Consider the following 130,018-nt stretch of genomic DNA (forward strand, 5'->3'; position numbering starts at 1 on the left):
ATTTCTATTACGGACAATTCCCGAGTGGTTCTATAAGAAAGATTTCGGAAACACTAGCATTACTTCAGAATTCCTGAGTCACATCATGGGGTTGCTTAGAAACAAGTTTTATTAAATGAAATCTCTAGATCTTTTCTGTTCCTGTTCTCTGAAAATCATTTCCTTTTCTCTTAGGCAGGCTATACATCTGGGCATTGTCTCGCATGATGTGGACTCAGTTGACCTCATCTTCATGCTCCCTCCATTTTGTATGAAGACTACAAATTTTTTCTCTGAGGTTGCCTGACACTTTAGAAAAAGGAAGCACCCACTGTCTGCCTGACCTCTCAGGTCTATGACTCAATAGGTCAGTTTTTCTTTCTCACCACATTTACTACACAGGTGGTCACAGCCAATGGCTGTGGTGGCTGCACACTGACTATTTTCGTAGCCTCAGTCCCGCTGGTCCGATTGATCTCAGTCTCCTCTGGCTTTCTCCTACATGAGGCAGGTTTTGACCATATCCAGGTGATCCCTGCAGATTTGAGTGGAGAAAGAAGAGGATCTCAGCAAAAAACAGGAGGAAGACAACCATCACCCAAAGAGATGACTTAGTTTTTTTTCCTACCCTCAGCCACCACCACACAAATCTTCAGGAATCTCCCAGGGCCAAAGCAACACTTTCTGCAACTCTGACCCACACAGGGCACTCTTTCAATACTATTAAACCTTTTAACAGACTGTCCTGTTTATTATATGAGGTTAAGATGTAATATCCTGAAACTTTACTCACATTCAATTTATGTTGTTTTTTAAAATTCAGTTCAAGTCAATGAATCATTTCTGGAATAAGGCTTTTTTTTTTTTTTAGGGGGGAAGAGGGGTAGAAAGAGAGAGGGAGAGAGAGAATCTTAACCAGCCTCCACACCCAGCTTGAGCCGGACATGGGGCTCAATCTCACCGCTGTGAGATCATGACCTGAGCCAAAATCAAGAGTCAAACACTTAACCTACTGAGCCACCCAGTAGCCAAGCCAGTTTGGGCTCTTTGCCATATAGAATTTGAGGAAGGAATAGACAGAAAGGGGATCCAAAAGAAAGAAGAGAGTGGGGGAAAAATCTTGCTAGCCATGCTGTTTCCATTGCTTGCCCTTGTTGAAAAAAAAAAGAAATCTAGGAGATGGGAAAAGCTGAAAGAAAAACTTTTTTTAAAAAAAGAAGCATGAATGGTTTAATTGGTCCACACTGTAAAGAACAGAAAATACCCCAGTATGAGGTGTCTGGAAATTATTTCTGAGATCGAGGTGATAACTGAGAGTCTAGAACTGCTGCAGGGTGTGGAAGAAGTGAGAAAGGGAGAGGGGATTTTTTTGTCAGTGTGGGATACGAAATATACCTCCTAAAATGTTCTTTAAATAATTCAAGTAAGAATTAGAATTCCTTTAAATGTCTGTGGTTGCTGGACTTCTCAAGAATATAACTCCACACGGAGTCTGGGCTACTTTGGCTTTAGTTAATATTTAAGTTCCATAATTATATAAGCCTCTGGCTGGAAAGGTATTATCAACTCCTTTTTACATCCCACCGGGTGATGGCTCTCTAAACAGAAGGAAGAGCAGGGGCAAAGGCACAGAAATCTGTTTAGGCAACAATGAATGTTCTAGTTGTTGTAGAGATGACTCCTCAACACCTCAGATGAACTTAATATCTCCCATTGATACGCTTTCCTTCTGTTTCCCTCTTAGGAATCTTTCAAACCCCCACTTCAAATAGAATTTCAAAAGGATGGCCTTTTTCTAACTGGAAAAAATAATGTAGGAGGGCTTGCTACCTTCCTTGACCTGAGAGTAGGTCTACAAATGTTATTTGTGGATAGATCACTGGAGCTAAACATTATTTATTTTAGCAATATTTTGGTGTGTTTGTGTATGTTTCACAATAAAAAGGTTAAAAATTATTAAAAGCTTTTCTTTCTGCTGTGTTGGTAACTAATAATTGAGACTCAAAATGCTGGAGGGGTGCCTGGGTGGCTCAGTCGGTTGAGCATCTGACTTCCACTCAGGTCATGATCTCACAGTTTATGAGTTTGAGCCCCATGTTGGGCTCTATGCTGACAGCTCAGAGCCTGGAGCTTGCTTGGAGTTCTGTATCTCCCTCTCTCTGCCTCTCCCTTGTTCACACTCTGTCTCTCTCTCTCTCTCAAAAATAAATAAACATCAAAAAATGTTTTTAACGCTGGAAAAAAAAATGAAAGAGTACCTTTATTCCTTTTGACAATCTGAGAGTTGGGAAACTGCTTCTAAATTTAAAAACATCTACATTTTCACATTCGCTGTTCCTTTCTCACTCAGTTGAGAACATCAGAAAAAGATTGGTTCGTTTTAAAACTACTCATAACATATTTAAAATTTAGAAAAATCTGGAAATATTTTACTAAATATTACCCAGCCCCATTGTTGTCACTTTACTATTGAAATGAATATATATTTTATACACTTAATTAGGTGATCTGGATACTTGCTTATAACTCTGCCATATTGTTTATTATCAAGACGTGTGGATTTCCATCTGTCAGAGTTTGAAATCAGATTCCAAAACAGGGAGCCTAACTCTGAATAAAAACCCATGGAAATTGTTAAGACCCATTTTCATGAGGATATAATCCAAGTCTAGAAGCAGCCACAGTTTATGCCAGATTTGAGGATAAAATCCCTTTTGGTCTGTGAAGAGGGTTGAAATTTTAATCAACTATTTTCTAGCTCATAGAATCCCATATGGTGTTGGGTCATTTTGAACATGGGAATGCTTTGACATTGCATATCACTTTTGTTTCTCCCCTAAAGAAAAGCCACAACACCCTCTATCTGAAGAGCTGGGTGGAAGCCACTCCCAAGAGCCCGTTGATATCTGCTGGCAAAGCCACCGGAGCAAGTCACGCGTGAGTAGTTTCCTTGCTAATGTTTTGGCATGCCATGATTATGCACTGCTAAGTCTTTGTCAGGAATAGACCTGTTGCCAATGTTTGTTGTTCATGCCTGTTGTTATTAATTTTCTCTCTTCCCCTCCCCTATAGCAATCGTGCTCTGTTGTAAATGGTAAGGAGAACAAGCAAGAAAGCTAACCATTGCCGTCCTTTCCACTGGCTTGCAATAGCAAAAGGAGATGAGATGTAGGAGAGGGAGAAAGGAGTGTGTCAGCCTCAAGAAAAGAGGTTCATTGGTACGAATTCCTAAGTCTAAAGCCATTGTACTTCACCTTGACTGCTGAAATCACTGGGGATGATTTGAAAAGACAGACATCTGGACCTCATAACTTAATGTGCCTGGAGAGAGACCTAAGTATTAGGATTATTATTTGTTTGTTTATTTATTTATTTTTAAGTTCATGAAATGATGCTGATATAAAGTCAAGGTTGAGAACCTCTGCTCTCAACTCAATGAGCTATCACAGTGAGGATCAGCTCTTTACTCATTTCTTATCTTCCATGCAGACTCGTTGAATTATACCCTCTCAGTTATCATGGGACCATGTTACATTGGAGCCATCCAGGACCTTCAAGATCAGCTAGTCTTGCTTTTGAGGAAGCAATAACGTGACAGAAAGAACACTGGATCTATGGCCCAGGACTAGACGGTTCTGTTCAGTTAAATTAACTATGACAGGGGCACCTGGGTGGCTCAGTTGGTTTAGCATCCTACTCTTGATCTCAGCTCAGGTCATAATCTCATGGTTTGGTGAGTTCGAGCCCCATGTAGGGCTCTGTGCTGGCAACACAGAGCCTGCTTGGGATTGTCTCTCTCCCTCTCTCAGTCCCTCCCCCCCACCCTCTCAAAATAAGTAAATAAGCATTAAAAAAAATGAACTATGACAAATCATGAACAAATCATGGCATCTCTCTGGGTCTCCTTTCTCTAAGATACTGGACTTTGGGAAATTTAGCGACCATGATGAATACATCTAATTCAATATCAGGAATACATGGTAATGAGCATAGTTGCTCAGCAAATACTTTTTTCTTTATTTTTTTATAGATAAGGGCACTGCACCCCAAAAGGATAAGATAATTGCTCAGAGCTCTTTCTATTATATCTGAGGCCATCAGCATTTTTCTTGTTTGCACGTGGGTTTTTTACCATTGGTCCAATTGAAAGCATATCATTTAATTCTATCCATTGGTCGCCTCTCATCCCCTTCCTCCATGAAGATACACAACATATAGTCATAAATGTGGTTCAAGAGGATCTACAACTAGGCGCTTGTTGTGATGAGCACTGAGTGTTGTAAGTAATCGCTGAATGGATCGCTGAATTCTACTCCTGAAACCAATACTGTAGTGTCTGTCAACTAACTAGAATCTAAATAAAAATATGAAAAGAAAAAGAAAAGAGAGGATGTACAATCCAGGAACAGATATGTTAATGCTGCCTCAGGATTTCTAGGGCTGGGACTGCTTACCAAATCCCAGCTCTGAAAACATTCCACTTTGGAGTCCCCGACTATCTACATCTCCTCTGCTATCTCCTCCATCGACAAAATGGAAAAATTCCACCAGAGATTAATTCTTGCCTGCATGGCACTTTAAAGATTAAAATGCACTACACAAAAAAAGCAAAGCATTAGCCATAGGGGAGGAATAGGAAAATCACCAAGAGAAGAGGTAATAACAAGTGAATCAACCAGAAGGGAAACCATCGCTAAAAATGAGCTACGTGATTGATATAAACTTAAATTTCCTGTCTTGATCCCTGGAGTATCTGTAGTTTGCCTGATTGAGACTTAACTAAAATCAAATTTCCAGGCAAAGCTGCTGTGTTTATCTAACGGGCAAACCCATTTTTTGAAAAAAAATTTTGTAACATTTATTTATTTTTGAGAGACAGAGAGAGGCAGAGCACAAGCAGGGGAGGGGCAGAGAGAGAGGGAGACACTAGGCTCTGAACTGTCAGCACTGAGCCCCATGTGGGGCTCGAACCCACAAACCGTGAGATCATGACCTGAGCCAAAGTCGGACGCTTAACCAGCTGAGCCACCGAGGCACACCAAGCCCATTCTTTAAACTAGAAAAACTGAAGGTAACTTAATTGTTAGGTGAGCATTAGGGCGACTTTTATCTCTCTCTCTCCCCCTGTCTGTCTTTGTCTTCCTGTCTTTCTCTCTCTGTCATGTGTTGATCCTCACATTCAATCATGTCACAACTGGTGGTGTTCTAAGTTATGTGTTGTACAGCTAAATACCTACCTGTAGAGAAGCTTTTTTCTTTACTGACAAAATTGCTTAGGGGCCATCAAATATTTTGAAAACAGAGAATGGCGTCAGGTGTGATAGACTCTTTTGTCCCTTACTACCACCCAAAGAGATTCCAAAGTCTCCCAAATGGATTTTATTTGGGCAGATACATGCTAAACCAGGTGAGTGTTTTCTAGAATACTGCAAAATCAGCTAGGAGATATTCCTTACTTGCTTCTGTAAAGTTTATGTTTCCTGAAATGTCTTCACTCTCCCTTGGGACAACTACAGTTCACATTTCATCGAGGTGTGAGCCTCACTTCTTTCAAGAAACCCTGGCTGCTACAACCAACACTGGAATGACTCCTTTCCAAGTTTGTAAAAGAAAAGAAAAACTAAAAACCTTTTTTTAAACAGGAAAAGGCAAATTTGAATATGATAAAAGTAATGATTGGCTGCCATTGTCTGCCCATCAATGTCCTCAAAGATGCTGGCGGGTGGGAAGACCGGCTGCTTGGAAGGGAAGGAGAAGCCTATGCGGGTAACCGCATCAGGAAGCAGGGAAACCAAGGGTGGTCTCCACGTCCCCAGTTTCCGTGGATTGAGCTAATGTGATGGGTGTCAACTCTCTGGGAGATTCCTGGAATCACTGCCTCTTTCCTGGAACTCCGGGCAACTACAAGGCCCAGCCAGCATCATTCCATGTACACTCGGGCTAGAGTCGACAACTGCCACTAGGTGGCACCAAACTGTGGCCAGGACCGGGACTGATTCAGATGGCACAGACTCCTGGAACTCCCAGATGGCTAGTTGGGCAGCCTGACTCTGGTCATTTCATTAATTTTGCAATATGATGCCAGGATCTAGGCAAGTGAATTTTTTGGGCCATGCGTCTCTCATCATGGCTAGTTTTACTCTACTTACTATTATACTCAATGTTATGTGGTGTTACTAACGAGTTTGTATATTTCAACTCCCAGCCAAATTCCAAGTTCCCTGAGAAGAAAAATCATGTTTTCTATAGTTCTTGTATACCTCACTGTGTCTAGTGTGGTATGGATGAAGGGTAAATATTCAACAATTACCAGTTCTATTGCACGATCGAACCTTTCGTACAGTATCCATTGTCTCAATATAGATTTCTTTAACTGCCTGGATAGAAACCTGTCTGCCATAGATATTCCAACCCCAGATATATCCCCACATGCACAGGAGGCTCTGGCGCTTGACTCTACAATTGGCCAGCCTTTCAGAATACAAGAAGTTCATTCCTTTCTCAGAGAGGTAAACAAAGGAACAAAACATCTTTCGTCAAAATATCTGTGTGATTCCGCTGCTGAGTTATAAACACAACTTACTACTTTTTTTGATTTTGGCGGGGGCGGGGGGCGGGGGTTTGCACATGGCTACTTATACAACCTCTGTTTTTTCCTATCTATGCTAAGTGATCGAGGAAAACAGAAACACACCCTGTACACACACAGTGTGTCCTTCTCAGGAGGAGTCGCCAGCACAAAAGTCTGGAATGTGCTTGGCTTTGCACCCATCACAGCAAGGCATTAGAAATATTGGATTTAGTGTTGTGCATCCACAGATATAAAATTAGGCCGACAGAAGTCTGGATCTGGGCCTCGCTCCATACTGCTAACTTGTAGAGCGCTGGTAGCCAAAAGGGTTTGGAACAGTTGTCTCTCTACAGATGCTGCCATTCATTTCTGTGGGAACAGAACCACTTACATCTAATTACAGTTTCTGCTTAAATTAACAGGACAGATATGACAGCAAAAACTTCTTCAGACTAACTGGTGGGGAGACCTTTAGCTGACACAATTTATGAGGTAGTTGGCTTACAGCAAAGTAATGTCAACTTTCAAAAGTAATTTAGAATTCATATGATGCCATCCAGCCATTTGCGGCAGCTAGAGGAAAATATGTGGGATGGGGGTTTGGGCAGCAGAAGAGGCAGGCAGAAGCATGCACTGTTTTAGAAAGAAGAATAGATTATCTTACAGAGTCAACAATTTGAGACAGATTAGGTTATTTTACACAGTACCATTACATTACATTACAGTAGCTAGTAAGCGGTGGAGGTGATGTGCGAAGCCTGATAGTTGAACTCCAGAGCCTTTGTTTTTAACCTTGACTGCCTCGAAGGATAGCTAAAGTCCCAAGTCATGTTGAAAATGACCACTAACACACAATGAAAGGAGATTCTGTGCTGGTTTGATGACAGTGTTTGTGGCCTTCATTCTGGCCAGTCAATTTCATGCTGTGAGATCCAAGGTGAATTGATCCTTCAGGACCCTATAAGTCCCTAGAATGGGTCACAAAGTAACCCACCGAGTCTATTCACTGTAAACACTGGCCAGGCTGCCCTTGAGAAGGGATGTCCCAGCGGATGGCCAGGGTTCATAGCATTTGCTTCCAAACTGTCTTCTTGACTATTTTATGTCACCTTTTCATGTGTTAAACCTCTCCTACCCATCTATCTAATCTGCCAATTCCAACCTTTGCCTTCATGACCTGGGCTCTAATTACCAATCCCTGTACCATCCATTTGATCAAAAACCTGGCAAGCAATCACTTTGGCTGGGGCAGCCTTAGAGCCTCAGATATCCATGCCCGCCTCCATGGACTGCCCTCACCTGGAATAGATCAACTGTGGAATCGCTAACAGACATATGGTGGGTTTGGGATGATTGTTTCTCTTGGAGTCCAGAGAAGGACAAGGAGGGACCCAGTCTTATTCTTTGTGAAAGTCACTACCAAAAATAAAGCTTGAAAAATTGTAGGATTTCACAGGATACTAGATATAAATATAAATAGATATATAGATACTATATATGAATATATATGTAAACATGTACATATATAATACATATTTTCCTGAGTAATATACCTCATTGAAAAGTCATATGCTAAAATGAAGCACTTAAATTAAGTTCTCTTAATTGCTCATCCTAATTCCTGATGAGAGGATAAAAAGTCCCCCTTTTAAAAGTATAATTCGGAGGGCACTTGAGTGTCTCAGTTGGTTAAGCATCCAACTCTTGATTTCAGCTCAAGTCATGATCTCAGGATTCGTGGGATCAAGCCCTGCATCAGGCTCTGCATTGACAGCATGGAGCCTTCTTAGGATTCTCTCTCTCCTTCTCTCTCTGCCCCTCCCCTGCTCTCTCTCTCTCTCTCAAAATAAATAAATGGACATTAAATGATAAATAAATAAATAAATAAATAAATAAATAAATAAATAAATAAAAGTATAGTTCTGGAGCCTGAATCATAGGAGTTAGAACCATAAAGTTTCTGGCCTACAATTGGCTGATTTTTAAATTTTTATCTGATATGATTTTCTGTAGGTCAGAATAACAAATGTATTCCAAGAAGTGCCTAGATCAGAGGTCATCAAACCGCGGACCCTGGACCAAAATCTAGCCTACTGTCTGTATTTGTAAATAAACTTTCATTGGAAGGTAGCCACACTCATTTGTTTACATATTATCTACAGCTACTTTCACACTACAATGGCTGAAATGAGTACTTATAACAGAGATTGTACGACCCACCAAAGGAAAAACTGCTTCCTTCTACTCGTAACGCTTCTGACACCAAATGTGTGGGTATTTGCCCACCCCAACCAATTATCCAACGCCCCACACACCACCTGGGTTGTCCCACAATTCCATTCTGATACTAACTACCCAGAGTTACTGCACACCCCTAAGTTAAGGGCTTAGCCCCATGAGACTCCCCTCACTTGAGAGACCAGTCACAAGTCCCCAGACTGTTACTTGTATTTTTGATCAATGGGTTATAACCTCCTCAGGCTCAATAATTTGCTAAAATGGCTCACAGAACTCAGGGAAACACTTAGGTTTTACTATTTTAATACAAAGGGTATAATAAAGGATACAGGTGAACAGCCAGATGAAGAGTCATATAGGGCAAGGTCTGGAAGGGTCCCAAGCATAGGCGCATCTGTCATCACAGAATTGGGGTGCACTGTCCTCTCAGTATGTGGGTGTGTTCACCAACCCAGAAACTCTCCAAACCCTGTAGTTTAGAGATTTTTATGGACGTGTCATCATGTAGGCATGATGGATTATTAACTCAGTCTCTAGCCCCAGAGGATGGAGTGGTAGGTAGAGTCACTGAAAGTTCCAAGTTTCTAAACATGGCTTGGTCTTCCTGGTGGTCAGCGCCCATCCTGAAGCTATCTGTGTCCTCCTCACCCCACAACCCCCTACCCCGACCGCCCACCGGTCCTCTCATTAGCATACAAAAAGACCCTCTTACCGCTCCAGAGATGCTAAAGGTCGTAGGAGCTCTTGTGTTAGGAGCCTGAGTCAAAGACCAAATATCCCATCACTCAGGAGATGACAAAGGTTTTAGGAGTTCTATGCCAGAAACCTGGACAAAGATCAAGTATGTTTCTTATTATTCCACACATTTAAGCGCTGAGAAATTTATTATCTGGCCCTTTAGAGGAAGTTCACCAATCCCCCTCTTCTAGGTGAATAATATGGGAGAGTTTATATGAATAGCTTGTAACGTAGATTTTACCACCAAAAAGAAGCTTTTGGGTATGTCTACTCAAAGACTAATAAACATACCACATCTGATGTCCAGAATTCAGAACACACTGTTGCAAATAGCTGATTTTTTAATTCATACACTTCACAGCCAAATCTTTGAAAAACAATCAACCTTGAACTTTAACGTCAAGACATTTTTGCCAGTTACTTTTCTCCCTGGGGTACTCAAGTTATAAAATAAAATCATCGTTCTTTACTCACATAGTCTCAGACCAGCAAGAGTACATATTTGCCTGGTTGATTTAAATAATGAAGAATAACAGAAAAAGAGCAACTCAGAGGGTTAATATAAAATTTAGAGGTAAAGCAAAAAGAATGAGGGAAAGAAATAGTGACAAAATTTTATTTCTCCTTAGAGGAAAAAAAACACCGCTCCCAGCTCATTTAAATAATTATTCGTTTAAAACACTCACATTTGACTGTGTAATAATGAGATAGGTTTGTAAACCATCCCTGTAAAGTCTCTTCTAGCCACAGAAAATAATTCTAAAACATCCGTAATGAACAACATGAAACATGTTTTTACCTGTGAACTTCAGGGAGATGGAAGGGGGCTTCCCAAGCCCATACAGTGCTGGGGTTGAAGAAAGCAGAGCCTGGGAAATTATGGAAGCATGTGCTGGGCTCTTGACTATGAACAAAAGCACCTCCACAACCCTGGGCACACGCATAAAAATGTGTCCTCTTTGAGTCCAATTCTTATTTTGTTCATTCTACTAACCTTTCCAAAGAGGGCTTCTGTTTTATTGATGTAAGACCGTTTTGGGATGACTCTTTCGGTTGAGGGCAAAGAGAATAAAGTTTGCAGCCTCTCAGTTATATAGTTGACATTGCTTTAAGGTAGAGGCAGAAAAGGATTTGGGCTGGAAATCACAAGCAGTGATTTGGGTCTCATCTCCGCTTCTCTCTAGCTGTGTGATCCTAGACAGGTCATTTGCCTACTCTGTGTCTAGGTTCCTCCTCTGAAAAATGTAGATCATGGAGGAAGCCCCAACCTACCAGAAGGCAAAGTTGCAAGAATAAAATGAGGTCGAAGATAAAGAATAAATCTTTAAAAGTTAAACTTTTAATAAAAATTAGCATTTTCTCCCAGGGGTGTGTTACCTTGTATTTTTAACTCAATTGGTCAAACATAAATTGAGCCTTTTCTTACCCGGAGTGTGCTGACAATCTTAATACAGAAAACCCTAATTAGTTTGGATGTACCAAGATTGGCAGTTTGACTTCTGTCTTCCTCTAGCCCTCATTCTCAAATTCTAACCTTCTGTGGGGAGGGGGTGAAGCTTTAGGGGGAAACGCTGGGAAGCAGGGAAGCAGAGCGTGGAGCCCCAAATCCCATATCTTCCCAGCCCAATTTCCCACTATTAGACCAGGGCAAGCAGGGGTAATTACCTGGGAGCTTTTTGGAACGGCTGTCATTGTCTTGTCGGTCCCAGATAGCCTCAAGACCCAGAACTACCCCACGGAAATACAAGCCAGGGTGAAAAACAGACACAGGTGGGGCTAACCAAAGCCAGGAAAAGAATAGATTTGAATTGGTCATTTTTACCCAATACCCAGCAGCTAGTTGAACACGACTCTCGTGGCCATTTCCTTGTAATGTTGTCACTCATACTTCAGCCAATTTATTTCTTCAGCCCCCACTTGTCACATCATGACCAATGTTGACCCATGACCAATGATGACAAAAGTTGACCCAAAATGGGGTGAAAGCCAAAGATCGCTAGCTCTCTCCTAAAGTATTTGGTGGTGAGGAAATGGAAACATCTAGCATATTGGCTTTACTGATAAAGCTTTGGCGAGGAGCTCATTGCTACACAGTAGCATCCTGAGTTCATGACCAAATGAAGAGGGGATCTTGTTTAGGATGGGACCTCTCTCACTGAATCTTGGAGTCGAACGATAGTTGGAAACTGCCTTTGAATTTGTAGTTCCCTGAATGTCTCTTCTCCTTGTCAATTAGGACTGTGAAACAACCTTTTTAGAGCTCAAGACCAGTAACAAGGCAAGGAAGATATTTCTCCTATGATTTCCAGCACGTTTTGAAAGCAGAAACTGACACAGAACCCTATTTAGAGAGTAAGTATGACCAAAAGTCTCAGATAGCCACTCCAGTGGGTAAAGAAAAAATGATAGAAATGGAAATTTTTGCCTTCAGCACACTGGCACTATCCTCCTTCAGGCCACCAATATGCGTTATGATCAAAGGAAAGGCAATTTAAATTTGTTGGGCAGAATTTTTTTCTCCCCAGCCTATGGGCAAGGCTGTTTTATTTGCTTGACCCTCTCTAGTCCTAAAACTATTTATGGTCAGATATTACCAAACGTGTGAAGAGCCACAGAACAAAATTACATTTCTTTTAACCAAGGGTAAGGGAAATAAGTTAATTTCATGCTATTTCTGGAGGGCAGATAACAAAACGCACATTTACCCAGGAAGAGAAATCATAGGCCTTTCTTCCCCAAATTGTGAGGCCTGAAAGTAAAAGCAGCTGAATCCAGGCAGTTGATGAAGCAAAGCTCTGGGAGTGCAGCCAGCTGGATGGAGAGCCCAATGGTAGCCAGTCAGGCTGTGTTCAGAGCACAGGGTCATTGGTAGTGGCTCCTTTGCTGGGTGACTACCATGAGGGGACTTAAGAGAAGCCCCTGAAGATTATCATTTCTACTTCTAACAACCCCAGGAGAGAACACAGTTATCAAGGCTTCCTAGATAGCAGACTTCTAGACCAGTGGTTCTCAAACTTCAGTGAGCATCAGAATGACTGGGTGGTGGGGGCGGAGGGGGGTGGTGAGGCTTATTAAAGCATAGACTGCTTGCCGGGCCCCACTCCCAGAGTTTCTATCAGAAAGTCTGGGGTGGAGCTCATAATTTAGGTACCTTTTTTTTTTTTAACGTTTATTATTGAGAGACAGAGAGAGGCAGAGCATGAGCAGGGGAGGGGCAGAGAGAGGAGGAGACACAGAATCCGAAGCAGGCTCCAGGCTCTGAGCCGTCAGCACAGAGCCCCATGAAGGGCTTGAACTCACGAACCGCGAGATCATGACCTGAGCCGAAGTCAGACGCTTAACCAACTGAGCCACCCAGGTGCCCTATTTATGTGCACTTTTAACAAGTTCCCTTGGTGACACTGCTGGTGGTCTGGGGAATCACACTTTGAGAATCACTGTGCTAGATTAAGATGACAGTCTTAGAACAGGAAAAGAGTAAACATAACCTTATATTTTTCATTGAATTGTATTTGTAGAGCAGATTCCATCACACGATATTGATGAACAACCACAAGACTTACTAAAGAAGCTCAAGCTCTGAGGTTGCCTTGGGTTGATGTTTTGGGAGTCTCTCACATCCCCAGGGAATTACAGACCAAGAAATGGGCCCTTTAAGGGCTGAGATATTGGTGGACCCAAAGCCACCAAGATAGCTTGAGAGGAAACTCTGGTCCTATATCCTCAAGGGTACATGGCTCACTGATTATCACAAGCTACAGTGGCTTAATTTGGAGCCCCGCCCAAGGTCAGATCTGCAAATCCAGGAGTCCATGCAAATCTTTCTGATGCCAGATTCTAGGGCAGAGCACCCGATGAGTGATATCCCCGGAGGCTGCTGACAATGACTCTCAAGACGTGGCTTCAGGCAGACCAGAGGATGATCTCAGCGCATTTGTTCTGAAATGATCCATAGACCAAGAACAGACACATTAAAATATATCCCCAAACAATCCAGCCGTCTTTCGTGCTATGCTGAAGAGTTTAACAGGTATTTCCTGTAGGATGGGCCAAAGAAAGAGAGGTGGGGGGTGGAAATCCCTTGCACAGCATGTTATAGTTTACAAAGCAATTTTCACATATATTGTCATTCAGTTTTCATAATCCTGCAAGGATAGTAGCATCGTTCCCATTTTACAGATGAGGAAATGGCAATCGGCAAGGTGTGCTCGAGTTCAAAGACCTGAGATTCAAACCCAGGCTGCACAAGCTTGATGCCTGATGCCACACTGCCTCTCAGAGGCCATGAACAGATGTACAGCAGCAGCCCCAGAAAATGTGCTACACAAAAGTCAGGAGGACAACCAACACAAAGCACTTTAAATTCTCCACACCAAGCAAAGTAAGAAGTGAATGAGGCAAGGGGAAAGCTGTTTGGCCAGCAAACGATGGAGAAGCAAATAAAAGTCAGATAGTATAGGATTGTTTTTTCTTTTTGAAAGACATTTATACACCGATCTCACAAGAACAAAATAAGAGATTTAACTGAAGGTACACTTCAAGATTCTTACATGAATCCCTGAGGGATCCTTAAGCCGATCTCTCACTCACCAATGCTCCCATAGACATATTTAATGCTCAAATTTTGTGGGATTTTTTATTTTAGGATTTTCCAGGAAGATTCAGTACTACAGGAACTAAAATTGCTTTTAAAAGCGGTCAGTTTCTGAGAGCCAGTGATGTTGGGAATGCTTGTCGACACAGTTTTTAAATATGTATTCATGAAGTTACACTTCTCTCCTGAGCTCATTCCCCTCCTTCCTTCTTATCTCTCTTACGTCCTGGGTCAGAGCCAGCCCTAGGCAATACTGACAAATACAAGTTTATTTTCAGCACCATCTCCTCATTCCTAATCTCCACCCTCCCCATCTTCTTATAAAAACCCCAGGTTCTTCTTCCTACCTCCCTTCACCCAAGAACTCGGTTTTCTTTCCTTTCCAATCAGAATCTGCCCTCCAGAAAGGATATGATCAAAATGTCCACATTTGTTCTAGACCAGTGGTTCTCAACTTTGGCTGCACATTAAAGTCACGTATAGTAAAACCTTGGCTAGCGGGGCACCTGGGTGGCTCAGTCGGTTAAGCGTCCGACTTCAGCTCAGGTCACGATCTCACGGTCTGTGGGTTCGAGCCCCGCGTCGGGCTCTGGGCTGATGGCTCAGAGCCTGGAGCCTGCTTCCAATTCTGTGTCTCCCTCTCTCTCTCTGCCCCTCCCCCGTTCATGCTCTGTCTCTCTCTGTCTCAAAAATAAATAAACGTTAAAAAAAATTAAAAAAGAAAAAAAACCCTTGGATAGCAAGCAGCTTGTTGTGTGAGTGTTCTGCAAGACAAGGAAACATTTCTGATAAATTTTAACTGGATAAATGAGTGATGTCTTGCAATACCAGTAGTCGGTGACACTGAACATCACATGAGCACAACTGAGCCAATGGTTCTTCTCTCTCTCTCTCTCTCTCTCTCTCTCTCTCTCTCTCTTGCTGTGGGACTGTGGGTGATCGTCTCCCATGCTCAGATGCTCGGTCTCAGGCCACGGTGTTTGGCAGAAATCGGTGATTTTTCAGAATGTTGGAAGATGCCCACGACCGGCACTAGTGTATTTTTTGTCACTTCAAAGCACCTATGGACAGTCCTTCGCTTTTCCATCCAAGAGTAAGCTGAGGAATGCTTTGCTTCATTCTAGGTCAGGCTGCCTGCCTGTATAGACCCTTTCCTCTGCTGCCTTATTGCCAGTTACCTTAAGTACAGTCTATGACAAGAATTTATTAATACTGTACTGTAGTCAACATCCATATGAGCATATACAGTGGCCCCCATGCAGAAAAAGATTCTGTTGAGCCAATAGATAGCAATGGTTCTGTTAGTGATAGTGAAAGTCATCCTACACAATAACCCTCCTCTCTCTGGTTTCCCTCACACCAGCCATGACGGTTTTCCAAGGTAAGTGCAGGTTAATTTGTTTATTTTTCTTCGTATTTTATATTTTCTTTATTATTTTGTATTATATCACAGTATTATAATCATTTTTATATGAATATTTTTGGGTTGTGGAATAAATCATCTGAGTTTCCATTATTTCTTACGGGGAAATTCACTTTGATATACAAGTGGTTTGGGTTACAAGCATGTTTCCAGAACAAATTATGGAATTATACTCGCAAACCAAGGTTTTACTGTGTGTGTGTGTGTGTGTGTGTGTGTGTGTATGCCTGAGCTCCACCCTGGACTAATTGAATCAGAATTACTGATATGGAATTCTGGCTTCTGTATTTAAAAAAAATCACCCCAACACATTCTACATAGCCAGGGTTGCGGATCACTATCTATACATAAATGGGTAGGCTTATTATATAAGTCTTTCTGGAGATTTGTATTTCATATAGTAGCACAGCCTTAGTATTGGTATTTTCATGCAGCCTCTAAGATTAAGGCAGAGTAGAGGAGAATCAGAGGGAGAGGAGAAGCGTTACTATGAAGTCACTCCCTGTATCCTATGATTGTCATCTCCACTAGTGAGCTTTGTGGGACTGGCCATTGGAAGGTCCTTCAAACATGTGTATTTGGCTTAAGGTCATTCTATCTCATGGTTTGCCTTTCACACACACCACCCTCTGACTGGTGTTCATGTTGCCTACACTCAGAGACCCTTCAGTTATCTCTATTTTTCCTCCATGTTGTCAGATTATTTTCTTTTATAGGCTTGATTCAAATACCTGCCTATGATTTCCAGCATTTGTCTGGAATAAGGGGCCCCAACTTATTAAGCATGGTAAATGCTGTGGCAATGGACCCCAGGTCTTTCTGTAAAGAGAACAATTAAAGCTGACCGTCACTTTCTGGACAATTCTCATAGAGTGGCAATTTGGTAGGATCACTGAGAAAGTAGGATCTGTTTCTCAGCTTTGTGGGCTCTGAACCACAGTTTTATTATTGTGCCTGAGAGTGATTCAGCTTCAAGAGGTGGCTCATACTAATTTACCCCACAAGTCATAATCCCAATGGACTCATTTTTATTGAGATAGTTGATTGCTAAATGGACTACTCCCATTGTCCAGGCTATCCTTTAACTTAGAAAATTAAATTAAGATCAAGGGCTTCATTAGTGAGAATAAAGGTAGAGCAAAAATATATAACAAAGCAGTGCCTCCACAAAGTACTTCCTGAGATTCCATCTGGAAATTCTAGAAAATATTTAGCCATACCCACTGCCTCGTTTTCTCCTTGCCTTTGAAGTAGAGATGTGCTTTCTGGAAATCAGACTTTGGGAGGGGCAGAAGGATCAGTCCAAGAGGACACTGTTGTTGAGGGATATTGCCAAAGACAATCAGTTACCTGATGTCTGATGTAGTCTCTCCAACCAGACCAGTGGTTCTCAAACTCTTCTGCACATTAGAATCACTTGGGAGCTTTAAAAAATTCCTACTACCTAAGGCACACTCCAGACCAATTAGGTCAGCATCTGTGGGGTGGGAACCCAGGACATCAACATAATGGGGGTTCTAAATATACTTTAGAAATGTGTCTCCAGTGAACTCAGGTTATATTTTTAAACTCCCCCAGAAAAGCCAAGTTTGTGAACCACTGAACTAGGTTAAACTATTAGCATATCCACAGATTCCCTTCTTCCTTAGACAAGGCTGGAAATAACCCCCTACTTCCTTTTTCTGTCTGCCGTCCTGTTTAGGAGAGTTCAGGGTAAGGGAAGTATATATTTATATGGCAGACACTGAAGAGGCCTTTAAATATTTTGTCTCATCAGTTCTGAATGTAAGCTCCACATTCTAATCCACAGGGCTGAGCTTCCTAAAAACACATTATGTCCACCACAACCCTCAAAACCAAGGCTGAGAGAATCACTGAGCCACATAGATCCCTTCGGTCTTTTGGCACTTATCATAATAATATCAATTGTTATATAAGCCAGATTATGGAGGGTCCCATCCGGACAGACACCTGGTAACAATATAACAGAAGTGTTAAAAATATCACAGAATATATTGCCAGTGAACTCGGGTTTGCATACATACCTCCTAAGATGAAGGGCAAAATGTAACATGGTTCCATTTCTACTGAAGTAGAAGACCTTCCAGAAGAAATTAAAATGGAGAAAAGGAGAGGAGAAGAGGGGAGGAGAGGAGAGGAGAGGAGAGGAGAGGAGAGGAGAGGAGAGGAGAGGAAACAGAAAGGAAAAGAAAAAAGAATGAAAAGAAAGGAACAGAAACAGAAACAGGAACAGAAAGGAAAGCATTCTTGCCAGCGTCGACCCACATCGCTAAACAAATGTTCAAATATTACTATAACTTGCTTCTTACTAAAACTCTTCCCACATAGGCAAAGTCCCACGTAGGCAAAGTAGCGTTCATTGATTCATTCATTCACTCAACAAGTATCGACTGCCCGTTGCAGAAAAAGGCGGTATCTGATCATAGGAAGTACACAGGCTTTGGAATAATACAGCTTGAACTTGAGTTCCTGCCCTGTGAGCTGCAGGTTGTATGCCTTTGGACAAGTGATTCACTCCTTCTAATCAGAGTTTCCTCCCATGTATAATAGGATAATGACGTCACCATAATGAGTAACTCATTAAAATACTGAACATAATGTCTGCTAACTCTTCACAAAGAGTAATAAGCATCAGAGACTTATTATTGCTACTATGTGTACGAACTGTGCTGCTAGACTAGGTGCTAGACACCTTTATCTCACGAGCAAATTCACCCATCCATTTGTTTATTCGTCTATTTAGTAATTCAGTCAGTCAACAAATCATTTTTTAATGCTGTGCTAGGCTGTGGGAGCTCACAGGAAAGGGAAACAGACAATAAGTAAATAGTGATGAGAGCTGCATCAGAGGTGTGTATGTGAAGCACCCTAGCCGTGCAGAGGGAGGGGCCAGCGACCTTGCCCAGGGCAGCGGGCAACGGTTCATGGCACAGGAGACCTCAGAACAGCATCTCAAAGGAAATGTGCAGCCAGTGATGTGTGGGTGGGAGGTAGGGAGGGGAAGAGGATGCCAGGCAGAGGGAAAGCAGTGTGACAAGATAGGTTTCTGGGACGATAGCCGTCGATCGCTGACCAGAGAGAAAGAGCCTTGACTTTTCCCTGGATATGGCATTCTGAGGAGTTGAGATCTGATTTTTGACCCTGTAGACTTAGGTTTACCTACCACACTTCTCAGAAAATCCTCATTAAGCTTCGATGAGTTACCTATGCAATTCTTAGGAATACATTGAGCAAAGCTGTAGGCAAGTAGTGTTTTCATTGTGCAATCGCTCAATCATTCACTGGCAAGAACCCCCAAGACCAAGGGCAAAAAGGAAATTTGGGTTTAATAACTGTTTGCAATGGATATTCCAATATGATTTTCATAGAATTTTCTATCACTTGGATTTATTTTGTTAGACTTTAAATATCAAACACATGATTCTGCAGCAAAAACAGGCTTTTGAAATGTTAACAAAAAGAGGTATTATCAACATTCACTTATTAGGTTAGAATATATTCTAAACACAAAGGAGCCCGTCACCGGGGTTTCTACGGGAAGAAAGCTCTGCTGATAACAGCTACAAAGCGCAGACCAGACCTGTAGCACGTTGTTGCTCGCCCCCACTCCAGAGGCTGCCAGGCACCCTTTCTGAATTCTGCATGCTCCCAGCAGCCAGGATGTCTCCTGGGAAGTATACTTTAGCCCTTAAATCTGGATCTTTGCAACTCACTAAGGAAAAAAAAAGAAAGAAGACTATACATGATAGTGATTGCCTCTGATTTCCGATTTTTTGGGTAATGAATGGGCTTATTTCTTAAAAATTTTCCCCAAGTCATAATTAAAGACATCATAGCGGAAACACAGGTTAAACACCAAATCACTTGGGCTTCATACACATTTCTCTGTCACTTCTTATAAGCCCATCTTGTTTTGTTTAAGGCAACTGTGACAGAGACCTTAAAGCTGGTACTTAAGGGCCTTAATGAAAATTACTCTATTGTTGCTGTTGTAAAATTCGTCTTTCATTCTTGTGCATCTTCTTTTCTTAGTTATATTTTGTTTTGGAGTTTATAATTTAATTAATTAGATTTTGATAATGTGTGTTCTTAAATCAATTTATTATCACAACCGATAAAACAATAGGAATTCAACAGCTGAAATTGATCCATTCCTTACAAAGGCTTTACTGGAAACCTTTACACAGGAGCAGGAGGCTTGGAGGTAACTTACTAGAATTTCTCCCAAGAACTTACAGCAAACTGCACGAAGTCAATAGTGATAACGTTTGAATCACTTGTAAATACCAATGGCTAATATTATATTTTAAAAATCAAATCAGGATTACTATAATCTTACAGACTGCTTCTTTGCTCAAGAAATTAAATTACAAGGGAAAAACGTCATCTCCTGGTCATAGTCTTACACAGCAAGAAACATTTTAATTGTAAATGTGCCTTTTAGAGCCTTTAAATTTCAAAAAGATGATGAGGAGGACGGATCCTGTGTACTTACTAATCTGTAAATAGAGTACCAGGCCAGGAATCAATTCTGAAATGCGGCATCAATTGCACAGGCTTCCACTTAGTTTTAGTTGAATAAAAGCCCTACTAGATACGCAAATAACATCAAACTTGCCAGATTAAAGAGAGGCCCCTCGTACTCTAAATCATGATTGTCAATCATCACCCAGGATTAAGGGATATATTTTAAAAACCTAAAAGCAAGCGCTTCCTTTTAACTTCTGCCTACTGCACATTTTGGATTATCGCCCAGAAATAGTATTACTTGAAACAAGACTGCCTCCCTCCTACCATCTATGAGAAGTGCATTGTTACCATCTGCTGTTGTCTATTTGGAATAAACCTCAGCAAGGCAGGCAGCTTAATGTGCAGAGCCCTTCAGCAGCCTGTGCTTGTGTTTAGAATGCAGCTTCACATTTAAATGGAGCTGATTTTCAGTGTAGTCAGTACTTTCTCAACACTCCTATCCTCCCCACCAGAAAGAAGCAAATTAGGCCAAGAACTAAGACTACCACAACATATTTACATTGTAAAGTGGAAACTTTAAACCCTGCAGTGACCAGTGAAGCTTTACTTGTAAACTCTCCAGGTTTATTCAGGTGAATAATTTTCCCATTTTGTATTTTCTCATTAGCCTCACCTGCTCCAGACATTCATATTGCTTTCACTGTTAGAAAATATTCTTTTAAAAGGCATGTGTGCTTAATGAATAACCACACCAAAGATGTAATCATCAAAGGTCTTAGATCTATCTATCTATCTATATCTATATCTATCTATCTATCTATCTATCTATAATAGGGAAGATTTAAAAAGAATTGTAATAGGTCTAAAAAAACTAACAGATTCCGAGAATGTGTATGAAACAGAAGTGCAAATAATCTCTCTAAAAGAAATACACAAGACACTAATAGCAGTTTTCTTCAATTAGGGGTGGGGAAAGGCTGATAGAGGGGGAAAGACATTTATTTGTCTATATTTTTTTGTGCTTTTTATTTTTAATATGTCACTGTATTAAAAATTTTTTATTAATAGGTTATTTAAAAGGGTGAGAAGACAAAATATATATACAGTTTCTTTAAATGTAAAACGAAGTCACATTCCAGGCCTAATCTTACCCAAAAAATAACCTTTTAATAAGATTATTAAAACAAAGTGTTAATTTATGAAAAGTTCAGCGCTCTATTAAATTGCCAACAAAACACTGAATTACAACCCAACAGGTTGCTTCATTGAATTCATTCATGTACTCCTGGCAAAGACATTCCAAATGTGAACTTAATTAATATTCCTTCTCCTGGTTTCCATAGTTTCTTTTTAAACATGAGTACCAGCAGAAACTGGCAGTAACTTTACCCATATTCTCAATAATAACCCCCTCTGGCTGTCAATATGTATGAAAAGGAAAAATTTTTTTCATACCCACAAGAGCCTCCATTTTCATGCCTTTTGTTCAAAAATAGGCTGGTAACAGTTCTTTCTCCCTCTTTCTTATTTTGTGTATGCAGTTTGACATACACAACTCTTACCCTGCCTGCGATTCACACAAGGCTCAGCTGAAAAACGAATGCTAAGAGTGGTGTTACCATTCTGGATCCAGACAACAGCCTCCCATCCTGCCTTCCCGTGGCTGCAAATTGCGGTGGCCTGTGAAACTGGGGCCTGACAGTTAAGTGTCCTGGTAGAAACCACTATCATGGCTTGACATTTATCTGGGTGCAGAAGAGGCTTTTGTTCCTATTCTCACTCCTGAATGAAGACTGCCTTGGCCACTGTAAACAAAGAAATATGAATTGGTAAGAAATTATACCTATACGAGTAGATGGCATATGTCCATTAAAGTGGTTCATTTGGACACAACTGATTCACTATACTCCACAATTTCTTAATGGCTAGGTATTCCCGTATAGCCCAAAGCAGAAAGAAGCATTCTCAGACCCGTCTTAGACCTCCTCCTCTCTGTGCCTCATCTTCTCTTGGATCCATGCTTGTCCTGGCTGGGCTGATTGCCTTCTGAGAATCCCAGTGTCTCCAGGAGTATGCTGCTGGGCTGGAACAGTCTATGACTACCTCTGTGTCCACTTAATTTTAGTCTAGAATATCTACCTCTTTCTGCCCTGATGCTATTTTTCAGATTTTGCTCTCATTTTACATCTGGCCGTTCCATCTCTGTGTATTTGCATGTTCTATACTGCTGGTGAAGATACTTCTGCTGATTCAATACGTCTGTTGTGGTTTACAGTAAGACTTATAGCCCTATTGATCTGGGATGAGCTCCATTTCACCTGGATGGCACACATCAAGCCTGGACCACACATCACATCAGCCCCTATGGTTCCTGCTTTTGCTGCTCTTTGCATTCAGTCCTCATTGGCCATTGGTGTCAGCGATGCATGTGTAGACCCCCACCCAAAAGGCCATGGGGCCATTGACCTCTCTGGCTATTTCTCTTTGGTCTTGCTGACAGCCATGGCTATCCCAACAAGTAACCACAGAGCAGTCTGTTCTCATGGCCAATATAGACTTTGTCTTGTCCACGACTACTCTAACTTTCAGACTTACTGATCTCTCTGTTTTCCCCTGAAAGGGATTATTTATCTAACTCCAACAAGTTTGATAATAAACTTGCAAGCAAAGGACAACTAGGAATACAATGTGCCAGGAAACACGTTTCTAGTTGTATGTTTCTCCAAATATTTTCTCTCTTCTCCTATGATTATAAGCAAAAGGACAAAATACAGGAATTTTTTTAAAAGTTTATTTACTTAGGGGCGCCTGGGTGGCTCAGTCGGTTAAGCGGCCGACTTCAGCTCAGGTCATGATCTCGCGGTCTGTGAGTTGGAGCCCAGCATCAGGCTCTGTGCTGACAGCTCAGAGCCTGGAGCCTGCTTCGGATTCTGTGTCTCATTCTCTCTCTGTCCCTTCCACACTTGTGCTCTGTCTCTCTCTCTGTCTCTCAAAAATAAATAAATGTAAAAAAAATTTTTTTTAAGTTTATTTACTTATTTAAATAATCTCTATTAGCCAACATGGGGCTCAAACTAACAGCCCCTCGGTCAAGAGTTACAAGTGGCCCCAACTGAGCCAGTCAGGTGCCCCCAAATACTGGATTTTAATACAAAAAAAGATGTGCCTTGCATTGAAACTGCTGTTCTCCCAGAAAAGTCCTGTGAATAAATTCCAATACAATTTAAATTAAATAAATTAAAAAGAAATGTGCTGACCTTAAACAGAAAATACCTATGTAATATCACTGAAGGACATAAAACCAGATAGAAAATCATACCATCTTCTTGAATGGAAAGAGCTTAATATTTTAAAAATATCAATTGTCCCTAAATTAATATGCCTATGTACTACACTTTCAAGTAGAACCTCAACAGACAAAAATTGTGCATATCCCCTCTGCTTATACACATAACTCCCTTGTTCCATCAGACTTCACTTAAAGAACATTAAGTTCAGGGGCACGTGGGTGGCTCATTGGGTTAAGTATCTGACTTCGGCTCAGGTCATGATCTTATGGTTCATGAGTTTGAGCCTCGTGTGGGGCTCTGTGCTGACAGCTCCGGGCCTAGAGCCCGCTTCAGGTTCTGTGTCTCCCTCTCTCTCTGCCTCTCCCCTGTTCATGCTCTTTCAAAACTAAATAAACATTAAACACACACACACACACACACACACACACACACACACAGAAATTCAAATACAAAATTATGAATTTCAGGATGTCATTAGAACGTCAAACCAAGTTCAGTCCCTTCTGAGCATGGGCCACGTGCAATTGCAGATTGCACTCATATGAAGCTGACCCTGCCATCCTGAAGTCCATATTTAAAATGGAAATTCTTGGGGCGCCTGGGTGGCGCAGTTGGTTAAGCGTCCGACTTCAGCCAGGTCACGATCTCGCGGTCCGTGAGTTCAAGCCCCGCGTCAGGCTCTGGGCTGATGGCTCAGAGCCTGGAGCCTGTTTTCGATTCTGTGTCTCCCTCTCTCTCTGCCCCTTCCCCGTTCATGCTCTGTCTCTCTCTGTCCCAAAAATAAATAAACGTTGAAAAAAAATTTTTTTTAAATAAATAAATAAAATGGAAATTCTTCCCTGCCAAGTTTTTTTCTCTATACTGTGATCAATTTTTTTCCCCAAAGCACTCATCACCTTCTAATGTATTGTAGAATTTACTTATTTATTATAGTGATTGGCTTCTGCTGCTGGAATGTAAGCTCAACAATATTTGGGGTTTTGTCCACTGATGTATCCCGTGTGCTTAGAACCCTGCATATAGTAGGCGCTCGGTAAATAGTTATTGAGTTGAATGATAAATCCTCAGTGCTAATAGGGTCTCCATCCTAGACTAATAAAACTCTATGAGGTAGTTTGTGATGATTCCTCACTAGAAATGTGCTTTGGTAACTTGTGAACTTTGGGCACCCTTCCACAAAGAGCAAAGGAGACACTGGAACCTCTCCACTCACACACTTGTATTGCTGCTTATTTGCAGATTGGTTAATTGGGTAAAAGTATCCTTAAAATGGGCCCAAGTTGTCTTTACTGCCCATCTTTGAATCTGGACAAGGCTCTGGGTGTGGCCTAGCCCAATATTTAGGCAACATTATCAACAATGAATTTTTACCCTCTGGCTTTTTAAAATAAGAAAGGCAAGGCTCCTTCTCTAAACTCTTCATGTTGGTTTAGGTATTTCCAACCTCTGCTCATGCTATGAAGGGCGATATGAATGTTCAATCTGCTGCGTATTGAAGTGTGAAAAATATGGATTTTGTTAAGGGTAAGAACAAGTTTTAAAAGTAACATCAATCAAAATCCATGGCTTTGACTATTAACAGAGTTGAGGTCAGAGCAGAATTGCTGGGAATTTTCACTTTTCCAATGTTTTGGTTCATTGGTTTTGTAAATGATCTAGCTTTTGGGGGTTGCTGGATAGTTTGGATTCCTGGTAGAAGGTAAATCCATTATAATCCGAGATGTACCCTTTGTTTGGGGGAAATTATCTAGGATAAACTCTTCACCAGTTGATCTTGAAGAAACCTCTGAAGTCATCAGAAATCTAAATCTGGATGTTATAATCTGAGGGACTGTTTTTCTAAGAAATGTGACATCGTAGAATTAACAGTATGGGCACCAATGTCTCACTATGTTTCATTCCTGCTCTACCTTCCCCTACCTGGGTAAACTTGCACTGGGTTTGCCTTGACCCTTTCATCTACAAAATTATGACAACAGTATCTATTCACGGAGTTTTTGTGTAGATTGAATGCAAACTCATTAAAATAACATTTGGTACAAAGTAATGCTCCATGAGTGTTAGCTATCATTAGTTCTGTTTAGCAACTGAACGTGGTTGGTGTTGGCTGTGCTGGGCTCCTGAAACATTGGAGAAATACTTCCCTATATGTAGATTTAGATAGAGGGTTCTCAGTGCTCCTGTGTGGCTATTTAAAATGAACTAACTTGGGCTTTGAGAAATCCACTCTACTGTAACTGACCTTCTACTCCCTCTCTCAATCATTTTAAAGCAGAAAAATGAAGGGGCCTTGGAATTAGTGTGGGAGTGGGACAAAAAGAGCCTCTTTGGGTCTGGATTTGGAGCATGAAAGTTCTTGGAGAGTTTCTTGATGGGCGTTAAATTGCCCTCAACATCTGGGAGCCTGATAGAAACTCCACAGGGTCCCTGATATTGAATTTGGGGCTCATGAACCTGAGAAAAATCACTGCCGATGGCAAAGTAAATCACTTTTGGAGCTGTTCTTTGGTTATCCCCCAAGCATGCAGTAAAGCTTTACTAACATAACTTTAGGTCTGGGGGGAATGCAAGGTGTTAAACTGGAATTGTTAGAACTTCAATATTTTTAAAAAATTGACCTTTTGTGGACCAAGCCAGTAAAGCAGTGCCCTACACTATACATTTCTGGTTATACTACACTATATTTCTGTCATGTTTGGAGTACTTATAGTATATATACATCATTTTAGAAATGAGAAAAGAGAAAAATTATTATATATACCTGTCTTAATCAATCTACAAAGGGATTACTATAGTAGGCCTATCTTTTGAGGTCAGATGACATTCATTATTAAACATGTAAGTGATCCAACCATAGGAAGTTATCTACATACTTCCCAATTTAAACTTTCTAAAGGATTGCCTTCAATGGGGAGGAAGGGGGACAGGTGTCATTCCATTTAATTCTACCCAATATATCTATACACTAAAATACTAAATATTTTTGTTTTGTTTTGTTTTGTTTTGCCTAAAGTAAAAACCAAACTCAACAACTATACAACCATCAAATAATATATTATTCAAATTTCAAAACCATTCTCCTATGTTTCAAAGCCAATGAATTTTTTTCCCTGCCACAACTTCTAGTATATCTGAAAAAATGCAGAAGATTGAAAACTTTAAAATTTTTATATGACCTTAACCAAGTTCTCCCAGTGCAAGAAGATATTCTTCCGGCATGCTTGGACTCTCCTCCACACCTACTTTTGCTAATGTATACAACATTATACATTATTGTGTAAATTAACAATGTTCGCATTCACCAAGATAGGTAAGCTAAAAATCTTGTAATCATCTTTGATTCTCTTCCTTGCCCTCCACATCCAATAAGCAACAATAAATAGGTTCTATTAGTTTAATCTTCCAAGTGTTTTCTGAATCCATCGCATCCTCTTCATTCCTGTGCTACGCTGTTCAGGCTTTCCCCATCCAGACTAATGCAGCAGCCTTGCTTCTGCTCTCTTCTCCCCTCTGAACCACTGCATGCATTCCTGTCATCCTTTTAGAGCTGTTCATGTCATTCACCTAATCATTAATGGTCGATTTTGTCATCTTCCTGATACAGCTAAACAATCAGCATAACATTTAAGATTCTTAATAAGCTAACCCTGACCCAAGTATTCCAACTTTGCCTGCCTTTTGACAGACCACACACCCTGAGCTCTACTCACATAAGTCTTCCCATTCAGTGAATATACCAGTGACTCCCGCGCTAAACCCTTGCAAGTTATGAGTCACTTTTACCTGGAATGCCCTTTCCCCTGCCCCGTTTCCTAAAATGTTCCTTGCCTTTCAAAGTTCAATTGAAATGTTAACTTTCTTTTGCGAAACCTTTTTAGAGGAAATAAAGTGGTTAAGGCATTGGCTCTGGGAGCTTGTGGGTACCGTTTGAATTCTGACTCTATTACTTTTTAGATATATAACCTTGGTCAAGTTATTGAACTTCTCAGTTCCCTTTGTAAAATAGGGATAACACTCTTGCAGTGTGAGAATTAACTGAAATAACAAATGTACTTGTTAGCAAGCTGCTTGACTTAGTATGTATTTAATAAATGGTCACTTCAGTAGCTTTAATGACCTGCCTCACCCCCTACCGGCCCACAAACTTAATCACCAGCTCCTCTGAGCTCTTGCAGCACCTACCTGGTCCCATGCTACTATTACAGTACTTATTACAGATGTAATAAGTATGATTGGTTGCATACGTTCTCACACTAGGCTAGATTCTTGAGGGCAGGATCTTTTTAATTCCCTTTAACTTCTAATGCAGTACCTGGCAAAAAACAGAATTTCAATATTCATCCGATGAAGAATGAAGTGATCCCCCAACGGATTAGAAACCCCTTTAAAAGGCTTATAAAAATGGTGAGAATGAAAAATGATCACAAATGTTTCTCCCCACTTCACAACATTTGTAACAAGGTCACAGAATTAATAAGCAACAAAGCCAAGATTCATATCTGCTATTTGTCTGATCAAGAGCCTTAGCTCTTCATCACAATGGTATATGGTCATTGCGTGCTGGTAGCATTAGGGGAGGATTTGGCTCTTATACATTCATTCTCAGTTGGGCTCGGAGGTGACTTCTTGAGCTAATCTACTTCTGACATTATAAGCTCTTAATAGAATGCCTGCATCTTCCTATATTTAGAATTATAGAATTTTAGTAATCATAGAGACCTAACAAGGAAACTGAGAGTTGACTAATTTGTTCATGTAGACTCCCATTTCACATTGTTTATTATAACATCTAATAAGTTCATCCCAGATATCGGTTCTTTTCTCACATAAAGTCTATCTTACTTAAATGTATTTTTATTTTGGCCTGTGAGATGACAATTGTATGATCATTTTCCCTCTGAATTTTACTAGTAAAAATACCCTATTGGTATTCAGTCATCAATGGTCAAATTTGCATTCGCAGTTTCTCTGATGTACTGTAATTAGCAACTACTCATAGTAGCAAAAGATACAGAAAAACATATGCATACGCATGCACTTCAAATTTAATTCCTTCAAAATGTTAAGTGCCATGTTTTGGAATAAACACTTTAACCTTTCTCGATTTGGCTTTACTAATTTGCTTACAGTAAAAGAAAACACACCAAAATATAATTGTTTCTGAGTGATGAAATTATGAGTAATTTTTATTTAGAATCTTTCCATGCTTTCTGTAGTAACCATTTTTCATTCCCCTTTATACTAAAGCCAAAACTCTGGTAACTGAATGGGGTAAGGAAGGCTTCCTCCTGACTAGGAGAAACCCAATATGGGGTGCTGGAGCTCAAGTGGAGAAGGGTGTCACATAGGAGAGTGTATGTGTATGTAAATTTAAAAAACTTAATTATGTGCCTGTATATACACACATAAAGCCCCATAGCACTGTCCCCTGAGAAGCAGCAGTAACAATGACACCTCAGTCATGATAAGCAGAGCTCACGCACAAATCATGGCTTCTAAATACCAATTCCCACCAAATGGTAGAGAAATAGCTGATTCTAAGGCTGGGGCAAAGGCAGTACAAGAAGAGTTTGGAAAACTTGTGTGCCTAAAAGTAAGAAAGTGCTTTAAAAATGATGGTAACATATCAAAAGGGCATAGGAGCCAATGTGAAAGGGCTCACAGTGTCTAAACATAGGACAATTTGAGATGCAAAATAAGTAACAGATTATAACCTATTGACTAGACAACCATGGGTGTGCCTGGATGGCTGAGATGGTTGAGCATCCGACTTCGGCTCAGGTGGTGATCTTGCAGTTCAGGAGTTTGAGCTCCGCATAGGGCTCACTGCTGTCAGCCTGTCAGCATAGAGCCTGCTTTGGATCCTCTGTTCCTCCCTCCCTCTCTGCCCCTCCCCTGCTCATGCTCTCTCAAAAGATAAATAAAACATTTAAAAAAGAAAAAAGAAAACCATGGATTCACACTGACATTAATAAAGTGAAGATTTGATTAGGTGCAGGATATATACATAGCTTCAACTATTTTCCCAAAAAATATTTACAAAGAAAAACCCAGTAACTTGACAGTGGAAAAGCATGATAGGTAAGCAAGAGATCAAAATCAAAATGAACATCATCAGAAATGGGGCAAAATGAAATTGTGCACTATCTGACAGAATTGGTTCAGTAATATTCCTGCAAAAGAAATGCAACTAGAATCTAATCACAAGGAAACAGATAAATCCAAACTTAGGGACATTTTACAAAATAATTGGCCCGTAATCTATGTAAGTCGAGGGTAGCAAAAGTCAAGGAAAGACGGAGGAACTGCTCCAGAGCCAAAGAAATGAGAGATTCTGCAACGTTAAGACAACGTGTGACTGGATCTTTATAAAACATCACTGGGACAATTAGTGAAAATTGGGCAAGGTCTGAGGAAGTAATACACCAGTGCTAATTTCTGCTAATTTCCTTATTTTGATGGTTGTATTGTGGTTATATGGAAGAATTCTTTCTTTTTGGAAACGTAAAAGTACTGGAGGGTGATGGGGCACCATGACAGCAGCTTACTCTCAAAGCAGAAACATTTTATTTGTACAGTATTTACAACCTTTCTGTAAGTTTGAGATTGTTTCAAAATTTTTTCTTTAAAAAGCAGAATGCAGAGAACTAATCAATAGATCATTCTTAAAGAGCTGATAAATTCAATGAGATATAGAACTCCAAAAAACATAATTTTAATTATGATGAACTTTGTCCAATTCCTGTGTCTGCTGTGCACATACAGGTTCTTCAAAACGGTTTTAGTTTTGTCATTAATTGACCCAGAAATTTTTTTCACATGACTTTCAGAATCGCACACACGCGCACGCGCGCGCACACACACACACACACACACACTATTAGGATGGTGATAATGTTTGTAAGTGCTGTTCAGTAGAGGAAAACAATGTGAGTTCTATTTTTTTTGTAAATCAAACAAAAATGTAGGTATTACTATAAAAATAACTTCTCCCCCTTGTGGCAAAAAATGAAAATACATTTTACTGAAGAATCCTAATATAGAGGCACTTAGTATTACTCCTTCTAAAGTATTTTCACATAAACTCATGTGATCCTCTAAATAGCACACAACATTTGCAAACAATATACTTAGAGGTAGTTTCACAGTTCTCTTAGGTCAGCAGTGTCTAGATTCTGTGTGGATACTATTCTCTATAGCAAAAAGCTGCAGGTTTGATAAAACTGCCACAACAAAATACTACAGTTCAAAGGAACCAAATCTACCCACAGTATAAAGATTAATATGATAGGCAGATAAAAAGGGATGGTTTCACTTAAAGGCACCTGCCTATTTAAGATTACAGGGGCACCAAGAAGGCTTCCTACCTCTCAAAGTTTAATCCAAAAATTTTGAAAATCCACCATTTGAGATTAATTCCTCAGAGGTGGTTCCATCCAATCTGCAGACTTAGAGTATTAATACGAAGATACGTTGGAAGGGATAAGACATTTTCCTTCATTTAAGATTGCTAATAGTTAAAATAAAAGGAAGTCATTCATCTGAGCTATAAATAAATGAAACTTAACTTACTCATTCCAGATTCCTACACCTATTCTTAACCTTCCACACTTCTTCCAATTAAGTCACCAGTCACTGATAATTCTATGTTTTACTGACCTTCCAGTGATTATAAATTTAAGTGGTTTTTCAAAGTAAACTTAATTCCAGTTTCAGACTTTTAAATTAAAAGTGGCTCAGTTGGATACTGTTTCTTCAACATAGTAATATAAATATTAGTATCCTGGCTAAAATGAATTATTGACAATTTTAATACATGTTGCACAGTACATATTAATATAGAAAAATACATGTTATCAGCAGCATAATGTTGACCATGTTCTAATCCATTCCACCTGCTCAAATATTAGTGCAAATAATTATATATTTGTAATGCATCACTGCTGTCTAGCACAAATCTATGCCTTCTGAATAAATGACTTTCCTCTGAGGTTGTTTGCTGTTTGGAGTATGATGTGATATATTCATATTTAAATTGGCTTTGTACGGTGAGGCAGACTGCAACCATCTAAAACACTCAAAAAATGAACAAGTATGGTTAATTACTTTTCTCTCCCACCACAAGTGATATTCATCTCAAGAACTGAAGTTTACTGTTATCACCCAAATATTAGTGTTAAAGTATACAGGGCCAAATATTCAAAAATATCAATCTTGTTAAAGCCCAGAGTTATCAGCCTAACTGCTCCAAATCACCAATTAAAATTCTTACACTCTAACATGTCAGGTTTCTCTCTCATATACACTTAGGAGTTGTTTCCTCCCTAAATTTGGAAAGAAAAAGGACTGATCAGTGGTAAGAATAAAAGTTAAGAGTCTTAACTCTTAAAAGATTAAACATGCATGTTTCCCCCTATATTTTCACTCCAGCATTAGCCATTTAAAAACTACCAAATGCATTAAATAATTAACACAATTGGCAAACGTATGACATTAAAATAGTCTGTTTGAAGGTAGAAATACTGATTTGCCCATATTTTCCAAGGTAGAGTTGTGATTTACTCCTATGTTATAAAACACTTGGACTCTTTCTTCTGTAAAAGTTAAGCAGATATAGTACTGTAATTGTGTAAAATAATACTATAGAGAACTTTTTGAAAGATTTCTATTAAGTACAAACTTAATATTAAATTAAAATTTCATGACCACTTATAAAATTTTAAAAACCAAATTTAAAAAGTATGACCACACATTGGGAACATTAAAAAATCCAACAGTAAATGAAATACTGATCCTGTGTATCAACTTCATAGCCTAAACACTACAGTGGGAAACAAACATTGAATGAGAAGGAAATTAGACTAAGGAAAACTAATGAGTCTATCAAAATAAAAGACCTATTTAATGTTACATAAGGAGAATAGTGCACAGAACATCAAGAGTGAGTGAGAAAGATTTAGGTTTCAATCTGAGCCTTTTATTACCTACAGACCTTTAGCAGGTCTACTTAATGTTTTTTGTGGCTTAGATGTTTCATCTGTCAAATGGAGATAATACTACCCAACTCTTAAGGCTGTTTTGGAATCAAATGAGATCATGTATACAAATGATTAGCATAGTGCATTGAATTTGAACCAATAAATGTAGCTATAATTATCTTTATTATGCATCAATATTTAAAAATTGTTGTTTTACTTTATGTAGAATTATTTACTCTAACAATATAAACTGGTCTTTTCCTCCAAAGCACATAACGTATTTCAGGACCGAGTTTCTCAAGTGGAGAGAAGTACTACCGAATTGAGTATAGTTAAATTAACTGGATGAAAGCTTAAAGTGCTTTTGATATCAAATTCTCCAATAGAAATCAGGAGAATTCAGTACACTTCTAGAAAGTACCTCACACTTCTGAGTCAATGAATAGTATGTGGGTAATATGAAACCTACTTTTGTATTGATAAAAAAAAAGTTAAATCCCAGATTTGAGCTTTTTAAGTTAATAACAAATTATGCACAGAGTGAACCTTGCTGACTCTCACATAACAGTTGTTCAAGCATGTTTTAGGCACTACCTTATAAACATGACCACCTTAAAAGGTTTTGTGGCATTTCAGGAACCAAAATCTCTTTATCTGGATACCTGTAAATATTCACCATCTTAGATGAGAAAAAGGCATTTTAAGGAAGCAGTACATTCTCCACTTTGAATCAATCTAATAATAAAATTATTTCACTGTAAGCCGGAAGGCTGATGTTCAGATAGTGAAAATTTAAAGTGAAAGAGGAAAGAAAATCATCTAAATATATCATAAGTTAATGTATTTAGCAGTTCTTTTTTAAAAAAGGAAGGTGCTAGGGACTTGCAACCATGGAGATGCTCAAAATGAGGCTAATACTTGTCTTGAAACAGTCAATGAGTCCTCTGTCTAAAGATTCATTCAACTGTTATTTTATAATTCTTCATAAGGACTATTCATCTACTGTGGTCGACTGTCATTTTCAATACCATAACTTATAGAGGCTAAAACCTGTGTCCTGTATTTTAACATAATATACTTAAGTTTCAGAAAAATAATTTGCAGTGTTTTGGAGCATATTTTCCACTTCAAAACATTACATAGATATTGTCTGTTAGCTCCTGTAGAAATGCAGAAAACTGTAAGGATTCTCTTTAATCAAATGTTGTCTAATGTTACTAATATACAAAGTTCCATTATTGCTACTTAAAATTTTATCAGTGCATTTGAAAAACATCTTACTTATTGATCATCTTTTTTGAGTCATAAGTTGTGGGCAAAATTTTATAGTGGTCATAAATATAAAAAATGCCTTAAAAATTGGAATAAAAAGAATGCAAGGAATGCACAGGGCTTTATAGAACAAAATTTTTTAAAGAAAGATAATCAGTTAAATTTCTAATCTTAGAAAAAAAAGTATTTTTCTTCTAAAAAAAAAAGGTGAGAAGACCTATAAAAAATAAGGAACATCTTAAAAACTGAAATAGCAATAATTTAGAAAATTAAGTATGGATATCCTTAAGAGGTAAAAAATGGAGTGAAATAAAAAAACAATTGCAGGGAATTTGTTTATTAAGCATTAATGTTAACACTTCTAAATTAAGTATTCACTTATGAGTTTTCTTTGTCACTGCCTTGGTCAATGGACATAATGGAAAATATTGCACAAAATTCAAGCATGGAAATAATAATTAACAAAATATTTAAGCAACATGTTTATGTTTTACATTTAAAAAAATTAATCCAAACAAAATAATTTGAAGCACTTCTCTGATTTGGAAGTCTTAAAATGTTCTCTCGTGTTTTATTTAAGATTTTGTTTTCTCTTTCTCTCTCTTTTTTTTTTTTTTTTTTTTTTTTTTTTTTTTTACAAATTGACACTGTACAAAGAGCTCAAATGGCCAGTAAAACTACTGCTTTAAAATTGTTGGCTTTAAGTAACAGAGGTATAATTTGAATTCACATCAGAGCTTTCTAAAATGGCAATAGTACAAGCATATGACTTTCTCTAGTATCCAAAATCTGTTCTGGCTCTCCCCTTGGCTAGGGAATAGAAAACTAGACAGCTTTCTAAAGCTGCCACAATTTTCTAAAATGCTTTGATAAAAGTTGGCATACTTTGTTTCTTTTGCTTACCTTGATAACACTGGGCTAAACAGAAAATTAAGAGAATTCAGTCAATAGTAACTTAAACAGTAGGTAGTGCTGGATCTGGAAGTTTTGGTAAGATTGATGACTATTCAGAAACATAGTCTTAAAAGAAAAGTAGTTTGCCAAAATTAGGCCAAAAAGCCTACATTAAAGGAAAAAAATGCCAAGAATGAGCTGAACATTAAAGTTTATCTGTTCTTAGAAGATTGCGAACAACACAAAGGGAACTGAAATACTACACACAGATATGAATGAATTCTTGCAGAGCAAGTTTAGAGAGATTGTAGAGTAAATAGCCTTGCTAAATTTCCACTTGACGTTTAAAATTTTATAAGTGATTTATTATGTCACCATATTAAGCCAATTCAGTTAACTCCATTCAAGAATTGCTTCAGAAATGCCTTGAAAAAGATAATGACAGAAACTATAGATCTGAAAAGCAATCAGTCTTCACAAAGCTTGTCTCCAGACTTAGAATATATAATGCTATCTATCAATTACTGATTCCCCTTAAAATAGATTATCAATGTTCAGCCATCCCATCTTATTCCAGTTTAGTATTAAGAAAGTAATCTTAAAGGGCTGCATTGTTGCTAAACACTGTCAATATTTCTCATATTCACCATTTAGACTATACCTCAACTTTACTTCCCTTATAATATTAAAATAATGAATAAATATGGTCCTTCAGTTAAGGTCTTCCACCTTACCTTAAGTGAAATATAAAATAAGGTAGACTTATTAATTTCTTGCTAGCATTGGCTTAAAATCTGTTTATGAAATAAGAAATAGTAAACTTTAAGTTTTTTTACCCAGAAAGCAGATGTATTCTGATCCACTCCTAATATCTACATAAAACATTTCATCATATTAGTTCAGTTTATAACATTTTTCTTGGAATACTATTGTTGTACCTCAGGGAAAAATCCAATTAACCAACTACACAAATTATGCTCAGTTGTTAACCTTTTGAAAGAGACAAAAGTTCTCTAAGAAAACCTAAAATAACAATTGGTTAACAATTACCAAGTGCTGAAAAGGTCATTAAAAATTGGTAAATAATAAATGCAGTTTTGCTGTATTTTACCATCAATGCAAAATAGGACGGTGAAACTTCCCAATGGAATATGTCAAAGAACATGAACTGGAACAGTGATAACATCTCATTTGTCTTCTGACACCAGCATTTTCCAGGATGAAAAGAGTGACACGTAGTTTCACATAATTTGAAATTTAGAATTTGAAATTTGTTAAGTTCAAGAATGGAATTAAAATTTAACTTAAGGGGAAAAAAGCAAAATATGGCTGGGTAGTGTCCAAATTTCAAATAAAATCTCAAGGGTAAGTATGGCTGCTGTTTTTCCAAACAGTCATTTTTCCATAAAATGTTGGCTGTGTCATAAGAAATCTCCTGTGCTTTCTGTCAACCAAGACCTGCTGAAGTACAACATGTTTCCCTTGTAAATTCAACCTCAGCTGAAATGTCGAGCAAGGCGGGCAGATCTATAGTCAGCACGAAGTTGTACGAAGGAGTGAAGAATGTTTTTGTCCAGATTAGCAAGTTGTTCTCCTGAGCAGACTTGCTTTAAATTATCTGGGGCGACTACCAGAAGATTGCAAAGTGCATGCAGAGTATCAAAAAGCTGTAATACCAGTGGGATCTGAATTAAGGAAAAAAAAAAAAAACCAGCATTGAAACAAAACGATTTCTAGTTTTACAATTAGTTTTTAATCCTTCTCACTTATTTACTGTTATTCAGGAGTTACTAATGTGGGAGAGGTTCAATATATTAAAAAAATTTTAAAGCTTCAGAAAGTATTAAAACTCAAATATTTCAGACATTATAAAAACGTGGTATAATCTTTTTGAAAAGATATATAGTATGCCAGTTTTCTTCAATAGTTAACAATCATTTATACTTCTGTGGATTAGAATTAGTTATCATTAATTTAGCACTTTTCTTAAATAATTTAAACCTTAAGGAAAACTGATTTCAGAGAGATGTACATGAAGAAAGAACATATTTTCCTGATGTGTGCTATATACAGCTTTAGTTATGAAAGTCAACAATGTCATTTGAATTGTGGAACTGAAATATGGCCTTGTCTAAAATAAAGCGCAAAGCAAAAATGTGTTAATACTGAAAACATGATTGGAACAACACTTTTCCAGTTAGAAAATGTTAGATCTGTCTCGCTACAATATCAACAAGTTGTAAACTTTTCAGTAATGACAGTAAGTCAGCATGCATTCTTAACGGTCTGACTTATGTTCCTGAGCCTATTTACAAGCTTCAGATTTGTGAATACGTACCTTGAAGTCTTTGGCACACTTCCTATATTCAGCTACATCACAAATTGCTAACATGCCACCCATACAACTGTAGGAATATTGTTGAAGATGCTCATAAATAAGTCGATGAAAACGTACACCAAGTTCCATCAAAACTGTATCCACATTCTTCCCATCCATGGAATTTTTAATCTTTTCCACTTGCTTTCTCACGTAAGCACAGACTTTAACACAGGCCTGTAAAATTTTTTCTACACTTATTACATAGAAATGGATATCAACTTAAATGAGGAGAAAATACATATAGTGTCTCACTGATTTCTAAGTATAAAAGAAAATAACTTAGAGCACAGTAAGATGCACCAATGAAAATGTTAATGAAATTATTAAGCAAAGCAGATATTCTTACTAGTATATTGAATCATTTTACTCACATTAGTATATTGAATCAAAACATTGTTTTCATCTTCTGGCTTAAAATCTGTTTTCTTTTGTTCTGCAGCCAAGATATGCTTCATCTGTCCAATCATACAATTTAACGTCCTAGAGAATTGAGAACACCATATATTTGATCCCTTTATTTAAAAAATTTTTTTAAATGTTTGTTTATTTTTGAGAGAGAGAGAGAAAGAGACAGTGTGAGCTGGAGAGGGGCAGAGAGAGAGGGAGACACAGAATCTGAAGCAGGCTCCGGGCTCTGAGCTGTCAGCACAGAGCTTGACGTGGGACTCGAAGTCAAGAACTATGAGCTCATGACCTGAGCCGAAGTCAGACACTTAACCAACTGAGCCACCCAGGAGCCCCTTGATCCTTTTATTTTATATTCACTTCATATTATTTATACTAAATTGAAATTATTTAATTCCATAGCTCTGTAAAATTATTTACTGTTGGTAGACTTCAGATTTTAGAAAAAATAAATTCTAGGTCTTGCTATCAATGAACTCTGGTTTTATTTAGATTCCTGCTCTTGCCCAATACTTTATTTAAGGTAATATTAAAGATCTTAGAAATCTGTCACTAACTTATTTCCTTAACAATTATATACAGAGAATGGTTAGCAAGAGGGGAAGATAGAGGGTTTAAGACGAATGGCCAACATTTGGAAGAAGACGTGAGAAGCATATGAGTTTACACTCTAAGGACAATCAGCAGGCTGAACAAGTGGTACTAAAGACCCAGGTGACAAATGAGAGCATGGGTTTGTAGTGGTACCAATAACATTTGAGTTATGTGATATTCTCCAACAGCAATCAGTCACCCAGTTATGGTAATAAAAGAGACTGCACTGATCCAAAACTTAGGATCTGTAAGATAGTTATGGTTAATGGAAATATATTTTAGGGGAATTAGAAGGGACTAATTCAAGAGCTGGGTCAAGCAACCTAAGCATAATAATAAGGTAAAGCTAGGAAAAGGGTAATTGGCAAACGATTAATAAATTAAGGGCTAGAGCTCCTGCTGAGGTCAGAAAGCAGGCTGTGGAGTTGGAAGAACAAGAGGTTATGAGCAATGAGTGGGATATTCAAGTTTGAGGTTTTTGTTACCAATGATAACAAGGTCTAGCAGGATATGAGAGTAGGTAGCTAAAGTGAAGATGGTCAAGAAAATGAATGGGTCAGACACAAGGAAGTGGAAATGACCTACACTAAGGTTAAAAGAAAAACTGTGAGCCTGTTGCCCAAATTCTCAATAAATACAGGGGACTAACGTAAATGACTGAGAGATAACAGCAATAAGAAAAGATGATGTGAGCTTCAAAGGCAAAGAGGTTCTGACCTAATACCCACAGGTGGACACTGGTCTGAAAATACCAGAAGGGATCAGGTGGATGCTCTGCTTCCCTCTTTTACCCATTATCCATGGAAAATGCGTAAAAAAATTAGAAGTTCACATTCATGAGACCACTACAGATCACTGTGCTTTCAATTGGTCAACTAGTACAAAGACTTTGAGACCAAAGCTTAGAAAATTTTTTTAATATTTATTTATTTTTGAGAGACAAGTGGGGAGGGGCAGAGAGAGAAGGAGACAGAATCCAAAGCAGGCTCCAGGCTCTGAGTTTGTCAGCACAGAGCCCGATGCGGGGCCCGAACTCACAAACCGTGAGATCATACCTGAGCTGAAGTCGGACGCTCAACTGACTAAGCCACCCAGGCGCCCAAGACTCAAGCTTATATAGAAAGATATTAAGAAGATACCTAACAAATACATCTTTCCTGTACCTCTGAAAGCTTAATGTATCCAACCTCCCCACGTCCCAAATATGATTTTTAGGTATTCTGAGGCAAACCAAGAAGAAACAAATTAAGTTAATATGAGGGATTTAGGTTAGGAAAATACACACTTCTTGAAGGGATGATTATAATGTATATAAACATATTACATTATGTGAAATACTGTGTATGTATAATCTCCTGTTGTCCTGACTGAAAGCAAAAGGTAGAGGCCAGTTTTTAGGATTATTCTAAGCATATAATCAGTAAATTAAGCTCAGTAATTAATTCTATAACATGCCCTTTTCCCAGTTTTATTCTTTAACTTTATTTTTCTTTCCCTCATTATCATATACTCTACAGTATATTGATCTTAGTGAAAAGGTAATTGGGAGGTGACCTGCAAATTTGATACTACTAATAAAGTAAAAATTATTTACTTTTTCACAAATTAGAGTGAATTTCAGGCTATCCTTGTAACAGCACTGTTAACTAACTTGCACTCAAATATGCTTTGTTGAATAGAGGAGAAAGGAACAGAATTACAATATATAAAGAAGATATGCCCAAACCTAGTAGCAAGGGCTTTCGCATTTGAATCCTAGCTCTACCACTACTAACTGTGCAATCTTGAGCAAATACTTTATTTCTTTAAGCCTCCATTTCCTCATCTGTAAAACAGAAATAGTATTTTCTACCTAATAAATAACACAAGTGAAGGTCCTTAACACTGTGCCTGGCACACAGCAAAAGCTTGATAAATGGTAACTGTCATCATCATTAGTAAGTATAAGACCACCACATCATCTCAAGAAAAGAGACCCACTGCTCTATACCGTAAACAGATAATTAACTACAAAAACTGTTACAAAAATTTTTGAACACAGAGTTTGCATTCACTTAATGAAATTTACTTACAGAAAATTAGCATATTTATTTAAAGCATTTCAGACATAACCCTGAAAATTCTAAATGAAAATAAAATCCTCTATGTTACATACCATTTTTAAGGAGTTTTGAAAGAGTAGGAGAAAGAAGGAGGAGGAGAAAACGGTGGCTTCCAAGAATAGTTTTCAACTGAATCTAGTTTAAAAGAATCTAAACATACTAAAAACCATTTTCACGCTGCATTTATAATAGTGTTTTTACAAAAATTTTAAAATTTTTTAAAAAATATTTATTTTTGAGAGAGAGAGACAGAGTGTGAGGCAGGGGAGGGGCAGAGAGAGAAGGAGACACAGAATCGGAAGCAGGCTCCAGGCTCTGAGCTGTCAGCACGGAGCCCGATGTGGGGCTCGAACTCTCGAACCGTGAGCTCACGACCTGAGCTGAAGTCGGACACTTAACCGACTGAGCCACCCAGGCGCCCCTAGTGTTTTTACAATTTAAAAAATATAAGAGGCAAGGGGGGGGGGGTGCCCGGCTGGCTCAGTGGGTGGAGCATGTGGCTTTTGGAGGACTGAGAGTCCAAACCCCAAGCGGGGGTGTGGATTTTAAAATAAAATCTTTAGGGGCACCTGGGTAGCTTAGTTGGTTAAGCATCTGACTTCAGCTCAGGTCATGATCTCATGGTTCATGATTCGAGCCCTGCGTCAGACTCTCTACTGTCAGCACAGAGCCTGCTTCCAATCCGGTCTCCCTTTCTCTGCCCCTCCCCTACCTCGCACATGGTCTCTCTCAAAAATAAACATTTAAAAAAATAATAACATAAAATCTTAAAAAAAAAACCAAAAAATAAAACTAACAACTTGCCTATCAATGCCAGTATCCAATTTCATCTCCATTTGTTCAATTATTTCTTTTTTCTTCTGAAGGCATTCAGATAACTTAGGAGAAGAGCTATTCAATGTTTAAAAGGAAAAAAAAATCACATTAGTAGCCTTATAACTCTGAAAGTTTTTCATATGCATATGTATATTGTTATAAAAATTTATAAATACACAAACATACATATATATTATTTTAATTTGCTTGCAAATCCAAGAAGCACGTAAGTAGTAACTACAGTGCCCAATTCAAACTAGGAAATTATGCAGTATTACTATGCCTAATAGTCATACTAGGAAAAATTAACCATTTAGAAGAGAAGGAAGAAGAAGATTTAGATTCATTACTTTTTTTTTTAATATATGAAATTATTGTCAAATTGGTTTCCATACAAAACTCAGTGCTCATCCCAAAAGATGCCCTCTTCAATACCCATCACCCTCCCCCCCACCCCCCATCAGTCCTCAGTTTGTTCTCAGTTTTTAAGAGTCTCTTATGCTTTGGCTCTCTCCCACTCTAACCTCTCTTTTTTTTTTTTTTTTTTTTTTGATTCATTACTTTCATCTCAGAGAAGATATCCCTCAAGAATATAAATATTTGTGATTTTGAAATTTTGGGATTGTTTCATTTTCTTCTTGTTTTGTTGTTTTGTGTTTGTTTCCTTTTTAATTAAATAACAGTAAAAAACAAAACAAAAAATAAAAAACAAAAAATCCATTGGATATCTTAAGAATATAATCAATTATACTAATTAAAGTTTGGAGACTACAGCCAATCCAGTTGATTTAGCTTTCCTACACTAAAAAATAATTTTGACAATCATATTTGCCTTCTGAATGCCACCTAAATGTCAAAAACACACAAAATATTAAGGAATATGCAACTCTAACAGTTATGTGGATTCTTTGCTATGTGGCATTACAGTTCTTAAATTAGTACATTTCCTTTCAAAGTGTGATTTAGGGATTACAAGTGATCTTATCTTTAAGACTGTTTCTAGACTAATTTTTTGGCATATAAATGTTTACAATAAAATGTTTAAAATATTATCTTTTATATATTGTTCATCTTTTAATAGTACACATATAATTTTATAAGGCATGTTCACATATACTCCACCTTATTTAATCCTCACATGCTTGAAAAGTTCACATAAACTGATAGGAAAATATAAACCAAACCTTATTTAATGTCGTATATTAAAATCTGTCCTATTAATCTCATGAAATTTTTGTTGTAAGTCTTTATATGTAGAGAACATTATAATATTCACTGACATACCAACAAAAATCAATTTGACTAACCTTATTAGTGGCATAAGGTGATCATTAAACTGCTTGTCAAAAAGATGAAAAATAGTATTGGCCTGTTGCACAACATCCAAAAAATAGAGATTTGCATTCCTAGAATCTGAAGAAGGAATTCCTAAAATTGGAAGGCATGTATGTATTAGAATACACTTGAAGAAATTCATCTTGCTAACTGAAAAAATGAATGTGATATTATGAATAAAAGCAACTGCTATTTTAATAAATCAGCAATGATTTCTGTGGACAGAAAAGTAAAATTAAGCTTAATAATAAAATTAATCCTAAGTTTTTACACGCAAAGTTTCACCATCTACTCAGTTTTCATTATTTGCTGAGATAAACGAAAAATACATCAATAAATGAATCATCGTGGTCTGTATCTTTTCTTTCCTACTCTCTCATGCCCAGTGGTTCACATGAGCCATGAACCACTTCCACCATTTTTCTTATAACAAGGCCTCATTATCTCAGTTAAAATAATTTTTTTTGTTACTTTCCTGGGTTCAAATCACTTTATCTTTTCTGTTAATATATTGTTGCCAGAGTAATATATTTAAATTTACACATTTCACTCATCTTGCTCTCTATTATTTCCTCAAAAATATTCAAAGTCTCCTCGCTGTCTACAAAAAAATTCTTGATTTTTCAGCATGCTATTCAGGTGACTCCACATGCTGACTCCAAAAAAGAGAGCTGACCTCTCCAGATTTCAGATTCATCTTTTTTGTAAAAGAGCAATAGATAAACTCTAAGATACATTCTAACCTTAGATGTCTATGTTTCTAGTGAAAATTAAGAAGCATAATGGGCTAAGGAAAATATTCATACATGAGAAAATAAAAGTTTAATACCTAGAATTCTTTACGGGATGATGATTTTTTTTCAAAGTTTTAAAAATGAAAACAAAAGGGGTGCCTGGGTGGCTCAGTTGGTTAAGCGTCCGACTCTTGATTTCGCCTAAGGTCATGATCTCATGGTTGTGAGACAGAGCCCTGCGTTGGCTGCATGGAGCCTGCTTATGATTCTTTCTCTTCCTCTCCCTTTGCCCTTCCCCCACCTGTGCACATGCTTGCACACGCTCTCCCTCTTTCTCAAAAAAAAAAAAAAAAAAAGAAGATACGATAAAATCACCAAATAGTAAGAAAACTAAAGACTCCAACACAAACTTAGAAAGAAAATTAAGTCAGTACACATGTAGAAAATACCAATCCTTATTATTAATGGAAGATACAAAAGGTAGTATTTATGTGTGTTTTCAACCATTAAATTAAAGGTTTTTAAAGAATATCCAAAGGCACCTGGGTGGCTCAGTGGTTGAGCATCTGACTCTTGATTTCATCTCACATCATGAACCAGCAGTATGGGACTGAGACCTGCCTCAGGCTCTGTCCTGAGCATAGAGCCTGCTTAAGATTCTCTCTTCCTCTGCCCCTCTCCCTCACTCATGTGTGCGCTCTCTCTACATAATTAAAAAAAAAAAATCCCTTTATTCTAAAAAAATATTCAACACTATGTAAAGAATTAGTACAATCATAAAGGTCAATAACAGTGTAAATTACTGCAAAAAAAAAAAAACCCTTTTGCAAAACTGTATATGTATAGAAATTTTGAAATTGGTAACACACTTTGTGTGTGTGTGTGTTTTTGTAAGTAAACTCTGCCCTCAACGTGGGCTTGAACTCATAATTCAGAGATCAAGAGTCACATGCCCTACCAACTGAGCCAGCCAGGGGCCCCAGGTACCACACTCTGAACTGCTAATTTCACTTCTGGGATTTTATATGAAGAAAATAATTCAAAATAAGGAAAACACTCTAAGCTCTACAATGTTCACTGCAGCATTATTTATATTACTGAAAAGATTCAAGATATCTAGAAATAGGGGATAGTTATTAAGTAATATAGTAATAAAGTTTATTTAACTTTATTATATATATGCATGACAGAATTGTATTCTATCATTAGAAATAACAGCAGTAAATATTAACTAAATGGCTGCATGGAAGAAAGTTTATGAATATAAGAAACATTCTCACCCCTAAGCCCTTCCAAATTGTGAATACATACAACTATTAAAATGAAGATGCTAGATTTCCATATGAGCTTAATAACAGATCCTTCATACCATATGGATTCAAATTCATGTTATCTTTTTTCATTATCTTCTTTAATCTTCATACCTTTGAGGTATTATTACCCAATACAAATTGCCACATTAAGTCATTTGCAAATGGCAAATGTTAAATACTCGATGTCAAGATCTGCTGTAATTAGGGCACCTGGCTGGCTCAGTTGGAACAAAGCATGTGACTCTAGATCTTGGGGTCGTGAGATTGAACCCTACATTGGGTGTAGAGATTATTTAAGAAAATGAATAAACTTAAAAAAAAAAAAAGAGTCTGCTGTACTTAAAAAAAAAAAAAGCAGGCTACAAATGTTTATCTACATCATGAGAGCAAATAAAAAAATGGGTAAGAATAAACCACAAGGTTACTGAATTATGGGTGAGTATGCTTCAATGTTAAAAACTTTATGAAATGATGTGACATACAGTCAATAAACATTTTTGAGCATCTACTACGTGCTTTCTAGGTGCCAGACAATAATGGTGAATAAGACAGATTAAGATTCCTAGCCACAAGAGCATACATGCTGTTCTCTTAAAATACTGTCTCCAAATTCTCAATTCACTCCTTCACCTCATTCAGCTCTCTGGATCATGTCTCCTCAGACAGGCAGTCTCTGACCATCCTTCCTCAAAAAAAAAAAAAAAAAAAAAAAAAAAAGCCCTCTGTTCCTGAATTTCCCATCCCAATTCCCCAACACTTCTCATTAACTCTTACTCAATTTTACATTGCACTTTCTAGTCATTTGTCTATCCTTTCCCTGAGATTGAAAGCTCCACGAGTGCAGGAGTAGGCACTTAAAAGGTATGTGTTGAATTAATAATTCTGGTTAGTGGAGGCAGATGTTAACATATGAAAATTTCATTGCGAGAAGTGCTATGAAAAACATTAATTCAGTGACGAAATAATGAGTTACTGGACTGGAGAGGTGGGCTACATTGGCTAATGTGATCAGCAAAGGACTCTTTGAGAAGGTGACCTCTTAGTTGAGATCAGAGGTTGAAAAGCCAGGCATTGAAGAGCTGAAGGAAAAGGATTTGAGGGATAGGGAAACACCAAGTGCAACAAGCCTGAGTGGGAAAAAAGAATGAAGGCCAGAGCGGCTGAGGTAGTGAGAGGAAGTGCAATATGAGATGTGGATGAATACATAAGAGGAGGACAGATCAAAAGCCATGCTTTTGTGAAGTCTGTTATTATTTTCCCCCTAAAAGTAACAGGAAGTTACTAACGGGTCTTAAACAAAGAAATAATAAATAATCAAACTGACTATTATGTGGAGTCAGTACTGTGCAGAAGTGAGAATGTACACAGAAAGGCCAGTTAGGAGTAGACAGAGATGATGGTATGTATGTATATATGTATGTATGTATATATGTATGTATGTATGTATTTTAAATGTTTTATTTATTTTTGAGAGAGCGAGCGAGCTAGGGAGGGGCACAGAGAGAGGGAGACATGAATCTAAAGCAGGCTCCAGACTCAGAGCTGTCAGCACAGAGCCTGATGCGGGACTCGAACTCACAAACCATGAAATCATGACCTGAGCCGAAGTCAGACGCTTAACTGAGCCACCCAGGTGCCCTGAGATGATGGTATTTACATTAGAGTGGCATCAGTAGACCTTGAGAAGAAGTAGATGAATTTGAGTTATGTCTGCAAGTATACTAATGGGATTTGCTGATAGACTGGCTATCAGCATTCATGAAAAGGAAAAATTATGGCAACTCCTATGTTTGGGGCCTGAGCAACCCATAAATAGTAATACCTTTCAAACACATGGAGAAAAATGGGAGTCAAACAGATTTAGATGGAAGATAAAGAGCTTCATTAGGCATATGTTATATCTGAGATGCACAATAGACAGGTGGAAAGTTCAGAGGCAACTGGATTAATGGGACTGGGATTTAGGGAAGAAGTCATTATTACCCTATGAATACCAGTAAACCCGAAAGACCAAAAGCAAAAGAAAAAATTTTAATATGAATTCATTCCTTTCCAGGCTTATTTTGGAATATTTTTCTTTCTACACCTTATATTACTCAATTGCCTCAACAAGAATTGCTGTCATCCTTATTTCTGCTCCCTTGACATTTTATAACCTATAGCATTGTATTACAGTCTGCCCATATGCTGCAGTAACTTATGTAGCTTGCCCTGCCCTGCTTGATGTAAGAAATATGAGACAACTGTGTCTTTGTGTAACTTTCAGCACCTGGAAAACCCTTGCATTAAAGAAGCTCAAAAAGCATTATTCATTGCATTGAACTGAATTTGATGTATAAAGTTGAATATATATAAAACAATATTATGCATACAGTGAACTAAACATGATTAAAGAAATTTAATGCAAATTATAAGACAAATAAATATACTTACCAGCAAGTCCTGTTTCCAAAGCATAATCGATATGCTCAATACATAAAAATTCCACAAGAATGGTAAAAATTCTAAAGGCATTCCTTGGTAAATCAGAAGGATCAGAAAGCTTTAAAAAGAAAAACCAAACACATTACTCCTCAAGTCTATCTTAAAAAAAAAAAAAAAGCAACTTTTTTTTTAGCAATCAATTTTGTCTAAGATGTAGCCAGTGTTCAGATATCAAAATAACTTATACTCCCATTCCCACCCCCAATGTCTCTCTCACATACATAGACATATAGTTACAATGCTCCCTATTTGTCTACAATTCTCCTGGCTTAGACTAGATCAGTGTTTTTCTCACCTGGATTGCAATCCATTAGTGGATTGTTGACAAGAAAGAGAGGAGAGAAGAGAGAATCAATAGAAAATGAAGTACAATGTACATATTAAAACCAAATATAGTTTAATGAGATGCACATACACGCAAAACATAACACATACACAAACATACATATAACAAATGTCCCCTGGGCTGCCATGTAAAATCCACTTCCTTTTTTTTTTTTTTAATGTTTGTTTATTTTTGAGAGAGACAGAGTGAGTGGGGAAGGATCAGGGGGACAGGGGGACAGAGGATTTGAAGCAGGATCCATGCTGATAGCAGAGAGTCCAATGTGGGGCTCAAATTCATGAACTACAAGATCATGACCTAAGCCAAAGTCAGATGCTGTAACTGAGCCACCCAGGTGCCCCTGTAAAATCCATTTCTTATTGTAGGTTGTGGTGAAAGAAGTTCCAGAGTCACTAACTTTAACAAACGCTATTCTAGCAAAACTCAAAATAAGGATTCTTTATTCTACTGGGGGAGGAGATGGGGAAATCAGTAGCTGATGCACTAAACTATGACAGGCTCAAATCCCAGCTTCATCACTCCCTGGTTGAGTAAACCCTTAAGATGTTATTTAACCCCACAAGGCCTCACTTTCTCATCTGTAAGGTGGGAATACTATTAGCAGTACTTATATCCTAGTCCAGAGGTGAGAATAAAATACCAAAATGCACATAAAGTATTTTTAGCACAGCGTTTGGCACACAGTAAACTCCCAAGTGTTCATTTTGCTGTTGATGTTGCTGATGATTACTCAGTAAAAGAATTATTAACGTCACAGTGAGAAAATGAAATCTCTATTTAAAAAGTTAGAAAGTTACCTCTCAACTTCTTATAACTGCTTCCTGTATTGTTTATCAATTGATTGTTGCCTCTTTGTAGTCTCCATTCATGTACCTTTCTCAGAGTAATGATTATCATCTGATATAAAGAGGGGGGAGTTGAAATACATAGCCCACTTTAAAAGATCTATTATAAATACTGATTTGATATTACTTGATTCCCTTCCTGGTCTTCTTAATACCACTCCCCAAAGTTTATTCTTCACTACTCACTCTAACCACAACCTTCACCTCTCTTCTTTGCTCACTGATGCTCAACAGATGCCCTTAACTAGCTATAAGCTAGAAAGGTCTCAAATCAATGACCTCAGTTTCCACCTTAAAAAACTAAACAAAGAAGGGCAAATGAAACCCAAGTAGGTACCAAAAAAAGAATAAAGAGTGGAAATTGATGAAACACAAAAGAACAGAGAAAAATCAAAGATACCAAAAGCTGATTCTCTGGGAAAATCAATAAAACTGATAAACCTCTAGCTAGACTGATCAGGAAAAAAAGATACAAATTACCAATATCAAGAATGAAAAGGTGACATCACTATATATTCTACAGATATTAAAAGGACAATAAAGAACTATCATGAACAACTTAATCCCAATAAACTCAACAATTTATGTAAAATATACAAATCCTTAAAAGACACTACCAAAGTTCAATTAAAAAGAAATAGATAACCTATTTCTAAGTCTATTCAAGAAGTTGAATTTGTAGTTAAAAACCCTCACAAAGAAAACCGCAGGCCCAAATGACTTCCCTGGTAAATTCTCCCGAACATTTAAGGAAAAAATAATACCAATTTTATACAAACTCTTCCAGGAAATTGAAGAGGAAGGATTATTTTCCAACTCATTCTACAAGGCCAGTATTACCCTGACAACCAAAACTAGACAAAGACATTATGAGAAAAAAGTATATGTATTAAGTCAATATCCCTCATGAACACAAAGATTCTTGACAAAAGTTCAGCAAACCTAATCCAACAAAATATACATGGGATAACACATGGTGAACAATTGGGGTTTATCCAAGAAAGGCAAGGTTAGCTTTTGGAAATCAATGTAATTCAGCACATTAACAAAATAAAAAGAAAGCATTTGACAAAATACAACACCTAATCTTATAAAATTACTTAGAAAACTAGAAATTAAAGAATTTTGTCAATCTGATTAAGAGCATCTGTGAAAAACCTACAATTAGTATCATACTTAATGGTGAAAACACTGAATGCTTTATTCTTTTTTTTTTTTTTATGTTTATTTTTGAGTGAGTGAGTGAGAGAGAGAGAGAGAGAGAGAGGGAGGTAGGGGCATAGACAGAAGGAGACACAGAATCGAAGCAGGCTCCAGGCTCTGAGCAGGCAGCACAGAGCCCGACGTGGGGCTCGAACTCATGAAACATGAGCTCATGACTTGAGCCGAAGTTGGATGCTTCACCGGCTGAGCGACCCAGGCGCCCCTGAATGCTTTATTCTTAAGGTTAAGAATAGTACACAGTGTTTACTCAAACTGCTTCTATTTAACACTGAACTGGGGTTCTGACCAATGCAATGAGGCAAGAGAACAAAATAACAGGTTTTTATACTTGAAAGGAATAAGTAAAACTGACTTTATTGGCAGACAACATGACTGTCTACTCAGAAAATCCTGTGGAATCTACAGAAAAAAAAAAAAACTATTAGAACTAATAAGTGAGTTTAGGTAGGTTGCAGGTACAAAATCACCATATAAAAATCAACTGTTTTTCTATACACTAACACAGAGTATCAAAAATACAAATTAAGAAAATACTACTGACATTACATTAAAATAGCACAAAAAATACTAAACACTCAGGGATAAACCTTGTGTGCTAAGAATTAGAAAACATTGCTAAGGAAAATTAAAGAAGATCTAAAAAAATGGAGAGATATACAATGTTCATAGACCAAAAACTCAATATTGTTAAGATGTTAATTGTCCACAAACAGAACTACAGATCCAATGCAATCAAAATCAAAATTTCAAACTTTTTTCCCCTGAGACTGACAAACTGATTATAAGACATATGAAAATATTAGAGGACTTATACTACCTGACTCAAGACTTATAGTGATCAAGACAGTGTAGTCTTAGCACAAAGACAAGCAGGTCAATGGAACAGAGTCCAGAAATAGATCAACATATAAACTCTCAAATGGTTTTTGACAACGGTTCCAAAGCATTTGGTGGAGAAAAGATAGCTTTTCAATAAATAATGTTTAAACAGCTGGATACTAAATGCAAAAAACAACAACAACAAAAAACCCAAAACAAAAAAAACCCCACCTCTGATCACATGACATGCATAAGTTAACTCAAAACTGATTAAAGACCTAAATGCAAAATCTTAAACTATTAAACTATTAGAAGAAAACATAATAGGAAGTCTTTGTGTCCTTGGGTTAGGCCAAGATTTCTTATATATGATACCAAAAATTCTGATACCATCCATAACAGAAAAGTGTTAAATTGGATTTCACCAATATTAAGAACTTCTCATCATCCATATTTCATCAAATGAAACACTACTGTTAAGAGATTAAAAAGACAAGCCACAGACTGAAAACATTTGCAAATCACATATCTGATAAATGAAATGTAACCAGAACACAGAACTCTCAAAAAATAAGAGAACTCAATTTTTAAAATGTACAAAAAATACCTCAAATATATACAAATAGCAAATAAACACATGAAGACAGTCAACATCATTAGTCGTTAGGAAAATGCAAACTGAAATCATAATGAGATATCACTATCCACCATTAGATTGTCTAAAATTAAAAAGACTGATCATACCAAATGTTGGAGGTCATGGGGAAGCAAATGCAACTTTCACATATTGCTGGTGGGAATGTCAAATGAAACCACCACCTTGGAAAACAGTATGGCAGTTTCTTTAAAAGAAATACCACATGACTCACCTGTATTACTACTAAGTATATATCCAAGAGAAATGAAAGCTTATGTCTGCATAAAGACACATGCATGAATGTTCACAGCAACTTCATTCATTAATAGTCAAACAATGAAATCAATCTGAATGTCTATCAATAGGTAAATACATAAACTGTGGTATACTCATGCAAAAACATACTACTCAGCAATAAAAAGGAACATAGTAAATAATATACACAACATGGATGAATTCTTAAAGAATCATGCTGAAAAAGCCAGAAACACATGTACATATATTCTATATACCATTTATAAAATATTATATTATAATACCCTATATACCATTTATAAAAGAATTCTAGAAAATTAATCAACCTCTCGAAGACATCCTATTTCGCTTTCAAGACTCAGTCCTCAAATGTCGACTTCTTTTTGAAAATGAATCTACAGTGACATAAAGCTGTTCAGTCTCATGCAAATGAGAACAGAAGTGGAGGGAGAGGAAAGGGAGATTATAAAAGGACAAAGGAAACTTTTTGGGGTACTGGATCTGTTATCTTGATTGAAGTTATAGCTTCAGAAATGTAGATATAACTTATCAAAGTTATCAAATCATGTGGTTTAAATACATGCAGTTTACTGAATGTCAAAGATATCTGGAAGTTATTTTTTAAAAAAGGAAAAAAAGGACCAATTACACTGCCCTTTTTAATTTTAATATTTTAATTTTGTTTAAATCCAAGTTAACATAGAGTGTAACAATGGTTTCAGGAGTAGAATTTAATGATTCCTTACTTACATGTAACACCCAGTGCTCATCCCAACAAGTGCCCTCCTTAATGCCCATCACCCACTTAGCCCACCCTCCCCCACTCAACACAGCTCCAGCAATCCTCCGTTTGTTCTCTTTAAGAGTTTCTTATGGTTTCTACTTCTATTTTTCCATCCTTTCCCCTAGGTTCATCTGTTGTTTCTTAAATTCCACATATGAGTGAAATCATATATTTGTCTTTGACTGACTTATTTTGCTTAGCATAATACTCTCCAGTTCCATCCATGCTGTTGCAAATGCCAAGATGTCAGTTTTGATTGCCTAGTAGTATTCCACTGTATATATACCACATCTTCTTTATCCACTCATCAGTCGATGGACACTTGGGCTCTTTTCATAATTTGGCTATTGTTGATAGTGCTGCTATAAACACTGGGCATTTTTTTATCCTTTGGATAAATACCCAGTAGTACAATTGCTGGGCTAGAGGGTAGCTCTATTTTTAAGTTTTTGAGGAACCTCCATACCATTCTCCAGAGTGGCTGCACCAGCCTGCATTCCCATCAACAGTGCAAAAGTTACACTGCCCTTTTTAATTATCCTTTAAAGCTTCCATCATCAACTACAAGGTCAAGTCTAAATTTCTAAGCAGAGTACACAAAAAGTTTCTGTCTACATTTTCAGCTTCCTTTTTTATTACTCTCCAATGTACATTTTTATTTCAAGCATTTTATGCTGCACAGCCAATCTTTGTGTATGTCTTTTTTTTTTTAAAGGAAGAAAGCCATTTGACATCCACCAAGGATTTATTTTTTTTATTTAACATTTTTATTTATTTTTGAAAGACAGAGAAAAAGAGAGAGAGAGAGAGAGTGCAAGCGGAGGCGGGGGGGGGGGGGGGGGCAGAGAGATAGGGAGACACAGAATCCAAAGCAGGCTCCAGGCTCCGAGCTGGAGCACAGAGCCCAACAAGGGGCTTGAAGCCATCAACTGTGAGATCATGACCTGAGCCAAAGTTGGACGCTTAACTGACTGAGCCACCCAGACAGCCCTATGTATGTCTTTTTATATGTAGTATTCTCTCTGCAAGAATTACCTTCTTGTAGATATGCTATGTAGCTTTCAAGACTCAGGCCTCAAAAGTTCCCTTCTTGTAATCTTTTATAAAAAATACTCTTCTTCAATTCCTTCACCAGGCAGAGCTGGTTGCATCTTCTTTGGTCCCAGCAGGATATACCTACTTTGCACTGATTCTTTATATGCTACCTCCTTTCTCCACACTATTCGAAAGTAAGGTATATGTCTTTCATTTATATCCTCAATGTCTAACATGGCAGCTGGTACAAAGTAAACACATAATGTTGCTGGATCAGAATGCACTGAATTGAACTAAATTTCTATCTTGTAAGTTTCCAGACAAAGGTCATGATTTAGAGTTAGTTACTGTGACTCAAACAATATAATGTTGACAGTTTCAAGTTCGATGATCTTTAGAAGTATTTTAACCTATTTCCAGCATTCAGAAAACTAGACACAGTAATTTACCAAATATATCCATAACCCCCAGATGTGTCATATCTTAACATTTTTCCAAATGTACTTCAGATCTGGGGGGTGAGGGGGTCCTACATTATAAATATGGATACAGTCCCTTAGGTAATCCTCCTTCGTGGCAACCACTATCCTGAATTTATCATGCCTATGCTTGTCCACATCCCTAAATGATACAAGGTATAGTTTCACTTTTTAAAAATTTATATAGAGGTATTATACTGAATATATCTTTTCCCCATCTTGTATTCAACATCGTATTTCTGAGATTTGCTAATGTTGATACATGTAACTCTAGTCATTTAAATTGTTATATAGTAACTCTAGTCATTTAAATTGTTATATAGTTTTCTAGTGTATCGACAATGTCAGTTTATCAATTCTCTTTTTGAGGCACACTTAATTTGCTTCTAATTTTTTACCATTATAAACAATGTGGCACATATACCTATTAGTTTCTGTAAGGAATTCTCAAGTTACTATCCAAAGTAAAGATACAATTTTTATTCCAATGGCAGTGTATGAAAATATCTATTGCTCCCCATCCTTACCAACACTTGATATCATCAGACTTAATTTTTGCAGACTGAATGAGATACTATTTACCCTATTTTACGTTTCATTTTCCTATTAGTGAGAGTGAAAATCTTACTGGTAATTTGCATTTTCTCTATTTGTTTATGTGTAGCCTTTGTTTTCTATTGATTTATGTGTGTAATTTATACTGATTTACTATCTGTCAATATAAAATATATAAACCATATACACATCAATACAAATAAAAAATTAGGATGGTCTCAACTCTCATTTCCACTGCTTAAGAGGTACATATCTCAGTTTCTTCATCTGTAAAATGGAATAAAAACCTCACAAGGTTGTTACAATGATTAAATGAGTAATGTATACCTAAAGTGCTCTGAACATGGTATGTGCTATACAATTATGTGCCACTATTATTTGTTTCACATAATCTTCTGCTAGTAATACTAGCTATAAATACTTCTTGCAGGCTGTGACTTATCTGTTTACTTTGTTAAAGTGTGTTTGTTGGAAAGAAATTCTAAATTTTAATAGAGTCATCTTTTCATTCTTTTCCTTTAATACCTGGGTTCTTAAAACATCCTTCTCTCCCTAATGCTCTATATTTTTATAAGATAGTTCTAAACCTCCCTCTCATGTATTGATTTAATATCTTACAAAAAAATTTGGTATATTCAACTCGTAAAATTATATTAAAATATACTTCTAAATAACTTTAAAAATAATTCTGTTCTTCAAAACAAAAACTCTATCTTTATTACAAAAAATAGTTGTACCTAACCAGATAGCAGATTTGTATCTTATTACAAGGCAAAAATTAAAATACACAACTATATATAAATAAAATAAATTTACAATTACTCTTACCCTATGACATCTTTCAAAGGCTTGTTTGGTTTCTTGTAAAAGATTAACCACCACTTCTTGAGATAGGAAAGTTTCCCCATGAGTATCGATACTTGGCCCCAGTGGTAAGTTAGTACGTTGTCTAATTCTCTCTTTCAAATCTTGAATACTAATGGATCATGACAAGAAATAAAAAGAGAACACTTTATTATACACAGATTTCAATTTCAAATGCTGTTCAACTTAGTACACATCAACAAAGAAAAATGGACTAACTGCCAGGAGACCTAAAAGTTCAAATTCCAATAAACTCTAGTTCTATAAAGTGAAACAAGCCTTAATGTCTACACAGAAGACTTTCATCTGAAAAATTAGTATATTTGGAGTTAGGACTTTTAAAGTCTTTTTCAGCTCTATAATTCTGACTCAATAGCCAAAAACTCCTTATTTGGTTTCCTTAGCAAGTGGACTATTCCAAATTAGTTAATATAACTAAATGGTCCTTCTTAAAATAAACTTTAAAAATTTAATGCTTTTTTAAATACATTTAACCATTTTAACATACTTCTTATTTCTTCATTATTATTAAATAAGATATATTAACCATAATATAGCTTTTCTTAATGACTGAGTAACCAGTCACTTTGAACATTTATTTTACGGTGGTATCTTTAGGTTAAACTTCTTTTGCTCCTAGACTACCTAACTCTGGAGTATTGTGAACATTTTTTTTTTTCAGATATTATTTTTTTTTTAAAGTAATCTCTACACACAATGGACGTCTCGAACTTACAACCCTAAGACCAAAAGTTGCATGCTCCACCAACTGAGCCACCCAGGAGCCCCAAACTAATTTTTTTTTTAAATTCTCATGGTTGTTCTTTAGTTTTTTTCTTCCCTTATTTGCTGCTGCCTTTCAGATGTCACTTTTTAAGTTTATTTATTTTGAGAGAGACAGAACACACATGCACACACACATGCACACGAGCACAAGCAGGAGAGAAGCAGAGAGAGGACAGAGAGAGAATCCCAAGCAGGCTCTACATTCCATGCTAAGTCCGACGCAGGGCTTGATCTCACAACTATGAGATCATGACCTGAACTGAAATCAACAGTTGGACACTTAACCTACTGAGCCACCCAGGTGCCCCCAAGATGTCACTTCTTATTCCTAACTATAACCTCTCCCTGATCATTATGTAGTATATGCCAAACTGGGAATCAAGAAAGTGATTTGAGTATACTCTGGACTCTAATTACATGGCTCTGCATAAGTCATTCTGCTTCATACTAAAAATGACTGGGTTCCACATAGTTGAGATCTGGATAACTAAGATGCCACCAATTCTTAGAACAAATCATTTTCTTCTAGTATGTGAATAATCCCAGGCTTTAGGTATTAATTAAGTAATTTTATGCCCAAGTCATTAAAAGCTCAGGGTACTTAAAATGTAAACTATTTGCTATTTTTTTTTCCACACCTGCAACAACAAAAAATGATGTGCTTCCTAGTTAATAACCTGGAATAATTTATTCAGTCTAGGAAAAAAAAGGCGACTATTTATAGTGCTGGTATTCTGCTTTACATTTTAATTACATCATGTTAGGTCATTTCAATACATGGTTCAAGAGACAGGATTTGATCAGTGGTGTCATAAATAAGCTGGGTTAAATGATTCTTCATAGAAAATTTCAGTAACTGTCAATATTTGACAAGTTTGTCCAAATACAATAAAATTAACATCTTTAGTTTTAACTGTAACATTTAACAAAAACACTTACCCTCCTGTGCCAATGGATCTCTTTTGATGGTTTTTTGAATCATAATAGCGCTGTAGGATCATAGCACTTCTGCTTTTCAAATATCCAGTCTCTACCTCAATGTAGTTCTCCAAATAGGAAATGAAAATGGATTTGATAAGCTTAGACAAGAAAGTCTGTTTATCAGTACCTAAGTTAAACTCCATCAACTTGCTGGAAAGATTTGTGGTTCTTTTCATGGAAAAAGGGAGAAAAAGATGAATGTATATTTTAGGTATAGTAATAACACTGAGGAATACATATTTTTACAATGTAATTTTAATAACTTATGTTAAACCACCATTTCTTAAACCTTGGGAAGGTGCTTAGGATACAGAGAGAAGCTGCACAGCGCTATATATAAAGTAGACTGACATCACAAACAGCATTGTGGTTTTGCAAACTGACTAAGGATAATCTCCTAGGGATAGGCGACTTAAGAGAAAAAGTCTAGGCAACCAACCAGTCTAGAAATGACAACAGTGGCAGAATGACTTCAACTACACTCTAATGGCATTCACAACATAGTACCCGGGTCAGAGTACTGAAAGATCTACTCTCTGTTCATTCTCCCTTTTGTCTTTGCCCATGTGGACTTTTCTTTAATTTTCGGTTTTGCATTGTTAAATACAGACTCACAATAAACGTTGTTGGGATGGACTTCCTGATTATAGTTACTTTTGAAGACCCTCCTCCCAAAATGACGTCACTGACAAAGAACAATAGGACTGGAAAAAAACTCCAATAAGAAGCTTCTGATATAATATTTCTAAGTGTAACACTTTCGTTTACAAAAGCCTAAGGCAAATTTTCATATCAAACTTAAGGCTGAAACTCATTTGTTAAGAATTTGTGACTTTCTCAATTTCTAAAGATTTAACTGCAGATAAATATAATCATACTACTTCTTAGAAAAAAAATGATAGGGAACTAGCTTACAATTAAAATTCAAAACAAAATTCTTGAGTCTTAAACAACATAAACAAAGTTTCATTAAAGTACATGACTATAAAGAATATCTGATTCCTTAAGTTAATGTGCTAAGAATGCTGTTCTTTCTATAACAGTAATCTACGTAACCAAGTATTTAATGCTGAAAGGTATACTATTAACAAACTTTTACTCAAAAATACCTGAATACTTCACCATTTTCTATTAAAAAAAAAAAAAAGGAAAGAAAATCTGAGATGTTACTATTTTCTAGTAATTAAAAACATACCTTGTATATAAATCATAGAGATTTTTGAGATACTGCTCTGCATCAGACTTCCTACATTCTTCTAACTGGTCTTTCACAAAACTCTGGAAGGGAAAAAAAAAAAGGCCAACATTATGTCAAGTAAACATATTTTTTCTCTAAATTACTCCACATTCTGGGGCTGTTCTTACTTAAAATACAATGGAAAAGGCAATGCATAAGAAGTATACCAATATAAAAAAATAATAGGCTTTTAATTTTTAATGCTTCTCATATTTACATGTTCATCTATAGCAGTCTTGGGAATAAGTATTAAGAATTTCAGAATTTCTTTTGAAACTGGCCTATCTTGCTTTTTAAAGTACATTTAAAAAACAAAACCCAGAAGCACCCAGGTGGCTCAGTTCGTTAAGCATCAAACTCTTGATTTTGGCTCAGGTCCTGATCCCATAGTTCCTGGGATTGAGCCCCACATCAGGCTCTATGCTAATGGAGTGGCACCTGCTTGGGATTCTCTCTCTGCCCCTCCCCTGCTCATGCTCTCTCTCTCTCTCAAAATAAATAAATATTCAAAAAAACAAGAAACAAAAAAACCCCACAAAACCCAAAAAACAAAACCTGATGCTGTATCGATATAGTTAATTCCTTAAAGCAGCATTTCTCAAACTGTGGCCTGGCTAACACTAGTGTCCCCTATGATTAACAGGCATTACTCTAAAATTGGGAAATGCTGTACTTTACATTCCTCCTAGAGAATCACAATATGTGTTAGTACCTTTAAAGGCTATAAAAAGTTCTGAATTGTGTTTTAAAAACAAAAACTTCTTTTATGTTGCTTAATCCAGTAGAAAACATAGTTTAGGAAACGTTGCCTTAATGTATAGTGCTATGGGAGTCCAGGTTGTACATTAAATTACTGTTTTCGGGAGGAGCCAAGATGGCGGAACAGCATGGAACTTTTTTGTGTGTCTCACGTCCATGAAATACAGCCAAAACAACACTAAACCATCCTACACACCTAGAAATTACTATGTTTTTTCTTTTCATATTAGTACCATATTATGAAAATTCTACAGACTGTGCTTAAAATTCTTACTCAATTTCATAAATACATTCATTGGTCAAAGTGAGGACCCAATAAAAATAAAAATCTGAGGCTACCGGGGCACCTGTGTGGTTCAGTCAGTCGAGCGTCTGACTTGGGCTCAGGTCATGATCTCATGGTTCATGAGTTCAAGCCCCACATCGGGCTCTCTGCTGTCAGTGCAAAACCTGCTTTGGATCCTCTGTCCCCCTCTCTTTCTGCCCTTCCCCTACTAGCATGCTCTCTCTCTCTCAAAACAACAACAACAACAACAACAACAACAACAACAATCTGAGGCTACCCCTCTACAACCTTTTATGACTTGTACTGCTGCTACACAAATTTTAAACATGTGCTCTGATGATGCTTGGTGATTAGCACCTTTTTTCTTGGTGAACAGTATTTTTTTAAAAAAGCATGACGTTGTTATTCTTTTCCCATTCACTGAATAAGGACATTACTATTCCAAAGGGCATTACATGAGTAAACCAAAAATTAAAAAATAAATAACTTTCAAAACAGAGAAAAAAATCACTTATTGCCTTAAGAATTACTTAGTCATAGTTTAAAATTACCTGTAGTTTGATTTCAAATACATTTTGAATAAGTTTAGCCAGTACTGTTTCTGGATTACTAAAGATATCTCCAACTTGTTTGTTTACCCGTTGACAGAGTATTGCTGCATCTTCAAATATATCATTTCTCAAGTAAGCACCCTAAACAGAGGCATTTTACATAGTTAATGTATAATTTTAAAATGGTTTTTAAAACACAAATTAGCATAAAATAAAATCCAGAAAAGTGTACTATTAGGTTACCTCCTGGCACTGCTTTATATAAACATCAACACAATGGGAATAACCCTACAAAGAAGAAAGAAATACATTATCACAGTTCTGTTTTAATAACAATAATCACAACAGTAATAATCTCAATAAAAATTATTATATGTAATAAAGCTATGTCTATGTCCTAATAAATCACCAATAATAACGGTTGTTGGATTTAAATGAAATTCTCCCAGTTGCTTTTTATGAAATTGATCACCTGGTTCATATCCTTGCAAGATTTTAGAATGAAAGAAGAAAACTGGTATGAGTTTTTTGTAGTCATTTTGCCCTATGATCACCTAGCCAATCTCCTTCAACTCCAAAACATGTATATGCATGCATGCACCCACACACACACAGATTCAGTCTTGAGAAAAGGTTTTTAATATATATATATAAGTACATTATGTATTTCATATTAATATATATATATATATTTCCTTCTTTCCACTCTTGGATTCAAAGCATTTGTGTTCCCTTGCAAGACTCTGAACAGAGCTGTATTTAACTGGCATTCCGGAAATTTACTTTTAAAATTAAATCTATTTTAGCAGAATGTATTTAAACAAAATAATGTGTCATATTAAGCTCTCTATAATGACTTTTGTCCATTAACAAATCATACATAAAAACAAGGAAAGTAAGCAATGCCAAAGTACACTATTGTGTCAAGAGCCATTCTCAATACTTAATATGTTACTTGTAAGTGTAAAGTCCAACAAAAAACTCCTATTTCCTACTCAGATACAAATATAAACAGATCGGGGGTACCTGGGTGGCTCAGGTGGTTGAGAGTCCGACTCTTGATTTCGGCTTGGGTCATGATCCCAGACTCATGGAATCAAGCCCCATATCAGGCTCTGTGCTGAGCCTGTTTAAGATTCATTTTCTCTCTCTCTCTCTCCCATTCCCACTCCCTCTCCCTCTGCCCCCCTACCCCATTTGCATTCTCTCTCTGAAAAAAAAAAAAAAAGGAAACAAATTGCAAAGCACTATTTCTTTAATTTCTTTATAGGGATACTCTCCCTAATTCAAAATCCAAGAAGATAGTATTTCTTTGTATTACCACCTAAGATCTTCTGGATTTAAGTCTTTTACTAATTATATTCCATCTAATCTCTGGCTCCTACATTCCACCAGATATTTAAAGCTAAATCTTTTTACTTTTGACCTATTTCATAACATGTTTGACTGAAAAAAATAAAAAGACAAGAAGACAGTATGATTTTCTATGTCAACCAATATAAAAAGTCATTGATAAAATTTTATTGAATATAATATTAAATACCTAAAATTTAACATAATTTATGGAAGAGATATGAAATATACATTTAAATTAAATTAAATACATTAAATTAATACATAAATACATTATAAATACATTAAATTAAAATAAATACATTAAATTAAATACATTAAATACAATTTAAATGTATATTTCATATCTCTTCCATAAATTATCCAAAATATCCAAAAATAATCACTGTGAGAGTCATACAACTAACAGGATAATCGGTGACTATAATATATAGAATTTATATAATCTCCACAATCTTGAAGATTAATCTTCATTTTTAATAATTACTATTTACCTTAAAATGAAGCAAAACTGCTGCTACTTCTCGCATTCTGGAGATTTCACCTCTTCTTTGAGCACTGGTAAACTCCTGAATCAGTTGGCATTCTAAATCATGGTATTTACCTAAAAGTAAAAAGGAAGTAATTCAGCTACAATGGGACAACGTATGCAAGTTATTTACAAGCACATGAATTATTTACAAATAAAATGACTATGGATCTAGCCTTCTTTTGAAAGACTTATAAAAACAATATGTGATTATAGGCAGTGAGTCTAGCCCCTAAAATACACTATGATATAATATAAATCTATATTTTTAAAGACAAAGAAATCTTCCCAACCAGGAAAACAGCTGAACTCCCTTGGTCTGACTACCACTTACCACTGTTACTTAAAAAAGCAGCTGAGTGAGATAAACCTCTGGATGTCATTTCTGATAGTATGAGATAGGAAAAATCTTAAACATAAAGCTGTAGAAATGGTGAAGAGGACTACAGAACTCTTTACTAGAATTCAGATGTCTTTACCATGAACTATCGTGGATTTAACACTAAATATCACCTTAAGATAATACATGGTGTCTGATTCACTACATTATTGACGCTACTAATGTTCTGTGTGAAAACTTGAATGCTGTGTTAATCTACAGTAATCAGAAACGTTGCCAAGAAGTCCAACTATCTATGTCATTCTTATTATAACACTTTTGGGAAAATAGGTGGCTCTCTGAACCTTCTATGCAATGGTCTCCCAAACATGACTCAAATTACCATGGGAGCCTGCAAATATAATGGCTTTTCCAGAGACCCAGAATGATCTGCTTAAAATATAATCCAAAGATTGGAAAGGATAAAACTAATCATGTAAGCAGTTATAAAGATACTGAAATGCTCACACGAGCTTTTAAGTTAAAAGCTCTTAGCTTTTAAGACAAAGAACCTACTTTACAGATACATGGATACAAAACAACCTCCAAGATACACTGTTAAATTAAAAACACAAGGTATAAAGCTATTTGTATAGGATGCTACCAATTATTTAAAAATAACCAGGGACAGTAGGACTAAATTCTACACATGTATATGTGATTTATGTCCCATGCTTGTATATCCATAGGATATTCTAGAAGAATACCTAAGAACCTGGTAATGACTGCTTCAAGGAAGAGGAGTCAAACTCAGGGATATGGTGAGAAGATAACATTGTTCCCACTATCTCTCCTTTTACTATTTTTCTTTTACAGAAGTATTTTTATCACCTATCCACAACTATTAAATAAATCAAACTCCACTTACTCGCAATTTTGGATTTTACTTCTGAAAATCTGGAAAATAAAAACCAATGATGAGGTTCATACTAGAGAAAAATGTACCACAGTAATCTAAGATGTTAATAAAAGGGGAAACGGGGTCTGGGAGTGTAAGGGAAACCTTTGTACTAAAGGTCATCATCAAGGAAAGAAGGAAGGGAGGGGAAAAGGGAAGACGAGAGGAAAGAAGGAAGGGAGGGAGGGGGGAAGGGAGGAAGGAAAGAAGGAAAGCAAACAAACCAGCTAGTCAGCCAACCTGGTCAGCCAACCAGGAGGGAAAGAGTACTGATAGTAAGCATGCCAGGTAACAAAACTGAATTTGGGCCATTCAGATGGGGCGGCTAGTTCTCATTTATGAAATTCACTCTGAATAACCAATAACTTGTTAAAGAGGGAGATGTTCTATATGAGGCATTAACAACCCCACCAGCCCCAACACTGAGCTATTGTCTCTGCTTATATTCACTAACAAGTTTTTAAAAGATTTTTTTTTAATTTATTTATTTTTGAGAGAGAGAATGTGCACAAGTGAGCGAGGAGCAGAGAGAGGGGGAGAGAAATTCCCATGCAGGCTCCACACTGTCAATGTGGAGCTCAGAGCAGGGGCTCAAGCTCACCCAATGCAGAACTTGAACTCATGAAACCTAAGATCATGACCAAGCCGAAGTCGGATGTTTAACCGACTGAGCCACCCAGGTGGCCCTATTCGCTAACATTTTAAATTCCTACTTGTTTATTTGCCCCTTCTGTTGGGATTTTTTTCATAAAAAAAAATTCCATTACTGTTATTTAAAAGAAAAATAACAAGAACAGTATATGAAACATAAAATAGAAGTCATAAAAAGGACCCAGCAATGTGTGTTACAGACGAACCATCCAATCTTTGCAAATTCAAAAACTAAAATATTACATACTACCATACACTAGAATTTTTTTTTAATTTTTTTTTTTTTAACGTTTATTTTTGAGGCAGAGAGAGACAGAGCATGAACGGGGTCGGGTCAGAGAGAGGGAGACACAGAATCCGAAACAGGCTCCAGGCTCTGAGCTGTCAGCACAGAGCCCGACGCGGGGCTCGAACTCACGGACTGCGAGATCATGACCTGAGCCGAAGTCGGCCGCTCAACCGACTGAGCCACCCAGGCGCCCCTACACTAGAATTTTTTAAAATCTTAAATATCAAGGGAGAATGTACATTATGAAAAAGTAATGTTGAGAGATCCTATGTAATCAGTTTGGAGAGAGAGGAGGATGGTTGGCAAAAGAGATGGCAAAGACAGATAAAGAAGGTGATAAAAATGTAGAGTTGTACAGGGGTGCTTGTGTGGCTCAGTTGGTTGAGCATCCGACTTTGGCTCAGGTCATGATCTCACAGCTCGTGAGTTCGAACCCCGCGTCGGGCTCTGTGCTGACAGGTTGGAGCCCGGAGCCTGCTCCAGATTCTGTGTCTCCCTCTCTCTCTGCCCCTAACCCACTCTCACTCGCAATCTGTCTCTCCCTCAAAAATAAATAAACATTAAAAAAAATTTTTTAAAAAGTAGAGTTATACAAAACTGATGTATCAAAGTCATGGTGGAACAGAATGCATGTAAGGCCATACTGATCTCTGTGAAAGAATTAAAACTAATTAGGACATATATTCAACTCCAAGGCTTGGCAGAGACTAAAAGAGAATTGTAAGAGAAATATGTAACTGAGAAATAGGAGAAGATGAGTATATGCAGAATAGAATGGAGAGATTATCCAACAATTATCAGGCAACTTATTGTGATCTACACATTTTACCCATTTAAGGAAATGGTCCAATTTTGAAGTCCCTAAGGAGGAGTCTGTGGCTAGGCTAAAGAGTCTAAAATCCCACGAAGTTGCTTATAACAATCTGTGTGGATCTGAATTTTCTGAAGAAACTTTTTTAGCTTTCATCAACTTTTAAGGTGTCTAAAACTCCATAAAGTTTAAGGACTCTCATCTAGATATAAGAAAAAGCAGCTGAATGGCCCCATGTTTAAACTTTCCCCATTCCCTCCATTCCAGCTTATCAGAGTCCAAAAAAAATGAAAATTTAAAACATCACTTTAGGAAATTTCAAAATTCTTCAGCAATTTTTTTTTCAGAAGAAAGACAAAGAGGGGCACCTGGGTGACTCCATCAGTTAAGTGTCTGACTCTTGATCATGGCTCAGGTCATGATCTCACGGTTCATGGGTTCATGAGATCAAGTCTTGTGTCTGGGGTTCTGCTGGCAGTGTGGAGACTGCTTGGGATTCTCTCTCTCTCCCTCTCTCTCTACCCCTGACCTGTTTGCACACGCACGCACTCTCTCTCAAGATAAAATAAACTTAAAAAAAAAAAAAGACAAAAGGTTGAAAGTATTTCAAAGTATACCACTAAATTTAGATATTAAGAAACTATATTTTTTCAATCAACTCTTATATACTATGCTTGTACAAAGGAGGTACTCAATAAACTCTTGTTGAATAAGCAAAAACATACAGGGAAAATAAAACTTTATAAATTATAGCATACATGCAAATTAGCTCTTGAGAAATGAACTTGCCTGTCAAAAGGTAACTCTTGGGCAATTAGGTGCAACTTCTGAATGATGTCGGCTGCCTCCTTTATCTATTCAAAAATAAACGAAAGCAATAATTAAAAAAACAAACCCTATACATACCAAATATATCTTTATATTTGAAAAAAATAATAATCCCCTATGTATGCCAATAGACCCTCACTCCAACAATTATCTTTTAAAATCCATACAAATAAAACCTTGTGAGCAACAGAAATACATTATCATCAATAAATGAATCAATAAAACATAAACATCTGTCTTTCTAGTATTGAAATTTTGTGATTTTATAATGCCATAATCCCTTCCCAGTGAAACTTGCAGTTCAAGTTTACTCTGAAAAAATTAAAATCATTGCTTGCTGAAAGCCTAAGTGTCTCTTCTGGTTTATGAACCCAAAAAAGACAAACAAGATTTATGAAAATAATTCAGATCATATTGCTGCATATATCCCACTTTAAGCTGAACTGAATGAATATATAAATAAAACAGCTAAAATACCTATCATTTAATAAACACATAAATTTATAAAACTTGTTCTAAAAGCAAATATAGAGTTGAATATGAAGTCTCCTGAATGAAATATGGTACAGAAGTGTACTTCTTTAAGTGGTGGAACTAAAGGATTCAGGCCAAGGGTCTAAAGTTCTTGAAATGCAAATATTTGACCATGCTTACTTACACTAATGTGTGGGGGGAGTTATACAATATTCTCTTTTTCTTTAAGTTTCAATTAAGTACTGAATTTTGGCACACCTTCAGTAACTGATTTATGATCACTCACTTTCTTTTACACTAAAAAACAAAGAGACTCTTACAAACATGAAGCAAGAGCTAAAAACATTAACACAGATCTTTCTAACCAAGCACTCATGTGAAGTCTGGCAAGCAAAGGGGACAACAGCAGGGCCAAACAAACTGTTGCCAAACAATAGTGAACATAACATTCTGGTTTTAGTTATCTCTTCTCTCCTTGTCTGTATGTCACTGTGACATACAGTGGGGGGGGGGGGGGGGGGGGGAAGAAAGTCAGCTAAACAACCTTCTTTCAAGATTGCAGAACAGTCAATACCATGTACCCTCAGACCAGTATTAAGTGACTAGTGCCATGAAAAGGATTAACATAAACAATTCAGATTTTTCCAATCTCTTTGGTCCAAACTAGAGCTCTTTATTCAAGCAACAGAAACCAGAAACTCTGAATTCCTTGTGCAGAAAGATATTTCAGCTTATCAATGATTTAGGTCACACCACCCCCTAAACCCAACAGAATATAACTATTAAATTCTGTTAATATTAAAAGTCAATTATGGGAAAGAACTATTAACATAGTTACCTCAGCATTTCCAAACCACACATAATTCTATAAACAAAAATGCCAAGACAATCCCGTAGTTAAAAATCTGAATATACACACTTCATCAGGAATCTGCAGGCAAGTGTACTAATACACATTTCAGAACAATAAAAAGTTTCAATAAATCAGCTACTCAGTGATTTGAAAGTAATAATTAGGGCATTGCTATTAATGATGCAGCTTGCTTTTATCATTCTGATAGTGCTCACCTTTTCAGAATTTGTAAAAACATCAGATTTCAATTCTCCATCTAGAAACTCATTGAAGTATTTCATCAATTTCTGAGCCTCCACTGCCCGTTGTCTAGGTGTGTTTACCCCTTCCAACTGGTCTCCAAGGTGACAGACCTTGGTTGCTACATAGCTGATGTGCTCATCTAGTTCTTGGAAATGTTGGAAGGCAACCTAGGAAAAATGTACACAAGCATAAAATATAATCAGAGAATCCAGTTTATAAATTAATTCATATCAAGCCCAGAGCACCAATCTCATCCCTACTCTCTAACTTAGGTAACTGAAGATAATATAGGAGTTATATATGAGGTAAACTACAAAACCAACTTATGCCCATTAGCAGCATAACATGATCTGAAAACTTTTTAACAAACTTGCACACTTTTCTACCTTTAACTATTAAAACATTTTATCAACATTTGTTTAGAAACAAAACAGTATCCTGTTTAACAACATTCCCAGTACCATTTAGTCCTGAAAACAATGAACTAAGCATCAAAGGGACCCATGATCTGGACAATTTGCTTGCCATCACGCGAAGTCAAAATACGTCAGACGTGAAAAACACTAATTAAAAATAGAATATTGGGAGACCTGGGTGGCGCATTTGGTTAAGCGTCCAACTCTTTATTTTGGCTCAGGTCATGATCTCATGCTTTGTGAGATTGAGGCCCATGTCTGGTTCTGCACTGACAGAGCCTGCTTGGGATTCTCTCTCTTCCTCTCTCTTTGCCCCTCTCCTGCTCGTGCTTTCTCTCTCTCTCTCTCAAAAATAAATAGAGTAGTTAACACATATTTTAAATATTTGAAGAGCAATGCCAACATTAGAAATAAGGTAAGATGGTTCTTGCCCAGTTTTGAAAACAGAAAAGACTATAACAATTATTTAAATGAAGCAAAGGTACAATACTTCCTAACATATTTTTCCTCTGACTATAGAGATTGTTCTGTGGGATATGAAAATTATACACAATGAATGCCTTAGAACTGCCAATAACAAAATTGGTGATAATTCAGTATGACACTTCACTCTTACTTTAAGTTAAGATGGGGGTCGGGGGGGAGAGGCAAACATTCACTAAGGACTTCCTCTGGGCCAGACACTGTTCTAAGCATATTATATGTATTAACTTATTTAATCGTTGTAACCACCTATTTTTATAGATGAAAAAAACTAAAGCACAGGGAAGTTAAGTTGCTAGTAAGTGGCAGAGCAGACTTATCTCCAGAGCTTGTTAGGTTAACTAATAATACCATTATTATTACCAAGAGAAAACTGCATTGGAAGTATTTGGAATCTATCACTTTGACTATGTAAAAACACATCCTCTATCTTATGTAAACTACTGACTTCATTAAATGTTTTCTCACAGCCATATATGCTTAAGCGAAGGAATCTAACTAAATAAAATCTGAGCAGAAATCAGTTTGCTAATCCCTAACACTAAAGAACAAACAGCCCCTGGGAGGCAGCAATGCTACACAATGCTCCATGAACTACAGTTATACAGGGCAATCAAGTTCCAGATCAGGCCCAGGCCATAAAAGGGGTTCACAGATTCCAGATTCAGTGTAGGACCTAAGAAGGGCTAAGAAATTTGGCCTACTTACCCCAGGGCCAGGCTGTGATTTGATTTTACTTCAAAATGGATTGAGGAAGAGTACTGCATTCACTTTCCCCATGTTATACTACAATTCTCACGGGGACACATATTCCGTGACTTCTGTAAAACTTCCCAGATCAGGGAAAAATGTGATCCAGGCAATACTGTTCTGTTACTGCTTTGTTTTATGTTTAAATGAGAATGCAAATGACACTTAAATATCCAAGCTAATCATGAGCCCCTAAAAATGCAGGTCAGCTAAAGTGACATTCTTTAAAGAATGCACTGTGACTGTACTGGATGCCACTCCAACCTAAGAAGGGAATACTGTGATCCCAAACCATGGATCAACAGCAAGTCTGTGCTAAGAGTACCTCACAACAATTCATTGACATTTTTCCCCAGGGATGCAAACGGTGGAGAGAAACCTCAATGGTTACTATTATCTGACTAGAGTTCTTTAAGAACTTAATAGTGGAAGGGAATAAAAATATAATCTGTATAAACTATTCATTGCTTAATCAGTGTTTACCTGATTGCTTTTCTGGAGCTCTTGTACCTTCTTGGCAAATTCCTTGGCTTCTTTCTGACACTGTTGCTCTAGTTTCTCTACTTTCCTTTGAATCCTTTCATCCATTATCTGGAGTTCTTGAATATGATTTACAAATTCTTCTAATAGCCTAGTAGAGGAAAATCAGAGTATGTATCAATCCATCTATGATTAATCATTAGGAACTGACCAGTTCATCTGTAACAGAATATTAATAAGCATTTCTTAAGGTAGGAATGATGTTAATTTTCTCTATAGCATCTTAGGAATTATCTTTAACATGAATGAAAACCTCACTCAGAATCTCTGCCAGAATAGAAACCAATGTTATAGAAAACAGTCAAAATGATAAACATGCTATATAAAAATAATATTGTGCATTCCAGGGCAATGACTTTCTGTTCCTCTGATTTATAACTACACTTAAAACAACATATTCAACATGTTTTTATTTTACAGGTAGAACCAACGTTTTCTGATTTATTACTAATTGAAGAAAATATTAAATTCTTATAACACAATAAAATTCCTCCCCTCATACCAGTTAAAATCCTTCTCTAAAAGAAATATAAAAGAAAATAAATCAATTCCTGACTTCTAATGCTTGTGTCTTTATCGTCCAACTGTTAACTAAAACCCCTTTACATAAACGTTGAAAGGAATTTCAGTAGTCACCTCTATTCCAAACAGAAACTTGAACTAGGTGGATCTATGGGGAAAAACATTTTTACTTCACCTTTTGGGATCAAAAGCTTCAGGTCCCCCTCTAGAGCCTCCTCCTGGGGTTCTCCACACAAGTCTTTCAATATACTCATCTGCCACAAAAGGCTCCTAGTATACAAAATAAGTGTTCTTTTAAAAAGTTTCATAGAAGATAACTTAATGCTACTTGCAAAACTTAAACAGGTTCTACTATGTGAGAACTTAAAACAGAATTAAATTATCATTTAAATACATCTACATTAAAATGTACAAGGCTTTTTCAATTGAAAAAAATCAAATTAATAAAAATTAGGATATTAAAATATCAGAACAGTATCATGACTAGTTAGAACATCCCAGTGGAAAAATGAGCAAAGGACACAATTTATAGAAGAAATACAAGAAACATGAAATATATGTGGCTTCACTAGTAACCAAATGAGGTCAAATTATCACTTTTGTTTTTAACCTCACACTCTGGCAAAGTGGGTGGGTTTTTTGTTTTGTTTTGGTTTTGGTAATTATAATATGCAATATCGGAGAGGGTAAACTGAAATTCACACTCTCATCTAATCTAACATGTACAATATTTTTAAAGGATAATAAATAATGATTTAGTAACATAAAGTTTTACAAATACTCATACCCTTTAACCTAGTAATTCTACTTTTAAAATTCTAAGGGAAAAGCAGATATGAACACAAAATTTTTTACAGAACATCCACTAAGTATTATGTACAATACTGAAAAATTGTTCATATAAATACTTAATGAAATCATTATTGAAAATTTATGACAAACTTCCAGGATGAAAACCATGTTCCTATTAAAATCATGCTGAAAAATCAGGGGCGCCTGGGTGGCGCAGTCGGTTAAGCGTCCGACTTCAGCCAGGTCACGATCTCGCGGTCCGGGAGTTCGAGCCCCGCGTCGGGCTCTGGGCTGATGGCTCGGAGCCTGGAGCCTGTTTCCGATTCTGTGTCTCCCTCTCTCTCTGCCCCTCCCCCGTTCATGCTCTGTCTCTCTCTGTCGCAAAAATAAATAAACGTTGAAAAAAAAAATTTTTTTTTTAAAAATAAAATCATGCTGAAAAATCATGCAATGAGAAAAAAATCTTCATCTATAATACTGAAAAAAGTAGGATACAAAATTTTCTAAATTTTCTGAGAAAAAAAGCATTTATTATGAAAAAAAGAATATTAGAGCAGATGATCCAATCAAGAAAATAAACACTCAAATCTTTACCATTAGCAGCTGACAATGAATTTTTTAGACTAATACACGCTAGTGTACATATTTTTCATACCATCTTCTTTCGTGTAAATGGGTATCCTGTATTGCTTCCCACTTAGCATGTAACTTAGACTACTACCATTTGCTGGTGATTCCAGTCTGAATTCTTATTATCTGCAAAATTTTCTATTTGTTAATCATATCTTAAAAACATATTTTCATTGATAAACATTCATTAAACAATAAAATTTCCAGTGCCAAGCACGCTGTTAGGCTTTGGAATAAAAAGATGTATTAAAAAACTGCAACCTCAGGAAACTCACAACCTAATAGAGAAGAAATTATAAAGAATGCAAAAGTATGTGATAAGTAAAATTAAGAACCTGTGCCCAAACTTTAATATTAACACTGCTGAATAAGTTGCTACCTCAACAGGTAGTTGGACAACAAAAAAGGGGTTATTTATTAATTCAGCAAATTTTGCTGAGCAACTGCTACGTGCTGGGCACAGTGGTGGGTATTGAGAATACAAATTGTAATTCAATAGACAGGGTTCCTGAAAGGCCTCAAAGAAATGATCTTCTAGGTAAGGATGCCAACATTAAACAATTACAGAAATAACTAGTTACAACTGTGATAAATGTAAGGGAAAAAAAAAAAAGTCCTGGATCCAAGACTATACAACAGAAACAGAGATGACAGGAAGACACTAAGGGATAGAAGACTGGTGAGACACAGGAATTACAACTGGCAAACTTTCTGAGAGCTTAACACTTAAGCTGAGACCAAAAGAAAGAAGAAAAATCATCCAGACAAAAATGGAATAAATATCTTTCCAGATCGTTAGGGAAAAAGAAGATAGAACTTAACCTAGTTGTGGAACTGAGAGATGGATAGATCACAAAGAGCTTATCTGGATGGAACAAGAGAGGTGACTATTAACGCCAACAGATAACAAGTTTGCTCTTTTTATCATTATCATCACACTGGTACTCGAGAGACTGGTTCACTGACGTGAGTCTGATGTGAGAGGAGGAATGGGAGGATGAATTTCAGTCAGACTATGGATAACCATCATCATAAAAACAGGAATATGTACCAAAAACAGGAATATGTACCAACAAGAATAACAGCTCACGTAAACAGTTTACACGCATTACCTCATTTACTACTCTCTTAAGACCTAGAAGGGAGGTCCTATTTCATCCTCACTTTATGATGAGGAAACTGAGAGTAAGAGAGGTTAATTACTTACTCAAGACAACACAAGTTGGGCTGAGATTTAAATCATTCTATTCTATTACTAGGTAAAACTGAATGGCAAATATGGGAAACTACAAGTAGCTCCCTGTACCTAAAGTTAGGTGGTAAGGATAACAGGTGAAGCTAAAAAGGAGAAAACTGTCACATGAAGGCCCACACACATCACTGATCATGTCTTTTGAAATTTCTACTTAAATTTATAAACATTCTAATTGTATGACCCATCAATAATGTAAACTAATAATTTTCTCAGACAACTGATAAACTGTCACATGCCTATCTATACATAAGATCTAATATCAACTTTCAAACTGGATCATATCTTATAAGAAAACCATACAGCTTTTACGACTGTTAATATCGCTGACTGCCCCCCCCCCAAAAAGTAAACACTAAACAGTAAGAACACAAAACAATATAAATGGGCATTAAAAATTTTTAAAGACTTTTTATATTGTACCTACAAGAGGCTCTTTTATAGTGGTCAAATAACTAAAAAATAGCAATTATATTAATCCAGTTTCTCTCATAAGATTTCCATTATAGGAAAGCTATCTGATATGAGGAAGGCATAGAAAATAAAGAATATTGTTAACTACTTAAAAAATAAATCAGTTTATCCATGTGCTGACATGTTTGAGAATTAAACCCTAATGATGAATTAGATATCCTGCAAAGGAAAAATTTTGACCCTCTGAAATAACAATTAACTCATTTAGCAAACATATCATCATTTAGATAATCATACCTCTCTCTAGTCAATTTCATTTGTGTTGAAACAAAAGTTGACATATGTCTAATAATTTTTAATTTACATACATAAATTGGGAAACACTGACTCAAGATCAAGGAATTTATTTATTTATTTATTTATTTATTTATTTTTTTTTTAATTTTTTTTTTCAACGTTTATTTATTTTGGGGACAGAGGGAGACACAGCATGAACGGGGGAGGGGCAGAGAGAGAGGGAGACACAGAATCGGAAACAGGCTCCAGGCTCTGAGCCATCAGCCCAGAGCCTGACGCGGGGCTCGAACTCCCGGACCGCGAGATCGTGACCTGGCTGAAGTCGGACGCTTAACTGACTGCGCCACCCAGGCGCCCCAAGATCAAGGAATTTATGTTTAGAGCGAATACTTAGATCTTTAGAAACTCAGCTACTTACAAACTTCAGGAAATCTGACAAGCATATGAATTACTCCTAAATAATGACAAAATGCGGACAGCAGCTAATTTTTAAGTGTTTATTAGGTGCCTAACACTTTACATACTTAGTGTCATTTAATACAACTCTATAAGGTAGGTTTTATTAATATTCATTCATTTTATACCTGTGAAATTGTGTGATACAAAAAGGTTATTTAATCCAAGGTCATATAGATTTATCTGATTTCAAAGGTCCAAGTTTTCAGTTTTGGTAAAATCCAGAGTTTTTTCTTCAAAAAAAGCTAAATTAATTACAAAGTAGTCAGCTCTTCCAAAACTCCACAATACTTCCATTAAATAGCTTTACCTAGTAATGTTCTTTTTCCCTGTCAGTTTTTGCACACGCATACCTATGTAAATACTTAATAATCATAGTTCTCATTTGTTAATTTTATTTATTAGTTATTCAGTAGTTGCAACTTCTTTTTTTTCAATATATGAAGTTTATTGTCAAATTGGTTTCCATACAACACCCAGTGCTCATCCCAAAAGGTGTCCTCCTCAATACCCATCTCCCACCCTCCCCTCCCCCCCCACCCCCCATCAACCCTCAGTTTGTTCTCAGTTTTTAAGAGTCTCTTATGCTTTGGCTCTCTTCCACTCTAACCTCTTTTTTTTTCCTTCCCCTCCCCCATGGGTTTCTGTTAAGTTTCTCAGGATCCACATAAGAGTGAAACCATATGGTATCTGTCTTTCTCTGTATGGCTTATTTCACTTAGCATCACACTCTCCAGTTCCATCCACGTTGCTACAAAGGGCCATATTTCATTCTTTCTCATTGCCATGTAGTACTCCATTGTGTATATAAACCACAATTTCTTTATCCATTCATCAGTGGATGGACATTTAGGCTCTTTCCATAATTTGGCTATTGTTGAGAGTGCTGCTATAAACATTGGGGTACAAGTGCCCCTATAGTAGTTGCAATTTCTTTTTTTTTTTTTTTAATTTTTTTTTCAACGTTTTTATTTATTTTTGGGACAGAGAGAGACAGAGCATGAACGGGGGAGGGGCAGAGAGAGAGGGTGACACAGACTTGGAAACAGGCTCCAGGCTCCAAGCCATCAGCCCAGAGCCTGACGCGGGGCTCGAACTCACGGACCGTGAGATCGTGACCTGGCTGAAGTCGGACGCTTAACCGACTGCGCCACCCAGGCGCCCCAAGTAGTTGCAATTTCTAATTAAATATGTTACACTGTTCGTTAATTTCAATACACAAGTTTTATCAAATGATATATGCCCCAAAACTCATACATCAACAGACAAATATTACTGACATGGAGAAAAATAAGAATTTTTCATATGAAATATTTCAATTTTCTCAAAATACAATATTCCTTCATTCAACAAATATTCATTGAGAGCCTACTAGATGTTACTGACTATTCTATAAACCAAGGAAATAGCAGTAAACAAGGCAGGAGAAAATCTCTGCCCTTATGGATATCATGAAAGGGAATGACAGACAAACGAGCAGATACATGATAAATAAGAACTATGAAGAAAATTAAAAAGGATGCAGAGTGATGGTTTAAAGTGGTTATTTTGGTAAACGTGATCAGACAAGGTCTAAGAAAATAAATTTTGAACAAAGACCTGAATACATCTAAAGGAATAAGCCCTCTAGGAAAGGAATGCTCCAAGTACAGAGAACAAACAGTATGTGAGCAATGACAAGAGACCAGTGTAACTAGCAGAGTGAGTGAATGGGAGAACAGTTGCAGATAAGGTACAAGAGGTAGTAGAGCCCAGAGATTGTAGGATGCACTTAGATACACTTTCAGCTATGAACGAAGAAAAGGCAGGTTCCCAGGATGAAGGACTCTGCAATATACTAGCAAGTATATGCAGTAATGATTCTACGATTCCTTCCCCCTGCCAAAAGAGGTACAACCATTTACTTGAATAACTAACTGTACACAAGGTAAAGGGAAATACTCAAACATTTTGAGGTCTGTTGTATACAGAGTCCTAGTTGATTCCGATACTTGATGGACTCCAAGCATCATGCACTCAAGAGAGTGAAGATATACAAGAGCCAAGATCCAGCTCATCACTGATCCAATGGGTCCATTAGCCCAACTACTGGCCATTTTCCCAGTCCATAAGCATGTAAGAGGGACAGGCACACTTGATGGCTGACATAATTCCCACATTGGGTCCTTGGTCTATAGAGTAAGAGCTTTCACAGTAGGGAAGTCCAAGAAGTCTCTGAAATTGCCCCTCTGTACTCAATGTAGTAAATCAAGTGGAATGTCAAAATTTAGTGCCATTCTTAAGGCTCTAAAGCAAGGATCAGCAAATTTTTTTCTTAAAAAGCTGGACAGTAAGTACTTCACAATCTTTCTTATCACCATTCAGTTCTATAGCTGTAGTACAAATGTAGCGATAGACAATACATAAACAGATGGGCACAGCTGTATATCAGTGAAACTTTAAAAACAGGTATCTATCCCAGGGGCTATACGTTTGCCAACCCCTTATCTAAAGGATGTTCGGGCAATATTCCCCACAATTTTCTAATTTAATTCATCAGTCTAGGTTTTTACAAAAACCAGGTAAATCCTGAAAGGTGTTTATCTCAAAATCAACAAAATAGTAGCCTATTACATCTGTCATGCCAGATATAGTTTCTCCAAGCCTCATGGTATATGGCCAATGATTTGGCAAATACATTATTTTCTATGGCAAATACACTATTTTCTGTCCCTATTGGAAAAAAAAAAAAAAAAAGAGGATCAGACAGTTTACAGTCACATAGAACTGACAGTGGTATACAATTATAGCTTTGCTTCAGGACTATGTGAACTCTCCTATTATAACATGATTTGTACCATATGAACATTCTGCAGAACACCTTACTGATCCATCATACATAATTGACATCATTGGTGGAATCTTGGTAAGATACATGTACTCATGTATATACTATACAAAGATTCCAGGGCACACTGAATCAGTAAAATTTTAAGGTAGTCAGGGGCCCTCCAGGACATCTCACCCAAAGTAAAGGACAATTATTGTATTTTGCACATCCCACCGCAAGGAAAGACACACAATACCTGATAGGACTTTCCAGGTTCTACATGCAGGGCACACATGCTCTGGCACATATACCAAGCAACACAAAAGCAAGAAAGGGCTCTGAAGAAGTGGGGGCCATACAACCAACCTTGCTGTCTGGGCCATACAACTTTGCAGACCCTATGTTATTAAAAGAATCAGTCTTAATTTAAGTATTAAAGGTATCAGTATTGGGAAACAATGTCACGTGGAGTTGTGGCAAACCTCAGTGAATAATCACAACACAAATTGCTAGATAATAAAGCAAGATCATGCCATCTACAGCAGAGGATTACACACCTTTTGAGAAATAATTCCCAGTGTGCTACTAGACCCTGGTAGAGACAGCACACCTAACCACAGAGCAGGAAGTGAACCTGCATCCAGAACTACATAGCATGAGTTGGGTTCTAAAAGACTCACCAAGATATTATGTCAATGGACTGAGAAACTATTTAACCTAGATGGATGTGGTAGACCCAGAACCAAACATGAATAGGACCAGAAAGCAAACTGCATAAGCAGGAAGCCAAACTTCTACCATTATTGTGCTAGCTTCTCTCCTTCAATTTACATGGATAGCCTTATGGGGCATCTCTTACAACCTGCTGATGGAGAAGGAAACAGCCTGAACTTGGCTCATGCAGAGAGTTGGCTAGGCATGTGGGTGCCAACTAAAAATGGACAGCAGCAGTAATTAAAACTTCATTCAGGGGAAGCCTTAAAATTCAGTGGCAAGAAAAATCGTCTCAATAGTCAAAGTTTTGGTAAAGACATCTGGCCATCATCTTGGGTAGACAGAGAACTGACCTTAGTTTAGAATATATATGGACTCACAGACAATGGCAAAGGGCCGACTATGAGAGGACAAAGACTGGAAGATTGAAGACAGAGAAATCTGGGATAGAGGCATGTGCATGGACACATGAAAGTGGGCACAGAGTGTGAAGATCATTGTGCCACATGTTAACACTCGCCAGAGGACATCCACCATGGAAGAAAAATCAAACAACCAAGTAGACAAAATGATTCTGCCAGTTGACATCAGCCAGCCTTTACCCAGCATTAGCACCCTGGGGACATGAACAGAAAGAACACAGTACAGAGACAACACGGCCCCCATAGCATGAGGTCCTACTTACCATGGCTGATCCAGGTACTGTCAAAGCTGAATATCTAGCCTAACGGTGATAGAAACCAACTCTGAGCCCCTGAAATCACCCCATCCTTCAAGAAGACTACTAACCCAACCACATGGTGGCAAGTTGATTACCTGGTTCCTTTCCATTTTGGATGAGTAATTCATTCTGACAAGAATAAAAACATTCAAGTTGGGTATGCCTCTCCTCAGAGGGAGTGTCTGTTCCTGTGGCACTGGATCCCAAATATCACATCAGAGTAAAGGACCCACTTTACAGCAGACAAAGTAACCATGGATCCACTGGTCATATCACAAAGCACACCACCCAGAAGCTGTCAGTCTAATAGGGCACTGGAACAGTCTGCTGAAGGCATAGCTGAAGCGCCAGTTCAGAGACAATAACTCAACAAAGATGGAGCACTATTCTACAAGATGCGGTATATATTCCAAATTTAAAACCTTTATATGAGGGACACCTGAGCGGCTCAGCTGGTTAAGCATCCAACTCTTGATCTCCGCTCAGGTCATGATCTCACGGTTCCTGAGGTCAAGCCCCGTGTCAGGCTCTGTGCTGATAGCGTGGAGCCTGCTTGGAATTCTCTCCCCCTCTCTCTGCCCCTACCCAACTTGTGCTCTCTCTCTCTCAAAATAAATAAATAAACTTAAAAAAATAAAATAAAACCTTTACATGATGCTGTGTTCCCACAGGAAAAACAAGAGTCTGAGAACAAAGTATAAAAGCAGAAGTGGTCCTGCTTATAATGACTCTCCATTTGTACTTGCTATTCCCACAATTCTGGAGTCTTGATGTCCAGAGGCAAAGATCTCTTTTGAGAATATAGTAAGAGTCCCATTAAACTATAAGTGCTGCCTGGGCTTTGGCTGCTTCTATCCAGAGGATAAAAGGCAAGAAGAGGAGTGACCATCTTGGCAGAGGCAACAGATTCTGATTACCAGGAGGCAGGGCTGCTATTACACAATAGGTGCCGTAACAGTATTTGTGACACACAGATATATTCGTGGAGTACTCTTGGTACTCCTTTGACCAATTCTGAAAGTACACAAACAAGTGTAGCAACCCTGGCCTAAGATGGGTATGGTAACCAGTTAAGCCACCAAGAGTAGTGGAGGCACTAGCTGAAAGTAAGGGGGTATTAGAATGGAGAACAGAGAAGGGAAACATAGAAGACAGAATTATCAGTTGCAACCGGAAACCAGTCACAATAGCAGGAACCACAGTTCATCCCACTAACCTTCTTCTAATTTTCCTCCCAAGTGGAATGCCAAAGGAGCTGCTCCCCAAATGCATATGAAAAAGTGGAGCCTAGTGGCACAGGAGTGGTCTGTGGTAGACACACTGATGTATTATCCAGATCTCCCTTCAAGAAGGGACTTGTTCTAGCTGCTACCAGTGCCATGCTGTCAGTAGAGAGCCTTCAGCTGGCAGTATTTTCAGGGATCACCTCAACTGCAGAGAATCAATTCACTCAATATCATACCTTTCTCAGTGTGGTCTATATAAATGACTAAGATAGGGACAATTTTGGTCTAAAGCAGGACAACTCTGACAGTTTATTTTTGTTTCAGAACTCGCCCCAGGGGCCAAAAACACTCTCACTGGGCCAACACTGTAACTCTATTTCTCCATACGCCCGATCTTGCATCCTTACTCTGTCCCTTCGCAGATATTCACACCAAGGGTATCTTCTAAAAAATATTCTGCACACGAAACTCTGTCTCAAAGTCTGCTTTTCAGAGAACTCAACCTGCAACACTGTAGTAGTCCAATGGAGAGATGATGATAATTGATAATGGCTCAAACGGAAGTGACGGTGGTGAAGATGCTAAAGAATGGTCAGGTTCACAACATTTTAAAGAATGTATTCACACAAATTGCTGGATTGGATGTGGAGACAAAGTTAAAAAGGAAATCATGATTATTCATGGAGGAACGCAGACTGAACAACTGTGTGAATGATGGGTAGTGTCATTTACTGAGACTGGAAAGAGATGCAAGAGGGAGTGAGGAAATGAGTTCTGTTTTGCATATGACGTGTTGTGGAGGCTTATTAAATATACAGTAATTGAAAATAGCACATGATTAGAAAAATAAGTTTGTATTACAGGAAAGAAACTAGAGCTAGATATAAAATTAGAGTTACTTAAAATCTCAGAACTAGATGAAATTTAGGAAGGAGAAGAGCATGCCAACAACATTCAAAGATAAATGAAGGAAAAGGATCCAACAAAAGAGACCAAGTAGGAGGAACTAGAGAAGGAGGAAGAAAACTCAGGAGTGAAGGAGTGTCCTGGAAGCAAAGTGCAGGTTTTATCTCAGAGGCAAATTATCACTAGAGTTTAAGATAAATCAGCTACTGCTCCCAGTGGAATGAAAGTTCCAAAAAAGCAAAAAGCAAAACCAAACAAATGAATCCCAATAACTTGCTCTCTAATACTTAATGTTGCTGCAGAGGCATTTACAATAAGAAAGATAGCCAAATTAACAGATTTTAAGACCTCCAAATGACCAAGTCACCCCAAAGGATTCTCAAAAATACATGTAAATAATCCCCCCCAAAATCTTTCAGAATTTCACAAACCTGACAAAGTTCTATCTTTACCTTCTATTTCACTATCGTAATTAAAAGCAAAAATTGTCCCAACAAAAACAAATACCTATGAATTATGCACTATAGACTAAAATGCTATTATATTAAATTCAACTTATGGGGCGCCTGGGTGGCGCAGTCGGTTAAGCGTCCGACTTCAGCCAGGTCACGATCTCGCGGTCCGGGAGTTCGAGCCCCGCGTCGGGCTCTGGGCTGATGGCTCAGAGCCTGGAGCCTGTTTCCGATTCTGTGTCTCCCTCTCTCTCTGCCCCTCCCCCGTTCATGCTCTGTCTCTCTCTGTCCCAAAAATAAATAAACGTTGAAAAAAAAATTAAAAAAAAAAAAAATTCAACTTTATGTAACTCATTATTGTAGTCAAACTGATTTCATATTTTTTACAAATGCTACCAATGACAAGAAAAACATGGAGTTTGTAGTTATTTCTATTAAAAACTAAGACATCAAGCCCCTGGACAGGAACATGAATCCTTAATTTAACACTGTTTGAGAAAAGTGAACTTTTATATTTTCTAATAGCATCCTTTCCCAAAAGAGATCCAATACAATGTGTTACAACCACCTAGAAACTCAAAGAAACTGTAATATTTTGCCCTAGCCTATGTAAGAAATAAATGTAAGAAAATAAATAAATAAGTATTAATTAATTATTTAAAAAATAAGGCTCAAAGGATTTCCGAAAGAAGTATTTCTGTATCCTATTAAGCCAACAAACCATGGGTTCAAGTACTACCTACAAGGTATTTTTCTTAAATTTATTGTGCATATCATGCCAAACTAATCTTTAAAACACTGCTTTCTGGGGTGCCTGGGTGGCTCAGTTGGTTAAGCATCCGACTTCAGTTCAGGTCATGATCTCATGGTTGGCGAATTCAAGTCCCGCATCAGGCTCTGTGCTGATAGCTAAGAGCCTGGAGCCTGTTTCCGATTCTGTGTCTCCCTGTCTTTCTGCCCTCCCACATTCGTTCATTCTCTCTCTCTCTCAAAAACAAACATAAAAAAATAAAATTTTAAAAAAAGGCACTGCTTTCTTTTCATCAGAAACTTCCCTATGCAATTCCTAAACTATCAAGTTCACACTCTTCTGTCTACCCTTTTAGATTCTTATCTTACATTTCCTACCCAACTTCTTTGCTCCCCAAAATGAACAGCCACACTAGCTAGCATCAGCCAATTTCAGTCTTCTCTTCATACCCATGCTACTTCTGCTTCCTTACACGTGGCCAGGTAACTCATCCCACAAGGCTACTCTTTCTCCTCCCACAATTTAAACACCTCTATATAATTATTCAAAGCCTGGCTCAATTCCCATTTCCTCCTTGAAGAATTCCTTCCCTACATGACCTCCACTGATTTCTTCACTCTTTAAACCCGAAAGAGGCTTAGAAATTCAAACCTCAACACAGAACACTATACTATTATCATTTATTGTTTTACAATAACTTTTGTAAGTTTCACTCTTCCCCACACTTAAATTGAAAGCAGAGGCAGCATCTGCTGAAATGTCATACATTTCTCTTGCTTTCCAACTGTGGTCAATAGAATAATGTTGAGCACCACAGATGCACAATAAATCAAAACACTTGCTAGTTAGAACCATGGCCAAATCCCCTGCAGAAGATCTTGAAAATCAAGCCCCGATTTATACATACAAAATCAGAAAGGCAGTACTACCACCCCACACGCCAAAAATAAAGAACAAGCATTCTATGGTAGTATGAATCCAAAATTTTATCAGAAACCAAATATGAACTTTATGCAATTCTAACACTGGAACTAAATGAGTTTTACTACATTTTGCCTCTCCTTTTTTAGCCCCACTTGATTTGGTTTTCATGAGACTGTGTTTTATGACAGATTAAGAAATGAATTACACTTATTGAGTATTGGTGGTTGTTTTTTTTTTTTTTTTAAAGCACACAAAATGGATTCATTCTACCTAGGGAAAGGTAGGAAGACAAAGCACATTAAGACACTTAAATACAGGGGCACCTGGGTGGCTCAGTAAGTTAAGTGTCTGACTTCAGCTCAGGTCATGATCTTGCACTCCATGAGTTCAAGCCCCACACTGGGCTCTGTGCTGACAGTTCAGAGCCTGAAGCCTGCTTCAGATTCTGTGTCTCCCTCTCTCTGTCCCTCCCCCGCTTCTGTTCTCTCTCTCTCTCTCTCTCAAAACTAAATAAACATTTAAAAAAATTTTTTAAAGACACCTAAGTACAACTAAGGCAAACTTTTACAAGGTTAAATTTGAAAACTACCTGCAACACTGAGATGAACAGTTTTAGTTTTTTAAAGTCATTTTTTTTTTATTTTTTTAAACGGTTTTTATTTATTTTTGAGACAGGGAGAGACAGAGCATGAACAGGGGAGGGTCAGAGAGAGGGAGACACAGAATCTGAAACCGGCTCCAGGCTCTGAGCTGTCAGCACAGAGCCCGACGCGGGGCTCGAACTCACGGACCGCGAGATCATGACCTGAGCCGAAGTCAGCCGCTTAACTGACTGAGCCACCCAGGCGCCCCTAAAGTCATTTTTAATATCCATCTTGAAGGAGATGGCAGCTCTTTAAACTATGATAAAATGAGCCAATTAATCTTATTAGCAGAACTGTTTTGCAGACAATTACATGGTGGTATTTTAGACTCCTATAAAACATTTTAGTTTCTCTTACACAAAATCTCTCTTCAGAATAGAGTATATCTCACTTCTGACGGTAAAGTAGTATCTGATTTCCATGCCCAAAAGAGAAAGGTAACAGAACATTGCAGCATTTTTTATACCAGTCTCAAAAGAATCACAAATTAGGTTTAAAAATTTTAAAGCTAGAATGGTCATTAAATATCATCTTACCCTAGTCCCTTCAACTCCTTTTTATATATAAGTAACTGAGGCAATGAAATTTAAGCCTTGTCAAGGTATTAATCCAGTATTCTAACCAGAGATTTTTCCATTCTATTACAGTATCTTTTTTTTTTTTTAATTTTTTAATGTTTATTTTTTCAACGTTTATTTATTTTTGGGACAGAGAGAGACAGCATGAACGGGGGAGGGGCAGAGAGAGAGGGAGACACAGAATCGGAAACAGGCTCCAGGCTCTGAGCCATCAGCCCAGAGCCCGACGCGGGGCTCGAACTCACGGACCGCGAGATCGTGACCTGGCTGAAGTCAGACGCTTAACCGACTGCGCCACCCAGGCGCCCCTACAGTATCTTTTAAAATTATACAGACCATGAAAATCATCACCTAAAGTATGTAACAATGTTACATTAGCATTTCAAATCAAATCAAATGCATTTACCAATTTACACATTCAATGTATTACAGGCACTTAATAAACACCTCTGGAATAAAATTAAGCACGTGGATCCAAGGAATTGTTCATTTTTTTGATATCCTTAACAAAAATGTATATATATGATATAGTTAACTGTATTGTCATTACCATTTTCATATTTCCATTCCAAGGAAAGAAAACAGAATCAGAACAGTACAAGTTTTTAAAATATCTTATATACATAAACTTTTAGCAATCAAAACTTTTAAATTACATACCACTCAGCTCCGGAACACACCAGGGACTCAATATTTTACACTAATTACACATACACAGTCAATAAATGATCCTCCACTTAAAGGCTTGTTCATTCCAAAAGTTCACTGCCAGGTTGGCTTGACTGCAAAATTCAGTCTACAAAATACTTAAATATAAAACCATTATTACTCTTTAAGCATCTGCCTCTACCTCCACCTCTCTACTGAGAGTGGCAGAAGCCTACTAAATCTTGGTGTAGATAAGGAGTTGATCAGCCCCAGTTCCAAACATCTATTGCTGCATAACTGCCACTCCAATAAATTAGTGGCTTAAAATAACAATGATGATTATTTCTTCACAAATCTGCTATTTGGGCAGGACTCAGGAGGGGAATCTTGTCTCTGTTCCATGTCACATCTGCTGAAGCAGTTCAAGTTGGCACTAGAAGATCTACTTTCAAGCTAGCAAGTTGATGTTGACTATGGGCTAGGAGTTCAGTCAGAACTGAAAGCCTTGGCTTTCTCATTGGACTATGTGGTATGGTCGCTGGGTTCTAAGAGGGGGAATCCAAATAAGGTCAAGCATATCGCCTTTTATGACCTAACCTTGGAAATCACATAGCATCACTTCTATAGTTATAGTCCTGTCTAGATTCAAGAAGGCAACATGGACCCTACCTCTCAACGTGAGGAGTGTCGACATCTCATTATAGGATAGCAAATTGTGGCCATCCTGGAAAACACAAGTCTCCATGTCACCTTTTTGTAATTCTCCCCCTAGTGTGATCTCCTACTTCCAGGATTATTTCTTCTTAGTCTCCTTTGAAGGCTTTTTCTCCCTGACCTATTCTCAATCTAGTCCTGTTCTCAATGCACTTACCAATATTGATTTTAAGAAGCTACTACTCTTCTTTTTTTTAATTTAATGTTTTTATTTATTTTTGAGACAGAGAGAGACAGAGCATGAGCAGGGGAGGAGCAGAGAGAAAGGGAGACACAGAATCTGAAGCAGGCTCCAGGCTCTGAGCTGTCAGCACAGAGCCCAACATGGGGCTTGAACCCACGGACTGTGAGATCATGACCTGAGCTGAAGTCGGATGCCCAACCGACTGAGCCAGCCTGGTGCCCCAAAAGCTACTACTCTTCTAATGGCATTCTTCTAAGCAGTTCAAACATCAATTTGTTTAATCTTAGAGATAACTCTCTAAGGTAGGTACTATTACTGTCCTCATTTTACAGATAAGAAAACAGGTACAGAAAGGTCAGGTAACTTGTCCAAGATCATAAAATAGTAAGGGATAAAGCTGAGAGATGTCACCCATTCCCAGGTCTAAACAGCCACACATAAAAGATGAAGATTCCCATAATAATTTGTTATCTCCACCTGTGGTGTCTTTCTGAAATACTAATTCATATTTCCAACTGCCTTCTGGACTTCTTCACCAGGATGTCTTACTAAAAACTTAAAATATAGGTTTAAAAAATGAATACATGATCCCTTCCCTCTGAAAGGGTCCTTCCTATTTTCTCTGTCACAGTTAATCAATCACCAACCACCTACTTTTCTAACTTCATAAATTTGGAATTAACTCCTCAGTAATCAAAATCTTTTGATTCTTCTTCCAAAATGTCTTCCCAAATTTCCTGCTTTCTCTGTCCCTACCGAATTAGGTCAGAATTTCACCTGCCTAGACAAGAACTATGCCTGGCAGGGTATGACTTCTATTTTACCAGCTAACAATTTCTTCCTCATTGAAGGCCATTCTTCACAGTAACATTAAAATTATCTGCCTCTCCACTCCTACCCCCCTCCAACAAAAGTCATGGCAGCCCCCATAAGCATGGCCTATAAGGCTTTCTCAAAGATTCCCCCAAACTGCCTCTGTGGTCCGAATGCCTTGCTATGAACCACCATTCCACATGCCTAAAACATGCATACACAGACCCGATATCTTCTCAACTCAATGTTTTCCTGAACACAGCTCACCTTAAAAATTAGTCACTTCTCTCTCTGCCTTGGAATGCCCTTCTTCTGCTTGAGAAGTTTCTAGTCATCTATCAATACCCAGTTTATATGTCAATACTATATAAAAGCTTTCCTAATTACCCCAGGAAGAGATTGTGTACTTGTACCACACTGTATTATCTGTTAATATATATCTCCCTGTAATACTGCAATATAACAAATACATATATATGTATATAAAATATACATATTTAAAAAAATTTTTTTTAATGTTTATTTCTCTTGAGAGACACAGAGACAGAATGCAAGTGGGTTAGGGGCAGAGAGGGAGACACAGAATCTGAAGCAGGCTCCAGGCTCTGAGCTGTCAGCACAGAGCCTGATGCGGGGCTCGAACTCACGAGCTGTGAGATCATGACCTGAGCCGAAGTCTGACACTCAACCGACTGAGCCACCCAGGCGCCCCTAAAATATACATATTTTAAGAAATATACATTTTAGTCTTTGTACTTAGCTCCTGACTATAGTTTCTAAAGCCTTTGTTTTTTCCTAAGTGAAAAATGTGCTAGAGGCATCTTTTGTTCTAATATTTGGTCTTTAGCTCTGGTTCCAGATGCAGAGCTCCTAAAACCCTTGTAATTTCTTGAGTGATGTGGTTGATAGGAGCATCTGACATAGAGCACCTAAATCTTGGAATTTCCTGGGTGTCTTTTGTTCTACTGAAGCAACAGGGCTCCTGGATGGGGGCTGGTTGCCAGAAAGATCAAGCATGATTAGAAGCCCCTCTACTCCTGAATTAACTGAGTTAATAATTGGTTATTCCTAAGTGATAAAGCCTCTATAAAAATCTTTAAAAAATCTCTAAAGTATGGGGTTCAGAGAACTTCCAGGTTGCTGAATACATCAAAGTGCTGGGAGGGTGGTGCACCCAGGGAGGGAATGAAAGTGCTATGCTCTTTCCTCTATACCTTGCCACATACATCTCTTCCATCTGGTTGTTCCCAAGTCACATCCCTTGGTAATAAACTCATAATCTAGTTTGTAAACTGTTTTCCTGAGTTCTGTGAGCTGTTCTAGCAAATTATTGAATCTGAGGAGGTGGTCATGAGAACCTCTAATTTACAGCTAGTTTGTTAGAAGCACAGGTAACAACCTGGACTGCCACTGGTATCTGAAGTGGTGGCATTCCTGTGGTACTGAGCCCTTAACTTGTGAGATCTGATGCTAACTCCAAGTAGACAGTGTCAGAATTGAACTGAACTGTAGAACACCCAGTCACTGTCTGCTGGAAAACTGCACTGTTGTGGGTAAAAGCTGTACACATTTGGGGTCAGAAATGAATAATTGAGACTAGTGATAGAGTGTTGAGAGAACAGAGTTCTTTTCCTTTCATTCCCCCAAGTAGGTTTTTAACTCAAACCGTCTTTTAACTCCAGTATTTGAAATGACTTCTGTCCTCGTACTCAATAATTGTTTGGGGAATAAACACATTTCATAAGATACACTATAATTAATTAATCGGTAGCCAGGTTCCACGAACACTTATCTAACAGCTAATATGGCTAAAACAAGAAGCATTTCAGCAGCAAGAAGGTAAAGGAGTGGTGCTTACTTGCATATCTCATGTTGACTTATATTTAGCTAGTTAATTGAACAAGAGAGATTTTTTACTACATTTAAATAACTTTTGTAACTTAGTTTCAAAATCCAAGAAACATAAATGTGTTTGTGTGCAAAAAATGTGTTCTTGGCTATTTAAATTCTAATCTGGAGGTCAAAACAAACATTGTTACCACAGTTAAATTACTTGACTTCAAACACAATTATCAAGATACCTACATTCACAGGAAAGAAAAAAGTCAAATTCTTAATCCTGGCATTTAGGACCTCCACAATTAAACCCCAAATTACCTTACATGCCACTCCTCTTCTTCATGCATGCTATACTCCAGCCAAAGTGGAACTCTTCCCCTTGCCTCAAGGATCTATACTTGCCTCCCTTTGTGTGTTGGCTTTTATTGTCTACTTTATTAGAAAGTCCCTCCGTGCAGTTGCACAAACTCAAATCTAACAGGTCCTTTATACATCATTCAAATGCCACCTCTTAATCCTTTCCCACTTCTAGAGGTAATCTTTCCATCTTCTCAACTCCTACAGCACTTTATCTTTGACACCATTTACAACTTTGTTTCAAGTGTACATAGTTATGCATCTATATTCTCTCCTCATATTTAATAATAAGGGCAAGTTCTATATGTAATTAAACATTTCCCAAAGTATGCTCCATGGAATTCACAAAGTTAACAAGCAGTAGAAAATATAACAATCTTTAATATATGGAGGTATGTTGTAAACCTCTAATGAAACAAAGTATGCCCATTTCCAAAACTTATTTGGCCTCTAAACCATTTGGGTTATTTTGCAGCACATCTCATAGGATTAATATTTCTATGGCATTCCTTTTGAGACATGCAGTCTCATTAATCTTGGCATCTTCTCTTGAACTTAATAGGAACTCAACAAACATTTGTTGAATGAATGGGTAATGGACCCTGGTTAACAAAGAACTCCTCCATAAAGGTAGCCTGCCCAAAAAGAAGACTCCAAGAATGACAGCAGAGAAAAACAGTAAGAGTACAATGTCCTCGGTAATGCAGTAAGAGAAGAGAGGAATATCTGTGACAACAGAAGAAGAATTTACTACCTCAGCCACTTTTTATATGCAGAGGACATAATTAATCCAGACCACACAGGAATTCCTATTTGCAATGCCCATCCTGAGGTAAACATGGAGATAGAACTTTTCAGCAAGTCTGTCAAAAAGGGTTGAAACTATGAAGATATTCTGGTCAATTTCCAGGACACATGTTATTAAAATAACTGAAACATCTATTACTAAATCATATCCTGGAGTTTTATTTTGTTGTATGAGGGTGTTTACATCACAAGAGGAAGTCTCATAGGATCAACAATAAGACTTTAAAAGAAGGAGAGTTAACACTTTATGAAATTTCATGGATTGAAAGCATAATTTTGTATTGATTTAACCTCATCTCCAATGTGGAAAAATGAAAGCAGAAACCAGGATGCATAAAAACAAAATATCCTGACTACATCCTGACCTGTTTCCTACAGTTCTCTAGCTATGTCTAAAAAACGGGAAGAGAAGAAGACCCTCCCTAACATGTCCTACAATCTAGATCCTATGGTAGTAGCAACAGGAAATGGCAGCGATGACTGGGGTTTGTTTTTTGTTTTCCTCCTCACTCAAAAGCAGAGAGACCAACTTTTCACTTAGGGATGAAAGCTTACTCAAGAGTGGAGTCCACTGCAGGGCTGAAAAGATAAATACATTTCTTAATCATAACTATTAACATTTAATTGTAACTTTTAACACAATATGCTTTTAATTTTGATGAAGCAAGAAGAGAAAGTCACATGAATTAAGATCTATGCATGTGTAAGGCTGTCCTATGAACCCTGTGGCCACAGGACTGGTCTGCCATCACTGATCAGTTAAGTGAATGTTACCAGCTATACATAAGTAGTCACTCAGTTAAGTTAAATCCTAATTTGGTTTAACTACTTTACTAAATGGCATGACCCTAGAAAGCAAATATAAATATTTACTACCCCCCCCCCCAAATACATATATGTATTTCTCTACCTCCTCCCCTCTACCCCAGGAGGGGAAGGAGGGCAGAAATCAAATATATTTTAAAGTTAGGGGACTCATGTGGTCAAACATTTAAAGAAAAATAGATATAAGATGGTCCAAAACACAACTGGAAACGTCAAGCAGGATTAAGTCACAGGTTAGCGCCTTATGAATCATGTAACAGAGTAACAGTTTTCTGTTAACAGTATTTCATGAAGTATATTAAAGATCTCAACTTCATGAACAGTTTTCTACCTTTATGAGACGTGAAAAATAAAACAAGAAGCTACAGAACTATTGAGTATCTTGCCCAGGAACATACAATAAAAGCTTTTAGCAAAGGAGTGTCTTCCTGCTCCTGAATCAATCAATAAACAGATGGCACAACTATGAAATTTGAGAAGTTAATATAATCTACCTCCCAACACTTATATCTGAGAACATACAATTAATATTTCCAAATTCTCTCTTGTAATTCTCTCTCTTCACTCACAAATTACTATTTATTAGCTATTATAACAATAATATATGTTATTCCTCTCAACAAAAGCATGATCTATCCAGGAGCTGAAAGAAATCCAAAATACAGTAACAGTAACATATGAAAAGTTCCCAATTGTTGCAAAAACTGTGGCCAAATTTCAAGCCGAAACTGCTGACTCTGAAGCAGAAAATCCAATCTTCACTTGCGGAGAAATTCTCTATTGTCAACTACAGTCGTCTCAATTATTATACTTTTGCTGTGAAAGACGAGCACACACAAAAAGGGCCTTTCCTTCCTTTGTCGTTACATCTGTTTTCACTTCTTTCGCAAAAGGAGAGCCTTTATAACGTTTCATTGTTTGGCGATCCAGTTAGAATTTCCTATTCTGTTCATCTCAAACACCACAGCTTCTTACATTGGATTTCACTAAATTAAATTTTAAGTTTTAGAGAGTGAAAACGCTCAAGGAAAGAAACACAATAGAATGCTCATTGTCTCAGGCACTAAGGATTCTCTGGCTAGCAGTTAGGTGGTTTTATAACACATTTCAATTCCTCGAGACCCGAACATTGATGTTCAGTTTCGCTCCCCCCGCCCCCCTTCAGTCTGAAGGGCTAAGTGGGCCTTTATTGTCCCAAAAAGCATTTCAGCCTCTTCGAACGTAAGGTAAGGGGAAACTGGCAGGCACCCGAGTGCCACTCGTAACGTTCACTAATGGAATAATTTTAATGACTCAACAGCGAGAAGCCCCCAGTCGGCCCAGTCTCAGGTGGCCCTCTTAGAATATTATCTGAGGATCCAAGCGACAAGACGGGAGACTCGCCCAACCCGGGGCTCCCGGCTGCTCTCTCCGCGCCCTGAGCCAGCCTTTCCCACTTCTCATCCCCAGTACATCTTCCAACGCCCAAACCTCCGACGCTCCCCTCCAGCCCCGCGGACAAAACCAACCCTCCTCCTTTCCCATTCCGGGCTCCCTTCCCGGCCCACCTCCCCACCCAGGTCCCCCAGCCACCCCTCCCCCATTGCACGCTCCGCCCGCGCGGCCCCCAGAGCCGCCACCCCACCCCTCGCCTTTCCCACCTTTCCTCCCAGGGCCGCGCCCGCGCCTCCGCCCGCCCGCCCACCTCGCGGCCAGCACTCCGGGCCTGCCACTCCCCGGGGAGCCGCCGGGACTCACCTCGAAGAGCTCGGCCGTCGTAGCCATCCCGGCCGGCTGAGAGGCTCGCCTCGCACTGGAAGCCGTCTCCTCTTCACATGCTGCGCCTCAGCGGCGCCGCGCACAGCCCCCTGCTCGGCTCGCCAGCTCTGGCTCCCGGCCGCCGCGGGCTCCCCCACTCCCCACAGAGCCCAGGCGGGGCGGGAGGGCGGCCATGAAGCGAAGGCGCAGACGCCTGTCAGCTGCCTCCCGGCGCCGCCCGCGCCGCTCCCATTGTCACCGCCTCATACGCCGGAAGTGGAGCTGCGCGCGCCCGGTTGGCTGTCGGGAGGGGCCGGCGAGGGAAGCCGGCAGCCGGCGAACCTCAGAGAGGCTCGTCGCCTGGGCGAGTGAGGAACTGTGGTCCTTGCGGGCCACCGTCCCGGAAGTGGACGGTAGAGGAAGAAAGCAGTGGGTTGGTGGGGAGGAATGTTTCTCGAGATTCTAGGTGAGGAGTCACAGAACTTCTGTGGCGTGTGTTGACAGGACGGACTCAGAGGTTTTAGTCACTTGACCAGAAGGAGCCAGCGTCTCTGCAGAGCCCGACCTGTTTGTGGTGAGGCAGAAGGTGGCTCAGGTTGAGTGAGCCCCGGGTCTTCTGGTAGAAGTCCATCTGAGAAAGCCAGTCCTTTTTCCGTAGAGACCTTAGGGAATCAGCTGATGCTTTAGTGGCTTAATGGCCCAGCGGGCAGTGTGGCTCATAAGCCGCGAGCCGGGAACTCCATTTTGTGGCACCGTCAGATTCTCCAGGTAAATGCAGGTCTGAATTCTCAGAGGTGTTGGATCGGAGGAATGGATGATGTATTGTAGTTTGGGGATGTGTCTTTGGTCCGCCACCTTGGGCAATTTACTTAACTTCCGTTTCATCTGTTAAATGAAGATCTTAATACTACTACTTAATAGTGTTGTGAGAATTAAATGAGTTGATGCTTGGCACACATTAAGCATTATGTGTTCTACAATATTGTTGTTACTTTATCTTAAAATAATTCCACCTGCTTAGGATTGAGATGGAGATGACCAAAGGAAAGAAAGGAAACTTACTGAGCACTAAACAGGTTTCACATTTTTCTTTGGTTGATAAAGATCATTCAAGGACATTTTAACTCATTCTTCCGGAAAATCTTTGCTGATCATTAAAAGACTGTTATTTTAGAAATTTTTAGAAATTTTCAGATGGATTGTTGAAGAAAATTGAGAAAGTACAAAAAATTGAACCGTATTCACTTTTTCTTAGATGGTGTGAGCTGATCTGGCCCCACTTTTAGCATTTGCCACATTTTATCAAAAGAGCTCTGTGATGAGAATTATACAATAACTCATTGTAAGATATAGGTGGCAATTCTGTGACCTATGACCTTTTATTCTCAGTGGCTATGGACGTTTCTTTCTTGCCAACATTGTTACTCTTCCCTGGGGAAAGCTCTATAGGGAGGTAGCATAGCCCTGAATTGCAGATAAAGATGAGTGTGATTTTAAATGAAAGTGGTTGGCAACGTGGATATGAAAAATTCCCTCCTGGCAACCTAAACATTTGTTTTGTTCCTGAGGGCATCAGAGTTATAGTTTACCATTTCCCCCTAATATACCTGGCTTACTTCGTTGTTGCTGTATCTCAAGCAAGGAGGTTAATAGTATTCATTGGTACGGTTAATCAGCCTCATTGGTTTATCCAAGAACTTACATATTACCTTGAGTATCCTTATTTCTGCCACTCTCCTCCTCCTCACAGGTAACTCTCATATGTTTGTTGCTACCCTTTTATTTCTGTGTTTGTCTATGCATTTTTCAAATTACACAGTTAAGTGTGCTATAGACTTCATTTCCTTTTTCTACATTTGCCAGACTTCTCAGCACTATTTTAAAGAAACGTCCATGTTACTTTATGTTCATGCAGAGCAGCTCTGCCCAATAGAATTTTCTGCAGTAATGGACATGGGAAGTGTTCTAAATCTGTGCTGTTTAATATTGTAGCCACTAGCCACATGTAGCTATTGTGCTTTTGAAATGTGGCTATTGTAACTGAGGAACTCAATCTCGTTTAATTTTAATTTAAGTTTGAATAGTCACACGTGGCTAGTGGCTCCTGTTTTGGACAGTGCAGATTTAGCCCATTGCTCTGTTGTACCCTGTGGTCTACATCCTCCATATTTTACCTGTATCCTTCCCTTAATGATGATATCCTGGGTTGCTTCCAACTGAGCCATCCAGAATAGTGATGCAGTAGATAGCCTCAAAAGGTCCATAGGACATGTCTTTGCTGATTTTGACTAAATATTGCCAAATAATTAGCTCCTCGGAATACTTTAACAGTCAACACTCTTCTCATCAGCAGTGAGCAAAGGTTCCTATATCTCCATTCCATCCCAACATTTATTTCAGTTTTTGCCAATATTGGTGTAAAGGATATCTTTTCATTTGCATTTCACTGTGTAGCAATGATTGTTAGCCCTTTGGATTTCCTCTTCTGTGGATTGCTTGTACATATCCTTTGTCCATTTTATCTTTGAGAGTTGCTGTTTGTTTTCCTGTTAATTTGCACAAGTTCATTGTGTATTCTTGACATTAGGCCTATGTCATTTCTAGCTACGATAGATATTTTCTCTCATTTTGTCGTTTTCAACTTTATCCCCTGGTTAAATAGAAACCACTAATTTTATTACTCTCACAGTAGTACTTTGGGGATTTTGTAGAAGTTTTTCTCTACCCTTATTTCACAAGCTATATTCTTAAATTATCTTCTCTTAACTTTATCATTTTGCTTGTCATGTTTAGATCTTTAATCCATCTTCAGGTGTGGTGTTAATAGAGGAATCCCCTTATATTTTTCTCTATTGTGTGGGCCAGTTTTCCTGCATATGTTTAGTATATTTTTTCAGTATGTATATTTTTCATTGATTTCTGGGATTATTGATAGTTGATATGTCTCCCATATAGATATTGGTCTGTTTCAGTTCTATTACTTTATTTTCCTATTCTTGCACCAGTACCATACTGTATTTATATCTGTGGCTTTGTAGCTTATCTTAATATCTCACAGAGATGAGATTTTTTTTTTAATGCTTATAAAAATAAGTTCCTTAAAGAAGTCATGGTTGTTTTCAGAAGATTTTTCTCATTGTACTTAGGAATTTCAGAAGAAAAATTCAGATATGTTTGGGTGGGCTTTGCAACATCTCTGTGGAGGCAGTAAGTTTTATTATTTTCAGTTTCCTGATTCCTTGGAACTAATGTAAGGGCTAAACATAAATGCTCCGGCATATTACCCATATATATGCCAAAGGATAATGGCTATCATTTAAGATTTTTAAAAGCAGATGACCTTTACTGTATGTGGTTAATTTTTCCCAAAACAAAACTTGGTCTAAATTCTGATTTAGGAGTTTACTGTCCAGATACACAGTAATGGCGTCAGCTTAAGTATGGCTTAGGTTGTTATTGTACTCTATGATTATAGGGCCAAGGTCTGAGTCCTATTTTAGAAAAGGTATAGAATAAATCTGAAATGATAGGTTGAGTTATCCAACAAAAATATTTATTGAGCACATATCAAGGCATTATATACACTCCCAGATTAACTTCTTATCTGTACATTCAATATTGAGATTCTTACACTTAAGAAGGACTTTAATTATCCTCTAGATAACCAGAGGATAAGACACTGGGCTAGAGTTTAGTTCAAAATTCTCAACCTTTCTCATCCAGAGACTCAGAGAAAGAAAGGGCATTCTTTCTAAGCCATTACTGGAGAGCTAATTCTTTTCCTTTCTCAGTCAAAAAAGTGCATCAGAATATAAGTGAGTGAGGTTCATTAATATATAAATAAGTTTGAATACATTCTTATTTTTCTTCTTAAAAATTATTAGTAAACATCAATAACTTATTAGTGGTATTCATGCAAAAAAAATATTTTGGCTAAGTTTGTTCTTGATCCTTGGTGAGAATTGCTTATATATTCTTTAGCTGCCCCTTTATTTTACAAATAAGAAAATAGATTTACGAAAGTGGGTGATTTACACAGAAGTTAATAGCCAATAAATGACTTTATTCTGGACATTAGAGTGGAGGGAAAAAGAGTAGGAAAAGTACATTTTCTTTTAAACTGTAACATATTCTGCAAATAAACAAAAGCATCTTCTAGTCTTTTTCCCGCCAAAAGGATAAATTAGTAACTTACTATTAAGTCTAGGACATGCAAACCATAAAAGATTATTCAGTTTTTATTATTTTTATTATCTCATATCTTTCAGGGCCATAGAGATAAGCAGTTTTATTACTAAAATGTTCTTATATTTTAAGGAGTTGGCAAGAAGACTCAGGGTATTTTGCTATTCACTATTAGTTGAGTAGAATAGAACATTCCTTTTACATTTGTATCATCTCAACTAGTGAATCCAAAGTTGTGGAGGGTTAAATTGAACCTGCTAAGATGGAATCAGAAAAAAAGTCCTTATAGATGCCTAAAATGCATCCAAGTATGCGTACCTGGCTGACCAAGTAGGAATCTGAGTGGCCAAGAGACTAGAATTTTGAATTAGAACTGTGTCCTATGCCTATTTAAAAAATTAAATTGAACTATGTTCAGTAATAAATGACTTTATAATTTGACATAATATGCGAACAGTTACATAACTGTTACACAAAAGTTGTTACAGTAGAAATTTAACATGGAATATATTTTTTTGGTTATGGTTTTTGTGGATATGTGTATGTATTTGTTATCGTGTGTTTTGTTATTACGGTTAGCCTTGTGTTTTAGGGTTTTTTTTCTATTTTTATTTTCCTTGGAAGAACCATTCATAATATTTTTGTTTCCACAATAAAGACGGTATCCAACTGTTGAAAAACGAGCCAAAGTCTTCAATGGAGCAAGTTATGTGCCTATTCCTGAAGATGGTCCCTTTCTTAAAGCACTACTCTTTGAACTTAGATTATTGGATGATGATGAGGACTTCATAGAGAGTCGTGATAGCTGTTCACACATCAATAAAACATCCGTCTATGGGCTCCTCATAGGAGGTGGAGAACTCTGGCCAGTTGTTGCTTTTCTGAAGAATAACATGATATATGCTTGTGTTCCACTAGTTGAACAAACTTTATCCCCTCATCCACCGTTAATTAGCATTAGTGGAATTTCACAAGGCTTTGAACTTCTTTTTGGAGTACAGGATTTTCTTTCCTTGAGTCAAAAAAATGACACTGAGCTAAATACAAAATTGAACCAATTACCTGATTTGCTTCTACAAGCTTGTCCATTTGGAACTTTGTTGGATGCCAATTTACAGAATTCATTGGATAGTATTAATTTTGCTTCTGTGACTCATTCACAAAAACAGCCAGCCTGGAAAGTTGGAACATACAAAGGAAAACCACAAGTTTCTATTTCTATCACCGAAAAGGTAAAATCCATGCAATACGATAAACAGGATATAGCAGATACATGGCAGGTCGTTGGAACTGTCACTTGCAAGGTAAGATTTTCTCTCATACTTGTTTTATCTTACCATTTAACACGTAACACGTACGGAGAAAAGTAAAATTTTCTGACTTTATTTTACATTGTTATATGACATTCTTGATTTTTCTCATAAACAGCAGTCATTAAATGTTAGATTTGTGTGAAATTTTGTAACATTACTTTTTTGCATTCCTTATGAATTGTATTAGTTATATATTGCTGCATATTGATTTGCCTCGTTATCCCCCAAATAAACATTTACTATCCTCATAGTGTTCTATGGGTTAAGACTTCAGGAACAGCTTAGATGGGAACGTCTAGCATGAAGTCCATCATGAGATCAGTCAAGATTGCAGCTAGAGCTATAGTCACCTGAAGGTTTGATTGGGGCTGGAAAATCTACTTGCAAGGTGGCTAACTCACATGGCTAGCAAATTGTTGGTGGGAGGGTTCTGTTCCTTTCCACGTGGACTTCTCAGTAGGCTATTTAAAAATCTCCTCACAACTTGGTAACTAGCTTCCTATAGATCAAATGAGAGATCAGATGAGGGAGACAGAGAAAGAGAAAGAAGGTGCAGGTAGAAGCTATCCTTTTTATTACCTAAGCTGAGGTCAGATGACATTACTTCTACCACTTTGTTCATTAGGAAAAGGTCACTAAGTCCAGTCCACATTCAAGGCAACTAGAATTAAGCTCCATCTTTTGAAGAGTAATGTCAAAGAATTTGTGAAAATATTTTAAAACCATCATACCTATTTTCCATTTTCTCTAAAAAGGATGAAATTGACAAATCTCTGACTTAATATCTAAAACCATTTTGAAGGGCTCTTGTATTATTTAAACAAGTTGGTAGGTTAATGTAGGGTTCTCTGGCTTAAGGTTAGAAAATAGGAAATGACAATAGAAATAATACTATTATCACTTTGGGATCCCTGGGTGGCTCAGTCCAGTTAAGTGTCTCAACTGTTGATTCTGGCTCAGGTCATGATCTCACAGTTATGATATCAAGCCCCATATTGGGTACCACTGGGCATGGAGTCTGGTTAAGGTTCTCTCTCTCCCTCTCCCTCTGCCCCTCCACTGCTTGTGCTTGCTTGTGCGCTGTCTCAAAAAAAAAAAAAAAAAAAAAAAAAAATCAGGTAAGTTCTAGGTCCCTTCTGTGTTTTATAATTCCTGGTTAAAAGTTCAAATTTATATATGCCAGGTTTGTTTAAAAGATAGTATTCAGGTTTCATCTAGAATTTCCTCATTTAATAGTAAAAGACTGATGATCTGATATTTTAAATGACTAGGTGGCAGATAATCCATTGGTGGTTTTCGTAGTGGTTGCAATTTTCCCGATCCCTTTAAGAATATTAGACTGTTAGGGGGTGCCTGGGTGGCTCAGTCAGTTAAGCATCAGACTTCAACTCAGGTCATGATCTCACTACCTGTGAGTTCAAGCCCTGCAACGGACTCTGTGCTGACAGCTCAGAGCCTGGAGTCTGCTTCAGATTCTGTCTCCATCTCTCTCTGCCCCTCCCCTGCTTGTGCTCTGTCTCTCTCTCTCTCAAAAATAAACATTTAAAAAAAAAAAAGAATATTAGATTGTTAGGATATTAGACTAATTTAATAAGCACAAACTGAATATTTAAACATTGTAATAGTATTTGCTATTAATATTTGCTTATTTTATTATCTCCATAAATATCAAAAAAACCTTTTTTTTTTTTTTTTTGGTTCCTGCTAGTTCACATATAGAGAGTGAAGTAGCAGATGGTTTAAAAGTCAAAACACTAAAATATTTAAGTTTTGTGGTAAGATTATTAGGCATTTTTTTTTCCAAATGTGATAGACATTCTTGTAACTGTTATCAAAAGACCTTTATGAGGTACTAATTATATATGGTACTGTTCATAATGCCTGCCTGCTCTCTAAGTGCTTACATTGTATAGCAGATGTATTCTTGAATTCAGACATATGTCAAGCAGTAGATAAAAGCATAAAAAAGTGAAGCATGTCATATTAGAATGGAAAACAAAGGTGGGGTCCACAACTAGAAAAAGATACCTAATCAGTAAGCATTTTTTGAGTGTCTCATACATAGCAATGTGCTAGGCACTAGAAATACAAAAAAAGATATAACAATTTTTGCTTTCAAAGAACTTAAAGCTTCAAGAGGGAAACAAACAGGACACAAATACCTATGGGGGTGGGCAGTTATTGCATGATGCAGACTATGTATATGATAGTAGAACCAGCTGCTTGCATTTGAAACTGAGCATTATACCTGCTGGGTTCTGCTGACTCTTTTTTTTTTTTTTTTTTAATTTTTTTTTTTTCAACGCTTATTTATTTTTGGGACAGAGAGAGACAGAGCATGAACGGGGGAGGGGCAGAGAGAGAGGGAGACACAGCATCGGAAACAGGCTCCAGGCTCCGAGCCATCAGCCCAGAGCCCGACGCGGGGCTCGAACTCACGGACGGCGAGATCGTGACCTGGCTGAAGTCGGACGCTTAACCGACTGCGCCACCCAGGCGCCCCTCTGCTGACTCTTAAAATACTTGTTCATATCTAGCCAAACAAAACATATCAATAAGCCTTTATGGCCCAATTGGCTAGTTTTAATTGGGGGCTTTAATAGAGGGAAATGTCAAGTTAGAGTTGAGATAGAAAGGAAGAACCTGATTACCATGAACATATAGGTAAGGTGTATCATTCTGGTTGGGTCAGAAAAAGAGCCATTAGGGGTACCTAGGTGGCTCATTCAATTAAGCGTCCCAACTCTTGATTTCAACGTAGGTCATGATCTCACAGTCCTGAGATCAAGCCCTACATCATGCTCCACGTTGAGCGTGGAGCTTGCTTAAGATTCTCTCCCTCTCCTTCTGTACCTCCCCTGCTTGCACTCCCTCACATGTACTCACACGCTCTCTCTCTCAAAAAAAAAAAAAAAAAAAAAAAATTACAAGTTTTAGGGGAGTAAAGGTATTTAATATAGGATTTAGGGCTTACTGAAAATAATAGTTAATTTAAAACATCATGAAAGTGTGAAAAATGATTTTGAATTCTGTGAAGCTCATACCAGATGGAAGAGGAGTTGAGAGAATAAAAGTTTCTGATATTCTGGCTGCAGCCTTCCAGAAATAGTCACTGATGACTGTGGTCTGGAGAAGTTAGAATTTGCAGGAGATGCCACCATGTTAACGGCCTTGAAGAAATTCATGGAAAGGACTGCAAAGTGCTACATCTGGCCAGCACAGCCTTAAAGCAGGAGCTCAGGGAGAGGTCTGTGAAGCTGTCATATCTGGCTTCCATAACCTTCCCAAAACACTGGCTTCCCAGCTTCAGGGTAGAAAATGATGAAAGAGGTAGATTGGGAGCCAAACAATGAAAGACTTAAAAGTAATGCAAAACTGAGGGGGAACTATTGAAACACCTTGAGCATGGATACAATATATTTAAAGTTCTGTTTTGTTAAGATAGCTCTAGAGGGTGGATTGATTAGAGGAAAGCAAATCTAGGGACTTAAAATAGCTTTTTAAGGGTTTACAGGCCTTTAGGAAGTCTCTCCTAGTCTCTGGCTTGGAATCTGAGTATGATAGAACGACTAACCAAAACACAGAAAGCAAGAGCAATACCTTGAACAGTGAGTTAAGCTGTGAGAAATGACTTAGATAAACTCAGAAAAGCCTCACCCAGAAGACGTATGCTTCTAAGATCTTGATAATATCTGTTTCTGTTTTCATTGCAGTGTGACTTAGAAGGAATCATGCCAAATGTTACCATCAGCTTGAGTCTCCCCACCAATGGGTCTCCACTTCAGGATATTCTAGTTCATCCTTGTGTGACTTCTCTTGACTCTGCCATTCTGACTTCTAGTAGCATTGATGCAATGGATGATTCTGCATTTAGCGGACCTTACAAATTTCCACTCACACCTCCCTTAGAGTCATTTAACTTATGCTACTATACTTCCCAGGTAAGCAATCTTGGCAAAGTTGAGACTTTGCCAGTCTTCATGTTTATGAATCATTGTAAACAAATCATTCATACTTTTGGCCCACGTGAGAACTTTTGGTTATTTATTTACCAGATAATAATTGATGAATGAAGATGAAGATTCAGTTCTTTGAATAGGATGCCTCTTTTCTCTGGTGTCTGTTACAGCACTGAATTGTTTTCAAAGTCATGGGAGTTTGTTTTTTTTTTAATGCTTCCTAATAAGGATTCCATGAACATAAGGTAGATCCTACTATGATGTGGTCATGGTTTGAATCATGAACATAAAATACCTGTAATCTCAGGCAACTGTTGTTACAAATACATAATACTTTTTTTTTTTTAATTTTTTTTTTTCAACGTTTATTTATTTTTGGGACAGAGAGAGACAGAGCATGAACGGGGGAGGGGCAGAGAGAGAGGGAGACACAGAATTGGAAACAGGCTCCAGGCTCTGAGCCATCAGCCCAGAGCCTGACGCGGGGCTCGAACTCACGGACCGCGAGATCGTGACCTGGCTGAAGTCGGACGCTTAACCGACTGCGCCACCCAGGCGCCCCTACATAATACTATTTTTAAAGGTTGCTTATTGAATAACTGCTGTGTCAGACACTGTCCTAGGCATGTTACATGTGTTTTCTCCAGTACTTTTAAAACCTTTAACGTAGGTATTACTAGCCCCATTTTACAGATGAAGAGAGTCTCAGAGAAGTTAAATGACATGCCCAGGGTCATATAACTGGTAAATAACAGAGCTTAGATTTGAACCCACACTTTCCACACTCTAAAACCTAACCTTCTTTTTACTGTACCATTTGTCTCTTGTCCTAATTGTGAATCAGTAGATTAAAAAAACCTACTCTGGGAATGCAAGCTGGTGCAGCCACTCTGGAAAACAGTATGGAGGTTCCTCAAAAAACTAAAAATAGAACTACCCTACAACTACCCTACCTACAACAAGCAATTGCACTACTAGGCATTTATCCACAGGAAACAGGTGTGCTGTTTCGAAGGGACACATACACCCCAATGTTTATAGCAGCACTATCAACAATAGCCAAAGTATGGAAAGAGCCCAAATGTCCATCAATGGATGAATGGATAAAGAAGATGTGGTATATATAGACAATGGAGTATTACTTGGCAATCAAAAAGAATGAAATCTTGCCATTTGCAACTACATGGATGGAACTGGAAGGTATTACGCTAAGTGAAATTAGTCAGAGAAAGACAAAAATCATATGACTTCACTCATACAAGGACTTTATGAGACAAAACAGATGAACATAAGGGAAGGGAAACAATATAAAAACAGGGAGGGGGACAAAACAGAAGAGACTCATAAATATGGGGAACAAACTGAGGGCTACTGGAGGAGGTGTAGGAGGGGGGATGGGCTAAACGGGTAAGGGGCACTAAGGAATCTACTCCTGAAATCATTGTTGCACTATATGCTAACTAATTTGGATATAAATTTAAAAAAATAAAAAATAAAATAAATTTAAAAAAAGAAGGTAGAGGCAACCAAAAAAAAAAAAAAAAAACCCTACTCAAGCTAGCTTACATAAAAGGAATTTATTTTGATAATGCAAGAAGCAATCTTGTCATTCAAGGATAAAAAGCATACCTAGCCTGTACTAGGGATAGAACCAGAAAATGAAAATTAAAGTCACTCTGTACCAAGGTCTACACTGTCTGTCTCATCTCTGCTTCTCAGTTTCCTCTTCCAACTTGATTTCTCTGCTTCCACATGACCTATAGCTCTAAGTTATACTACATAAATAGAGTCTACTTATTACTTTAAATATACTAGAAGAATGATTGGCTCACTCCAGCCTACAGATAGTTTCTCCTCCAATTGGTTATTGGTAATCAACTGAGTAAGCTACTGCTGAGCCAAAGGGTGGGAAAGTCCTGCTGTCATAGGACAGCAGGAGCTGTGAGGAGGCATCAGTGAGCAATATGTCTAGTGCATGTCTTATGTTGCAGGTCATAGAGAACCTGGAGGAGGGGAAGCTGGATGAGTAAGAGGAAAAACGATGTATTGCATACCTTGTAAGGCACCTTTCTCATCACTGGAAATAGGAAAAATTCCTACTTTTAGAACAAATATAGCTCCATCATCTATTATCAAAACAGTTTGGAGTAATCTGTATATAATAACTACTGCAAGGCCTTTTTCTCAATCATTGGTATTTTAGATCCATTAACCTAGGAATTATACAAAAATTTGTTTATGTTTGTTTCCAGGTCCCTGTTCCACCGATTTTGGGTTTTTATCAAATGAAAGAGGAAGAAATACAAGTAAAAATAACAGTTAATTTAAAACTTCATGAAAGTGTGAAAAATAATTTTGAGTTCTGTGAAGCTCATATACCTTTTTATAACAGGTAGGAATAAAACGTGATGCCATGATTTCTGCCTTTCTTAGTACATTCCCACTGCCCTACAATAAATTATTTGTCTTTGTTTTTTACCTTATTTTTAAGATCTAAAAATTTTATTTTATTCAAATGAATCCTGATTCTGAATCAAAACTTAGTCATATAAATAATCTCTTTAAGAGACTTGTATAAGACATTAAGAGATTAACCTAGTTTAATCTCTAAACTTGCTAGTAAATATAAATTTAAAAGCAGTGTAGCTTCTTTAGGGATTATTTCACTCCTGGCTTTATTTCTAGCAATTTCTCTGTGCTGTACGTACAAGTCAACCCAACTATCAGCTACCTGGTGAATTAAGCAATCATATCATAAGATTACATTGTCATCAGTTCTGTTTTTATTTGTTCTGCAGTATAGTTCTTTTCACAGGATGCCAAAATCATAGTTTTAATGCTATGTCAATCTATATAACTGTATTAATACATGCTATATGATTTTATAGTTGTTTTTAGAATTAATAATGAAATGCATATCATCACCAAAAATGTTTATTGTGTTTCTGGTGTTTTTTGAGGTATAATATTCGTTATTCTACTTTATTCTGCAAACTTGAATACAGATCTGCTTTGTATGTTATACTTATAATAAATAACACTAGCAAGATTTGACTTAGATCTCTTAAAACTTTTCTATTTATGATCACTTGTTCTTTCAGTTGTGTCCTTTTCTTTTTTAAAGGGGTCCAATCACACATGTGGAATACAAAGTGAGTTTTGGCCAGCTTGAAGTATTTCGAGAGAAAAGCTCATTGGTCTGGATTATTGGTAAGCTTCTATTTATTAACTTTTTTTCATTCATTTGTTGTAGAATAAAATAGTTAAAATTGTTAAATAGTTAAAATAATTGATTGGTAGGGACACCTGGGTGGCTCAGTGATTAGTTAAGTATCTGACTTCAGCCCAGGTCATGATCTCATAGTTTGTGAGTTCGAGCCCCACATCGAGCTCTGTGCTGACAGTTGAGAGCCTGGATGGAGCCTGCTTCAAATTCTGTGTCTCCCTCGCTCTTAGCCCCTCCCCTGCTCACACTCTGTCTCTCTCTCCTTCAAAAATAAATAAACATTAAACCAATTTTCTAAATAAAAATAAATAAATAATAAAATAAAATAGTCAGTTGGTGCATTTGTGTTCTTAGGACAGAAGTTCCCCAAATCAATGGAAATTAATCTTTCTGGAACTGTAACTTTTGGAGCCAAGAGTCATGAGAAGCAGTCATTTGATGAGATTTGCATTGGAGGTACAGCATATTTAAAGGTAAATACATTTATATGGCTCACCACATTAGAAAACTTTCATTTCTTTTTAAAGTTTAAATACATCTAATTGATTTTTAACGTTTTCTAGCCATTTTTTGTTGGAGAAACTTCTTGTCTGTGCTAAGTCCTTTTTAAGATTTTTTTGTGCAATTTCTATTTAATATTAGTCACTTTCTGTTTCACTTAATATGTAACAAATTTTAAGGTGAACCACTTAACTATAACTTTAACACATCAAATAAACCAAGTTCTATCTACCCAGCTCTTAATTATCACATTCAACATTTGTATACAAAAAATATAAGATGTAGCCCTTGACCTCTGGGATTTTCCACCAATACATGTCAATAATTGATCAATGCTAACTGCTTTTGGTATTTGAAGGAAACAGTGAGCACTTCTGACCAAAGTGGTCAAGGAAAGTTTTGCAGTAGAGATGGAGTTTAAGCAAAACTCTGAGGCCCAGATAAACATGAAAATGAAGCTTTGAAGATTGATGAACATTTATATAGGTAAATAAATGACTTAATCAAAGGAATGAATGGTAACAAAGCATGCTTAGGGGCCGTGCTAGAAACAGTAGTAACACATAAGGTTGGATAAGTGATTTAGGTCTAGATTATAGCTTTGGAGGGTTTGCATTCTAACTTTTATTCTTTTGTTAGAAAATGTTATACTTTTTTTGAATATGGGAGTGGTTGGTCTTTCAGAAAACAATACTTTAAGAAGATCAATCTGGAATGGATGTGAAAGGGAGGTAGAAAAAAAATAATGAAACTTGAGAGAGAGGAACTATTTTTTAGCTATATTAGTATTCCTGATGAAAGGTAGTAAGTTAATGATGCTGAAGGTCACAGAAAGAGAGACTGCTGGACAAGCTGTGATAAAGGTAAAGTATTCGTCACTAATTAAATATAGAAACAAGAAATGGTTTTAAGCCCAAGATTAAAAAAAGAAAAATGTGGCTTAAATCACACTTGAAACTCCAAGAGGGCAGAGACCATGTGAGTGTCATACATTCATTGTTTTATCACCAACATCTAGTTCATTCTCTACCACATAAATATTTGATGAAGGATGAATATATTTAGAAGAAAGTACTAATATGGAGAAAGTTGGGAGAGAGTGGGTTTCATATCATGTATGTTGCTGGTAATAGCAACATATCTCAGTGTAAGTGTCCAGTAGGCAGCTGAAAACCTGAAGCTTGAGTCTTAAGAGAGAGCTCAACAGTTTATAATGGCTTAGGTGTTATCTGTGCGGAAAAAATAGTTGAGGCAGTGGAAATGAATAAGATCAGAAAAGGAGAAAATAAGAGAATGATTTAGAAGAACTAGTGAGAAGAATTGAAGGGGTGATCAGAAAAGTAAGGAAAATCTAAATAGAATGGTAAAGAAATCAAAGAATAGAGATTGAAATCTATATATAAAGATAATTAGAGGAAATGGTAATGAAGTCTGAAGTACACTAGTGATATTTGTTTCTTCCATCTTGACTTCAGCTATGCCCACAAGCTTTATTTCAGAGATTATTATAAAAATTCCTATTTCCAGATAGTTTTCAGAAAAAATGTGGGATGTCACTACATTGTAGGTCTTGCAAACGTAGGGATTCTGACTTTTGTAATTTATTTTCATCCCCTACTCAGTTATAATCTTTCATCCCCTACTCAGTTATATGTATAAACATAATACATATTCGTGTTTACTGAACAGATTTATTTTTATAATATCTAGTTATGTGGAAATCAATCTTGGCATAACTTCCAGCATCGAGAATTATACCAAACAAGTAAAAGCCCTTTACTGTTAGAGTTTGAGATGCAATAGGAAAAAAATTGCTTCGAAGACTTAAAAATTTACATTCTATGTATGTGGATCAGTTAGTTTGGCAATCAAAAGGAGAAACTTAGGAAGTGGGAGAAAATTGCAGGGATGGGAGCTAGAAGAAAAAAAACAACATAGAAAAGATATCAGGATATTACAAAATTGGGAGCTTTGAGCAGCAAATATGAGAACCACAGCAAAAGGAGACTGGTGCTCCCTCCATAAGACATAGATACCTTTCATAGTTCATCTGAATATCATTGTGGCTCAGGCACCCCACCACTATGCCTTCAGAGAAGGTGCTAACAGCCCTTTCTACAATATAATAATTGGCATTTATACCGATGATGCCACATTATCAATTAACTCCAGAAATATGGATTACATTCTAGAAAGGTTTTATAGGTGAGAGAAAGGATGATTTCTAAGCTTAATTCTATAAAAATTAAATTTCAGTTTTCTGGAAAATTAAGCAGAACATCTCATTCCCTCCAAACACCAGATAAACTGTTTCAGTTTTAGTAATTACATTGTTGGGTTTTGCTAGAAAAGTGTATACATACATTTCTGCCTGTAAAAGGATTATGATCTGAAATATATCACAGCAAGATAGCCTTAGAGCTAGAGAGGACATACAGGGCACCAGACACCCTAGGGGAAGAAGCACCAGCTTTTGTTGTCATTTGGGTCTGAGTTCAAATGCCAGCTCTGCTCCTTACATTCTGGGATGCTAATCTTTCTCATCTCTGAACCTCATTGCCTCATTTATAAAATAAGGATGTTTTGCAGTATAGATTAGTGTCCATATTAGTGAAGCATCTGGTGTGTATTAAGCACTTCCTAATGACAACTTCACAAAGAAATGGTCTTAATGCAAAGGGGGAAAAAGTGTATATGTTTATGCATGCATGTGCGTACACACATTTTTATTTTGAGAACTGTGTGAAGTAAATTCCTAAAATTGTGTCAAGGAAAAAATGTAGCCATCACTTTTACCAAATAATCATCTCAATTTGGTATATTTCTCTTCTTTTTCTAGCTTCATTTTAGGATCTTAGATTATACACTCACTGGTTGTTATGCGGATCAGCATTCAGTTCAAGTTTTTGCATCAGGAAAACCAAAAATAAGTACACGTAAGTTGTAGAGATTCAGATTAACTTGAGGGAATAAAATGGTGCTATGCAATTACTACCTAAGATAAAATCTAACAGAAATAGATTAGAGAATAATGCCAATTTGTAAAAATTTTGACCTGAATCCTATCCTGTGTAATAGTGTGTGTACTTTTTTGTTTTGTTTTTTTAATTTTTTTTTAATGTTTATTTATTTTTGAAAGCGAGAGAGAGAGAGAGACAGAACATGAACAGGGGAGGGGCAGATAAAGAGGGAGACACAGAGTCCAAAGCAGGCTCCAGGCTCTGAGCTGTCAGCACAGAGCCCGATGCGGGGCTGGAACTCACAAACCAGGAGATCATGACCTGAGCCGAAGTCGGACATTTAACTGACTGAGCCACCCAGGCGCCCCAGCAGTGTGTGTACTTTACATTTCACTCTGCCTTCTCTTGTTTATACAATGGTCTGGATGAGCAAGGACTGGCATAGAGGCAAGCTCTAGTATAAAGTTGGATTTGTTTTGCTATGGTTATTCTCTTTGATTCAGAAGTTGTTCCCAGGGGCTTTGGTGTTGGACAGACAAAGGTTTGAGTCTGGTTCAGACAATTTATTACCAGTGTAACTTTGGGCAAGTTAGTAAACTTCTCAAAGCTTTAGTTTCCTCATCCATAAAATGGAAATAATAGTACTGTTTACCTCAGGATTTTTATGAGATTTTGATAAAATTATATTGACCGAGTACTTAGCATGATGCTTATAGCCTGTAGTATGGATTCAATAAGTGTTAGATATGATTATTACTTAAATTTTTAAATATTTTTAGCAAATGCTGTAGTCAATGAGCAGTATTTAGCATCCTCTGCATTTTACAAATGGGAGTGCAATAGAAAGTTTCCAGCCTTCAGTGAGTTTGTTGGTTGTAAATAAATATATATACTGTATTTGAAAATACAGGGAGACAGAAAGATGATTCATTTATAAATGAATCAGAATTATTTGATTCAGATCAAATATTTATAATAGCATAGAACAGAAAAGTAGCTAGAATGAGGTTAAGTTAGTTAAATGTAAGCAGACCTCTTTACCTCATGTATTAAGAAGAATAAAGGTATTAAAATCAGATATATAGTTCTTAAACTAAGGATTGTAGTCCCCAAAATAGGTAGGATAAGACAGGACTTTATACTTGAACGTTTCAAAAGAATTACAGAACTTAGAACTATAGAAGTCTAAGCAATTGTGAATGGCAATAATAAATTCTATGTAATGTAACCTTAATAAGTCATATTCTTTATCTCCCTAGGATTTCTCTGTTCTCATTCATCATTCTTTTGGTTGTATTTTAAAGAAATGCATAAACATGAAAAAGTCTTCATGATGCATTTTTTTAATGAGGGCAAAATATGAGATATATCAGGTTAGACAAACCAGTGGTTTTGTCTAAATACAAATACTTTGGATTCTATCTATGGGATACTGAATGCAAACATAAAATTTTAGACTGTCTGTGGGACAATATTTTAGGTTGTCTATGTTGTCTCTTTAGATTAGTAATGTCTAAAATACTTTAAGTATCTTATTAATGTTAACATTATTGTAGTAATTCTCAGGGAACATAATATAGGATGGGACATTTCAGTAATATACCTGCTTCTTAATGTAATTAATTTATATTTTAATATAAATTAATGTTACTATGTTGAATAAAAGATCATTTTAAATGCATAATTATGACCAGTCTTTTATTTCCTTCCTCTGTTAGTTTCAGAACATGTCTACCACTTTGTGCATCTTCACAGTAAAATCTATTTTTGTAATATATAACTTAGTTCTGAAACTATTAACGACGATAATAATGTTTATTTAAATAATAATAGCTAACAGTTATTGCTCACCTTGTGCCAGGCACAGTTCTAAGTATTCTATGTGTGTTAACTCATTAATCCTCACGGCATCCTATGTAAGAATTATCTCCATTTTACAGATGAGGATGCTAATGGAATGTGGGGGTTAGGGTCACATAGGTAGTAGATGGCAGGACTGGGACCCAAACCAAGCAGGCTGGCTTTGGATCCGGCCCGCTTAACCAATATGCCGTGTTGCCTTTCGATGTTACTAGGTTCTCAGACTGAAAAAGATAAATCAATAACAAGGTAATACATCCTACCTTTATCTTCTTCATTATGAAGAAGGAAGGTAGAAAAGGCAGAATTAGATATTTAGTGATATGTGTCATAACTAGAATTTACATGGATCTAGCTCCAAGTGAGCATTATTATCTCAAACTTACATATCAGAAAACTTGAGTTCAGAGAGGTTGTCATTTGTTCAAAGCTATAAAGGTATTAAAACAAAAAGCTTAAATTTGATCAGAATTTTAAGAAACCATCGAAGCAACTTTTTAAGACTATTACTAGAAAGTTGGATATTTATTTCTATCTCTGAAACTTTGAATGGGAAAAGAATAGTAAGATCAGAGTTAGGACCATGGTAAAGAGGTTACTGAAGGGAAACCAATAAAAAATTTTTAGTTTTTTTTGTAGTTGACATAATGGTCCATAAGAAACAATTTAGGGAAACCATGAGAAAATTGATAGAAGTAATATGAGTAAGGGATATTGGCATAAATTTGGCATAAGCTCAAAGATGGATTTATACATTTAATAAGCCCATATGTTTAAAGTTGTAAAAATTATAATGCCTTGATAAAGTGAAATTAAAATGAATATTTCAGAGTGTTGCCTTTCTTGAAATAATTGTGTCCCACAATTCTAAAATATCATGACTTTGCTGTCTCATTGAATTTTTGTTAAGATAATACAGTCTTACCATTTATTTCCTTTTTCTATAGACCGGAAACTAATTTCTTCTGACTATTACATCTGGAATTCTAAGGCTCCTGCTCCAGTAACATATGGATCATTATTACTGTAATTATCTCATATTTAAATAGGATTTATATAATGGTAACATAGTTCAAATCATTTGTCTTTTATTTTTAATGTGTATGCATATAAACTATGAATGAAAAAAAATCATTGAGTGATTTAATTATAAAAATGTTATTGTTTAATGTTTTTAGATTGACAGTGTTTGAAAGAACATTTTAAAGGCTAATGTCTCCTATTTTGTTACCCTTTGATTTTATTCAAATAAGATTCAGAGCATAAAACAGTCATGATTCACTTTAGGCTTATTTTAGACTAGCCCTGGGTCACTCTACCATACATGCTCTTTCCTGTCCCTGTGGCAGACATGGCCAATCAGTCACAGGCTTCTTTCTCCACTGAGCCTTCCTGGATACGGGCTCAGTCTCCTCATTGCAAAGGTGCAGGCAGCCATTCCCAATGGATTGTAGATGATGTGCAAGATAAAAAACTCTTTAACCTTTCAAACCTGAGTAGTAAGCTCCTAGTACAATGTGTTGTTATAGAATACCAGATACCACATCAGAAACCACTGTCAGTCTCTTGGAAAAAAACCAAAAACCAAAAACAAAAAAACAGTCAATGAAAACAAAGTAATGTTGTTTAATTAGTAACCTGTTCTTAATCAGAACTATCTTATTGACTAATAAAGAATCTGCATAATTCTATGTAAGGTGTTTGTTTATCTGTTCTAGAGTTACTTTACTTTTCAGGTGAACTTATTAATCTGCCACAACAACATTTTGCTCAGGATGTCTGTAAGCATACTAAGAGGAGTGGGATACCTTCAAAAAATGAGCATAGTGTTTTGTGATCACTTAATGCGTGCAAATTTTTAAAAATAAGTTTAGGAATAATACTGTTTTTCATGTTTATTATATGAAAGTTCTTAATGAATTCAGGTAAAAATTCAAAAGCTGTTCTGTGAGTAGAGAGTATTAATCTTATTTCAATCTCATGTGGCATATTTTGTCACTCCTGCTTTCTTATTAGCATTCTCTTGATTTCTTTAGGAACCACCTGTACTCTTTATTCTCTACCTGTCTTTACAATTATATGTCTCATTCTATTTTAAACAGTTCATTGTCAAGTTGGACTTTAAGTGACCATTCAAGAAAACATGAAATCTCAAGATCCTTAAAACTTAATCCATGTCAAGTTTCTTTTTACAGAATAGCATTAGAAGCATTATAAAAAAATATGCATTACAGATTAATATTCAATTAAATTATCTCTTGGTTTCTATTTCTTAATGAGTCTCCTAAGGAAGAGCTTAAAGAAAGCTTCTAACTCCTTGAAAGAGAGCTATGATAGTTTGAAGGGATATTGCAAATAAATTTAGGATTTAAAATATGATTTTTTAATTAGGGTCAATCTCACTCATTATAAATTCTCATTTTCTCAAGGCATTATCATGGCAGAATGCTCCATGTTCAAAATTATCCCAAGTAACAAAGAAAATAGAATAACTGCCTGACCAGGACTTTAACTTATTATTCTAGCTTAATCATAGATAATCAGTAGTAAAAACTTTTCTTTTGAAAGAAGGAAAAAGCCATTTCCCTTAAGTTATTTGATCTCTCTTAAACTCAAGGGAAGCTTAACATTTAACTTATGTTAATATTAATGGAGCCATTTGGACATCTTGATTATTGTATAAATGTTGGGTAGAGTACACTAAGATAGGCAAGAGGCATTTATCTAGTAAGTACACAGATATTCAGTATAATAATCCCCTAGGGAAAACTTTCCTTACAAGCTATCAGAAAAACCAGTGAATCTTTGGTTTGACATTTCTAGAAGCCTGAGGAAAATGTAGGGAGTCCTGAAAAAGTATAGGGCGAAGGGGAACCTGATGCCATCTGTTGCCATTCCATTCTAACATAATGCTACAGAACTAAAACCAACTCATGTTTTCATCCTGTTGAGATCAGCTGGGCACACTGTGATGCTTTTGATTTTGTCTAGAAACCTGTCACTTCAGGATAATTTCTGAAGACAAAGTCTGTTTCCCGTTTGGTAGGTGACCTGTTTAATGTTTTCCCTGTGTCTGGGAACTCCTTAGTGTAATTAGCGACCTTTGAACTCCACAACTAATCCTGAGCTATTTTGTATTCCTTACTCATCTTTAAGGCTGGACCTTTCTTTTCTTCAGAGTCCGCTGCCACAATTAAAGAAGAAACAGCTGCATTTCAAAGGGATTCCGATTCCAGAAGCTTAATCGTGATTGACATGTTCTTATTCTAAGCTATAAGACACTCTAAGAGTCCTTTCTTGGGTTAAAACTTCAATCATTTTCTAAAAAATTATCTCACTATGGATTTTATTCATTTTCTTTGATAACTATTCTTTGCATTTTTTAACTTGAAAGATGCTTTGCGTTTGTGGTGAATATGAGCATCTACTTCCAGTTAAAGATTTGGACGGTGTCAGACATACTCTAGACGCAAAATTGCTAAATTCCCTTTTAGTGCCAAAATATGATTATGAAATCTGATGTCTGTCGTAAGGGTAATTATTCTTCAGTAGACCCCAAAGGTACAAAAAGTGTTAAATTTCTGAAAACGGACTCAAAAAAATAGTTCATGATTTTCATAAAACCCTTCTTCATTTTTTACTAAACAATATTTTTAAAACTTTGTAAAGTCAGCAGTACTCTTAGGGTATAAGTTAATACCTTTACACTGGTGGGCACTTTTTACTTTTCTTTTTTAGATAATCAGTGTGAACGTCAGGTTTGAAGTAAATGGCCTTCTCAGAAATTCTTAAGAGAATTATTTATATAAAAAGGCTTTTTTGATTAAAGAATAGTCTGTCTCATAAACTAATTTTTTCACACGAACTCAGTGTTTCTCAGTTAAAATTATTGTCGTTTTTATACATTGTGTGATTTAAGATCTTTCAAAGCACAATTTTATATACAGTAACAACTAATATTTTCTTTCATGTTGTATTATAGTATTTCAGGCTGCTTTATAGATATTCATATACCCCTGTACCACCCCTGAGAGGTAGGTAGGTCGAGTTATCATCCAGAGCCTCTGTGGGGACTGCTGCCATAGCAGAACGGTCGTTTCTAAGACAAAGGTCAGAAAAGGGATGTTAATAAACAGTCCTCAGGTTTAAGGGACTTTTTTAGGATTACATCTTAAATTCCAACAAATCAGATTTAGGAGTTACTGAAAGTGAAATTGATCCATCCCTCATCCAAACTTTGCAATACTTTCCTGTTCTGACATCATTTAGATAGTTAGCTGTATTATCAGATTAGAAACCATTGTACCCAGCTGCTGAAAGGAAAAGGAGGCAAAAAGCTAAACATGGGATGAATTCTGAACCTTTTAACCTGGCTGAAGTACGTTGGTCCCTGTTATGCAAATACCTTCAATCCTCTGCTAAGTTCAGTGGAAATAATTTTCTTGAATGACAGGTTTATTCAGCAAGGATTCAGTTGGTGATTAATCCCCCTTTGATCTAGGGTATTTCACTTAACTACCAGTTACCTCGTTCTGACAAAGTGCAACTGAGATTAGGGAGATCACTAGAACACTACCAGGGTGTGCGTTTATTCTCTCTAACCTTTTAAAGCAAGGGCCAAGAATGCAATTTATTTTCAGTATTTGAAGATGTAAAGTCCTGTCTGCTAAGTTAGAAAGTCAATTGAATACCAAATGAAGTTTATTTCTTACGTAATAGAACAAACATTTCTTTTTGCTTTGACTAACAATGATTTTAGGCAACATAGGCTTTGAAGAAAGAAGAAACAAAGACTATATTCTAAGTATATCTTCTAGTTTTATTTCATGTACTAGAGTGTATACTTATTGGCCCTGCGATAAACCCAAAATCAAAGCAATGGCTACAACTTAGGCTGAGAAAATGCTTCTATTTTTATTAAACTGCATGGTTTCTCCTTGCCCTCCCCCCCGTTAAAAAAAATGTCATGCTATGTGGTAAAGAAATCCAATGGGGGAAACATGTAATACACAATTATTCATCTTAGGACTTAGGGTTTCAAAGCTTTATTTGTTAACTTTGTTCTTTCTTGAGGAAAAAAGGCTTGTTACATTGCCATCATAAGATAATCATGTTCTTTTTCATAATGATGTTTTTTTCTATGAAGAAAGGTAAATGATGCCATTATAAAAACAATTCAGATTACTTTAAATTATTAAAATAACTGCCTTCCACTGTATTGCTCACTATTTTTTCTGCCTTTTTCTCATTTAATCGAGTACCTCTTCTTCCATAACTTTAAGCTTTAAAATATTTTATGTAATTTTGCACAATATTTTAAGAATAAAATATTAAGATGTGTTTTATGCTAGGTTTCTCAAGAAGTTCACTTAAAACTATTATCAACCTCAATGTCAGTATTTATCATCCGAGATACCAAATTTGGAGATTTATTTTCAAGTATATTTCAAGTAGGTTTCAAGACTGACTCTTAAAAAAAGAAACAATGGTGTGTAACAAAATTGTTTTTTAGTATTAAATTATTATTAATTTTCTTATTACTGACAAGGCATTTTTTAAATGCTTAATAATTGTTCATTATTCTAGTAGCAGTTTGCAATGTAAGTTGCATATATACATAACTTTCTTACACGTTTTTTGGCTCAAACATTTTGTGATCCAGTTTCTAAATTGAAGCAATGTCTTATGCATATCTAATTCATGTTGGTGCCGAATCAGTCTCTCTAGTTTCAATTTAGTAACCAATCTGTTTTGAAATAGCTTTTGATACCAAGTTACTTAACCAGAGGAAAATTGAAAAGCAGAAAAAGACTTAAGATGGAAGGGCAGGATCCCCTGGCTATGTTGCTAAGAAACTAGTATTTTTAATAATTACTACTCTATGCAGTCAATATTTAGTTAATAAAATGTAATGTATTTTGAAATATGCTGTCAGAGAAAGACTATATCAAACATGTGTATACATATGTATGTGTGTATTTGTATAATGTATATGTTAGTATGTGTGACTTGGTGGGTTTCCCTATGAAATATTTGTGTATGCTGTCAAAGGAAGAATATTGAAGTCAAGTATCTTCTCTCTAAACATATTTATTAATAGTGATGGAGAGGTTCGTTAAAATGAAAATTGCCAAAGAACTCATGCAATTACTCTAGAAGACGCTTACAGCTCTTAGGAACTGAAGCCTTTTCAACTAGTTTGTAATTTTTTTCATCAGCTATTTTATGGAGATGATCATATTGTCTATGTGTAGCCTGGAGAAGTCAATGCCTTTTCTGTATGATCAGTTTACTCTGAGGTCCAGATTGACTTCTCTAGGCCCTGACTAATCTGTGTAATTGTTGGCAGTGTGGTGCTAATGTAAGATGCACAGCATTTATGGATTGTCCGATACCCTGGGATGGAAACCACCTGCTAAATTGTTTTTTGCAGTAAGACATGTGGAAATTTATATGTCTTAATAATCCACTAAACGTTTGAGGTCAAATTGTATGTTTCCTTTATGTGTCTTCTTTTTAAATGACAGTTTCTGTAAAAACAATATTGCTTAGTTAACATACTAATAATAGAAATGAAAAATAAAAAAATTATTATCCCTCTTAAAATTTTTACTTTTTCTTTCAAAGGACTTGAGTGCCCTCTGCAGGCTATAAAGAGATAATTAATGACTATATTTAAACCCTGTGATTTTTTCCCTTTTAGAAGCATAGCCTGGATTAAGTGCGATCCATTTTATTTATATTGTTAACTCTTTCATTTGCCAGTGAATGAAGAAAGAGTTTCTTTTCTTTGCCAGTAGTGTGAAAAATACTACCATTGAATTTTCCAAATCACTTAGCTGGGACTCTTTAAATGTTGGAACTATACACATTGGAATTAACCATACACATTCCCTCAAAGAAAGGAGATCAGGAAAACATTTAGCGATTTTCAAATTTGTTGGAGATTTGGAGAATAACTTGATTATTTCCCGTTACATTTTAGAATATTATACATTTGATGTAAAGCCTTTTTCAGTATGTACCATGTAAAAATTTTAAATTACGTATGAGTTCTATGTATTGATCTTATTGATGGGTGATGATTGTGTTCAAGTTAAAAACCAAGGCTTCTTAGAATTTCTTTAAAGAAAGGATTGAACAGATAATGCTTCATTGCAGTATTGTATAAGTCTGCTAAATAGAAGGATCATTTCTATTGGAAGAGCAAACGGCGGAGGTTTCATTGAGTCCCTCATTTCAGTGTACCCATACTTTCTCAACAGGTGTAACAGTTCTGTTCTTAAAGATCTAGAAGTTCATTTTGTATATAAATTATAGAACTGAAGTGCCAGTGGCTTTCTGATTCACTTAATGCTACCAGGGAAACTAAATATGATGAGAACAGGAATGACTGGATCAAATTAATAGAAATAGATCTTTTTGCAAGCAACATAATGCTCCTGATCATCAACCTTGAAAAGTAAATTAGAACAAGCAAATTACTGTTGAAAAATTCTTTCAGCACTCTGCTGTTGCTACTCAGCTAGTCATGGCTTAGCCAGAGGCAAGGGAAAAATGCACTCAGTTTTGTATTAACAAAGGAAACATTATTAAAGGGAATGTTTACATTGTGTTTATTGAAGTGTTCAAAGAATATTTGTTGCATCTTCAACCTGCTATTCTCTAGCCTAGTGCATGAGTCATAATAAAAATGAGCTGTGTGTACATTTTAGAAAAATAACTGACATTTAACTTGTTTCTGATCTATCTTCAAAATATTTAAGTATCAGACTTTAATACTTTCTTTTTTGAAGATTTTCATCTAAGAAATGTGTCCCATAAGAAAAGACTCATTTCCTTGAATATACCTTCCAATTACTTCTAAATGCTTGGTAAAATTTTCTTCCCCAAAACAACAATGCATAAGAAATAATGAGCTAAAAATAAACCAAAAAAAGAAAAAAGAAAAAAAAGAAAACAGCTGTGAAATTATTGAAGTGAATGTGTAACAATATGTAATATGTGCATTGGAGAAAGAGCATGATAATTGTGAGAGCTTTTGTGAGTTGCAGTTATCTTGAACTACTTCATAAAAACTAAGTTGACAATAGACAAGACAGCAAATGATAACATGTCAATCTAACATTTAAACATTTAAGAAGTAATGGGGCGCCTGGTTTGGCTCAGGTCATGATCTCATGGTTCCTGGGTTCAAGCCCTGTGTCAGGCTTTGTGCTGACAGCTCAGAGCCTGGAGCCTGCTTCAGATTCTGTGTCTCTGTCTCTCTCTCAAAAATAAATAAACAATAAAATTTAAAAAATTTTAAAAAGTATTGTATGTACTGGTAAGATGGGAAATTAATAATTAAAAGTTCAGAAATAATTTTAGCCTTTCACCTATCTAAAATGAACAATTGAAATCACTTATATTTTAGAAGTAGGAAAAGTATAGTATTTAACAGGGATTAAAATACCATATTTTACTTGGTCTCTTAATAAGTGTTGAGTGTAATTCAGTATTCTGCAGTCTCTTATGGATTGACTAATTTTTGAAGACATTTTTCTTAGATTCACCAATAGGACAGGTTGTCAATCTTCTACATTTCAGCCTAAAAAATATATCTATCACAATTAGCAAAGATCATTAGCACATGCTGTAGGCTATTGAGAACCTCTTAGCCAGATATTTTATTACTTACATTTCTACAACATATTTTAAAATCCAGAAAGAATTGATAAAAATTACTTAAAAGTTATGAATTGCTATATTTAAGTTTATATTTTAAATGAACTTTATTTAACATTCCTAAAAAACTTATCTTTGTCCATATTTAAAAAAAAAACAGGGGCGCCTGGGTGGCACAGTCGGTTAAGCGTCCGACTTCAGCTCAGGTCACGATCTCGCGGTCCATGAGTTCGAGCCCCGCGTCAGGCTCTGGGCTGATGGCTCAGAGCCTGGAGCCTGTTTCCGATTCTGTGTCTCCCCCTCTCTCTGCCCCTCCCCCGTTCATGCTCTGTCTCTCTCTGTCCCAAAAATAAATAAACGTTAAAAAAAAAAATTTTTAAAAAAAACAAAAAAAATTTTAATCTGAAAAAAAGCAAATGCCTCTAACGCTGATTTTACTAAGGAAGTAACCAAGGAAAAGTGGTTAGTAATGTGTATAGCTTAGTTAATACTGGCAAGAGGACTTTTTTTTTTTTTTAAGTTTATTTATTTATTTTGAGAGAGAGAGGGAGAGAATCCCAAGCAGGTTTCACAGAGCCTGATGCAGGACTTGAACTCACAAACTGTGAGATCACGACCTGAGGTGAAGTTGGACACTTAACCAACTGAGCCGCCCAGGCACCCTGCAAGAGGACTTTTTAACTGATGTGGCTATCAGTGGCTTCATGTCCATAATATGTATTCCCTTCATATTAAAAGCACAAGTCATTTGATTTAACATTAAAGGCCTAAACACAATTGAACATAAGGTATGACTTGGAACTAAAAACTGCTGAGTAATCTAGTTGAAACGGAGACCTAAATTTGGTCAATAAAAATTCAGTGTTAAACTTTTATTGTACTCTTATTATATGCCACTCGAGAACTAGACACAAAGACAGATAATATTTGATTTTGAATGATACCTTATAACCCCCACAATGTATTAGCATTGTAATATGGAAGACTATTTCTATACGTTTATTAATACAGAAATTGTTCAAAGAAGTGATAGTAGATGTTCACCAGGCAAACAAAGAAGGGCATCAGAAGGGCAACATCATATCTGTGCAGGTCTATCTGACAAACAGAATTCCAGAAACCTGAACATCTAACGTGGTAAGTGTATACACGTAAAGGAATATTTTTTGCTTCCAAATGTCTGAAATTTGGAGGGAGAGATAAATACAAATTTCTAAGCGAAACAGTTGTTGCAATATTTAACTTCCACCCTAACATGCACTTCTACGTACTAAGTATACATTACCCTATTTTGTTTCCCCTTCTCCCCTTCCTTGATAATTTTGAATCCATAGTTTGAGATTTGCCTCTGTAATATCAAGGAAATAGGATGATGTATAAATAGGATTATAAAGAAAATTATAAGTGAAGAATTTATATAACTTGATATGGTAATATATGTTATAGTCAATTAATAAGCTAAAATTTTCTCTAGTTCACCTGTAGTAGAACAGGTACCTTTCTTTGGAACACATTCTTAGCCTTGTTTCATTTGAATAAATATACATGCACACATATATATGTGTATAAGTAAAATAAGAAAAATACAAGTTCTCAAGCACTGGTCTCATGTATTAGTTTGCAAGCCTTTCCCCTGCTTCCCACACCAATATTTTGAACTTCTTGAGGACAATGACATCTTCCCATCTTTGTATTCCCCATGCCACAAAAGAAGCTTAGTCTTGATTCAATGAAGTAGCAAAATGTTAAATCTATAATAAAGCAGATTGTCTTTCCACTTAAATCAATGATGTTTCAGTGATTATGGTTTTGCATGTGTATATAAAAAGTTCGTTGTGCAAACAGTGGTTCGGTCCACATTCAGCATAGGTGATTTCTGCCCCATGACTGCCATCTGTAGCACTACTGCAAGAAATGCCACCATTTATGACACTTCTTCAGACACACTGTGCAGAGCTTTGGCTCAGCCTGTTGGGCCAGCAACAGCTGAGGCCTGCAGTTGTTGCCCATCATAGGACACATTCTTTGCAGTTCTGCTTCAGTGAACCTTAAAGCACTGGGCATTTCCATCTTAGAAATCCCTTCTGGAACTCATTCTACAATGGCTTTGTGAGTTCCCCACTATTCAGAGTTGATCCTGATTGTATTCAATAGAGTATGACCTGATCTGCTATGACTCCTCTCATCCCATAAAACCACAGCTTTCAGTGATTCCCTATACTGATGAAATAGAGTTGCTAGTATCCAAGAATCCCAAGTGATTATCTTGAGCATATCCATTAACATATATGGAACATATCCATATAATTAAGTGCTGTAGAGGAAATACGTGATCTTTGAAGTCATACACAGCTGATCCAAAACCCATCTCTGCTATTTACAAGCTGCGTGGTCCTGGATAAATTACTTAACTTCTGTGATCTTCACTTTCCTCCTAGCCTCATAGGGTTATTTTGAGTATTAAAGGATACCAAGTCTTCTGCATGGGTATTCAATCAATGCTTTTTCCCTTCTGTAGCAAATGTTCAGAATGGCCTTTTCATGCCACTGTTTCTGCCCAGAGTTTGACAGTTATGCCTTCAGATTCTCCAAGTTGTATGAGTTGTCCATTTGGGACAGCATTTGGCCTTGCTGTTTTTTGTTTTGTTTTGTTTTGTTTTTTAAGTAACCTGTATGTCCAACATGGGGCCTGAGTTCACAACCTCGAGATGAAGAGTTGCTTGCTCGATCGACTATGCCAGCCAGGTGCCCCTATTTGGCCTTGGTTTTAAATGTTCAGCTTTATGTTATATTGCAGGAATGCCTACTCCGTTGCTTGACTCGGTGCTTGGAATTAATAAAATGGCTGTAGAATTGAGTGGGTGTAAGTTTTATAAAGCTCACTGAAGTTTAACAATTTGTCATTATTCCTGGAAGGACATTCACTCAAAATTTACATATTATAAGGTTTGAAAAAATAGCAATCTGCCAAAAGTGAGACTGAATGAAAATAAAATCTATCCACAGGAACACTGAACAAATGCAGCAATAGCACAAACTATTGATAGAGCTTAATTCTGGAAGTCTTTTCTGTATCTCATCCAAGATATAGTCTGTGCCATTCATAACTAATAGGTACATGTGAAAGTCATTTCTTCATAAGGTGAACCACTGATTAAGCCTGAGTCTAATGTCTGGTAAGGAAACGAATACATTCAGAATATTCTGAAACACATATTTAATGTAACCTACTGTACTAGGCTATAGGAAAAAATGTAAAGATTAAGTGCTTGCTTTCCCAGAATTTATAATCTAAGATATAGAAAGGCTCTAAATTGTTATCTTTTGGATTTTCTTGAAACTTTTTCCTATAAATAATAGAAAAAAAATTGATTTCGTTGACAACATAATTTTTTCTTTTTAATGTCAAATTGCTTGATTTATTGAGTTAAAGCACCATTTGAGTTGTCAAATTTAGCTGGAGATCTGAAGTTACAGAGCCAGGCAATTAAATCTTAGTAATGCTAAAAAGGGTTGAAAATAGTTTGTTCTTTCCCAACAGACTAGGAACATTTTGTTTTGTTTTGTTTTACTGGACCTTTTGCCCAAATTAGCTCTGTTGAATACAGTACAAGAAGCTGCGGCTGCAGAGTGCTAATAGCAATGGGTATATTCCTTCATCCTCCCAAGGTCTGAGTCTCTCTGCCTGCTGTCTGAAAGAGGAAAAGTGAGGAACAAGATAACATCGAGGCCTATGCGACCCTCAGGAAACTCCCTCTGAAGACCACGCCCCTACACCCATGGAGGGGAGGGGCTTCCTAAATTCCCAGTCCTGCGCTGGAGGGTTCCCTATGGTTGCCCGGTTGGTGGCGCCTGAGAGCTTCCCAGGGGCTGCTCGAACCCACAGTTCTCATAGGTATTTCTCTTTTTGTTTCTATTTCTAGCAAATACACTGGTTTTACATTTTTAATAGTGATATAAAGTCGCCTCCTTAAATTTAAATGAAAAATGAATATATAACAGTATTAAGTGTACTGGAATTAAAATTAAATTTAAAAAATAAAAATGAATACACATAAAGAAAAATATTGAGTAAATAATAGTTCAGGTGGTAAGTGGTGAACAGAAAGGTGGAGACACAGATGAGTGCACAAAAATTATTTAGGAGCTCTTGGAAAACCAAAGTTTGACACTTAGGGAATCTAAAATAGGAATAGCTCTTCATTATGCTACTTGAGATAGTTTTTCAGTAAAGTCCTCAGAGGGGCTGATAAGCAGTGTAGTCTGTGGAGTATATACTCTGCCTTTTGGGTTAGGCAGACACAATTCAAATACCATCTTCATGTAAGTAAACCTTGGGCCTGGGGTCCTCATTTGTAAAATAGGAATCTTACCTCATAAGATTGGTATGTGAATTAAATGACATAACACATATAAAGAGGATAGTGCATAGGTGACCTCATTCGTTCCTTTCGACTCACCCTCATATAATGTGAGCTGTTTCTATTTTATTAATGACTTGTGAACTGAAAGTAGGTCACAATTATTTCAATTATTTCCAGTCCTGTTTTTGTTTTTGTTTTTGTTTTTTTTGGAATGTCCTAGCAAAATAGAGGAAAGCAATATATTGAATTCCCACATTTAGTGCAGCACAGAAAAATTAAAAGTTTGTGTTATTGGCGAAGTCAGATGTAGATTTTCATCTAGTGAAGCTAACCAGCCTCACTGCTTCTCCTCACACACACACACACAGTAAGTGAACCTACACACATACTCATTCTTGTAACACACACAATTTTCCTCTCTGCTTTGGTAACTAAAAGTTAAGAGCTGAGGGTGCCTGGGTGGTTCAGTCAGTTAAACGTCTGACCGGCTCAGGTTATAATCTCATGGTTCACGGGTTCCAGCCCCGCATCGGGCTCTGTGCTGACGGCTCGGAGCCTGGAGGCTGCTTCAGATTCTGCGTCTCCCTCTCTCTCTGCCCTTCCCCCTCTCATGCTCTGTCTTTCTCTCTTTCAAAAATAAACAAACATTAAAAATTTATTTAAAAAGACTAAGAATTGACATGTTGACCTTATTTGACCTTTTCCAGAGCTTTTAAAATATATTTTTGGTTATTATTTTTGTATTGTATTCCTTTTACTATTTTATTTCAATGCATCTATTTTTATTCTATTATACTACCTTATCCTATTATATTGATCTTTATTAATCAATCTTTATTGCTATTATATCCTTTATTTTAGTTTCCTCAAGTCATTTTTGGAATAAGGTTAATAATAATTATATAATTATTTAATTATATATTTATTTATATTTAATAATTATATCCAAAATAGTGTTATTAATCTACAACTGATAAAGTTCTAGGCAAAATTTAAAAGAAAAAGATTAGAGAGAATTTAATATGATCCTGACACTGATCATGTCAGACAGTCCCCTGGTGACTTCTCACTTTAAGCAGTTCATTCTTGCTAAAACACAGTGAACTTAGTTATGCCACCAATCATGACTTTACATCAAAAGCCATTAGAATCTGTTTGACTATTTTTTAAAAATGAGACTCACTTCACTAACTCTACCAGCTTATGTATTCACATACATATTGTCTTTCAAATTAGTCTCCTCTAGAGATGATTCTAGGGAATCCATCATAGCTAGAAAAATAATGAGGGGACTTCTCTTTGCAAAAGCCTTCAAAGCTAATTTAGACGCTGCAGAAGAAAAAATGAACTTTATGATTGCCTCTTTAAATAACACCCACTTTATCTAGCTTAATCAACCATCTTATATTCATAGGATTCAATTTTTAAGAAGTCAAATATTTGGAAGAGTATGCCACATGATTTGAAGGCCAATCACAAAGAAAAAGGGATTTCCAGAAAGATTTGGTATGAGGACAGAAATCACTGGAATAAGTGTGTAGTTAACCAAAGAGACAGTTTTGGAGCTCTGTTGCAAGTTTAGGTGTGTTTGTTTTTAAATGCATCTCGTTCATAAGCACACCCCATACAGCATAATTCTGCTTGTTTCTTCTAGGAAACCAAAATATTTTCAATATCAGGACTTATTTGAGTTTTGTTTGTATAAAGCATAAAGATAATTTTTTCAATAAAAATAACAATTTGAGGCCCTTTTAGAGCAAAGATCTATTTTGACAGGAAAATTGCAGCCATCAAATCTGTAGTGTGTAGGACTGGAACTGCCTAAAAAGAAGGGAAAATAAACGAGTATTCATGCATGTGTTTTCATATTCTAATTTGGATACTCTCAAGAGAAACTGAAAATTATGTTTTATAGGTCCTCCTTTTCCTTATAACAATCTTGTGATTATTTGTATTTAGTGTTAAATATTACCTGACACTTTTACTTCTATTATTTTTAGCTGTTCACACACAAATGCAGCGAGGCTGACATAATTACCCCTTTTTAATTCACAAGAGACATGTATTTACCTATTTGCCATGGCTTTTCATGCTAGCATGCTGTTTCTGTGACAAGACGACTTTGAACACACAGTAGGTAAAGTAATGTCGTCTGTTGCACAGCAACCTCAATAGCTGAATGTTAATTTAACCAGTAAAGACAAAGTAATTCCAATAATAAGAATTCCTTTCTTCCGACGAAGTTAAAAATGGAACTCAAATTGTTCTTATACAGCTCATTGGCTTAGTAATCCCTAGCAAATCAACCAAAATGCAAAGCCCACTTGCAAAGCTGCAACTGGTTACTGGAGATCCTAGTTGAAGATCTCAGTATAGACTCAGTGTAGATATTAGTGGCATACTAGGTTATTTGACACCTGGAGTGGATTATTTTTAATACCTATCACCTCCATGTGGTTTTCAGTGATAATCATGAAAGGAATAAGAATGATGGCCAGAAAAGGAGTGCAGATAAATGAAAATTGTCTTTTATTGAACATTCATGTATAGATATTTTGGGGGCTTTTTACTGGCATAATAATCATGCCAGTGGGGGAAAAAATAAAATGGAATACTTAGTGCAGAATAAGTAAAGAAAAAATACTAATACTTTTAAATTACACTAATGTACTTGTTTAATGTTTATTTATTTATTTGAGAGGGGGTGGGGAGATGAGCAGGGGAGGGGAAGAGAGAGAGGGAGAGAGCAAGAATCCCAAGCAGGCTCTGCGCTGATGATGTGCAGACGTGGGGCTCTAACTCATGAACCATGAGATCATGACCTGAGCCGAAATCAAGTCAGACACTTAACTAACTGAGCCACCCAGGTGCCCCTAAATTGCATTAATGTGTTTTAAAAGGTGAATTTATACCTTCCCATTGGCTTGTCACAGTAATGCATTACAGTAACTGATGTGAATTTTAATAAAATCAAAATGTCTACAAAAGGTACAGTCTAGACAACTAAATCATACCACCATGATGTAGCCTTCCATTTTCTTGAGTTACTGTTTAGTTGAAAACAAATGATTAACAATAAAAAGAAGTATTATTCAAATTTAGTAAAAGATTTGATGTTTGAAATAAGATTTATACTTCTCAAACAAAAAGTTCACACTTCAGGTTTAGCATGCTGTCTTGTTATTGTAATAAAACTTCCCAGAATGACTGGATTGAGATGACTCAAGTTCTGTTTCTTATCTTTAAAATCACTGTGCTAAATTATTAATTTCAATAGGATTATGTAGGACCATAAAGTTTGTAGATAGAAATTACCTGCAAAGCAGGTTTAACAATCCACAACTGGGGTGTCTGGGTGACTCTGTAGGTTAAGTGTCTGACTTCAGCTCAGGTCATGATCTCACAGTTCATGGGTTGGACCCCCACGTCAGGCTCTGTGCTGACAGCTCAGAGCCTGGAGCCTGTCTCAGATTCTGTGTCTCCCTCTCTCTCTCTGCCCCTCCCCTGCTTGCACTCTCTCTGTCTCTCTCTCTCAAAAATAAATAAACATTAAAAAAAATTAAAAACAAAACCCAAAAACATCCCCAACTGCTATTACTATGTAAAGGAACGGATGCAACCAAGTCCGTGTGTGTAGGCTGATGGTATAACTGGGAATTCTCCACATTAACTTCCATGCAGGATGCATTGTTTATTAAAGGATAAATTATCAAAATGTGCTAATCTGAAATTTACATATATTTTATTTCAACTCTACAATAACTAATTATTTAGAATTTAAACACACAAGAGGTAGTTTGGGAGAGAACTGTTTTGGCACTAACATTGTTTACAATTATTGGCACATGACAGTAAAAAGCAAACCCATGGTTGGTCAGTTTTACTATTGTGTTTAAGCTTCTCTACAGACAATGTCAAGAGGGCACCACCCGGCCCTCAACGCATGACTGCATACTTTCATTTCTTTTTTTTTTTTTTTTTAATTTTTTTTTCAATGTTTATTTATTTTTGGGACAGAGAGAGACAGAGCATGAACGGGGGAGGGGCAGAGAGAGAGGGAGACACAGAATCGGAAACAGGTTCCAGGCTCTGAGCCATCAGCCCAGAGCCTGACGCGGGGCTCGAACTCACAGACTGCAAGATCGTGACCTGGCTGAAGTCGGACGCTTAACCGACTGCGCCACCCAGGCGCCCCCATACTTTCATTTCATCTCTACCCACAAAACATGCTTTGTTTCGTGCCAGGTACACCAGCTGCAGAAAATATCCAGAGATGCTCTGCACCGATCTTTACACGTTCATCAATACTCAGTGAGGAGAACCAAGGGTTAATTAGTAAAATTAACAGTTGTTAAGTAACTGTGTCACTGCTTCCCAGAGCCACTATACAACATGATTAGTTCGGCATCATATCCCACCATTGACACTATAAAGCCTTTAAAAAAAAAAAAAACCATTTAACTGGAGAAGCAACTCAGAACTCCTTAAGTTCTCTGAGCTCTCAGCATGTTTGTTTCATCTTTGAGCACAACCTAGTTTCCACTCTGTTCTTTCCCCAATCCTAGAATCTCAGTACTCCTGTGAAATCCCAGAAATCTAAGATCACTTCAAAGTTTGTGTCCCCACTAAAGTATTAGGAACCTTGTGTGTTCCACCATTCAGAGGATTCACTTTTCAAATAGGATAGCAGAGTGAGTAAAGCTTAGCACAAAGACCAAAGGTGCAACTTCTGACGTGGAGACTGTTCTGTATCCTGCGTTATAGGGCCTCCATACCACCTCTCAGATCAGATCACACCACATCAACCACTCTGCTCATCTTACTCCCATGGCCCGCCTGATACAGTGACTTAGCCCATGTCATCACCTCAAGATTGCAAATGGTGCATGAGGGCTCATGAGCTTAGGGGAGCTTCTATCCTGATGAGGACAGGTTTGCAAATCTTTTTCTAAAGTCACAAGACTTTTCTATCCCAAAACTAAAACCGACAGCGCTGGTGGCTATGCAATCATGACTATATCATTTATTGTCAGTTTTTTCATTCAAAAAATGTAGGAACAAGGCACGATGACTACATAATCTCTAAGGTTCCTATCACTTTCTATATTTCTATTGTACATATAAAACAAATTTTACATAAACCAAATTTTGTCGTCTATAGGCACATAATTTTGAGGAAACAGAAGAGACAAATTGTTAATAACAGGAAAAAGTGATAGTGGTGACAATGATCACAGGGCTCATGGTTAGGAAAGCAAATTGTAGAATTATGAAAATCTTTCCTTGGGGCACCTGAGTGGCTCAGTCAGTCGAGTGTCTGACTCTTGATTTCAGCTCAGGTCATGATGCCAAGGTCATGAGGTGAAGCCCCGTGTCTGGCTCCACACTAAGCATGAAGCCTGCTTGAGATATTCTCTCTCTCTCTCTCTTTCTCTCTCTCTCTCTCCCCCTCTCTCTCTGTCTCTCTCTCTCCCTCTGTCCCTCTCCCCCACTTGTGCTCTTTCTCTAAAATAAAAAAATAAAATTAAAAAGAAATTTCTTCTCTTATGGAAGTCCCTTGATTGGGTCTCTCTCTCTTTCTCACACACACACACACACACACACACACATGATTTTGTGAACCTACAGATTCTTCTTTAATTCAACAACATATAGAGCATGTACTATGTTCAGGCACTAAATTGAGCACTGGGGATTCAACAATGAATAAAAGAAACCCGCTGTCTTCATGGAACTTACATTAAGGAGAAACAGAAAATAGAGACATAAACAGGTGTTGAGAGTATAGCTAAACTACACCATAAGATTGCTACCTTGGCATCTATTTTGTGTGGCCAAGCTGCCTGCTGGGGTGTGGAACTCACACTTGCCCCTCCCTTGAACACACGCCCACAGTCACAAATAAATCTAAGTTCCTGACCTTTGTGATAAGCAGTCTCTCCCATCTCCCTCGGCCTTCTCCTTGTGTACCCCTTAAATGAGATGAAAACCCTGCTTTTTTTGGTTTGAATCGGCCAATCTGGCCAGGAACACCAGGGTCTACCTGCAGACTCTATTAAGGAAACACCCTATGTCTTACCACACTCTCTCCCCTGGCACCTTGCCTTGACCATCGTCCGGGCCCCTTGAGGCGTGCCATGTACTTCCTCCGGGATCTGTGAGTAATAAGCTTCTCTGTTTTACTTTCCCTTGTGCTTTTTGTTGAACCGTGGCCCACCCTCCAACACCCTAGGGCTCTACTTAACAAATGTTAACAAAATCACAACAATAAGTAAAGTATGTGGTATGTCAGTAGTGATAAATTCTTTACAGTTAAAAAAAAGGGGGAAAGAAGAATGATGAAGAGTTCTGGGGGATGGAAGCAAGGTATGATTTTTACATGATGTACAACTGTCACAGCAACTGAGGGCAAGAGTGAACCTTGTGGTAATCAGGAAGAGAGCAGCGAGTGCTGTAAAAAGCAGCTTCCACACCATTCGGGAAAGAAGTGACCTTGCTTGTCACAAAATGGCAGGTATCACAAGGACAGGTGAAGGTGTTACTGAGAAGTGCTTTCACTTTTTAAATTCAGTATCTTGATACAAACTAAATGATATTAAAACAACTTGGGGGCGGGGGCGCCTGGGTGGCGCAGTCGGTTAAGCGTCCGACTTCAGCCAGGTCACGATCTCGCGGTCCGTGAGTTCGAGCCCCGCGTCAGGCTCGGAGCCTGGAACCTGTTTCCGATTCTGTGTCTCCCTCTCTCTCTGCCCCTCCCCCGTTCCTGCTCTGTCTCTCTCTGTCCCAAAAAATAAATAAACGTTGAAAAAAAAAATTAAAAAAAAAAACAAAAACTGGGCAATTTCACGAAACACCTACATTCTAACTGCAGTTCCAAACTACCTTCTGAAACACCAGCACAATCCACAGACACTAAGCATAATAATGCTTGAAACACTATCCTAGGGAATACTGTTTCTCAATAAGATAAAGTCTGCTATTTGACTTGCCATTTTTCTTTTCAGCTTTCTATCAGTAACTATTATTGGAAGTCAAAGGTTGAGAAATTGCAATCCAGGAAACCCTCCGGAGGGTGTTTTGAGGATTTAAACTGAGAAGTTATCTGATTCCTGGAGGTGTGAACTCCAGGGAAGGGTGAGAGAGGCTTCTGGGTTGAACCCACTCTGATCCAGAGTTACTGAGGCCAACGCGTGCCCTGGAGGCCATGGGGTATAAGACAGGTGAAGGCTTATGCTGGAAGTGCACATTTGGTCAAAGCTAGCTCCAAGGAAGAGGACTTGACCTTCATCTAAGAACTGCTTTGTGCTGCCCAGAGACTTCCTAGCGCTATGTGTCAGGCCTGTTGGACAGTGGAGCACCCATTTTTCGATGGCAACTCTATGTGGCAACGAGAAGCAGTCGCAGTAGTGGATTGGTGTGCTCAAGGTCAGTATTCCACTTCGTGGGGTGGAGAAGTTGGACCAAGCAAAAGCCTCTTGTGCTCTAGATAATGGGGGAGGGAGATACCCATTATTTGTCCACATTTATCCATATATTTATGGGTGATTTGTAGAGCAGTTCAGATAGTTGCATCTCCAAATTGCAAAAAACATCTTTTACTTCTTAAATTGAGATGAAACAAAGTGAACTGTTCCCTGTCTACTGCCCAAGTAAAGTTTAAATCTTGATCTCCAGAAGGAAATTTTGAGAGTATTCTTTGCACACCAATATTTACTTAGGCCATACAAATGCATACTGTTCTAGGCTGGTTCTGAATGTAGATCATAATAACTAACATTTGTTAAGCACTTACTGTTGATTGATCCCTAGGCTTTTTGTCTTTTAATCCTCCCAATAACCCATGGAAATTTGCTACCTGCACTTTGTAGGGGAAGGAAATTGGAGTTTGGTGAGGTGGAGTGGTAGACCAGAATCTGGACACAGGGGAGCCAGTCTCAGGAGCTCTCTCCTCTATAATGCCTTCCAGGAAGCAAACCTGGTTCTTTGGCAGTTGGAATGAGAGACCTCACATCTATTTCCAGCACCTCCCCCACAATTGGGCTTTCTAACACAGGTAACAGTGAAGTTACTCTAAACACTGAAATTACCAACATGGATCCAGTCCATCTTTCCCTAATTAGGTTGGCATGAACATTTCTCTGCTTTCATCTTTCAAAGCCCTCCCTTTTACAAACCCACCATTCAGTTTGTATGTCCTCTCCGGCAAGTCTGCCAGTGACACTTTGCAGTCATCTATAAAATAAACTTTTAGTCCCAGCTCCGTCTCCACAAGCAAATGACTCACTCAGATTCCATCATCGAAAGGTGGGGAATGTAAATGTGATGCTTTGAAATGTCTCCTTTGGGTTCAGGGAATGTACATGGTAGGGGCTAATTGTCAGGAAATTTAATTGTTACTCT

At 37.1% G+C, this 130,018-nt stretch overlaps 2 protein-coding genes across 3 annotated transcripts; one reads left to right on the top strand and one right to left on the bottom strand.

Moving 5' to 3' along the window:
- Positions 1–29,868: 29,868 nt before the first annotated feature.
- On the bottom strand, positions 29,869–90,691 carry EXOC5 (exocyst complex component 5). The gene is made up of 18 exons (XM_043556244.1): positions 90,584–90,691; positions 69,269–69,363; positions 68,515–68,662; positions 66,355–66,549; positions 64,774–64,838; positions 62,204–62,232; positions 60,922–61,031; positions 59,318–59,362; positions 59,075–59,215; positions 57,437–57,519; positions 56,200–56,409; positions 54,439–54,586; positions 46,581–46,689; positions 42,073–42,193; positions 40,754–40,840; positions 37,220–37,328; positions 36,807–37,022; positions 29,869–36,153 (listed from the first exon to the last, which is right to left on the bottom strand). The coding sequence occupies exons 1-18, from the start codon at positions 90,608–90,610 to the stop codon at positions 35,965–35,967; spliced, it is 2,127 nt and encodes a 708-aa protein (XP_043412179.1). The 5' UTR covers positions 90,611–90,691; the 3' UTR covers positions 29,869–35,964.
- Positions 90,692–90,933: 242 nt separating this feature from the next.
- AP5M1 (adaptor related protein complex 5 subunit mu 1) lies at positions 90,934–121,181 on the top strand. 2 transcript variants are annotated; one of them, XM_043556245.1, is made up of 9 exons: positions 90,934–91,351; positions 95,427–96,072; positions 99,795–100,022; positions 102,293–102,432; positions 103,165–103,250; positions 103,621–103,739; positions 106,607–106,703; positions 109,535–109,613; positions 120,924–121,181. In XM_043556245.1, exons 1-9 carry the CDS (start codon positions 91,278–91,280, stop codon positions 121,012–121,014), a joined length of 1,560 nt encoding a protein of 519 aa, XP_043412180.1. In that variant the 5' UTR covers positions 90,934–91,277; the 3' UTR covers positions 121,015–121,181. The 2 variants fall into 2 exon arrangements, with proteins under 2 accessions (XP_043412180.1, XP_043412181.1); XM_043556246.1 differs by lacking the exon at positions 120,924–121,181 and having other exon boundaries at positions 90,967–91,351; positions 109,535–115,914.
- Positions 121,182–130,018: the final 8,837 nt, after the last annotated feature.

The sequence above is a fragment of the Prionailurus bengalensis genome, chromosome B3 (genome assembly GCF_016509475.1).
Source record: "Prionailurus bengalensis isolate Pbe53 chromosome B3, Fcat_Pben_1.1_paternal_pri, whole genome shotgun sequence".
NCBI lineage: Eukaryota > Metazoa > Chordata > Mammalia > Carnivora > Felidae > Prionailurus > Prionailurus bengalensis.

What these genes read in the sequence shown, in the direction of transcription:
- EXOC5 (XM_043556244.1), bottom strand. Translation starts at nt 90,610, where the DNA reads ATGGCTACGACGGCCGAGCTCTTCGAG. An exon ending in CTCTATGATTTATATACAAG is followed by an intron (nt 56,410 to 57,436) that starts GTATGTTTTTAA and finishes TTCCATGAAAAG; the next exon opens with AACCACAAATCTTTCCAGCA. An exon ending in AGATCCATTGGCACAGGAGG is followed by an intron (nt 54,587 to 56,199) that starts GTAAGTGTTTTT and finishes ATGATCCATTAG; the next exon opens with TATTCAAGATTTGAAAGAGA.
- AP5M1 (XM_043556245.1), top strand. Translation starts at nt 91,278, where the DNA reads ATGGCCCAGCGGGCAGTGTGGCTCATAAGCCGCGAGCCGGGAACTCCA. An exon ending in CATATACCTTTTTATAACAG is followed by an intron (nt 102,433 to 103,164) that starts GTAGGAATAAAA and finishes TCTTTTTTAAAG; the next exon opens with GGGTCCAATCACACATGTGG. An exon ending in GAGGTACAGCATATTTAAAG is followed by an intron (nt 103,740 to 106,606) that starts GTAAATACATTT and finishes TTCTTTTTCTAG; the next exon opens with CTTCATTTTAGGATCTTAGA.